A 144,179-nucleotide genomic window follows, 5' to 3' on the forward strand; every position below is an offset into this window, starting at 1 on the left:
AAAACCCTATATAAGGTGTGCTCAATTATTAGGCAACTTCCTTTCCTTTGGCAAAATGGGTCAGAAGAGAGATTTGACGGGCTCTGAAAAGTCCAAAATTGTGAAATGTCTTGCAGAGGGATGCAGCAGTCTTGAAATTGCCAAACTTTTGAAGCACGATCACTAGTGTTGAGCGATACCGTCCGATACTTGAAAGTATCGGTATCGGAAAGTATCGGCCGATACCGGCAAAGTATCGGATCCAATCCGATACCGATACCCGATACCAATACAAGTCAATGGGACTCAAGTATCGGACGGTATTCCTGATGGTTCCCAGGGTCTGAAGGAGAGGAAACTCTCCTTCAGGCCCTGGGATCCATATTAATGTGTAAAAGAAAGAATTAAAATAAAAAATATTGCTATACTCACCTCTCCGACGCAGCCTGGAGCTTACCGAGGGAACCGGCAGCGTTGTTTGCTTAAAATTCGCGCTTTTCCTTCCTTACGTGAAGTCCCGGCTTGTGATTGGTCGCGTGCCGCCCATGTGGCCGCGACGCGACCAATCACAGCAAGCCGTGACGTCACGGGAGGCAGGACAAGCGCGCATTTTAAAATGCGCGCGTGTCCAGCCTCCCGTGACGTCACGGCTTGTGATTGGTCGCGTCGCCCATGTGACCGCGACGCGACCAATCACAAGCCAGAACGTAATTTTAAAATCCTGAAGGACCTAAAATTACGTCACGGCTTGCTGTGATTGGTCGCGTCACGGCCACATGGGCGGCACGCGACCAATCACAAGCCGGGACTTCACGTAAGGAAGGAAAAGCGCGAATTTTAAGCAAACAACGCTGCCGGTTCCCTCGCTGAGGTCCAGGCTGCGTCGGAGAGGTGAGTATAGCAATATTTTTTTATTTTAATTCTCTCTTTTACACATTTTTACATTAATGTTGTTTCGATACCGATACCCGATACCACAAAAGTATCGGATCTCGGTATCGGAATTCCGATACCCGCAAGTATCGGCCGATACCCGATACTTGCGGTATCGGAATGCTCAACACTAATGATCACCGAACAATCAAGCGTTTCATGGCAAATAGCCAACAGGGTTGCAAGAAGCGTGTTGAGGCTAAAAAGGAGCAAAATAAACGCCCATGAATTGAGGAAAATCAAGCATGAAGCTGCCAAGATGCCATTTGCCACCAGTTTTGCCATATTTCAGAGCTGCAACATTACTGGAGTAACAAAATGCACAAGGTGTGTGATACTCAGGGACATTGCCAAGGTAAGGAAGGCTGAAAAACGACCTCCTTTGAAAAAGAAACATAAGATTAAACGTCAAAACATCAAGACCGGGCCTAGAAATATCTTAAGACTGACTTTTCAAAGGTTTTATGGACTGATGAAATGAGAGTGACTCTTGATGGGCCAGATGGATGGGCCAGAGGCTGGATCAGTAAAGGGCAGAGAGCTCAACTCCGACTCAGACGCCAGAAAGGTGGTTGTGGGGTATTGGTATGGGCTGGCATCATCAAAGATGAACTTGTGGGACCTTTTTGAGTTGAGGATGGAGTGAAGCTCAACTCCCAGACCTACTGCCAGTTTCTGGAAGACAACTTCTTCAAGCAGTGGTTTAGGAAGTCGGTATCATTCAAGAAAAACATGATTTTCAGGCAGGCCAATGCTCCATCACATGCCTCCAACTACTCCACAGCGTGGCTGGCCAGTAAAGGTCTCAAAGAAGAAAAAAATAATGACATGGCCCCCTTGTTCACCTGATCTGAACCCCATAGAGAACCTGTGGTCCCTCATAAAATGTGAGATTTATAGGGAGGGAAAACAGTACACCTCTCGGAACAGTGTCTGGGAGGCTGTGGTGGCTGCTGCACGCAATGTTGATTGTAAACAGATCAAGCAACAGACAGAACCTAGGGATGGAAGGCTGTTGAGTGTCATCATAAAGAAAGGTGGCTATATTGGTCACTAATTTTATGGGATTTTGTTTCTGCATGTCAGAAATGTATATTCCTACATTTTGTGCAGTTATATTGGATTTCCTGATGAAAATAAACACGTGAGATGGGAAAATATTTGTTTTCTATTGATTTGCCTAATAATTCTGCACAGTAATAGTTACCTGCACAAACAGATATCCTCCTAAGATAGACAAATCTAAAAAAAAAACACTCCAGCCTCCTAAAAATAGTAAGCTTTGATATTTATGAGTCTTTTGGGTTGATTGAGAACTAGTGTTGAGTGATACCTTCCGATATCCAGAAGTATCGGTATTGGATTGGATCGGCCGATATCCAAAAAATATCGGATATCGCCGATACCCGATACTAAGTCAATGGGACACAAATATCGGAATGTAAATAAGCCCTTTCTGTCCTTCTACATCCTGTTCCGGAAGGGGGAAGAGTGTGGGCGGTGCGTGGGTGGACACTGTGCGTGTCTGTGTGTGCAGGCAGGGTCTGTGTGGGCCTGCCAGGGATCTGTACGGGCCTCTCAAGGGTCTATGTGGGCTGCCGGGGGTCTGTGTGGGCCTACCGGGGCTCTGTACGGGCCTGCTGGGGCTCTGTGCGGGCTGCCGGGGCTCTGTGTGGGCTGCTGGGGGTCTGTGCATGTGTGCAGGCATCGTCCGATGGGACTACAAGTCCCATCGGACGATGCTTGCTACAGTGACAGTGATTGACACATTAGCCAATGATGGGACAGTGTAATAATTATAGGGGAGAACTCAGGAGACTCTTTGGGTGGAACAAGACAACTACAGGACACAGTTTTATAAGTGGTAAAGTCTATATTATCACACGGTGATTCAAACAGATGCAGAGAGAAACTCAAGTCCACACACTTGGTGCAAATAATAAACGCAGCTTAGCAGTCTATAGGAAACTCCAGAGGAAAATGCAATCAAGTAGAAAGTCTATGAAGCACAGTTATTCTTGAGGATACTTGACACAAATAAATCCTTGTCTTAGTCCAGGCACAGATAGATATGTTTATTAGGCAGTTCAAATCATATCTTAGCTCAACCAGGGAGGCCTGGTTAATAGTCTCAGGTTATTGCAAAGCAGCAACAGCTTACATGACCAGCAAATGCAGATGGAAGTAAACACGAACAGCAGATGAAGGAGGATTACTGGAAACTTGTGTATGCAGCAGGAACTCAGAGCAGAGTAGCTGGATCACCACACAGGTTCACAGGAGCAGGTGTATAGCCAGGGAGTAATCAGAGGTCAGGAGCTGGATGCAAGGCAGAATACTCTAGCACAGACTGAAGGCTGGGGTGGAGTTTTATAGCAGGAGACACAGTGCACATGAGACCAAAAACACCATCTTGAAAAGGGCAGTAATGCACAAAAGGTAAAAAATGTTCAGAGTCCTGACAGACAGTAGTAGTCCCATCATCCAGCTAATGTGTTGAATGTAAAAAAAAATACATACTACATACATACTACATACATACAAAATACTACATACATACAACATACTACATACATACAATGCCTACAAGTAGTATTCAACCCCCTGCAGATTTAGCAGGTTTAACCCCTTAGTGACGGAGCCAAATTTTTGAAATCTGATCAATGTCACTTTATGTTGTAATAACTCTGGAACGATTCAACATATCCCAGTGATTTTGAGATTGTTTTTTCATGACACATTATACTTTATGATAATGGTAAATTTAGGTCAATATGTTTTGTGTTTATTTATAAAAAATATCAGAAATTTGAGAAAAATGTTAAAAAATTAGCAATTTTCTAACTTTGAATGATTATCCCTTTAATCCAGATAGTCATACCATAGAAAAACATTAATAAATAACATTTTCCTCATGCCTGCTTTACATCTGCATCGTTTGTAAAGTGTTCTTTTATTTTGTTAGTATTTTACTAGAGGTTTAGAAATGTAGCAGTAATTTTTCATTTTTTCAAGGAAATGTACAAAATTTATTTTTTTAGGGACCTATCCATGTTTGAAGTGACTTTAGGGGTCCTATATATTGGAAACCCCCAATAGTGATACCATTTTAAAAACAGCACCCCCTGACATATTGAAAACTGCTGTCAGGTTGTTTATTAACCCTTCAGTTGCTTTTCAGGAATTAATGCAAAGTGACATAACAGAAATGAAAATGTATTTTTACCACCTAAATATCTCTAACTTCTGAACAGGTTACTACAGCCGTCAGACTCTAAGGCCGTTATTTGGTCATGAATAGCCATGGCAAGCATCAGGACCACACAATCATGATCAGAGAGCACCATTTGGGATAAAGAGGAAGTCCCCACACTCTGTTAACCATTTATAATGATGTAGTCTTTTTTGACAGCAGCATCTAAGGGGTTAATCAGATTTTTACGCTGCAAACACTGATTGTGGCTCATGCAGCAAGTTGTCAGCTATAGTGTACAACTGACAGCTGCTGGATTGTCACCTGTGTGGGGAGGCTATTCTCTTATATCTCAGGTCAGTTAAAAGACGTATTGGCTGTCATTAAGGGGTTAATAAGATGCAAATAAGTTAGAGCCTTCAAACTTCAAACAAGAGCAGGATTTATTAACAGATACATAAATCTTACAAACCAAAAAGTTTTGTTGCTCAGTTAAATTTTTATAAATTTTAAACATAAAAGTGTGGGTCAATTATTATTCAACCCCTAGGTTTAATATTTTGTGGAATAACCTTTGTTTGCAATTACAGCTAATAATCGTCTTTTATTAGACCTGATCAGGCCGGCACAGGTCTCTGGAGTTATCTTGGCCCACTCCTCCATGCAGATCTTCTCCAAGTTATCTAGGTTCTTTGGGTGTCTAATGTGGACTTTAATCTTGAGCTCCTTCCACAAGTTTTAAATTGGGTTAAGGTCAGGAGACTGACTAGGCCACTGCAACACCTTGATTTTATGCCTCTTGAACCAGGCCTTGGTTTTCTTGGCTGTGTGCTTTGGGTCGTTGTCTTGTTGGAAGATGAAATGATGACCCATCTTAAGATCCTTGATGGAGGAGCGGAGGTTCTTGGCCAAAATCTCCAGGTAGGCTGTGCTATCCATCTTCCCATGGATGCGGACCAGATGGCCAGGCCCCTTGGCTGAGAAACAGCCCCACAGCATGATGCTGCCACCACCATGCTTGACTGTAGGGATGGTATTCTTGGGGTCGTATGCAGTGCCATCCAGTCTCCAAACGTCATGTGTGTGGTTGGCACCAAAGATCTCGATCTTGGTCTCATCAGACCAGAGAACCTTGAACCAGTCAGTCTCAGAGTCCTCCAAGTGATCATGAGCAAACTGTAGACGAGCCTTGACATGACGCTTTGAAAGTAAAGGTACCTTACGGGCTCGTCTGGAACGGAGACCATTGCGGTGGAGTACGTTACTTATGGTATTGACTGAAACAAATGTCCCCACTGCCGTGAGATCTTCCCAGAGCTCCTTTCTTGTTGTCCTTGGGTTAGCCTTGACTCTTCGGACAAGCCTGGCCTCGGCACGGGAGGAAACTTTCAAAGGCTGTCCAGGCCGTGGAAGGCTAACAGTAGTTCCATAAGCCTTCCACTTCCGGATGATTCTCCCAACAGTGGAGACAGGTAGGCCCAACTCCTTGGAAAGGGTTTTGTACCCCTTGCCAGCCTTGTGACCCTCCACGATCTTGTCTCTGATGGCCTTGGAATGCTCCTTTGTCTTTCCCATGTTGACCATGTATGAGTGCTGTTCACAAGTTTGGGGAGGGTCTTAAATAGTCAGAAAAGGCTGGAAAAAGAGATAATTAATCCAAACATGTGAAGCTCATTGTTCTTTGTGCCTGAACTACTTCTTAATACTTTGGGGGAACCAAACAGAATTCTGGTGGGTTGAGGGGTTGAATAATACATGACCCTCTGAAAAAACTTTTCACAATTTAAAAAAAAAAATAAACAAAGAAATAATATTCTTTTTTGCTGCAGTGCATTTCACACTTCCAGGCTGATCTACAGTCCAAATGTCACAATGCCAAGTTAATTCCAAATGTGTAAAACTGCTAAATCTGCAGGGGGTTGAATACTACTTGTAGGCACTGCAGATACTGCATACATACTAGATACATACTACATACTACATAAATACAGCATACATACATACAACATGCTACATACATACTACATACATACTACATACTACATACAACATACTGCATACATACTACATACATACTACATACAGTACATTCATACTTTACATACATATAGACATACAGTAAATTAAACATAGAGTACATACTCACCATTACTTGTCATTTTGATCCCCGAAGCCAGTGTCACCTGTAAAAAAGATTAAAATAACAAACAACCAATATACTCCCTGTCCGCAGAAATCCATGAGTTTCCACCGATGATCTCCCTTGGAGAACGGCAGCATCAGCTGATGCGACCGCTCTCCAGGGGCTCCAGAAACACAATGACGGGAGGAAGGTATCCTTCCGCCACTGTATTCCTGCATTGCTGTAAAAAAAATAGTCCCTAGTCTCACTTTTGGCATTGCTGTGTGAGAAATTTTCCCACGCAGCATTTGCCATAAAGTGAGACTTTGAACTATAGTAACCTCAGTGATGCACTGCAGGAGCCATTGTCTCCTGTCAGTGTGTCACTGAGGGTCCTATAGAGCAGTGACATCACCGACGCACGTTGTGAAATTTGTGCACGACATGGGCAGTGGATGCAGTTTTTCAATGCATCCTCTGCCCATTCTGAAGTCCGGGGAGGAGGGGGCGGAGTTTTGGCCGCGCATGCGCGGTAGAAAATGGCGGACGCGACGGATAAAAAAATGTTCACTTGAACGTTTTTTCGTGCCGACGGTCCGCCAAAACACGACGGCTGTGTAAGGGCTATTTGACCAAGATGGAGAGTGATGGGGTGCTATGCCAGATGACCTGGCCTCCACAGTCACCAGACCTGAACCCAATCGAGATGGTTTGGGGTGAGCTGGACCACAGAGTGAAGTTAAAAGGGCCAACAAGTATTAAGCATTTCTGGGAACTCCTTCAAAATTGTTGGAAGACCATTCCCGGTGACTACCTCTTGGATCTCATCAAGAGAATGCCAAGAGTATGCAAAGCAGTCATCAAAGCAAAAGGTGGCTACTTTGTAGAACCTAGAATATAAGACATTATTTCAATTGTTTCACACTTTTTTGTTAAGTATATAATTCCACATGTGTTAATTCATAGTTTTGATGCCTTCAGTGTGAATGTACAATTTTCGTAGTCATGAAAATACAGAAAAATCTTTAAATGAGAAGGTGTGTCCAAACTTTTGGTCTGTACTGTATGTAGTATTTTTTTTTTTTTTACATTCAACACATTAGCCGGATGATGGGACTACTACTGTCCCATCACTGGCTAATGTGTAAATCACTGTCATTGTAGCAGGCATCATCCGATGGGACTCGTAGTCCCATCGGACAATGCCTGCACAGACACAAAGACCCCCGGCAGGCCCACACAGACCCCCGAGAGGCCCGCACAGACTCCCCGGCAGGCTGCACAGAGCACGAAGAGGCCGAACAGACTCCCCGGCAGGCCGCACAGACCCCCCGGCAGGCCGCACAGACTCCCGAGAGGCCGCACAGACCCCCGGCAGGCCAAACAGACCCCCCGGCAGGCCACACAGACCCCTGGGAGGCCGCACAGACCCCCGGCAGGCCTGCAAAGACTGCTGGCAGGCAGAACAGACCCCCCGGCAGCCTGCACAGACCACCGGCAGGCCCGTACAGACCCTCTGAAGGCCCTCACAAACCCCTCACGGTCCCGCACAGACACGCAGTCTCCGCCCACGCACCGCCCACACTCAATTATAGTGCATTATTGCACTATGGGAACTTCCGATTCCAGTATCCGATATCGCAAAAATATCGAAACTCAGTATCGGAATTACAATACAGCGAATATTGGCCGATACCCGATATTTGCAGTATTGGAATGCTCAACACTATTGAGAACATAGTTGTTGATCAATAATAAAACTAATCCTCTAAAATACAACGTGCCTAATAAATCTGCACACAGTGTAATTTGAAACAAAAAAATGTACTCCCCAAGGGGGAAATGTTTGTCAGCCTATACAGTTAATGTATGGCCATTTAAAATGTAGGAGACCCGCTCCGTTAAATTGGGAATAGAGACATATGAAGACATCCTCCACATTTCTTCAGGCATCACCACTAGAACACGAGGGTGAAGGTATTCCGTGATGCAACAGTCATTGAATGTTTGTTCCAGGGTGTTGCTATGTTGCCCGTAAATACTTACCAAAAATAAAAAATTTTGTACCCCCCAGGGGGAAATGTTTTTCAGCCCATACTCTGAATGTATGGGCATTAAAAATGTAGAAGACCTGCTCCTTTAACCCCTTCACCCCCAAGGGTGGTTTGCACGTTAATGACCGGGCCAATTTTTACAATTCTGACCACTGTCCCTTTATGAGGCTATAACTCTGGAACGCTTTGACGGATCTTGGCGATTCTGACATTGTTTTCTCGAGACATATTGTACTTCATGTTAGTGGTAAAATTTATTCGATATAACTTGCGTTTATTTGTGAAAAAAATGGAAATTTGGCGAAAATTTTGAAAATTTCGCAATTTTCCAACTTTGAATTTTTATGCCCTTAAATCACAGACATATGTCACGCAAAATACTTAATAAGTAACATTTCCCACATGTCTACTTTACATCAGTACAATTTTGGAACCAAATTTTTTTTTTGTGACGGAGTTATAAGGGTTAAAAGTTGACCAGCAATTTCTCATTTTTACAACACCATTTTTTTTTAGGGACCACATCTCATTTGAAGTCATTTTGAGGGGTCTATATGATAGAAAATACCCAAGTGTGACACCATTCTAAAAACTGCACCCCTCAAGGTGCTCAAAACCACATTCAAGAAGTTTATTAACTCTTCAGGTGTTTCACAGGAATTTTTGGAATGTTTAAATAAAAATGAACATTTAACTTTTTTTCACACAAAATTTATTTCAGCTCCAATTTGTTTTATTTTACCAAGGGTAACAGGAGAAAATGGACCCCCAAAGTTGTTGTACAATTTGTTCTGAGTACGCTGATACCCCATATGTGGGGGTAAACCACTGTTTGGGCGCATGGCAGAGCTCGGAAGGAAAGGAGCGCCATTTGACTTTTCAATGCAAAATTGACTGGAATTGAGATGGGACGCCATGTTGCGTTTGGAGAGCCCCTGATGTGCCTAAACACTGAAACCCCCTACAAGTGACACCATTTTGGAAAGTAGACCCCCTAAGGAACTTATCTAGATGTGTGGTGAGCACTTTGACCCACCAAGTGCTTCACAGAAGTTTATAATGCAGAGCCGTAAAAATAAAAAATCATATTTTTTCACAAAAATGATCTTTTCGCCCCCAATTTTTTATTTTCCCAAGGGTAAGAGAAGAAATTGGACCCCAAAAAATGTTGTGCAATTTGTCCTGAGTACGCTGATACCCCATATGTGGGTGTAAACCATTGTTTGGGCGCATGGCAGAGCTTGGAAGGGAAGGAGCGCCATTTGACTTTTCAATGCAAAATTGACTGGAATTGAGATGGGACGCCATGTTGCGTTTGGAGAGCCCCTGATATGCCTAAACATTGAAACTCCCTACAAGTGACACCATTTTGGAAAGTAGAACCCCTAAGGAACTTATCTAGATGTGTGGTGAGCACTTTGACCCACCAAGTGCTTCACAGAAGTTTATAATGCAGAGCCGTAAAAATAAAAAATCATATTTTTTCACAAAAATGATCTTTTCGCCCCCAATTTTTTATTTTCCCAAGGGTAAGAGAAGAAATTGGACCCCAATAAATGTTGTGCAATTTGTCCTGAGTATGCTGATACCCCATATGTGGGTGTAAACCATTGTTTGGGCGCATGGCAGAGCTTGGAAGGGAAGGAGCGCCATTTGACTTTTCAATGCAAAATTGACTGGAATTGAGATGGGACGCCATGTTGCGTTTGGAGAGCCCCTGATGTGCCTAAACATTAAAACCCCCCACAAGTGACACCATTTTGGAAAGTAGACCCCCTAAGGAACTTATCTAGATGTGTTTTGAGAGCTTTGAACCCCCAAGTGTTTCACTACAGATTATAACGCAGAGCCGTGAAAATATATATATTTTTTTCTCAAAAATGATTTTTTAGCCCCCAGCTTTGTATTTTTACAACGGTAACAGAATAAATTGGACCCCAAAATTTGTTTTCCAATTTGTCCTGAGTACGCTGATACCCCATATGTGGGGGGGAACCACTGTTTGGGTGCATGACAGAGCTCGGAAGGGAAGGAGTGCCATTTGGAATGCAGCCTTAAATGGATTGGTCTGCAGGCGTCACGTTGCATTTGCAGAGCCCCTGATGTACCCAAACAGTACAAACCCCCCACAAGTGACCCCATATTGGAAACTAGACCTGCCAAGGTACTTATCTAGATGTGTTGTGAGAACTTTGAACCCCCAAGTGTTTCACTACAGTTTATAACGCAGAGCCGTGAAAATAAAACATCTTTTTTCCCACAAAAATGATTTTTAGCCCCCCAAATTTTTATTTTCCTAAGGATAACAAGAGAACTTGGACCCCAGAAGTTGTTGTTCAATTTGTCCCGAGTACGCTGATAACACATATGTTGGGGTAAACCCCTTTTTGGGCGCACGGGAGAGCTCGGAAGGGAAGGAGCACTGTTTTACTTTTTCAACGCAGAATTGGCTGGAAATGAGATTGGACGCCATGTCGCGCTTGGAGAGCCCCTGATGTGCCTGGACAGTGGAAACTCCCCAATTCTACCTGAAACCCTAACCCAAACACACCCCTAACCCTAATCCCAACGGTAACCCTAACCACACCCCTAGCCCTGACACACCCATAATTCTAATCCCAACCCTAATCCAAACCGTAAATGTAATCCAAACCCTAACTTTAGCCCCAACCATAACTTTAGCCACAACCCTAACCCTAACTTTACCTCCAACCCTAGCCCTAACCCTAACCCTACCCCTACCCCTAACCCTAAACGTGACTGAAATACATGGCACTGAAATACGTGGCACTGAAATACGTGGCACTGAAATATGTGGCACTGAAATACATGGCACTGAAATACGTGATACGTGGCACTGAAACACGTGGCACTGAAACACGTGGTACTGAAATACGTGGCACTGAAATACGTGGCACTGAAATACGTGATACGTGGCACTTAAATACGTGGCACTGAAACACGTGGCACTGAAATACGTGATACGTGGCACTGAAATACGTGCAACTGAAATACGTGCAACTGAAATACGTGCAACTGAAATACGTGGCACTTAAATACGTGGCACTTAAATATGTGGCACTGAAATACGTGATACGTGGCACTGAAATACGTGATACGTGGCACTTAAATACGTGGCACTGAAACACGTGGCACTGAAATATGTGATACGTGGCACTGAAACACGTGGCACTGAAATACGTGATACGTGGCACTTAAATACGTGGCACTGAAATACGTGGCACTGAAATACGTGATACGTGGCACTGAAATTCGTGGCACTGAAATACGTGGCACTGAAATACGTGCAACTGAAATACGTGCAACTGAAATACGTGCAACTGAAATACGTGCAACTGAAATACGTGGTACTTAAATATGTGGCACTAAAATATGTGGCACTGAAATACGTGATACGTGGCACTTAAATACGTGGCACTGAAACACGTGGCACTGAAATACGTGATACGTGGCACTGAAATACGTGGCACTGAAATACGTGGCACTGAAATACGTGGCACTGAAATACGTGGCACTATGACTGTCAGAAAATGTTCATTAAACGGTTAGGGGTGAGGTTAGGGGTAGAGTTAGGGTTAGGGTTTGGATCTCTTTATCACCTTGATGGTGGTGGGTGGCTTTTCAGTGTGTTTTCTGTTTTTTTTTCGATAAAAATGCATGCATTTTTAACGCAAACGCATGTACTTAAAAACGCAAGAAAATACTGCAGGTTGTATTTCTGAAAATGAACGCATGCAGAAAAAAAACGCATGCGTTTGAAAACGCGACCAAACCCTTACAAAAACCGCATGCGTTTTCAATGTTAAATATAGGGAAAAAACGTATGCGTTTTTTTGTGCAAAAAACGCTGCAGACAAAAACGCAAGTGTGAAACCAGCGACGCTTTTTATAGCAAAAAAGTTTTTGCGTCTCCATATTTTGAGACCTAGAATTTTTCCACATTTTGGTCTACAGAGTCATGTGAGGTCTTGTTTTTTGCGGGACGAGTTGACGTTTTTATTGGTAACATTTTCGGACACGTGACCGTTTTTGATCACTTTTTATTCCGATTTGTGTGAGGCAGAATGACCAAAAACCTGCTATTCATGAATTTCTTTTGGGAGAGGCGTTTATACCGTTCCGCGTTTGGTAAAATTGATAAAGCAGTTTTATTCTTCAGGTCAGTACGATTACAGCGATATCTCATTTATATCATTTTTTTTATGTTTTGGCGCTTTTATACGATAAAGACTATTTTATAGAAAAAATAATTATTTTGGTATCGCTTTATTCTCAGGACTATAACTTTTTTATTTTTTTGCTAATGATGCTGTGTGGCGGCTTGTTTTTTGCGGGACAAGATGACATTTTCAGCGGTACCATGGATATTTATATCAGTCTTTTTGATCGCGTGTTATTCCACTTTTTGTTCGGCGGTATGGTAATAAAGCGTTGTTTTTTGCCTCGTTTTTTTTTTTTTTTCTTACGGTGTTTACTGAAGGGGTTAACTAGTGGGACAGTTTTATAGGTTGGGTCGTTACGGACGCGGCGATACTAAATATGTGTACTTTTATTGTTTTGTTTTTTTTATTTAGATAAAGAAATGTATTTATGGGAATAATATATATATTTTTTTTATTATTTATTTAGGAATTTTTTTTTTTTTTTTTTTTTACACATGTGGAAATTTTTTTTTTTTACTTTTTTACTTTGTCCCAGGGGGGGACATCACAGATCGATGATCTGATAGTGTGCACAGCACTCTATCAGATCACCGATCTCACTTACATCGGTGCAGGCTTACCAGCGTCTGCTCTGAGCAGACACTCGGTAAGCCACCTCCTTCCCTGCAGGACCCGGATGCCGCGGCCATCTTGGATCCGGGACCTGCAGCCAGGAAGGAGGTAGGAGACCCTCGCAGCAACGCGATCACATCGCGTTGCTCCGGGGGTCTCAGGGAAGCCCGCAGGGAGCCCCCTCCCTGCGCGATGCTTCCCTATACCGCCGGTACACTGCGATCATGTTTGATCGCAGTGTGCCGGGGGTTAATGTGCCGGGGGCGGTCCGTGACCGCTCCTGGCACATAGTGCCGGATGTCAGCTGCGATATGCAGCTGACACCCGGCCGCGATCGGCCGCGCTCCCCCCGTGAGCGCCGCTGATCGGTGATGATGTACTATCCCGTCGGTGGTCATACGGGCCCACCCCACCTCGACGGGATAGTACGTCAGATGTCAGGAAGGGGTTAAAATTGGAAAAGAGACATATGAGGACATCCTCCATGTCTCTTCAGGCACCACTACTAGAACATGAGGGTGAAGGTATTCCCTGATGCAGCAGTCACTGAAATTTTGGGCAAGGGTGTTGTTCTGATGCCTGTAAATACTTACAAACAATACAAATTTTGTACCCCCAGGGAGAAATGTTTGTCAGCCCATAAACAATGAATGGGCATTCAAAATGTAGGAGACCCGCTCCTTTAAATTGAAAATAGAGACATATGAGGACATCCTCTACTTCTCTTCAGGCACCACCGCTAGAGCACGTGGGTGAAGGTATTCCGTGATGCAACAGTCACTGAATTTTTGGGCAGGGGTGTTGTTATGATGCCCGTAAATACTTAACAAAAATAAAAATGTTGTACCCCACAGGGGGAAATGTTTGTCAGCCCATAAACTTAATGTATGGGCATTCAAAATGTAGGAGACCCGCTCCTTTAAATTGAGAATAGAGACATATGAGGACATCTTCTACTTCTCTTCAGGCACCACCGCTAGAACACGCGGGTGAAGGTATTCCATGAAACAACAGTCACTCTATTTTTTGGAACGGGTGTTTCTGATGCCTGTAAATAATTTAAAAAAAAGGTGTATTCCCCAGGGCGAAATGTTTGTTAGCCTATACATTTAGTGTATGGACATTCCATGTATAGGTGAAGCGCTCCTTTTTAATGTGACTTTTTTTATGAGTCCCTCCTCCACATTTCTTCCAAGGGAGATTGTGGAGCATGCAAATTACTGCCAGACCTTGCATTCACTTCATGGACAAAATTTATGGTAATAAAAAAATAATAATAATGTGAACATTTGTTTCATGTGGCCATCCAGTATGTGGTTTCAAAGGGTTATTGGGGTGTATGTAACATTGGTGCAGGGCAGGCCTTGCATTCAATGCATAAGAAAACAGTATGGGAGACACACTTTCTTCTAATGGGAACAATTTTGACATTTTTTCAGGAGGCCCTCCTGTACGTCTCGTAAAAGGGGTATTGGAGTGCTTCATAATTTTGGGCAGCCCAGCCACTCACTGCATAGGCAACAACAGTATAGGAGACCCACTATTTAATGGCCCTTTAATAACATTAATGTCGTCTTATACCCCTCATAAAATAGGCTCTGTGACTTTAAGAGTCCCTCCTTCATAAATGTATCTGCTTATGTTTCACACAATACATGGCCAGCTAGGATTGTTAAATGTTACAATGACATTTCCCAGTGAATACATTTGTATTGGTTGAAAGCAATGTTATAGTTGAAAAACGCATAAAAAACGCTGCATGTGATCATAGCCCAAGTGTAGGAGGAACATTTTTGGTTGGGGTTAGTTATTTTGCTTTATATAATTCATTACCCTGGAAAAGATGTTCCTTAACATATTTCCCAGCAAAATCGATTTTGCTTTCGTTTTTGTACGTTTTTTGGTGTGCCAGTAAAAATAGTGTGAAACTCTGACAACATTGTTTACAGCTGTGACCTAGGAGTCAGGAATGCTTCCAGGGGCGATCCCCATGATGTCCCCATGTCACCTGAGCAGTGTTTCCATCATTTTCAGATATTTTTAGACTTTAAAAGGACCTCCGGGAGGATCACAGTAAAAATACTCGGGTCTCCCATAGACTTACATTGGGCTCGGTGCTCAGGTCGAGTACCCGAGTATTCCACTCTGCTCGACCCGAGCAACAAGCACCCAAGCATTTTAGTGCTCGTCCAACACTAGTTGGCACACATTTGAAATGCCTCATCCCCAACAACAGGCGGTCCTTCAGTGTTCGGAAGAGGTTGTGGCGGTGTAAAATTTAAATTATTAGCATACAAACATTGTCCGATGTCAGAGTTTTTGAAAGTCTGTGAGTCATTTCCTCGTCCGAATAAGCCAACGTCACTGATGACAAATCTACACTCAGCATCCGCAATCGCCATGAGAACAATGGAAAAGTATTTTTTTATAATTGAAGTACTGGGATCCACTTCCAGAAGGTTTAAGAATCTGAATATGTTTGCCATCCACAGCCCCCACACAGTTGGGAAAATTACAAATTTCCTTGAATTTTTCTTCATTTTTCAGCCAGAGTTCAGTTGTGGGTTGGGGGAGGAATTCTGCATGCAGAACGTCACATAATGCATGGCAGGTGTATCCAAAAATCCCAGAAAGGGTGGACAGTCCAATCCGAAAGTGAAAATGTAAAGATTTTAAGGTATCTCCGGTGGCAAGGAATCTGTGGAAAAGAAAATGGGAAAAAAAAAAATCAGTACATGGCTTTTATAACAATAATATTAATTACAGATGTTTCTTTTTCAAAATTGCATACCTTAGGGTCACCAACAGACATTCCTCAGCAGGAATTGCTCTACGTAATTGCGTGTCCTGCCTGGTGATGGATCCTCGGACACAAGGCAGCAATTCATCGAAGCTCTGTTCAGACATCCTCGTTTATTCAAAAAACTTTTGCGGGTTTTCACGAAGCTCGATGAACAATAACTGGCAGGCTCCACGGCTCTCTCAGACTTCAACAATGGGGTGTTGCCAATAGGGACGACTATTTCTTCTCCATCTTTCTCTTCTCCCTTCTTCCTCACAAGCCACAGCAAAAGCTAAAGCCAATTTCAATGATAAATCCAGATTTCAGATTGAAGCTCTCCACGCTAAGATCCATCTTGCAGCAGGATACAGCAGCAAAAGCAGAGGATTTCATCTGTGCAGGGTCTATATATAGAAATCCCATAAGTCACACCCATTGGGAAATATTGTACGCATGCGCAGAAACAGCGCAAATGCATGCAAAAATGCATACAAAGGCATGCACACGCAGCGGTTTTTTGCCGTCATGCGTAACATCATCCGGATAAAAAATGCAGCGTAATCATGCATTTGCATGCGTTTTGGCATGTGTTTGCACATGCAGATGATACGCTGCACACATAAACGCTAATGTGAATTTAGAGTTAGACATACACATCACATGTCAAATGAACGCTAGGTGAGAGAAATTGCATTATACTCACATGACACTTGCATGATGCTCATTCTACTTTTCTGGATTAACATCAGAGTGATTTTTTTATACCCAAGTTTGACCCTAGCCTTTTGCTTTCAGTGGGATCAATAGGAACTACTCACTATGTCTGGTCCATAAAAAAGCCATTAAAAATGACTATGTATGTCAGCCAAGGGTGCTAGTAAAAAAGCAGATTTATTTTTTCTGACGTAAAGCTAATCTAAATAGTTTAGCTGCCGAATTCGATTGCATTTTTTTTTTACTATTACTGCATTTTTAGTTACGACCACAAGGAGGCAGCAAATCACTGGCTATTTTTGTATACTGCACCTTTGTAAGTTATGATTAAATGGTGTAAATTTCCTTTAAACTCTTTACATGTCTGTCACTAGAGATTGCCGTATTCCAACCTTACAATTAATATTTACTAATTATTCATTTATAAACTCAAACCACAAGGAGAGTTGATGAAATAAAAGGAAACTCATAGGACATACATTACAAATATCTATTTAGGCCATGTATAATTTGCCCAAGCACTTAGATAATACATTATATATATATATATATATATATATATATATATATATATATATATATATATATATATATCTCAACAACATGATAGGAAATAAAAATAAGCATTTAAAAACAGAATAGCAATGGGCAAAGAGACGAGATGGCAGAGAAGCCGAATACCGGCATTAACCCCTTACTGACATCGGATGGGATAGTACGTCCGATGTCAGCTCCCCTGCTTTGATGCAGGGCTCCGCAGTGAGCCCGCAATAGCAGCGGGTGAAATCGCGATTCACCCGCCGCTATTAACCAGTTAAATGCCGCTGTCAAACGCAGACAGCGGCATTTAACTACTGCATCCGGCCGGGCGGCCGGAAATGACGGCATCGCCGACTACCGTCACATGATCGGAGGTCGGCAATGCTTCTCCATTGTAACCATAGAGGTCTTTGAGACTTCTATGGTTACTGATCGCCGGTAGCTGTGAGCGCCACCCTGTGGTCGGCGCTCACAGCACACCTGATTTTCTACTACATAGCAGCGAACAGCAGATCGCTGCTATGTAGCAGAGCCGATAGTGTGGTGCCAGCTTCTAGCCTCCCATGGAGGCTATTGAAGCATGGCAAAAGTTAAAAAAAAAGTTTAAAAAAATGTGAAAAAATAAAAAAAATATAAAAATTTAAATCACCCCCCTTTCGCCCCAATCAAAATAAATCAATAAAAAAAAATCAAATCTACACATATTTGGTATCGCCACGTTCAGAATCGCCCGATCTATCAAGAAAAAAAAGCATTAACCTAATCGCTAAATGTTGTAACGAGAAAAAAAATCAAAACGCCAGAATTAAGTTTTTTTGGTCGCCACGACATTGCATTAAAATGCAATAACGGGCGATCAAAAGAACATATCTGCACCAAATTGGAATAATTAAAAACGCCAGCTCGGCAAGCAAAAAATAAGCCCTCACCCGACCCCAGATCATGAAAAGTGGAGACGCTACAAGAATCGGAAAATGGCGCAATTTTTTTTTTTTTTTAGCAAAGTTTGGAATTTTTTTTTCACCACTTAGTTAAAAAATAACCTAGTCATGTTAGGTGTCTATGAACTCGTAATGACCTGGAAAATCATAATGGCAGGTCAGTTTTAGGATAGGATCCATTGAAGCCTTCCTGAGTTATTACCTCATAAAGAGACACTGGTCAGAATTGCAAAAAATGGCCAGGTCATTAAGGTCAAAATAGGCTGGGTCATGAAGGGGTTAACAGAAGGGAACCAACAATTTTGTCCATGTGTCTATTATTTATATATTTCCTATGTACTTGGACCGGACGTGTTTACCATGTAATATACATTACATGATATTCCAGATATGAAATACATATTACATTTTATGTGACACACCTGAAAATCCATATTTTAAAGAAATCTGGAATTCTCTACCCCATCTGTAGCCTATTATTGAATTACAGTATGCATTATATAAATGAAAACAAATGTTTTTAGAGAATGAACATATTCATAATACAGTAAGAAATCTGTAAAATATTGTAACGTAGTAGTTATTCCTGACGGTATGTAATTATCATTACACATCATGTAAATTATCACAATAGCAATGAAATGTAGAAGTACGTCATTGCCCTTCCCAAGATTCTAAGCATTACTATTAGTGATGAGCGAGCACTAAAATGCTCGGATGCTTGTTACTCCTAATGCTTGGATGCTTGTTTCGAGTAGAATTTTTCCTCCAGACCCTACAAACAGATCTGGGGGGAAGAGAAAGTGTTGACATGGATGGAAAATGTGCTCTATGGAATGAAAACAGCATGGGGAAGACCCCTGGAAACATCTTTGACTTCCAGATCGCTGCTGAGAACAATGGTGTCACACTTCTACCCCACTTTAAAGACTGACAATAAAACATTCTAAAATGAGAAATTGGACTTTACAGTAAAATAAAAGATAAGAAACATTATTTCCTGTATAATGACTTGTTTATAATGCAACAAATTAAATAGATTTAAAAACAATAATAATTTAAGTAAACCAATACTGAAATTTTTATTAAAACTTGGGGTTTAAGAGGTAAGGTTTCTCCTTGTGGAGAGTGACATACCAGCTCTGGCTTGTCAAGGTAACAAGGTTTATTTGCCATGCAATGCTCCTTTGGGAAATTTAATATGCAAATTGCCTATTGAGAAAAAAAGAGGACTCTATGGCGCCACCTGTTGGAAGTAGCGATCCTACAAGTCACAATCAACCCTTTAATGAGTTGTGCAATATGACTTAGGATAAGAGTCAAATCAGTATCTCAATTAGCAGACACGGTGTTTCGGGCTGTTGACCCTTGTCATTGCGAAGCATGAGAACTACTGTAATTTGGCTAGGTGAGAGGCTCTGGACTGGGGTCTAAGGGGAAAGGTTTCTCCTTGTGGAGAATGACATACCAGCTCTAGCTTGTCAAGGTAAGGAGGCTTATTTGCCGTGCAATGCTCCTCTGTGAAATTTAATATGCAAATTGCCTCTTCAGAGAAAAAGAACTTAAACTCTATAGCACCACCTGTTGGAAGTAGCGATCCTACAAGTCACAATCATCTCTTTAACGAGTCGTGCAATATGACTTAGGATAAGAGCCAAATCAGTATCTCAATTTGCAGACACAGTGTTTTGGACTGTTGGCCCTCATCAGTGTGAAGCAAGAGGTCTAATTTGGCTAGGTGAGAGGCTCTGGACTGGGGTCTAAGGGGGAAGGTTTCTCCTTGTGGAGAGTGACATACCAGCTCTGGCTTGTCAAGGTAAGGAGGCTTATTCACCGTGCAATGCTCCTCTGGGAAATTCTCCTAATCTATAAACCCTTGAAGGCAACAACATTCGGGCCTCATTCAAATATTTTGAAAGGGTAGTTGATAGTGATGAGCGAGTATACTCGGTACTCGAGATTTCCTGAGCACGCTCTCGGGTGTCCTCCAAGTATTTGTAAGTACTCGGAGATTTAGTTTTCATCCCCGCAGTTGAATGACTTACATCTGTTAGCCAGCTTGATTACATGTGGGGATTCCCTAGCAACCAGGCAACCCCCACATGTAATTATGCTGGCTAACAGATGTAAATCATTCAGCTGCTGTGATGAAAACTAAATCTCCGAGTACTTACGAAGGACACCCGAGCATGCTCGGGAAGTCTCAAGTACCGAATATACTCGCTCATCACTAGTAGTTGATTTACTCCTACACTAATAAAGGCTTTGCATAAAGTGCAAAGCCAGGAAAAAATTATAACGAGGGTAATATAGTCATCTATAGACCCTTGAAGACAACAACTTTCAGGCCTCATTCAAATATTTTGAAAGTGTAGTTGATGGGGGATAGCTTATGCCAGTTGTCCAGCTTTGATACCCAGTAGTTTAAGGTGGCATAGGAATTAAGGAGTATTCTGGTTTTGTAATCCAGGTATTTCTTGACCATCTTTAAAAACTTGTCCTTCCTTGTCAAAAATACCTGATCATCAGGGCATGTATGCTAGGAGGTTGTCATGAAATTGGCACAGGACTTTGACAGTGTACCCCTGCCTCTGCTGTCAGAAGCAGAAGATCAGAAGCAAAGGGGCAATAACAAATGAGTAGTCAGAACATGGTTCAAAGGTCAGCAGCAGTAGATCAGAACTCACAACACAGGAATCAGGCAAACAAACACCAGAGAGCATAATCTTTGACAGGCAGTGATCTGGTCCAGACAGCTCACGTAAATAGCAGGGCAATTACTAAGAACAGGGAGCACCTGTGAAAATCTCTGCATCTCCAAGTCTTAGATAGGTCAACTGAGTTGCCAATCAAAGCACCGACAGATCAGCACATCCCAGCCCAGGATAGGAATCGTGACATCTTCAACATATTTTCCACAATATCCTTTTCGTATAGCACTATTTTAGTAGACCTTTCTGCATCAGGAAGGAGAGATGCAAAATTCTCCTAGCATCGTGAGTAGTTTTGAGCGATACCTTCCGATATTTGAAAGTATCGGTATCGGATTGGATCAGCCGATATCCAAAAAATATTGGATATCGCCGATACCGTTACCCGATTCCAATACAAGTCAATGGGACACAAATATTGGAAGTGATCCTGGATTGTTCCCAGGGTCTGAAGGAGAGGAAACTCTCCTTCAGGCCCTGGGATCCATATTCATGTAAAAAATAAAGAATAAAAATAAATAATATGGATATACTCACCCTCGGACGAGCCCTGGACCTCACCGCTGCAAGCGTCTGCCTCTGTTCCTAAGAATGCAGAGTGAAGGACCTTTGATGACGTCGCGGTCACGTGAGCGGTCACATGAGCGGTCACGCGACCAATCACAAGCCGCGATGTCATCGCAGGTCCTACACTCACTGCATTCTTAGGAAGGGAGGCTGCCGGTTGCACCGCTGAGGTCCAGGGTCCGTCGGAGGGGTGAGTATATCCATATTTTTTATTTTTATTCTTTATTTTTTACATGAATATGGATCCCAGGGCCTGAAGGAGAGTCTCCTCTCCTCCAGACCCTGGGAACCATATGTGGCGCCCCTAGGGGTATTTGCCACAAAAATAGTTATTGACACCAAATACAAATACTAAAAGAGCAAGACTGCACTGCCATATCCGGCCAGAAGGGGGAGCTCCAGAGACTCCCCTTGATCTATTCTGGTCTGAGAAAAGGACTGGCAGTTGGGCTAAGGAGCTAGGAGTGAAAAGTCATACAACTGATTTAACCAGTAAACTGGTTAAACGTTTCAACGCCTCAGTCTTTCATTTGGACAATAATCATCTACTCAAGATCGGGATCATCACTACTGGGAGGATCTGCTGCTGATCAAGTAAGTGCCTGTTCCTTCACGATATCCCTTACACTGTGCATTGCCTGAGACCACAGCACTGGGTCAAGCCATTCGTGACATCCCCCTCAAGAGACAGACTTCATTGGTCTAGTGCTGGGTACCTCGGTCTCCCGGGCATCACAACTGGCGTCACGAACAGGATCGGTCCAGCCCGCACACCGGGTATTGTGTGCCGTGATTGGAGCCTAAAACTGTGAAAACTTGGATGAAAAGTTTTGAAAATTGACTTTATTAAAGAAAATCCCGTTCTCCATTGAAAACTATTGAAAGTGACTTATCTCCATTGGTTATAATGGAGTAAAAATGGCCGCCATCCCCTGAGGCAATCATCTCGTAACCGTTAGGCACAAAACTGTTAATCGAGCTACGTCATTACCCAAGCCCCAGTCTAACTGAAAAACTTCAAAATCCACCATTACAGAGCGTGCGGCAGATAGAGGCAGCAGGGGGCGTGTCATTGTGAGCGGTACCAAGCAGAGTGCTCTGACATCAGAGCGAGGGGAAAACCAATCCTGTTGCACAGAGGAACGAATCTACATTATTTAGACGGAAGCGGAGACCGGAAGGGTCTAGATTAACTAAGGGGGTATAGTATGTCGCAACACGGAGACGCCGCAGCACCCGGCGACGCTAATGCAGCTGAAAGACAGTGTCGATAGAGAGCCCGGCAGTGCAGCAGTGCAAGGAGTGGCGCCCATCATGCCGGTGTTGATGCCATATACCCCGGGTGGCCCGTGGCTTCCAATGTATGAAGGTGAACCTAATACCCTTGACGGTTTCAGGGTAAAGATGCTGGCTCATTTTGATATGTTCCCCGTGAGTGAAGCTCAGCGTGTTAGTCTCCTGATGATGCAGTTAAGTGGCCATGCTAAGCGAGAAGTCACGGCATGGGCAACTGATCTAAAAGGTACTGTTGAACGCGTATTTGCTGGATTAAAAGCTACATTTTAAACCACTGCCAGCAGCAAAGCTAAAGTACAATTCTTCAATTGCAAACAAAAAGCTAATGAGGGCGTGAGAGATTTTGCCTTAAACCTGCAGGAAGCCCTTAAATCACTTACACTGGCTGAACCCATTTTTAACACTGGAGCAGATAAACTGCTAAGAGATCAATTTATTGAGGGACTCTACACCCCTTCTCACCGGGGGCATGTGAGCATGCTTGTTTTTAAGAACCCTGAATTGACATTTGCCCAATTAAAAGAGAGCGCTATACGTCTCCAGCTGGCAGAGGCACCTCAGGATCAAGATTTTGCGCAACCCATGGCAAGTGCATCTCAACAACAGGAAGTGCCAGTGACATCGGCTATGTCTGGGGCCATTGCTAAGCCCCTGGGGCCTAGTACTAATGAGACTCTTCAACAAAAGCTTGACTCTTTAACTGATGTTGTTGCTTCAATGGCTAAAACCATGCAGGAGATGAGAGGACTCAAGATAGAGTTGGCAAACCGTAGAGAGGATGTCCCATGGATGAGACCCCGGAGATACCCGACATGGAGAGGGCGACCCCGCGACCGTTTCCAACCGGATGGACAGCCCATTTGCCATCCCTATCGTGCTGGACGGAATTCCCCTCAACGCTTTGTTGGATACAGGTTCCCAGATTTCATCTATACCATATATCCTTTATAAGAGGTACTGGGCTGATGTAGATATTGATAAAGGGCCCTCTGATGTTGAACTAGATATATGGGCCAGTAATGGTAAGTTGGTACCGAAACTAGGATTCAGGGAGATGACCATAAAGATTGGTAACGCAGAGTTGAAGAAACAGGGTATAATTGTCGTTGATGTTGACCGGCAGAACTGTGAACCAACTGTATTGATAGGAATGAATGTGTTAGAGAACTGCTTTTCCGAAGTTATTTCTGTCTTACAGCAAATTGCTGAAACTGCCCAATCCTGCCAGCAGAGAGTTCTCAGGAGGGAAATAAAAGTATTAATGTTAAGGCAACAGGTAGAATTTGCAGGTGGAGAAATCGGCAGTGTGAGGGTGAGTGATCCAACGTCTATTGTAATCTCACCAAAAACAGAAATGCTGGTATGGTGTAGAGCGGCCATTGGTACTAAAGGACGAGACTATCAAGCCTTAATAGAACCAGCGTACACCGACAGCAGACCCACTATACTCACGGCACGAGGGGTGGTCGAGGTACACCGGGGACGGGTGCCGGTACGACTTTTGAACTGTGGAGAGGAAGAGGTCACTTTGCCAAGGTACGCTACAGTGGCAAAGTTATATACTGTTGACAACAATGCCATCACAACTGTTGAGCCCTTAGAATCGACCTGTCAGGTGGAAAATAACGGCTCAGATGGAGAATCGGAGGATTGGTGCCAACAGCTAGACGTGGGCGTAGATTCAACACCTGCCCATCAAAGACAAGGGGTGTATAGATTAGTGACGGAATATGAACAGGTCTTCAGTAAACACCCATTGGACTTTGGACGGATAGAAGGGGTGGAACATACAATCCCCACCGGTGACCATCCCCCGATAAAAGAAAGATATAGGCCCATACCGCCCGCTCACTATCAATGCGCGAAGGATATGCTGAGAGAAATGAAACAGGCCGGGGTAATAAGATAGTTGTAGCCCTTGGGCGGGCCCTCTGGTGATTGTCAAAAAAAGGACGGAACCATGAGAATGTGCGTAGACTACTGGCGGATTAATAACATCACCCATAAAGACGCCTATCCCTTGCCTAGGATAGAAGAGTCCTTGACCGCTTTGAAATCTGCTAATTATTTGTCCACCTTAGACTTAACAAGCGGGTATTGGCAAGTCCCTGTGGCTGAGAGGGATAAAGAAAAAACGGCATTCACCACACCAATGGGTCTAAGCGAATTTAATCGCATGCCGTTCGGACTCTGTAACGCATCCGGTACTTTCCAGCAACTGATGGAATGTTGCCTCGGACACAAGAACTTCAAGACTGTCCTCCTGTACCTAGATGATGTGATCGTCTACTCAAAGACTTACGAACAGCACTTAATAGACCTGGCAGAGGTGTTCGAAGCCTTATCCAAGTATGGTATGAAAATCAAACCATCCAAATGTCACCTTCTCAAGCCAAAGGTACAATACTTAGGGCACATCGTGAGTTCGGAGGGAGTAGCACCGGATCCCGGGAAAATAACTGCCATAAGGGATTGGCCAAGACCTACCAACGCAATAGAAGTGAGGCAATTCTTGGGATTGGTGGGTTACTATCGCAGATTTATAAAAGGATTTACCAAGTTGGCAGCACCCTTGCAAGACGCTTTAGTAGGGCAGACGAAGACACCTTCGAACCGAAACCCTCCTTTTCAGTGGGGCGACGAAAGAGAAGACTCCTTTGAACAACTAAAGAAGGCACTAACCGGAGAAGAAGTTCTGGCGTATCCGGATTACCATCAACCTTTCATCCTCTACACCGATGCCAGTAATGTAGGATTGGGAGCGGTGCTGTCACAAAAGCAAGAAGGTCGGGAGAAAGTCATCGCCTTTGCAAGTAGAAAACTCCGGCCTACTGAAAGAAATTCAGAAAATTATAGTTCCTTCAAATTGGAGCTACTGGCAGTAGTTTGGGCAGTGACTGAACGTTTCAAACACTATTTGACCGGTGCAGAATTTATTGTCTACACTGACAACAATCCGTTGACTCATCTAGACACGGCTAAATTAGGTGTGTTAGAACAGCGATGGATGGCCCGGTTATCTAATTACAACTTCGTGATCAAGTATCGAGCAGGTCGCAAGAATGGAAATGCCGATGCCCTATCCCGGATGCCACACTTGAGAGATGTAGAAGAAGAAACGGGGGAGCTTGAAGAAATTGAACTACCAGCCTTTCATCAGCCCAAGGCAAAACATTGTCAGTCAAATACCTATCAGAAACAACAAGAAGTGAATTTTAATCCGTTAGCACACCATAGATGGGCTGACACCCAAGATAGCAATCCGGCTGTGAAGTTAGTGAAGGAACTATTGACTGAGAAAAGTGCATATCCCGATGAGGATGCCCCAGAAGAGACGCATCAACTCTGGAAAGAGAGAGGCAAAATGTTCCTGTATCAAAAGAAGCTCTGTAGGAGGTACACCAATCCAAAAACACATGAATTGGTTTGGCAAATTATCGTGCCTAAACAAGATGTGAGGATGGTCCTCGAGGCTTACCACAATGGTGCTGGTCACTTTGGTTGGAAAAGGCTAGAAGTACTTCTGAGAGAAAGATTTTATTGGGTCGGGATGAGAAAATCAATCGAACAGTGGTGCAGAAACTGTGGCCCGTGCAACCTCAGAAGGAACGATCAAAAGAGCCAAAGAGCACCACTGCAGCCCATAATCACCAAACAACCACTTGAACTTGTAGCCATGGACCACGTGAAGTTGACACCGAGCCGGTCCGGTTATGTCTATGCCTTGACCATCGTGGACCATTATTCGCGCTTCTTGGTAGTAGTACCTGTAAAAGATCTGACTGCAAAAACAGCAGCAAAAGCGTTCCAAACGTACTTTTGTAGACCCCATGGATATCCGGAACAGGTTCTCACTGACCAGGGTACAGCCTTTGAATCAGAGATCTTCAGAGAATTCTGTAATATGTATGGTTGCAAAAAGATCCGGACGACGGCCTATCATCCGCAAACAAACGACTTATGTGAGAAGATGAACCATATTGTGATAGACCTACTAAAGACTTTACCTGAAATGGAAAGGAATCAATGGCCAGAGAAATTGCCTGACTTGGTGGATCTGTATAATCATGTCCCGGTGAGCTCTACCAACTGCACCCCAGCTTATCTTATGCGTGCAAGACCCGGCCAATTGCCAATGGATCTAGAAATGGGAATTCTGAAACCAGACGCAGAAGTTCAAGACTCCAATTGGGATGTCGTACGGCAAAAGCAGTATCGCCAAGTGCAAGAGAGTGTGGAAAGAAGCCTCCAGCAAACCAGAGAAAGACAAGAGCAAACTTTCAACCAGAATGCTCTAGCAACTCCATTAAGACCTGGTGACCAAGTACTCAAGAAGAATCATCGAACCAATAAACTGGATAATCAATGGGAAGCCGTACCCTACACAGTTTTACCAACAAGAATGGATAATCCTAAAATGTGTCTCATTAGCAAAAACGGAGGTTTAACATCTGTACTAGTGTCAAGAGAGAATCTTAAATTATGTCCGGAAACGTTGAAAGAGCCAGAAGTTGTCCAGCCAGAACCAGAAGTTATTCAACCCATACAGGTTCAACCAGTAAAGGAAAAAGAAGAGGAAATGTATCACACCTGTATAGGAGACTTTCCCAAAACCCTACTAACATACCATGGTGCGGTAGTGGTTCCCATGGTGGCCTTTTATCCAACACCGAACCCAATATTAGAAGTCCCAAGACAGGAAGAGGCTGACCTCGTACTGCAAGAGGTTCCAGACCAGGAAGAACAGATTCCTGATCAGAGTAATCTCATTCACAGTGGACTTGCCAACCCCATAGTTGTGGAATTATCTTTAGCAGAGAGGGCAGATACTATATCCGCAGTAGACAGAAGTACACTACATAAAGAGACACCGCTATTACGTAGATCCCAGCGTAGTACCCAGGGTCAATTACCGGCCAGGTATGCGGATTACCAACTATAAGGCTATAGTCATTGTTATCGTTCTGTAACGTTTAAGCCCAGTACCTACAGAGACTTACCTGTATGAACTTCTTGCATATTCTTGAACTTTTTATCAGCCCGGAAACACCAAATCAAAGCTCCGGAAAGACTGCTTTGTGAACTTTACTTCCTAATACCTTCAAGGATAGAACTGTATTAATGGACGCTATTTGAAGTGACATTTTACAGAATTCCATTTTTTTTGTTTCTTTGAGTGGTTTTTGTAACTTTTCATTTTTAAGACTCTGTACATACCAATTGTTATTTCAAAATGGTATCTTCCCACAATCCCGGAGTACTGTTCTTAACTAAGGGGGAATGTGGCGCCCCTAGGGGTATTTGCCACAAAAATAGTTATTGACACCAAATACAAATACTAAAAGAGCAAGACTGCACTACCATCTCCGGCCAGAAGGGGGAGCTCCAGAGACTCCCCTTGATCTATTCTGGTCTGAGAAAAGGACTGGCAGTTGGGCTAAGGAGCTAGGAGTGAAAAGTCATACAACTGATTTTCTAACAACCCTATGACGGTTAATAAGTCAGGACCATCGACCTGAAGAGAAGGAGAATAGAGAGAAAGGACATTGTGAGAACCAGGTAGCATTAATTATTACCCAGAATAGGCGCAGAGACGGATAACGGATCCGCAGCTATATTCATTATATATAATACCGGAAAGACGTGAGGTGATATCAGCCTCACTAGGGTCAGGCGCAGCACCAGACACAGAGTTCAGCGGTATTCCCAGAGGGGATAAACTGACAAAAAGGACTCGGGTTGCCCGTCGAACCAGGACCCGGGAGGGACAGATTGAGTCGGCAGCCAGTTCACATGCAGCAGCAGGGCCACATGGAAACTGCGCATAATAAGAGATAGAAATCTTGACAAGGTCAGAGTAATTCAGAGTGCTCATACAGACTCCGGTGACAGTACTGATTGCAAATCCCTTCATGTTGAAGTAAACTGGTTAAACGTTTCAATGCCTCAGTCTTTCATTTGGACAATAATCATCTACTCAAGATCGGGATCATCACTACTGGGAGGATCTGCTGCTGATCAAGTAAGTGCCTGTTCCTTCACGATATCCCTTACACTGTGCATTGCCTGAGACCACAGCACTGGGTCAAGCCATTCGTGACATCCCCCTCAAGAGACAGACTTCATTGGTCTAGTGCTGGGTACCTCGGTCTCCCGGGCATCACACATACGCACCGCACACGCTTGGGAACTTATAGGAACTTCCGATTCCGATTTCCGATATCACAAAAATATCGGAACTCGGTATCGGAATTCCGATACAGCGAATATCGGCCGATACCCGATATTTGCAGTATCGGAATGCTCAACACTAATCGCGAGTCTAGCAGGGTGAACAATCAGTACTCTTTTTGGACCAAGATGAATGTAACATGAGGGTCACAGGAAGGCAGTGGTACATAATGTCGAACATATGTGTCAAGCCCCCTACAGTCAACACTTCCTTGTCTCCATCGTAATGACTACTCTTTTCCTCCTCCTCCATCTCTTCCTTCTCATTCCTCTCCTCAGCCCATCCATGTAGGAGAGGCGGGACAAAGTTTGAGTGAGTACTAGCCAATGTTACACTAGCAACCAGCTCCTGTTCCTCCTCCTCCTTAGCCTCCACCTCCTCATTGCTGCCCAATATGCACCGAGCAGATGAGATGAGGCTGGGCTGGGTAGTATTTCCCTGCCTCATGTCTTGCTCCATCTCCACCTGGTGTGCATGCAAAGCATTAACTTTAATTGTAAGCAGCAACTGTTTAAGTAGGCAAAGAAGTGGGATTGTTGCGCTGAATATGGCGTCATCATCGCTCACCATCTTTGTGCAGTCCTCAAAGTCTTGAAGAACCGAACAAATGACAGACACCAATGCCCACTCTTCAGTTGTTATGTGTGGAGTCTGCCCAGAATATCAATGGGCGTGTTGGAGCTGGTATTCAAATACTATCCTCTGCTGCTCATAAAGCCTTGCCAGAATGTGTAGGGTAGAGTTCCAGCGAAAGGTGACGTCGCATACCAATCGGTAAGCTGGCATTTGCATGCGCTGCTAAAGTGGTAGCAGAGCAGCGGCAGCTGAAGCTGACTTGCAGAAGAGGCCGCTGAAGTGGCATATCTTAACTAGGAGCTCTGGCAAATCTGGGTAGGTTTTCAGAGCCCACTGAACCACCAGGATTAGCATGTGGAACAAGCATGGTACGTGTGTGAATGTGCCAAGCTTCAAAGCTAACACCAGGTTATGACCATTATTATTATATTACCATGCCTGGTTAGAGGTTCAGCGTGGAGAGCTACAGATCTGTCTGGTCTGCTTTTCCTTTCAATAAATTTGCTGCGGTGTGCAGTTTGTCTCCTAGACAAACTCTTCTGCAAAACCTACTGAGGCAGTTCTGCAGAGCTTGCAACTTCCGGTTGATGTGGACGACATGCTCTGAGATACCAAATTGGAGATGGAGGATGAGGAGGAGCAGCAACTTGTGTAGAAGGTGGAGGAAACCCTGATAGAAGTAGAGCCAGCAATGCTTGATGTTGATCTGGCCTAGATCGCTAATCTGCCAAACCGGGCATTTTCACGCTGGGCTTTGATGTGTTTCTCCTTGTGGGCCATGGGCTGGAGGTGCCCACTCTTCCGGCCGCCCGCCCGCTAATGTGGCCACTGGCCCATTTTTCCTGTTAGCAGTCCTTTAAATCTGCGTGCATGGCGGTTTTACAGGTGCGTGCACACAAGCAGCAGTCAGTGCTTGCGACGCACATAGCAAGGGTTAAGAACATCCTGACTTTAATACATCAGGACATTCTTTGCGGGCAGAGAGAGCGTGCTCTGCTCTCCCACCCCTGGTTTCAGCAGTTGGTCGAGTGTCAACGTATCAGGGACACCCAGGGAGTCCCAGGAGCCTGGGAGGAATGATGAGTCTCCGGCAGAGCCGCTTCATCCGCCCATCGTGTGTATGCACTGTGCTTCATATGGCGTCATTTATTGCACCGGATCAGGTGCGGTTTCTCTTTGAGATGTTAACCCTTTCCCTTCCAGCTGAGTTAATAATGACAGTTGTCTTCTGTATCTTGGGGCTTCTTGTCACAGAACAGGATAGTCCACAGCCATGAGAGGTCTGCTGTCATATCTGCCCTTATATTATGTGGTTGTTAACCTTTATTGGGAGGATCTTTGTGTGCGGAACAGTCACTGTCTGTAGGAATGAAAATAGGTTTGATCCACTATGGCGGCCATTAGGATGTGGCCAGGTAAGATGAACGCATGGATTGATGGTCGAACGCACGCATGGATGGAGGGACGTGTGCATGGATGGACGGATGCATGGATGGATAGATGGAGGGACTTACATACAGGTCCTTCTCAAAAAATTAGCATATAGTGTTAAATTTCATTATTTACCATAATGTAATGATTACAATTAAACTTTCATATATTATAGATTCATTATCCACCAACTGAAATTTGTCAGGTCTTTTATTGTTTTAATACTGATGATTTTTGCCTACAACTCCTGATAACCCAAAAAACCTGTCTCAATAAATTAGCATATTTCACCCGTCCAATCAAATAAAAGTGTTTTTTAATAACAAACAAAAAAACCATCAAATAATAATGTTCAGTTATGCACTCAATACTTTGTCGGGAATCCTTTGGCAGAAATGACTGCTTCAATGCGGCGTGGCATGGAGGCAATCAGCCTGTGACACTGCTGAGATGTTATGGAGGCCCAGGATGCTTCAATAGCGGCCTTAAGCTCATCCAGAGTGTTGGGTCTTGCGTCTCTCAACTTTCTCTTCACAATATCCCACAGATTCTCTATGGGGTTAAGGTCAGGAGAGTTGGCTGGCCAATTGAGCACAGTAATACCATGGTCAGTAAACCATTTACCAGTGGTTTTGGCACTGTGAGCAGGTGCCAGGTCGTGCTGAAAAATGAAATCTTCATCTCCATAAAGCATTTCAGCCGATGGAAGCATGAAGTGCTCCAAAATCTCCTGATAGCTAGCTGCATTGACCCTGCCCTTGATGAAACACAGTGGACCAACACCAGCAGCTGACATGGCACCCCACACCATCACTGACTGTGGGTACTTGACAATGGACTTCAGGCATTTTGGCATTTACTTCTCCCCAGTCTTCCTCCAGACTCTGGCACCTTGATTTCCAAATGACATGCAAAATTTGCTTTCATCAGAAAAAAGTACTTGGGACCACTTAGCAACAGTCCAGTGCTGCTTCTCTGTAGCCCAGGTCAGGCGCTTCTGCCGCTGTTTATGGTTCAAAAGTGGCTTTACCTGGGGAATGCGGCACCTGTAGCCCATTTCCTGCACACGCCTTTCCACACCAGACTCAGTCCACTGCTTCCTCAGGTTCCCCAAGGTCTGGAATCGGTCCTTCTCCACAATCTTCCTCAGGGTCTGGTCACCTCTTCTCGTTGTACAGCGTTTTCTGCCACATTGTTTCCTTCCAACAGACTTACCATTGAGGTGCCTTGATACAGCACTCTGGGAACAGCCTATTTGTTGAGAAATTTCTTTGCTGGGTCTTACCCTCTTGCTTGAGGGTGTCAATGATGGCCTTCTTGACATCTGTCAGGTCGCTAGTCTTACCCATGATGGGGGTTTTGAGTAACGAACCAGGCAGGGAGTTTTTAAAAGCCTCAGGTATCTTTTGCATGTGTTTAGAGTTAATTAGTTGATTCAGAAGATTAGGGTAATAGGTCATTTAGAGAACCTTTTCTTGATATGCTATTTTATTGAGACAGGTTTTTTGGGTTATCAGGAGTTGTATGCCAAAATCATCAGTATTAAAACAATAAAAGACTTGACAAATTTCAGTTGGTGGATAATGAATCTATAATATATGAAAGTTTAATTGTAATCATTACATTATGGTAAATAATGAAATTTAACACTATATGCTAATTTTTTGAGAAGGACCTGTATGTATGGATGGTCAGACACATGGATGGATGGAAGGACGCATGGAGGGACGTGCGCATGGATGGAGAAACATATGGATGGATGGATGATTGGATGGATGGATGGAGGGACACATGCATGAATGTATGGATGATGGATGGAAGGATGGATAGACGCATGGATTGATGGATGCATGTATGGATGGAAGCTTGAATGGACGTGTGGATGGATGGATGAATAGATGGATGGACGGACACATGGATGTATCTATGGTTGGATGGATGGAGGAATGAACAGATGGATTGACGCATGTATGGACTGAAGGTTGCATTAATGGATGGACAGACGGATGGATAAATGCTACAATTAATATTTTAGGACACAACATTTATAGTAACATTTCCTGACAGTTTCCCGATTATCAGATGATACATAAAAATACTTCTATATGTAGAAAAATAAGATCTGCTGCCCAGACTTTGTTCTCTTCTCTCTTCTTCTGAAGACAAGATAAGGGATTGTTGACATTTACAACTTCTTCTTTTGCTTCTTTGAAAGTTGTCCATGTGCTGTAGCATCAGCTATAGTAGTGGCCTGGGCTGCAGTACCAGATACGACCCATGCTTCTTTAAGGGGGTTAGAAGTACCTTGTGTTCTCTTCTGCAGATGATCTCCTGTGTAAAAGCTACATATAAAATGGCTGGTGATATATATATATATATATATATATATATATACAGTATATATATATATATATATATATATATATATATATATATATATATATATATATATATACACTCACCGGCCCCTTTATTAGGTACACCTGTCCAACTTCTTGTTAACACTTAATTTCTAATCAGCCAATCACATGGCGGCAACTCAGTGCATTTAGGCATGTAGACATGGTCAAGACAATCTCCTGCAGTTCAAACCGAGCATTAGTATGGGGAAGAAAGGTGATTTGAGTGCCTTTGAACGTGTCATGGTTGTTGGTGCCAGAAGGGCTGGTCTGAGTATTTCAGAAACTGCTGATCTACTGGGATTTTCACGCACAACCATCTCTAGGGTTTACAGAGAATGGTCCGAAAAAGAAAAAAAATCCAGTGAGCGGCAGTTCTGTGGGCGGAAATGCCTTGTTGATGCCAGAGGTCAGAGGAGAATGGGCAGACTGGTTCGAGCTGATAGAAAGGCAACAGTGACTCAAATCGCCACCCGTTACAACCAAGGTAGGCCTAAGAGCATCTCTGAACGCACAGTGCGTCGAACTTTGAGACAGATGGGCTACAGCAGTAGAAGACCACACCGGGTACCACTCCTTTCAGCTAAGAACAGGAAACTGAGGCTACAATTTGTACAAGCTCATCGAAATTGGACAGTAGAAGATTGGAAAAACGTTGCTTGGTCTGATGAGTCTCGATTTCTGCTGCGACATTCGGATGGTAGGGTCAGAATTTGGCGTAAACAACATGAAAGCATGGATCCATCCTGCCTTGTATGGAGCATCTTTGGGATGTGCAGCCGACAAATCTGCGGCAACTGTGTGATGCCATCATGTCAATATGGACCAAAATCTCTGAGGAATGCTTCCAGCACCTTGTTGAATCTATGCCACGAAGAATTGAGGCAGTTCTGAAGGCAAAAGGGGGTCCAACCCGTTACTAGCATGGTGTACCTAATAAAGTGGCCGGTGAGTGTATATATATTATATATATATATATATATATATATATATATATATATAGTGCCTAGCGAAAGCATTCGGCTCCCTGGAACTTTTCAACCTTTTCCCACATATCATGCTTCAAACATAAAGATACCAAATATAAATTTTTGGTGAACAATCAACAACAAGTGGAACACAATTGAGAAGTTGAACAAAATGTATTAGTTATTTTAAATTTTTGTGGAAATTCAAAAACTGAAAAGTGGGGCATGCAATATTTTTCACCCCCTTTAACTTAATACTTTGTTGCGCCACCTTTTGATGCGATTACAGCTGCAAGTCACTTGGGGTATGTCTCTATTAGTTTTGTACATCGAGAGACTGAAATGCTTGCCCATTCTTCCTTGGCAAACAGCTCGAGCTCAGTGAAGTTTGATGGAGATAGTTTGTGAACAGCAGTTTTCAGCTCTTTCCACAGATTCTCGATTGGATTGAGGTCTGGACTTTGACTTGGCCATTCTAACACCTGGATACATTTATTTGTGAACCATTCCATTGTAGATTTTGCTTTATGTTTGGGATCATTGTCTTGTTGGAAGACAAATCTTCTTCCCAGTTTCAGGTCTTTTGCAGACTCCAACAAGTTTTCTTCAAGAGTGGTCCTTTATTTGGATCCATCCATCTTCCCATCAATTTTAACCATCTTCCCTGTCCCCGCTGAAGAAAAGCAGGCTCAAACCATGATGCTGCCACCACCATGTTTGACAGTGGGGATGGTGTGTTCAGGGTGATGAGCTGTGTTGCCTTTAGGCCAAACATATCGTTTGACATTGTTGCCAAAAAGTTTGATTTTGGTTTCATCTGACCAGAGCACCTTCTTCCATGTGTTTGGTGTGTCTCCCAGGTGGCTTGTTGCCAACTTTAAACAACAAATTTTATGGATATCTTTGAGAAATGGCTTTCTTCTTGCCACTCTTACATAAAGGACAGATTTGTGCAGTGTACGACTGATTGTTGTCCTATGGACAGACTGTCCCACCTCAGCTGCAGATCTCTGCAGGTCATCCAGAGTGATCATGGACCTCTTGGCTGCATCTCTGATCAGTCTTCTTCTTGTTTGAGATGAAAGTTTAGACGGACGGCTGGGTCTTGGTAGATTTGCAGTGGTATGATACTCCTTCCATTTCAATAAGATCGCTTGCACAGTGCTCCTTGGGATGTTTAAAGTTTTGGAAATTATTTTGCATCCAAATTCAGCTTTAAACTTCTGCACAACAGTATCACGGACCTGCCTGTTGTGTTCCTTGGTCTTCATGATGCTTTCTGTGCTTCAAACAGAACCCTGAGACTATCACGGAGACTTGATTACACACAGGTGGATTATATTTATCATCATTAGGCATTTACGACAACATTGGATCATTCAGAGATCCACAATGAACTTCTGGAGTGAGTTTACTGCACAGCAAAGGGGCCGAATAATATTGTACTCCCCACTTTTCAGTTTTTGAATTTCCACAAAAATGTAAAATAACCAATAAATTTAATTCAACTTCACAATAGTGTTCCACTTGTTGTTGATTCTTAACCAAAAATTTACATTTGGTATCTTTATGTTTGAAGCATGATATGTGGGAAAAGGTTGAAAAGTTCCAGGGAGCCGAATACTTTTACAAGGCACTGTAGTTGAAATATAAAGTGAAATGTTAAATATACAAATATCCTGAGTCTTACGACCTCATGTATTTCCACATCTACTGCGCCAAGAGTAAAGAATTAGGACTGCTGAGCTGGTACTTTGATAGACATGTACTTACAGTACATACCAAAAGTTTGGACACACCTTCTCATTTAAAGATTTTTATGTATTTTCATGACTATGAAAATAGTAAATTCACACGGAAGGCATCAAAACTATGAATTAACACATGTGGAATTATATACTTAAGAAAAAAGTGTGAAACAACTGAAAATATGTCTTATATTCTAGGTTGTTCAAAGAAGCCACCTTTTGCTTTGATGATTGCTTTGCACACTCTTGGCATTCTCTTGATGAGCTTCAAGAGGTAGTCACCGGAAATGGTCTTCACTTCACAGGTGTGCCCTGTTAGGTTTATTAAGTGTGATTTTTTTGTTGCCTTATAAATGGGGTTGGGACCATCAGTTGTGTTGAGCAGAAGTCTGGTGGATACACAGCTGAGAGTCCTACTGAATAGACTGTTATAATTGGTATTATGGTAAGAAAAAAGCAGCTAAGTAAAGAAAAATGAGTGGTCATCATTACTTTAAGAAATGAAGGTCAGTCAGTCCGAAAAATTGGGCAAACTTTGAAACTGTCCCCAAGTGCAGTTGCAAAAACCATCAGGCGCTACAAAGAAACTGGCTCACATGAGGACCGCCCCAGGAAAGGAAGACCAAGAGTCATCTCTACTTCTGAGGAAAAGTTTATCCGAGTCACCAGCCTCAGAAATCGCAGGTTAAAAGTAGCTCAGATTAGAGACCAGGTCAATGCCACACAGAGTCCTAGCAGCAGACACATCTCTACAACAACTGTTAAGAGGGGACTTTGTGCAGCAGGCCTTCATGGTAAAATAGCTGCTAGGAAACCACTGCTAAGGACAGGCAACAAGCAGAAGAGACTTGTTTGGGCTAAAGAACACAAGGAATGGACATTAGACCAGTGGAAATCTGTGCTTTGGTATGATGTGTCCAAATTTGAGATCTTTGGTTCCAACCACCATGTCTTTGTGTGGCGCAGAAAAGGTGAACGGATGGACTCTACATGCCTGATTCCCACCGTGAAGCTTGGAGGAGGAGGTGTCATGGTGTGGGGGTGCTTTGCTGGTGACACTGTTGGGGATTTATTCAAAATTGAAGGCATACAGAGCCAGCATGGCTACCTGTTATGATCCTTTGTGGCTTAGGATCACAAATCTGACCAGCTAAGTAAGAGAACATAGGACGAGCTCTGGGGATGTGGTAACTGGACTGACCGCAACCCTGATCCTAACTGCACACACTATAGGCAGCCGTGGAACGTTCCTAAATTCCTAGATGTCTCTTCACAGCCTGAGAAACTGGCTACCCCTAGAGAGAAATAAAAGCCTCACTTGCCTCAGAGAAATAACCCCAACGTTTAGAACAGCCCCCCACAAATAATAACGGTGAGTAAAGGAGAAGGCACAAACGTAGAAATGAAAACAGGTTCAGCAAAGGAGGCCCACTAATCACTGAATAGAAAGAGGATAGCAAGAATCTGTGCGGTCAGTAAAAAACCCTATACAAAAAATATCCACGCAGAGAATGCAAGAACCCCCACACCAACTAACGATGTGAGGGGAGAAACTCTGCACCCCAGAGCTACCAGCAAGCAAGAGATCACATATTAGCAAACTGGACAGAACTCATCGTATACTGAGAAACATATAGAACACAGATGAGCAAAAAATGAACGAGCAAAAACTTAGCTTCTATTGGAGAGACTGAAAACGAATGAAGTCAGGAGAGACCAGAACAACACTGAATACAACGACAGCAGGCAAAAAATGAAGGTCCAGGTGAGTTAAATAGGAAACCTGACTAGCAGGTAACGAGGCAGCTGATCCCAGCCACAGACCCGCAGAATGACAAAAGAGCCACCAGAGGGAGCCCAAAGACCTAACTCACACAGTACCACTAACCACCACAGGAGGGAGTCCGATAACAGAGTTCACAACAGTACCCCCCCTTAAGGAGGGGTCACCGAACCCTCATGAGAGCCTCCAGGGCGATCAGGATGAGCCACATGGAAGGCACGAACCAAATCGGCCGCATGAACATCAGAGGCGACAACCCAGGAATTATCCTCCTGACCATAGCCCTTCCACTTAACCAAGTACTGAAGCCTCCGTCTTCAAATACGAGAATCCAAGATCTTCTCCACCACGCACTCCAATTCTCCCTCAACCAGCACTGGAGCAGGAGGATCAACCAAAGGAACCACAGGCACCACATACCTCCGCAAAAAAGACCTATGGAACACATTATGAATGGCAAACGATGCTGGGAGGTCCAAACGAAATGACACCGGGTTGAGGATTTCCAAAATTTTATAAGGACCAATGAAACGAGGCTTAAACTTAGGCGAAGAAACCTTCTTAGGAACATAACGAGAAGACAACCACACCAAATCCCCCACACGGAGTCGGGGACCCACACAGCGACGGCGGTTAGCAAAGCGCTGAGCTTTCTCTTATGACAATGTCAAATTGTCCACCACATGGTTCCAAATCTGCTGCAACCTATCCACCACAGAATCCACCCCAGGACAGTCAGAAGGCACAACCTGACCCGAGGAAAAACGAGGATGAAAACCAGAATTACAAAAAAAGGGGAAACCAAAGTAGCAGAACTGGCCCGATTATTAAGGGCAAACTCGGCCAATGGCAAAAAAGTCACCCAGTCATCCTGATCAGCAGAAACAAAACATCTTAAATAAGTTTCCAAAGTCTGATTAGTTCGCTCGGTTTGGCCATTCGTCTGAGGATGGAAGGCCGACGAAACAGATAAATCAATGCCCATTTTAGCACAAAAGGACCGCCAAAATCTGGACACAAACTGGGATCCTCTGTCAGACACAATGTTTTCAGGTATGCCGTGCAAACGAACCACATTCTGAAAAAACAGTGGAACCAAGTCGGAGGAGGAAGGCAACTTAGGCAAGGGCACCAAATGGACCATTTTAGAAAAACGATCACAAACCACCCAGATGACAGACATTCTCTGAGAGACCGGAAGATCCGAAATAAAATCCATGGAAATATGCGTCCAAGGCCTCTTCGGAACCGGCAAGGGCAAAAGCAATAAACTGGCACGAGAACAACAAGGCTTAGCCCGAGCACAAATCCCACAGGACTGCACAAAGGAACGCACATCCCGCGACAAGGAAGGCCACCAGAAAGACCTAGCCACCAAATCTCTGGTACCAAAAATCCCAGGATGACCCGCCAACACCGAAGAATGAACCTCGGAAATAACTCTGCTGGTCCATCTATCTGGGGCAAACAGTCTCTCTGGTGGACAACGGTCAGGTCTATCCGCCTGAAATTCCTGTAACACCTGTCGCAAATCTGGGGAAATGGCAGACAAAATCACCCCCTCTCTGAGGATACCAGCCGGCTCTGAAACTCCAGGAGAGTCAGGCACAAAACTCCTAGAAAGAGCATCAGCCTTCGCGTTCTTCGAACCAGGAAGGTACGAGACCACAAAATCGAAACGTGAGAAAAACAACGACCAATGAGCCTGTCTAGGATTCAACCGTTTGGCCGACTCGAGATAAATCAAATTCTTGTGATCAGTCAAGACCACCACACGATGCTTAGCTCCCTCTAGGCAATGTCACCACTCCTCAAATGCCCACTTCATTGCCAACAACTCCCGATTACCAACATCATAATTTCGCTCGGCAGGCGAAAATTTTCTTGAAAAGAAAGCACATGGCTTCATCACAGAGCAATCAGAGCTTCTCTGTGACAAAACAGCCCCTGCTCCAATCTCAGAAGCATCAACCTCGACCTGGAAGGGAAGAGAGACATCTGGCTGACATAAGACTGGAGCCGAAGAAAACCGGCGCTTCAGCTCCTGAAAGGCCTCCACGGCCGCAGGAGACCAGTTAGTCACATCAGAACCCTTCTTGGTCAAATCCGTCAAAGGCTTAACCACACCAGAAAAATTAGCGATAAAGCGACGGTAAAAATTAGCAAAACCCAAGAACTTCTGAAGACTCTTAACCGATGTAGGTTGAGTCCAATCATGAATAGCCTGGACCTTGACTGGGTCCATCTCGAGGAGAAAAAATAAAGCCCAAAAAGGAAACCTTCTGGACTCCAAAGGGACATTTTGAGCCCTTCACAAATAAGGCATTGGCACGCAGGACCTGAAATACCATCCTGACCTGCTTCACATGGGACTCCCAATCCTCCGAAAAGACCAAAATATCATCTAGATACACAATCATAAATTTATCCAGATATTCTCGGAACATGTCGTGCATGAAGGACTGAAACACAGAAGGGGCATTAGAAAGTCCAAAAGGCATCACCAAGTACTCAAAATGGCCTTCGGGCATATTAAATGCTGTTTTCCATTCATCGTCCTGCTTTATACGCACAAGATTGTACGCACCACGAAGATCTATCTTGGTCAACCAACTAGCCCCCCTAATCCGAGCAAATAGATCAGACAACAGTGGCAAAGGGTACTGAAATTTGACAGTGATCTTATTTAGAAGGCAATAATCTATACAGGGTCTCAAAGAACCATCCTTCTTGGCCACAAAAAAAAAAATCCTGCACCAAGAGGGGACGAGGATGGGCGAATATGTCCCTTCTCCAAAGACTCCTTTACATAACTCCGCATAGCGGCATGTTCTGGCACAGACAAATTAAACAGTCGTCCCTTAGGGAACTTACTACCAGGAATCAGATTTATAGCACAATCACAATCCCTATGAGTAGGTAGGGCACTGGATTTGGGCTCATCAAATACATCCTGGTAGTCCGACAAGAACTCAGGGACCTCAGAAGGAGTAGAGGAAGCAATTGCTACCAAAGGAGCATCGCCATGAATTCCCTGGCAACCCCAACTTGACACAGACATTGCTTTCCAATCCAGGACTGGATTATGAGCCTGCAGCCACGGCAGACCTAACACGACAACGTCATGCAAATTATATAACACAAGAAAGCGAATCACCTCCTGATGTGCAGGAGTCATACACAATGTCACCTGAGTCCAGTATTGAGGTTTATTCTTGGCTAATGGCGTGGCATCAATTCCCTTCAATGGAATAGGGAACTGCAAAGGCTCTAAAACAAAACCACAGCGCCTGGCAAAAGACAAATCCATCAGATTCAGGGCAGCACCCGAATCCACAAAAGCCATAACAGAGTAGGATGACAGAGAGCAAATCAACGTAACAGACAAAATGAATTTAGGCTGTACAGTACCAATGGTGACAGATTTAGCGAACTTTTTTGTGCGCTTAGGACAATCTGAGATGACATGAGCAGAATCACCACAGTAGAAGCACAACCCATTCTGACGTCTATGATTTTGCCGTTCCATTCTGGTCAGAATCCTGTCACATTGCATAGACTCTGGTTTCTGTTCAGGAAACACCGCCAGATGGTGCGCAGGTTTGCGCTCCCGCAAACGCCGATCAATCTGAATGGCCAAAGCCATTGACTCATTCAGACTCGCAGGTGTGGGGAACCCCACCATAATATTCCTAAGGGCTTTGGAAAGACCTATTCTGAAAATTGCTGCCAGGGTACACTCATTCCATTGAGTAAGTACTGACCATTTCCTAAATTTCTGACAATAAACCTCTGCTTCATCCTGACCCTGAGAGAGGGCCAGCAAAGCCTTTTCTGCCTGGTCCTCAAGATTAGGTTCCTCATAAAGTAATCCAAGCGCCAGAAAAAACGCATCCACATTCAGCAATGCAGGATCTCCTGGCGCCAGGGAGAATGCCCAATCCTGAGGGTCACCACGTAACAAAGAAATAACAATTTTAACTTGCTGAGCTGGATTACCAGAGGAACGAGGTCTCAAAGAAAGGAATAACTTGCAATTATTCTTAAAATTCAAAAACCTAGATCTATCTCCAGAAAACAACTCAGGAATAGGTATCTTAGGCTCTGACATAGGACTATGAACAACATAATCCTGAATGCTTTGTACCCTTGCAGTAAGATGATCCATATTAGAAGTCAAACTCTGAATATCCATGTCTGCAGCTGAATTCAGAGCCACCCAGAGATTAAGGGGAGGAGAGAAGCAAGACAAACTGCAGCAAAGAAAAAAAAATGCACTCAGGACTTCTCTTATCCCGCTTCTGCGATGCATTTAACACTTTAGGGCCTGCTGTACTGTTATGTGTTGTGAACTATACTTTTTGGCTCCCTCTTGTGGTCACTAGTGATTTGGCACTTGTATTGTCTTTTACCAGGTTTGTGCTCACCTGCTTCGTTAGGCCTGGGGTGTTGCTATTTAACCTTCCTGGATTCTCAGTCCAGTGCCTGGCTTCGTTGTAATCAGTTCACTTCTGTTTGCTCCTGTCTTCAGGTCCTGGTTCTTTGCAAGATAAGCTAAGTCCTGCTTTCGTACTCTTGATCATTTGCATTGTTCATATTTTTTTGTCCAGCTTGTACAATATGTGATTCCTGTTATTGCTGGAAGCTCTAGGGGGGCTGATATTCTCCCCCCACACCGTCAGTCGGTTTGGGGGTTCTTGGATATTCAGCGTGGATATTTTGCAGGGTTTTTTGCTGACCATATAAGTCTTCTTACTATATTCTGCTATTAGTCAGTGGGCCTCTCTTTGCTAAATCTAGTTCATTCTTACGTTTGTCTTTTCTTCTTACCTCACCGTTATTATTTGTTGGGGGCTTGTATTACTTTGGGGTCTTTTCTCTGGAGGCAAGAGAGGTCTTATTTTCCCTGATAGGGGTAGTTAGTTCTCCGGCTGGCGCGAGACGTCTAGAATCAACGTAGGCACGTTCCCCGGCTGCTGTTAGTGTTTGCGCTAGGATCAGGTATATGGTCAGCCTAGTTACCACTTCCCTATGAGCTGGTATTTATGTTTTGCAGACTTTGCTGTAATCTTTGAGGTCCCCTGCCATTGGGATCATAACAGTTATGATCCTTTGTGGCTTAGGATCACAAATCTGACCAGCTAAGTAAGAGAACATAGGACGAGCTCTGGGGATGTGGTAACTGGACTGACCGCAACCCTGATCCTAACTACACACACTATAGGCAGCCGTGGAACATTCCTCAATTCCTAGACGTCTCTTCACAGCCTGAGAAACTGGCTACCCCTAGAGAGAAATAAAAGCCTCACTTGCCTCAGAGAAATAACCCCAAAGTTTAGAACAGCCCCCCACAAATAATAACGGTGAGTAAAGGAGAAGGCACAAACGTAGAAATGAAAACAGGTTCAGCAAAGGAGGCCCACTAATCACTGAATAGAAAGAGGATAGCAAGAATCTGTGCGGTCAGTAAAAACCCTATACAAAAAATATCCACGCAGAGAATGCAAGAACCCCCACACCAACTAACGATGTGAGGGGAGAAACTCTGCACCCCAGAGCTACCAGCAAGCAAGAGATCACATATTAGCAAACTGGACAGAACTCATCGTATACTGAGAAACATATAGAACACAGATGAGCAAAAAATGAACGAGCAAAAATTTAGCTTCTATTGGAGAGACTGAAAACGAATGAAGTCAGGAGAGACCAGAACAGCACTGAATACAACAACAGCAGGCAAAAAATGAAGGTCCAGGTGAGTTAAATAGGAAACCTCACTAGCAGGTAACGAGGCAGCTGATCCCAGCCACAGACCCGCAGAATGACAAAAGAGCCACCAGAGGGAGCCCAAAGACCTAACTCACACAGTACCACTAACCACCACAAGAGGGAGTCCGATAACAGAGTTCACAACAGCTACCACAGCATCTTGCAGCGGCATGCTATTCCATTCGGTTTGTGTTTAGTTGGACCATCATTTATTTTCCAACAGGACAAAGACCCCAAACACACCTCCAGGCTGTGTAAGGGCTATTTGATGAAGAAGGAGAGTGATGGAGTGCTATGCCAGATGACCTGGACTCCACAGTCACCAGACCTGAACCCAATCGAGATGGTTTGGGGTGAGCTGGACCGCAAAGTGAAGGCAAAAGGGTTAACAAATGCTAAGCATCTCTGGGAACTCCTTCAAGATTGTTGGAAGACCATTTCCGGTGACTACCTCTTGAAGCTCACCAAGAGAATGCCAAGAGTGTGCAAAGCAGTCATCAAAGCAAAAGGTGGCTACTTTGAAGAACCTTGAATATAAGACATATTTTCAGTTGCTTCACACTTTTTTTGTTAAGTATATAATTCCACATGTGTTAATTCATAGTTTTGATGCCTTCAGTGTGAATTTACAATTTTCATTGTCATGACAATACAGAAAAATCTTTAAATGAGAAGGTGTGTCCAAACTTTTGGTCTGTACTGTACATAGAAAATGTCTGTCCCTGATGAACAGTGATGAAAGGAAAAATGGAAAGAAGTGCACAGATCATGTGCTGAAAAATCAACCAATCAAACTGCCAAAATAGGTCAAAATAGCCTCAGTACTAGTACGGCGCATCGATCACCGTGGTCTCGCGCTGAGCGCCACGGTGATCGGGTGCGGGTATCAGCTGTATATGACAGCTGACACCCCGCAGCAATGCCCACGATCGGCGCTAGCGCCGATCGCGGGCATTTAACCCCTCTGATGCCGCTGTCAGTAGTGACAGCGGCATAAAGGTGGATCGCGCAGGGACGGGGGCTCCCTGCGCTCTCCCACCGGAGCAACGCGATGAGATCGCGCTGCTCCGGTGATCTGGAAGGAGTCCCCGGATCCAAGATGGCCACGGGACTCCTTCCGGGTCATGAAATGACCTGGCTTGCCGGCGCCTGCTGAGAGTTCTTAATAGCAGGCGCCGGCAAGCCTCTGGAACGTGCCTGTCAGATCGTTGATCTGACAGAGTGCTATGCACACTGTCAGATCAAATAACTGATCTAAAACAGTGATGTCCCACCCTGGGACAATAGTAGAAAGTAAAAAAAAAAAAAAATACAATGTATAAAAATAAAATAAAAAAAATCCCCAAATAAAGAAAAAAAAAACATTTCCCAATAAATCCACTTATTTATGTAAAAAACCCAAAACAATAAAAGTACACATATTTGGTATTGCCGCGTCCGTAACGACCTGCTCTATAAAACTATCCCACTAGTTAACCCCTTCAGTGAACACCGCAAAAAAAATACATAAAAAACAAGGCAAAAAACAACGCTTTATTATCATACAGGCGAACAAAAAGTGGAATAACACGTGTTCAAAAAGACAGATATAAATAACCCTGGCACCGCTGAAAACGTCATCTTGTCCCGCAAAAAAAAAGCCATGATACAGCATCATCAGCAGAAAAATATAAAAGTTATAGCTCTCAGAATAAAGCGATGCAAAAACAATTTTTTTTATATAAAATAGTTTTTATTGTGTAAAAGCGCCAAAACATAAAAAAATTACATAAATGAGTTATCGCTGTAATCGTACTGACCTGAAGAATAAAGCTGCTTTATCAATTTTACCACACGTGGAATGGTATAAACGCCCCCCTAAAAGAATTTCAGGAATTGCTGGTTTTTGTTCATTCCGCCTCCCAAAAATTGGAATAAAAAGAGATAAAAAAATGTGATGTGCCTGAAAATGGTACCAATAAAAATGTCAACTCGTCCTGCATAAAACAAGATCTCACATGACTCTGTGGGCCAAAATATGGATGAAATATAGCTCTCAAAATGTGGTGATGCAAAAACTATTTTTTGCAATAAAAAGCGTCTTTTAGTGTGTGATGGCTGCCAACCATAAAAATCTGCCAAAAAACGCTATAAAAGTAAATCAAACCCCCCTTCATCACCCCCTTAGTTAGGGAAAAATAATAAAATTTTAAAAAATGTATGTATTTCCATTTTCCCATTAGGGCTAGAGTTAGGGCTAGGGTTAGGGTTAGGGTTGGGGTTAGGGCTAGGGTTAGGGCTGGGGTTAAGGTTGGGGTTAGGATTTCAGTTAGAATTGGGGAGTTTCCACTGTTTAGGCACATCAGGGGCTCTCCAAACGCGACATGGCGTCCGATCTCAATTCCAGCCAATTCTGCTTTGAAAAACTAAAACAGTGCTCCTTCCCTTCCGAGTTCTCCTGTGCGCCCAAACAGTGGTTCCCGCCAACATATGGGGTATCAGCGTTCTCAGGACAAGTTGGACAACAACTTTTGGGGTCCAATTTGTCCTGTTACCCTTGGGAAAATAAAAACGTGGGGGCTAAAATATCATTTTCGTGGAAAAAAATATATTTTTTATTTTCACGGCTCTGCGTTATAAACTGTAGTGAAACACTTGTTGGTTCAAAGTTCTCACAACACATCTAGATAAGTTCCTTGGGAGGTCTAGTTTCCAATATGGGGTCACTTGTGGGGGGTTTCTACTGTTTAGGTACATCAGGGGCTCTGCAAATGCAACATGACACCTGCAGACCAATCCATCTAAGTCTGCATTTCAAACGGCACTCCTTCCCTTCCGAGCTCTGCCGTGCGCCCAAACAGTGGTTCCCCCCATGTATGGGATATCAACGTACTCAGGACAAATTGGACAATAACTTTTGTGGTCCAATTTCTCCTGTTACCCTTGGGGAAAAAAAATTGTGGGCTGAAACATCATTTTGTGGAAAGAAAAAATGTTTTTTTTAATTTTCACAGCGCTACATTTTAAACTTTAGTGAAACAATTGGGGGTTAAAAGTGCTCACCACACATTTAGATAAGTTCCTTAGGGGGTCTTCTTTTCAAAATGGGGTCCATTGTCGGGGGTTTCCACTGTTTAGGCATGTCAGTGGCTCTCCAAACGCGACATGGGTTCCGATCTCAATTCCAGCCAATTTTGCATTGAAAAGTCAAATGGCGCTCCTTCCCTTCCGAGCTCTGCCATGTGCCCAATCAATGGTTTACCCCAACATATGGGGTATCGGCATACTCAGGACAAATTGTACAATGACTTTTGTGGTCCAATTTCTCCTGTTACCCTTGGTAAAGTAAAACAAATTGGATCTGAAGTAAAAATGTTGTGAAAAAAAAGTTAAATGTTCAATTTTTTTTAAACATTCCAAAAATTCCTGTGAAGCACCTGAGGGGTTAATAAACTTTTTGAATGTGGTTTTGAGTACCTTGAGGGGTGCAGTTTTTAGAATGGTGTCACTTTGGGGCATTTTCTGTCATATAGACCCCTCAAAGTCACTTCAAGTGTGAGGTGGTCCGTAAAAAAAAATGGTTTTGCTAATTTTGTTGCAAAAATGAGAAATTGCTGGTCAACTTTTAACCCTTATAACTCCCTAACAAAAAATATGTTTCCAAAATTGTGCTGATGTAAAGCAGACATGTGGGAAATGTTGTTTATTAACTATATTATGTGATATAACTCTCTAATTTAAGGGCATAAAAACTAAAAGTTTGAAAATTGCTAAATTTTCATAATTTTCGACAAATTTTTGTTTTTTTCACAAATAAATGCAAGTCATATCGAAAAGTTTTACCACTATCATGAAGAACAATATGTCTCGAGAAAACATTGTCAGAATCACTAGGATCCGTTGAAGCGTTTCAGAGTTATGACCTCATAAAGTGACAGTGGTCAGAATTGTAAAAATTGGCCCTGTCACTTAGGTGAAAACATGCTTCGGGGTGAAGGGGTTAAAAAAGGGGGGGGATTTAAAGTTTTATATGTTTTAATTTATTTTTTTTTTAGTCCCTGCAAGGGACTAAAATTATATAATTTATTTTTACAGTATATAATATAAGTGATCACTTACATTATATACTGCAAATTTATTATATTATGTATTATAGTATTATATAGTATAAATTGTTGTCTCCTTTGAAGGTCAGGCTACAGTAGAACTTCACAGAAGTACCAAGATGATGGTGATGGAGGCCTTCAGCAGACTCTGTCTGCCACTGTAACTCATCAGTCCCAAACATTGCAATGCAGGGGAGGGAATCGTAGGCACCAGTGATTGCTCTATTTTTGAGCTGCTGCCTGAGATTGGCAGCGACATACAAATACTTAAGTAGTAATTGTGATTTGCGCCATGTGTCTTGTATGGATTGGGCACAGCTCCTGAATCAATTTTATAAATGTCCACCCTGGCTGATATAGATGTACTGAAAAAGCTGCAAAGTTGGTAAAATACAGTGTTCTTCATGATACTTATGTGCTGATGTAACGTGGTGCGTCCTTACACGGGAGGCATTTTGGTTTTACAATCTGGAAATCAGATTCCCGCAAGACTGAAACAAATGGAATGAAATTATGTTTCATTACTAATAGTGTTGAGCATTCCGATACCGCAAGTATCGGGTATCGGCCGATACTTGCGGTATCGGAATTCCGATACCGAGTTCCGATATTTTTGTGATATCGGAAATCGGAATCGGAAGTTCCCAGTGTATGGTTCCCAGGGTCTGGAGGAGAGGAGACTCTCCTTCAGGCTCTGGGATCCATATTCATGTAAAAAATAAAGAATTAAACTAAAAAATATGGATATACTCACCCCTCAGGCGGCCCCTGGACCTTACCGATTTAACCGGGAGCCTCCGTTCCTAAGAATGAGGAGTTTAGGACCTGCAATGACGTCGCGGCTTGTGATTGGTTGCGTGAGCGGTCACATGACCGCTCACGCGACCAATCACAAGCCGCGACGTCATCGAAGGTCTTTCAAGCGCTCATTCTTAGGAACGGAGGCTGCCGGTTACATCGGTAAGGTCCAGGGGCCGCCGGAGGGGTGAGTATATTCATATTTTTTTGTTTAATTCTTTATTTTTTACATGAATATGGATCCCAGAGCCTGAAGGAGAGTTTCCTCTCCTTCAGACCCTGGGAACCATCCAGGATACCTTCCGATACTTGTGTCCCATTGACTTGCATTGGTATCGGGTATCGGTATCGGCGATATCCGATATTTTTTGGATATCGGCCGATACCATCCGATGCCGATACCTTTGAATATTGGAAGGTATCGCTCAACACTAATTACTAATATTGGTGCTTCTTCTTTTTCTGTATAAGGTGCTGTAAAACTAACACTGCACACCACTATGAAAACACCATCCACACTTTCAGACATGGTGGTGGCAACATCATGCTGTGGGGATGTGTGGTGCCCCTGAAGGTTCAGTCGCCACAAAGGTACTGCACCTCATCCAGAGGTGTGGTATCCCATTCCCAGGAAAGGAAGGGGCACTACCAAGGACTCTAACACCAGCACCCAACAACTCACCACTCCAGACAGGGCACCTGGGCGTACCCTATGGGATGATGGCCTCATCCCAGTCTGGAGAGGGTAATTAGATAGAGGGTGTGGGTGCAGCCAGTAGTTAGGAGAGGAGCTAATTAGGAGGGAAAGTAGTCAGCTGGTGAGGAAAGGAGCTAAATGGAGTGAAACATGCATAAAGGAGCTCCCTGTCAGAGGTAGCTAGATAAAGAAGAGTGAGGAGAGGGAAGCTCCAGAAAGAAGAAGGGGTCTTAGGGGCATGGGTGTTTAGAAATCCACCTGTGGGGCCCGAATCTGAAGTATCCACTAGGACCGTTGGGCACTCGGTACCGGGCTGGTTCTGTTTTTAAAGGGGTGGTCATGGTGGCAGTGACCCAGTCCGTGGCCCTAGGTATTCATTAAAAGGGGATAGTTAATGAAAATGGAAATAAAGTCTAATGTAATAATGTTCGTGACGCCACCTGTGGTATTCGGCCAGGTGTGCCGAAGCTGCTTAAAGGGATCCTCTGGGGCTGATGGTTTTGCAGGTTAGATGGTATAGCTCCCCACAGGTAGAGCTTGGCCCCAGGGCCGTTAATGATGTGGGTGGCAATGTTGCTAGGAACAGGTAGAGGTGCAGAGTAGGTGATTCCGGAAAAGAAACGGAAGGACACCACATGTTGCAGTTTTCACAGTTTTACCTACAGTTTAGGCCCCCAGCCGGGGTGCTGTATCCTCCAGGTAAAAAGTCCAGGAGCTCTCCGGTAAGTTGGGTACCTGTCCAGAACTCATATATATGATATGCCTCTCCTTTCTGTCTTTCTGCTCTGGCTATCGCCTCTCCTGCCCTGCGCTTGCCACCCAGTATCCCAAGCCAGTGAACATGGGCCTTGTTGGGCAATGTACTCTCTGTCTCCTGGACCCTATGTGTTCACCTTTTCGGAGAGTAGGTGCAAATATGGATGCTGCACCTGCAATCACAGCAGCCTCCAGATTCTTAGCTGAAGCCTGAAGTGATCCCACTAATTCAGGGGCCGGATCCCCTACTGCGGCCTGGTCCCTCCGCTGACACTGGTTAGCCTGGAAATGGGTCCCACGTGTGTCCTCCACACTTCCCATGTCCCTGGAACCTCGTCTTTCTGGGAGCTTCTCCTGCTCCCTTTCAATTATCTTGCTCTTTCTCTGTCTGTCAGGAGCTGCAGACCTGCACTTCTGTCCAGCTCCACTTCCTTTTTTTCACTCCACAGACTCCCTTCTCCTTTGGTCTCTCAGGACCAACTGCTATCTCACACTCCTTCCTGCCTGATTAGCTCCTCCCCTTTTTCCTTCCTTCTAGACTAGGATGAGGCCATGCTCCCTAAGGGTTCACCCAGATGCCCCGTCTAAACTGGTGTGTTGGGTGCGAGTGTTAAAGTTCTGTACTTCTTACCATAGAGTTGGGATACTAAACCTCTGGCTGAGATGCATTACCCCTGTGGCGTCTGGACCTTCAGGGCCACCACATACCCCCCTCCCATTAAACACAGCACGTCCTGGGCTGGAACAAAGCAGAAACCAGTTGAATACATGCAAAATTTTTGGGAAATGCATTTCAACTGTAACAGGTTAACAGGTAACGCAAACTTTTCTTCCCTTTATGGGAGGTTTTTTTACTTTAACATTTCATTTACACAAATAACAAAAGTGCAGTCAGTTTTAAAAGGTGCAAAAAAAGCATTCAAGTGAAAAACATAATATTAGCAACACTTATGCTCAACAAGTTGTGAGATCCATTCCGGGGTGTCCTTCTCACCAACAACAGTAATATCGGGGACCCACTCCAAACCCCCAACGTAGGTCTTATGCGGGCTGCAAGGCATAACCATTCAGACCTTTCTTCTGCCACGCCAAACAGTTTTTTGTTCTGGATAACTTTTAAATCACAATGGTTCTACCCACGCTGCCAGTGCGTTGTAAAACCCCATAGGGAGAACCTTAAGAGGGACCATCTATTTACAATGAAAGTTTTAAACACTCATTGTTCATGACCACAGTGTCTTGAAATTTAACAAACATAACCAGGCTAACTAACGTTTAACTTTTAACATTGATTTTCTGTCATGTCATTCACTTTCTTTTCCACGGCAGTTCCTGGTGTCCACAGCTTCCTGCCTGGGGATGTTCTTTTCCAGATATCACAACATGTAACTTCAATGGAACTAGTTCAGCAACCGGGGTTTGTGTTGCCTGTGACTGTACTGACTCTGTATGCTCCTCAGTGCATCTTTTAACATTAGGAGCATACCATCCCCTCTCACCCTTCTGCCGAGTAAATGTCACTTGATCTCCTGGGTAAAGGTCACAATACCGTGTCCCTTTAAGAGGTGTGACTCTACATCACGGCGATTTACAAAAAGTTCTGAAGATTCTACATGTTTTCTGATTAATCCCCATCCTCTATCTAGATTAAAAGAGACTACGGTACCTTGTCTGGGCTGACTTTGATTAGCGGGTCTGGCTTTGCGCATTCGGGCCTTAGCCTGTATGTTTCGTTGTTCCACAGTCTCCCATTGAGCCCTGCGCTCCTGCTCCTCTGCTTTTAATTTCAGTATCTGCTGCTGGCATAAGTTCTCCTTTCCTATTGCTTTTACATGGTTGGCCCCTGCCTGGGCCTCCTCCAGAAACCCCATTAAATCTGTCTCTGGGTGTCTCCAGTGTATTGCCTCCCCCACACCACAAACTCCCCGGGACGAGGGTTTGGGTACCAGTGGGTCGATCAGAGCACCCCCTAGGTCTGACATCCGGTCCCAGGTTATATCATTTACTACCTAGCCAGGCATTAGGGTCAGCGGGGGTTTTACAGGTCCCACCAGGGTCTCCTCCGCTACCGGGGCAGCCTGCATAACTGCTGTTCCAGTGCCGGTCTCATCTTCCAGCTCTGCTGGGGTCAGGAGTGGTGATGACAAGGTCTGGTGCTCCGTAGTCATCACCCTTTTAATTAGGGCCTCCTTCCATGCCACCACCGCAACCAGCAATGACTGCAGGTGTTTTTGCATCAGCTCCTCCATCTCCTTGCCGAGGAGCTCTGGAACCACCACTACCAGGGTTTTATCCTGTCTACCGGGAAAGTCTTCTTCTCTGTGGGTAAGATCTAGAGGCTCTTCACTGCCTCCCACCATCACTTGTACCGGGTAGCATTCAGCCATCTCTGCTGCACACTTTCCCTCACGTTTCTCCTTTCCTCCACTTCATGGGTGATGCTTGCTCTACTTTCCCGCCAGCCATCTCTGGAGGCAGATCCGTCCTCCTGATGGACATGTTCTTTTCACATTAAAGTCTCTGTAGTGGGTGGGTCCAGCTTTTACGCCCATCTTCAGGCTCCACCCGTGACAGTACATCTTCTCCATTCCTCACCCACCATGCAGTGCAACAATGGCAGCTATAAAACAATTCAGCATAGTCCATGGCACACATGACCCGATTTTTCGGGTCGGTCCATCCTGTTCATGATGCCAAGTTGGGGCACCTGCTAGGACCGTGGGGTACTCGGTACCGGGCCGGTTCTGTTCTTAAAGGGGTGGTCACAGTGGCAGTGACCCGGTCCATGGCCCTGGGCATCCAATAAAAGGGGATGGTTAAGGAAAATGGAAATAAAGTCTAATGTAGTAATATTAGTGACACCACCTGTGGTATTTGGCCAGGAGTGGCCAACGCTGCTTAAAAGGATCCTCTGGAGTTGATGAGTTTGCAGTTTACATGGTATAGTGTTGTGGATTCTGTTTGTGGGCTCCCTCTGGTGGTTACTGCTGGTACTGGGTGACTTTGGTGGGTTGCGGCCTTTGGTTTCCACCTGTCCATCAGTGGCTGGGTGTTTCCTATTTTACCTGGCCTTTCTGTCATTCCCTTGCCGGCTATCAATGTATTCAGATGTGCTCTGTTTGGTTCCTGCCTACCTGCTCCCAGATCTTTCAGGATAAGCTAAGTGCTGATTTTCAGTTGTTTGGTTTTTTGTCCAGCTTGCTTATTATGTCTCTATGCTAGCTGGTAGCTCTAGTGGACTGAGGTTCTCCCCATGTGCCATGAGTTGGCACATGGGTTCTTGTAATCTCAGGATGGTTTTTTTGATTAGGGTTTTTTGCTGACCGCTCAGTCCCCTTTTGTATCGTTCTGCTTTCTAGTTTACAGCGGGCCTCAATTTGCTAAAACTATATATATCATCTCTATGTGTGTGCCTTCCTCTCATTTCACCGTCAATACATGTGGGGGGCAACTATATCTTTTGGGGTTCATTCCTCTGGAGGCAAGTGAGGTCTTTATTTTCTCTGCAGTGCTAGTTAGCTCTTAGGCTGGTGCGTGGCGTCTAGAACCAACGTAGGTACGCTCCCTGGCTATCTCTAGTTGCGTTTGTCAGGCGTAGGGCAGCGGTCAGCCCAGGTTCCATCACCCTAGAGCTCGTCCGTAATATATTTGTACTTTGCTTGTCCTGTGCTATCCCTAGCCATTGGGATTCATGACAGTATAGCCGGCCCACAAAGTGTTAATTGTTTGGGCTGAAGCAGGAGAATGAGAAGTGTTTAAGGGAAATTTTTTTTTTTTTTTTTCCCTTCAGAGTTTTGCTGCCTAGCCCTTAATTGCTGTCTAGCTGCTTCTTACCTCCTCTTAACCCTTGAATGGCTCTGATCTTAGCTGTTTAACATGGATGTCCAGAGTTTGGCTTCCAGCCTGAGTAATCTCGCGGCAAAAGTTCAAAACATACAGGATTTTGTTGTTCACACTCCCATGTCTGAACCTAGAATTCCTATTCCAGAGTTCTTTTCTGGAGATAGATCTACCTTCCTGAATTTCAGGAACAATTGTAAATTGTTTCTTTCTTTAAAATCTCGCTCCTCTGGAGACGCTGCTCAACAGGTCAAGATTGTAATATCTTTCCTGCGGGGCGACCCTCAGAATTGGGCATTTGCATTGGCACCAGGGGATCCTGCATTGCTCAGTGTGGATGCGTTTTTTCTGGCATTGGGATTGCTCTATGAGGAACCTAACCTGGAGATTCAGGCTGAAAAGGCTTTATTAGCCCTCTCTCAGGGGCATGATGAAGCGGAAATATATTGTCAGAAGTTTCGGAAATGGTCGGTGCTTACTCAGTGGAATGAGTGCGCCCTGGCTGCAAACTTCAGAAATGGTCTTTCTGAGGCCATTAAGGATATTATGGTGGGGTTCCCTACGCCTACAGGTCTGAATGAGTCTATGGCTATGGCCATTCAGATTGATCGGCGTTTACGGGAGCGCAAACCCGTGCACCAGTTGGCGGTGTCTTCTGAACAGGCACCTGAGACTATGCAATGTGATAGAATTCAGTCCAGAAGTGAACGGCAAAATTATAGGCGGAAAAATGGATTGTGTTTCTATTGTGGTGATTCAGCTCATGTTATATCAGCATGCTCTAAACGCACAAAAAGGGTTGATAAATCTTTTGCCATTGGTACTCTGCAGCCTAAGTTCATTTTGTCTGTGACTCTGATTTTTTCACTGTCTTCCATTTCCGTCGATGCCTATGTGGATTCGGGCGCTGCCCTGAGTCTTATGGATTGGTCATTTGCTAAACGCTGCGGTTTTAGTCTGGAACCTCTGGAAGTTCCTATTCCTCTGAAGGGAATTGACTCTACACCATTGGCTATGAATAAACCGCAGTATTGGACACAAGTGACCATGCGCATGACTCCCGTTCATCAGGAGGTGATTCGCTTCCTATTACTTTAGAATTTACATGATGTACTAGTGCTTGGTCTGCCATGGTTACAAACTCATAATCCTGTCCTGGACTGGAAAACAATGTCTGTGTTAAGCTGGGGATGTCAGGGGGTTCATGATGATGCACCTCCGATTTCAATCGCTTCATCTACTCCTTCTGAGATCCCTGTGTTTTTGTCTGACTATAGGGATGTTTTTGAGGAGCCTAAGCTCAATTCGCTCCCTCCGCATAGATATTGTGACTGTGCTATAGAATTGATTCCTGGCAGTAAGTTCCCTAAGGGTCGTTTATTTAATCTGTCACTGCCAGAGCATACTGCTATGCAGAATTATATTAAGGAGTCCTTGGAAAAGGGACATATTCGTCCATCTTCGTCCCCTCTGGGAGCAGGTTTTTTTTTTGTGGCAAAAAAAGATGGTTCCCTGAGGCCTTGTATAGATTATCGCCTTCTGAATAAGATTACAGTCAAGTATCAGTATCCATTGCCATTATTGACTGATTTGTTTGCTCGCATTAAGGGGGCTAGGTGGTTCACTAAGATAGATCTTCGCGGTGCGTATAATCTGGTGCGGATAAAACAGGGTGATGAGTGGAAAACCGCATTTAATACGCCTGAGGGCCATTTTGAGTATTTGGTAATGCCTTTTGGACTCTCCAATGCTCCGTCAGTCTTTCAGTCCTTTATGCACAATATTTTCCGTGAATATCTGGATAAGTTTATGATTGTGTATTTGGATGATATTTTGGTGTTTTCTGATGACTGGGAGTCTCATGTTCTACAGGTCAGGAAGGTGTTTCAGGTTCTGCGGGCCAATTCTCTGTTTGTGAAGGGCTCAAAGTGTCTCTTCGGAGTCCAGAAGATTTCTTTTTTGGGGTACATTTTTTCTCCTTCTACTATTGAGATGGATCCCGTCAAGGTTCAGGCGATTTGTGACTGGACACAACCTACATCTGTTAAGAGCCTTCAGAAGTTCTTGGGGTTTGCTAATTTTTATCGTCGGTTCATTGCTAATTTTTCCAGTATTGTTAAACCTTTGACTGATTTGACTAAAAAGGGTGCTGATGTTGCTGATTGGTCTCCTGCGGCCGTGGAGGCCTTTCAGGAACTTAAGCGCCGGTTTTCTTCTGCTCCTGTGTTGTGTCAACCAGATGTTTCACTTCCTTTTCAGGTTGAGGTTGATGCTTCCGAGATTGGAGCGGGGGCGGTTTTGTCACAGAGAAGTTCTAATGGCTCGGTGATGAAGCCATGTGCATTCTTCTCTAGAAAATTCTCGCCCGCCGAGCGCAATTATGATGTGGGTAATCGGGAGCTTTTGGCCATGAAGTGGGCATTTGAGGAGTGGCGTCATTGGCTTGAGGGTGCTAAACATCGTGTGGTGGTCTTGACTGATCACAAGAATCTCATTTACCTTGAGTCTGCCAGGCGTTTGAATCCTAGACAGGCTCGTTGGTCGTTGTTTTTTTCTCGTTTCAATTTCGTGGTTTCATACCTGCCAGGTTCAAAGAATGTGAAGGCAGATGCTCTTTCCAGGAGTTTTGTGCCTGACTCTCCTGGAGACTCTGGGCCTACTGGTATCCTTAGGGATGGGGTAATATTGTCCGCCGTATCCCCAGACTTGCGACGTGCATTGCAGGAGTTTCAGGTGGATAAACCGGATCGTTGTCCACCAGAAAGACTGTTTGTTCCGGATGATTGGACCAGTAGAGTCATCTCCGAGGTCCATTCTTCTGTGTTGGCTGGTCATCCTGGAATATTTGGTACTAGAGACTTGGTGGCCAGGTCTTTTTGGTGGCCTTCCTTGTCTAGGGATGTGCGTACCTTTGTGCAGTCTTGTGAAGTGTGTGCTCGAGCTAAGCCTTGCTGTTCTCGGGCCAGTGGGTTGTTGTTATCCTTGCCCATCCCGAAGAGGCCTTGGACGCACATTTCCATGGATTTTATTTCTGATCTCCCGGTTTCACAGAAAATGTCCGTTATCTGGGTTGTGTGTGACCGCTTTTCTAAGATGGTTCATTTGGTGCCCTTGCCTAAGTTGCCTTCCTCCTCTGAGTTGGTCCCTTTATTTTTTCAGAACGTGGTTCGTTTGCATGGGATTCCGGAGAATATCGTTTCTGACAGGGGATCCCAGTTTGTGTCTAGATTTTGGCGGACGTTTTGTGCCAAGATGGGCATTGATTTGTCTTTCTCGTCTGCATTCCATCCTCAGACGAATGGCCAGACGGAGCAAACTAATCAGACCTTGGAAACTTATTTGAGGTGTTTTGTTTCTGCTGATCAAGATGACTGGGTTGCTTTTTTGCCACTGGCCGAATTTGCTCTTAATAATCGGGCTAGTTCTGCCACGTTGGTCTCTCCTTTTTTTTGTAATTCGGGGTTTCATCCTCGTTTTTCCTCTGGTCAGGTGGAGCCTTCGGATTGTCCTGGAGTGGACGTGGTGGTGGACAGGCTACATCAGATTTGGAATCAGGTGGTGGACAATTTGAAGTTATCTCAGGAGAAGACTCAGCAGTTTGCTAATCGCCGTCGCCGCGTGGGTCCCCGACTTCTTGTTGGGGATTTGGTGTGGTTGTCTTCTCGTTTTGTCCCTATGAAGGTCTCTTCTCCTAAGTTCAAGCCTCGGTTCATCGGTCCTTATAGGATCTCGGAGATTCTTAACCCTGTATCTTTTCGTTTGGATCTCCCAGCATCGTTTGCTATTCATAATGTGTTCCATCGGTCGTTGTTGCGGAGGTATGAGGTGCCCGTTGTTCCTTCGGTTGAGCCTCCTGCTCCGGTGCTGGTGGAGGGAGAATTGGAGTATGTTGTTGAGAAGATCTTGGATTCTCGTGTTTCCAGACGCAAACTCCAGTATTTGGTTAAGTGGAAGGGTTATGGTCAGGAGGATAATTCCTGGGTGGTCGCCTCCGATGTTCATGCGACTGATTTGGTCCGCGCCTTCCATAGAGCTCACCCTGATCGCCCTGGGGGTTCTCGTGAGGGTTCGGTGACCCCTCCTCAAGGGGGGGGTACTGTTGTGGATTCTGTTTTTGGGCTCCCTCTGGTGGTTACTGCTGGTACTGGGTGACTTTGGTGGGTTGCGGCCTTTGGTTTCCACCTGTCCATCAGTGGCTGGGTGTTTCCTATTTTACCTGGCCTTTCTGTCATTCCCTTGCCGGCTATCAATGTATTCAGATGTGCTCTGTTTGGTTCCTGCCTACCTGCTCCCAGATCTTTCAGGATAAGCTAAGTGCTGATTTTCAGTTGTTTGGTTTTTTGTCCAGCTTGCTTATTATGTCTCTATGCTAGCTGGTAGCTCTAGTGGACTGAGGTTCTCCCCATGTGCCATGAGTTGGCACATGGGTTCTTGTAATCTCAGGATGGTTTTTTTGATTAGGGTTTTTTGCTGACCGCTCAGTCCCCTTTTGTATCGTTCTGCTTTCTAGTTTACAGCGGGCCTCAATTTGCTAAAACTATATATATCATCTCTATGTGTGTGCCTTCCTCTCATTTCACCGTCAATACATGTGGGGGGCAACTATATCTTTTGGGGTTCATTCCTCTGGAGGCAAGTGAGGTCTTTATTTTCTCTGCAGTGCTAGTTAGCTCTTAGGCTGGTGCGTGGTGTCTAGAACCAACGTAGGCACACTCCCTGGCTATCTCTAGTTGCGTTTGTCAGGCGTAGGGCAGCGGTCAGCCCAGGTTCCATCACCCTAGAGCTCGTCCGTAATATATTTGTACTTTGCTTGTCCTGTGCTATCCCTAGCCATTGGGATTCATGACAGTATAGCTCCCCACAGGTAGAGCTTGGTCCTCAGGGCCATTAGTGTAGCAGGTGGCAATGTTTCTAGGAACAGGTAATGGTGCAGAGTAGGTGATGCCGGAAAGAAATGGAAGGACACAGCATGTTGCAGTTTTCACAGCTTACTTACAGTTCGGGCCCCCCGCTGGGGTGCTGTGTCCTCCAGGTAAGAAGTCCAGGAAACTTTCCAGCAAGGCGGGCACCTGTCCAGAACTTCTCATATATATGCCTCTTTTGGCCATCTTTCTGTGCTGGCTATCGCCTCTCCTGCCCTGCACTTACCACCCAGTGTCCCAAGCCAGTGAACGTGGGCCTTGTCGGGCGACGTACTCTGTCTCCTGTGTTCATCTTTTCGGAGAGTAGGTGCAAATGTGGCTGCCGTGCCTGCAAAAACAGCAGCCTCTGGATTCTTAGCTGGAGCCTTAAGTGTTCCCACTAATTCAGGGGCTGGATCCCTTACTGCGGCCTGGTCCCTCCACTGATGCTGGTCAGCTGGGAAACGGGTCCTACAGGTGGCCTCTGGTCTTTCCGTGTCCTTGGAACCCCTTCTTTCTGGGAACTTCTTCTCTTGCTCTTTATCTGTTTGTCAGGAGCTGCAGACCTTCACGTCTGTCCAGCTCCACTTCCTTTTCTTCCACTCCACAGTCTCTCTTCTCCTTTGGTCTCTCAGGACTAACTGCTCTCTCACACTCCTTCCTGCCTGATTAGCTCCTCCCCTTTTTCCTACCTTCTCCACCCACTCCCCAACACACTTTTCCTATCTAGACTGGGATGAGGCCATCCTCCCTAAAAGTTCACCCAGATGCCCCGTCTAAACTGATGTCTGTTGGGTGCGAGTGTTAGAGTTCTGTACAATGTTCCATTCTTACCAGAGAGTTGGGATACTACACTTCTGGCTGAGATGCAGTACCACTGTGGCGTCTGGACCTTCTGGGGTACCACACATCCATGTTGACCATCGCCAGATGGAGGGACCACGTCGCAGTGGGGAACCGGTCCCCAAAACTAATGGAGAACTACAAGGCTCAGCTAGCCAACCAGAGGCTGTGGTATCTGTATGTGCCACAGCCATATCCACACACATTTGCTGAAAAGGCAGCCACATAGGATCCAGGGGACTAGAGAGACATTGCCTGACAAGATCTGGAGCTGCTGGCTTGGGACACTGGGTGTTAAGGCACAGGCAGGAGGGGTGAGAACCAGCTCATTGAGATGGCCAGGAAAGGAACATAAGAGAGGAGTCCTGGAGAAGTGTACCCCTGGAGACAGTAATCTGCAGAACTGCGAGTAAAGTCTTGAAAACTGCACCCAGCTATGTCCTCTGAATTATTCCTGTGTCACTTGCCCTGCACTACAATTACCACAACCATCATCATCACAATTAACACCTATATCTGCCCTTGGGACTAGCTCTGCCCATGGAGAGCTGAGACATCTTAGCTGCGTCAGCAATTGCCTCAGTGGATCTGAAATGCAGCATCGGCCATAATGACCGAGTACCACGGGAGGCGTCGCGAACAATACCCCTATAAACTTTATTTCCCCTTTCAATTCATTGACTCTTTTATTGGACACCCAGGGCCACGAACCGGGTCACTGCTGCCGTTATCACATCCCTTTAAGATCCGGCCCAGTACCAAGTACCCCAAGGCCCTAGCGGGTGCTCCAGATGCTTTTCTTTAGAAGGGACAGGGAAACTGGTCAGAGTTGATTGGAAGATGTATGGAGCTAAATACATGGCAATCCTGGAAGAAAACCTGTTAGAGGCTGCAATACACATGAGGCGTAGATTCACGTTCTAGCAGGACAAAGGCCCTAAACATACTGCCAGAGCTACAATGGAATGGTTTAGATCAAAGCATACTCAAATGTGTGTGAATGGCCCAGTCACAGTCCAGACCTAAACCCCACTGAGAATCTGTGGCAAGACATAAATAAATTGTTTTTCACAGACTCCTCCATCCAATCTCACTTAGCTAAAGATAACGTGCAAACATTTTAGCCTCTAGATGTCCAAAGCTGGTAAAGACATACCTCAAAAGACTTGCAGCAGTAATTGCAGTGAAAGGTGGTCCTACAAAGTATTGAATCAGGGAGCTGAATACAAAAGCACATCACGATTTTCAGAATGATATTTTTTAAATAATTAGAAAACTGTGTATCATTTCCTTTAAACTTCACAAATACTTGTGTTGGTATATCACATAAATTCCCAATACAATAAATTTAAATTCATGGGTGAAATGTGAAAATGTTAAAAAATCTGGAAAAAATTACAAAGTACTTTTTCAAGGCACTGTATATGTTTTTTGAACAGCAATTAGAGTGCCAGCAATATGCTTTGTATTTTAAATATATTTTAGGTAATTTTTATAGTACATTTAATGGCATAAAAGCAAAACCCAAAAATCAATGGCTAAATATTTTCTACATATTCAACCCATTTGGAAATATTTTCTGTTTTTTAAGTTCTTTATATTGCAAAATGAATGGTTCCACCCAAAACTACAACTTGTCTTGAAAAATCTATCCTCAATACAGCTATGTCTACAGAAAAATAAAAAAGTTATGTCTATTTAAAAACTCTTGAAAAACAAAACAAATGCCCAAAAACAAAAAGATTGAAGATTTCAATTCTATTGTTCTTCTTTGAAATTTTCATAACTTACTTAATAAATGGGAAAATATTGTAGCTCCCTTTTATTAAACTGTGTGACACAAAAACTGGCCACATTGTTCATAACACTCAGAGGTAAATATTCACTTCTTATATGGTAAAGAAAAAGAAAAAAAGGCTGAACTGTGATTTGTTGTGAGGGGTAATGCAAAATGTCTTTTAGAAAGGATATACTCCATATTTGTACAGTTAATATTTATTGCCATCATAAAAATATGTCATTTTTTGCTATATTCAAGATATTGGAAAAATATCACATTACATTCTTGGTAAAAAAAAGAATTTATTATAAATTACTTAAAAGTTGAAAAATATATTGAGTGCCAGGACATGTTTCTCTGTCTTGGATCACTCATATCATTAATTTATAATTCCACAAAACACGTCAAAATCTGGTCATTCACATTAATGCATGCTGTGAGGAGTTGACCACAAACTAAAGACTAAAAGACTATTGGACCAATGGATGTAAAGTGGAGCCCATGGCTCTAAAGGATGATGCAGACTTTTTCCAGCACGGAGCAATGGTTATGTTGATCTTATTGCTGTGTTTGTTAAATATTTTCTTGATCAACAGCTTATGGTGCACAATAAAAGATAATGGATCAGGAGGGGCGCCATGGGAGACACAGTTCACATTTACAAATACCATGCTCATCCAGACTCGAAGCCACGAAACAGAGTTTTGCGGGATGGATCTTATATGCACAAAAGACCGGACGTGAGATTGGTCAGTAGGTAAAGCAATTATTCCATTACCTCCTTAGTGTCTCAGGGGCCTCAAGCCATTTTTCTCCCCAGAGATGTATCTAGGGGGGAAGCCTGGGCATGTGCCCCGGACGCAGCTGGCCAGGGGGCGCAGTTGGGCACCTAATGCAGCGGTCCGCAGTGTCTCCTTCGGTGGCTGCATTCTGACGCCCCTGCCTTGACTAGATGTCAGCTGTCCTCTGTGCCGGCTGTCAAGCTGACAGCTGGCACAAAGAAGCTGCAGTGTGTCGGCTGCTAGTGTTCAATAGTACTCGTGTCTAACAGATGCGAGTACAATTGAAGCTCTGACCCCCGAGTGAGACCGATGTCAGTAGCGTGATCAGGTCATGTAATGATGCTGCTGATGTCACTGGCCCGCATTGCAGAGGCGAATACGAGTGGTAAGTGCTCCAGTGGAGCTGAAGACACAGAAGATTAAACCCTTCCTGACATGCGCCGTTCTAGTACTGCTCTGCGGGAACTGAATTCCCGCAAACCGCAGTACTAGTATGGCGGCACGATCGCGCGGCCTCACAATGAGCGCCGTGACGATCGCGTGCGGGTGTCAGCTGTATATGACAGCTGACACCCCGCAGCAATGCCCACAATCGGCGCTAGTGCCGATTGTGGACATTTAACCCCTCTGATGCCGCTGTCAGTAGTGACAGCGACATAGAGGGGCATCGCGCAGGGATGGGGGCTCCCTGCCCTCTCCCATCGGAACAACGCGATGCGATCGCGTTGTTCCGGAAGGAGTCCCCGGATCCAAGATGGCCGCGGGGCTCCTTCCGGGACCTGAAATGAGGTGGCTAGCCGGCGCTGGATCTAATATAGTGATGTCCCACCGTGGGACAATGTTAGAAAGTAAAAAAAAAATAGAATGTACAAAAAAAATCCCCAAATAAAGAAAAAAATAATTCCCAATAAATCCATTTATTTATGTAAATAAAAAAAACCAATAAAAGTACACATATTTGGTATCGCCGCGTCTGTAACGACCCGCTCTATAAAACTATCCCACTAGTTAACCCCTTCAGTGAACATCGAAAAAAAATAAAAACGAGGCAAAAAGCAACGCTTTATAATCATACCGGCGAACAAAAAGTGGAATAACAAGCGATCAAAAAGATGGATATAAATAAACATGGTACCACTGAAAACATCATCTTGTCTGGCAAAAACAAAGCCACCATACAGCATCATCAGCAGAAAAGTAAAAAAGTTATAGCTCTCAGAATAAAGCGATGCAAAAACAATAATTTTTTATATATAAATAAACTCCCACCCTAAAAGAAATTCAGGAATTTCTGGTTTTTGTTCATTCTGCCTCTCAAAAATCGGAATAAAAAGCGATCAAAAAATGTCATGTGCCTGAAAATGGTACCAATAAAAACGTCAACTCGTCAACAAGACCTCACATGACTCTGTGGGCCAAAATATGGATAAATTATAGCTCTCAAAATGTGGTGATGCAAAAACAATTTTTTTGCATCAAAAAGCGTCTTTTAATGTGTGACGGCTGCCAATCATAAAAATCCGCCAAAAAAAAAACGCTATAAAAGTAAATCAAACCCCCCTTCATCACCCCCTTAGTTAGGGAAAAATAATAAAATTTTAAAAAAATTATTTATTTCCATTTTCTAGCTTCCAATATGTGGTCACTTGTGGGCAGTTTCTACTGTTTAGGTACATCAGGGGCTCTGCAAATGCAACGTAACACCTGCAGATCAATCCATCTAAGTCAGCTTTCCAAACGGCGCTCCTTCCCTCCCGAGCTCTACTGTGCACCCAAACAGTGGTTCCCCCCACATATGGGGTATCACCATACTCAAGACAAATTGGACAACAACTTTTGTGGTCCAATTTCTCCTGTTACTCATGGGAAAATAAAAATTTGGGGGCTAAAATATCATTTTCATGGAAAAAAAAATATTTTTTATTTTCACGGCTCTGCATAATAAACTTTAGCAAAACACTTGGGGGTTCAAAGTTCTCACAACACATCTAGATAAGTTCCTTGGGGGGTCTAGTTTCCAATATGGGGTCACTTGTGGGGGGTTTCTACTGTTTAGATACATCAGGGGCTCTGCAAATGCAATGGTGATGCCCGCAGACCAATCCATCTAAGCCTGCATTCCAAACGGCGCTCCTTCCCTTCCGAGCTCTGCCGTGCACCCAAACAGTGGTTCCCCCCATATATGAGGTATCAACGTACTCAGTACAAATTGGACAACAACTTGTGTGGTCCAATTTCTCCTGTTACCTTTGGGGAAAAAAATTGTGGGCTAAAAGTTCATTTTGTGGAAAGAAAAAATGATTTTTAATATTCACGGCTCTACATTCTAAACTTTAGTGAAACAATTGGGGGTTAAAAGTGCTCACCACACATCTAGATAAGTTCCTTAGGGGGTCTTATTTCCAAAATGGGGTCACTTGTGGGGGTTTCCACTGTTTAAGCACATCAGGGCCTCTACAAACGCGACATGGGTTCCGATCTCAATTCCAGCCAATTTTGCATTGAAAAGTCAAATGGCGCTCCTTCACCTCCGAGCTCTGCCATGCACTCAAACAGTGGGTTACCCCAATATATCGGGCATCAGCGTACTCAGGACAAATTGAACAACTTTTGGGGTCCAATTTGTCCTATTACTAGTGTTGAGCATTCCGATACTGCAAATATCAGGTATCGGACGATATTCGCTGTATCGGAATTCCGATACCGAGTTCCGATATTTTTGTGATATTGGAAATCGGAATCGGAAGTTCCTATAAGTTCCCAGTCATCTTCGGCGTGTGCGGTGCATATGGTTTCCAGGGTCTGGAGGAGAGGAGACTCTCCTTCAGGCCCTGGGATCCATATTCATGTAAAAAATAAAGAATAAAAATAAAAAATATGGATATACTCACCCTCCGACGGCCCCTGGCTCTCAGCGGTGCAACTGGCAGCCTCCGTTCCTAAGAATGCAGTGAGTGTAGGACCTGCGATGACGTCGTGGTCTTGTGACTGGTCGCGTGAATCTGAATATACTGAATTATCGTGGCACTATACATGGCACTGAAATATCGTGGCACTTAAATACGTGGCACTTAAATATCGTGGCACTGAAATATCTGAATATACTGAAATATTGTGGCACTGAAATATCGTGGCACTTAAATACGTGGCACTGAAATATCGTGGCACTGAAATATCTGAATATACTGAAATATCGTGGCACTGAAATATCATGGCACTGAAATACGTGGCACTGAAATACGTGGCACTGAAATACGTGGCACTATGACTCAGAAAATGTTCATTAAACGTGACTGAAATACGTGGCACTATGTCAGAAAATGTTCATTAAACAGTTAAGGGTGAGGTTAGGGTTAGGGTTTGGATCCCTTTATCACCTTGATGGTGGTGGGTGGCTTTTCAGTTTGTTTTCTGTTTTTTTTTCTATAAAAAGGAATGCGTTTTTAATGCAAACAAACGCATGTGCTTAAAAACGCATGCGTTTACATAGACAGCAATGCATTTTTTTGCCGCAAACAAACGCATGCGTTTTTTTGCGGCGAAAAAACGCAGCTAGAAATTACTACAGGTTGCATTTCTGCAAATGAACGCACGTGTCCTAAAACACATGCGTTGCCGAAAACGCGTCAAAACGCATGCGAAAAAATGCTAAAAAAGACGCAAGCGTCACAAGATGCAACGCAACACATGTCCATGCGCCCCCATGTTAAATATAGGGGCGCATCACGCATGCGTCACCGCTGCAGCGCCCGACGCTGCGCCGCACAATGCTAATGTGAACCTAGCCTTACCTGCAATCTTTGCTGGTTCAGATACTCCAGTAAAACCCCAATCGTCTGGAGGCGTTGTGGCCTGCGTATCCGCACAGAAGTAACATGCTGTTCGGTATGCGGTGGGCTACTTTCTTCCCTGTGTTCTTCATTACCAGCACTCATGGTGAGGCCTGTCAGAAAGTGGTTATGGCTTTCCAAAATGGAGATTGAGAAGAGGTTGTACTAGGAAATGACATCACGTAATTTTTTTTTTTAATCTCTTTATTTAGCTTTAAAAAGCTGACAAATCAGCATAAAAAACGCACAAAAAATGCACAAAAACGCACTAAAATACTGCACCAAAACTGCACTGCAAAAAACGCACAAAAAACGCACTAAAAACGCATAAAAAACGCAGGTGCGTTTTCTGCCAGAAGATGCAGATTTTGTGCAGATTTTGTGCAGAAAATTCTGCACCAAATCTGCATCGTGTGCACATAGCCTTAGAGGAAAAGTATAATAGAAACACATGCACCACTCCTGGTTTTGGCTTACAAATACTGATGGAAAATCCTGACCAAATTCTGATGCAATGTGGACACATACCCTCCCACATGAACAGGCATAAAATTGGCGAAGGCATAATAAGGTGCAGGCACATGAAGACATACATACAAAAGCACACAGCCGTACAAAAATACACATATACACACGCACACGCAAATACACATATGTACAACAAAGGCACAAAGGCGGACCCAAACAGAAGACGCAGACACACACACATACACACACACACGTAAAAAAGGCTGACAGTCCTCCGGCTGGAGCTGCATGTCTTCACAGTGGCTGGCATCAGGGTGGATCTGGACTTTAGCATGGCACTGGCTGTTGCAAGATGATGGCAGGCCTCTGGTTCTCTTCAGGTTTTAAGCTCTTGCTGTAGTCAGTACCTCATACACACACAAATGCACAGGCACACAGATGCATACAAAAATTGCAATACTCACACTGGCTCTATGGTGGCTGGAGTCTTGTGGCAGGCTTGCTGGAGTCTTGTGGCAGGCTCTTGTGGCAGGCTCCTGTGGCAGGCTGGGGTCTTCTGGCAGGCTGGGGTCTTGTGGCAAGCTGGCTCTTGCTGGCAGGCTTCTCCTCTCTGTGTCTTGCTGGCATATGTGGGGTTGAAGGCCCAGGCCAGGTTTATATAGATTTGGGGGTGTCTGGCCAATTGGCAACAAAATTCTGCTTCTGAGCATGCTCAGTGTAAAAAAACGTATTGCAGCGCTGCATTGCGTCGTACGACGTGTCCCGACGCATCCGTCGCTCATAGGCTTCCATTGTAGCCAACGACGCATGCCGCAGGATGCGTCGCAACACGTTTTTTAGGCAGAGGCAAAAAACGTTACAATCAACGTTTTTTGCCGATGACGTGTCACTAGTGTTGAGCGATACCGTCCGATACTTGAAAGTATCGGTATCGGAAAGTATCGGCCGATACCGGCAAAGTATCGGATCCAATCCGATACCGATACCCGATACCAATACAAGTCAATGGGACTCAAGTATCGGACGGTATCCCTGATGGTTCCCAGGGTCTGAAGGAGAGGAAACTCTCCTTCAGGCCCTGGGATCCATATTAATGTGTAAAAGAAAGAATTAAAATAAAAAATATTGCTATACTCACCTCTCCGACGCAGCCTGGACCTCACCGAGGGAACCGGCAGCGTTGTTTGCTTAAAATTCGCGCGTTTACTTCCTTACGTGAAGTCCCGGCTTGTGATTGGTCGCGTGCCGCCCATGTGGCCGCGACGCGACCAATCACAGCAAGCCGTGACGTAATTTTAGGTCCTTTAGGATTTTAAAATTACGTTCTGACTTGTGATTGGTCGCGTCGCGGTCACATGGGCGACGCGACCAATCACAAGCCGTGACGTCACGGGAGGCTGGACACGCGCGCATTTTAAAATGCGCGCTTGTCCTGCCTCCCGTGACGTCACGGCTTGTGATTGGTCGCGTCGCCCATGTGACCGCGACGCGACCAATCACAAAGCCGGAACGTAATTTTAAAATACTGAATGCCTAGAAGGACCTGAAAATTACGTCACGGCTTGCTGTGATTGGTCGCGTCGCGGCCACATGGGCGGCACGCGACCAATCAGAAGCCGTGACGTCACGGAAGGAAGGAAAAGCGCGCATTTTAAGCAAAGAACGCTGCCGGTTCCCTCGGTGAGGTCCAGGCTGCGTCAGAGAGGTGAGTATAGCTATATTTTTTATTTTAATTCTTTATTTTACACATTAATGTTATTTCAATACCGATACCCGATACCACAAAAATATCGGATCTCGGTATCGGAATTCCGATACAGCAAATATCGGCCGATACCCGATACTTGCGGTATCGGAATGCTCAACACTACGTGTCACCAAATTTCGACGCATACGTCGTACGACGTACACGACGTATGACAATCCGTCGCAATACGTCGCCAATACAAGTCTATGGGGAAAAAACGCATCCTGCAAACACTTTTGCAGGATGCGTTTTTTCTGAAAAAAGACGATTTGAGACGTTTTGCAGTTAACGCTAGTGTGAAAGTAGCCTTAGTGGTGCTGACAGGAGCACTGGACATGTCTCACACCGTTTGCGCTTTCCAACATATCTGTTTTATATCATCTCTCTGCATTTTTGTACTGTACACTGTGTTCCAAATTATTATGCAAATTGGATTTCAGTGTCGTAAAGATTTAATTGTTTTGTTTTTCAAATAAACTCATGGATGGTATTGTGTCTCAGGGCTCAATGAATCACTGAAATCAATCTGAAACACATGTGATAATTAGTTTTCCAGGTGATTCTAATTAAAGGAAAACTACTTAAAAATGATGTTCCACATTATTAAGCAGGTCACAGGTTTCAAGCAATATTGGAAATAAAAAGGATCTCTCTCTTCCTGAAAAGCATCAAATAGTGCAATGCCTTGGTCAAGGGATGAAAACAATAGATATTTCCCAAAAACTTAAGCGTGATCATCATACTGTGAAGAGATTTGTGGCTGAATCTGAGCACAGACGTGTTCGTGCTGATAAAGGCAGAATGAGGAAGGTTTTTGCCAGTCAAGTTAATCGGATTAAGAGAGCAGCTGTTAAAAAGCCATTACAAACCAGCAAACAGTTATTTGAAGCTGCTGGTGCCTCTGGAGTCCCTCGAACTTCAAGGTGTAGGATCCTTCAAAAGCTTGCTGTGGTGCATAAACCTACTATTCGGCCACCGCTAAACAGTTTTCACAAGCAGAAACGGTTGTAGTGGGCCCAGACATACATGAAGACTAATTTTCCAACAGTCTTGTTTACTGATGAGTGTCGATCAACTGTGGATGGTCCAGATGGATGGAGTAGTGAATGGCCACCATGTCCCAACAAGGCTGCGACGTCAGCAAGGAGTGGAGGAGTCATGTTTTGGGCCGGAATCATGGGGAAACAGCTGGTAGGGCCCTTTAAGGTTCCTAAAGGTGTGAAATTGACCTCTGCAAAGTACATAAAGTTTCTGACTGACAACTTTCTTCCATTGTATAAAAAGGAGAAACGTGCCTTCAGGAGCAAAATCTTCTTCATGCATGACAACGCACCATCTGAAGCTGCAAATAAAACGTCTGAGTCATTGGCTGCTATGGGCATAAAAGGTGATAAACTCATGGTGTGGCCATCATCTTCCCCTGACCTCAACCCTATAGAGAACCTTTGGAGTATCATCAAGCAAAAGATCTATGAGGGTGGGAGGCAGTTCACACCAAAACAGCAGCTCTGGGAGGCAATTCTGACTTCATGCAAAGAAATACAAGCAGAAACTCTCCAAAAATTCACAAGTTTAATGGATCCAAGAATTGTGAAGGTGATATCAAAGAAGGGGTCCTATGTTAACATGTAACTTGGCCTGTTGGGATGTTTTGGAGTTAAATAGCTTTTTTGTTCAGTGAATGTGACCTCCTAATGCTGCAAATTCCACAATTGAGCATTTTCAGTTCTTTAAAACATATCAAATGTTTAGAAATTCTACTGTGCATAATAATTTGGAACAGTGCATTTTGAGTTTTTATTCATTTTGGAGATTATACTGTTATTGTTGGGAGGTTTCTCAATAAAATTCAATGTATAATCTAACGGGTGATGACTTTTATTAGACTGACTGTCATTTGCCCCGAGTCCCGACCTTTTAGGAAAATCTGAGAAAAATGTAATTTGCATAATAATTTGGAACATAGTGTATGTGTTGGGTCATTTGACCTCTTTCAGCCCTTGTGCACTGTTTCTTCCTTGTTGTTTTGTGCTGTATTTTGGTATCTGGTGTATTGTTTCTTGAGCGGTGTTCGCTATGTGGTGTCTCCCCTGTGTGGGGAATCAAAAAACGTTAGTAAGCATGCGAGGGTACACCACGCAGTTATAGCTGTTACTGGGAATAGCGGTGACGTACATCTGTCACTTGCACAGGTGCAGTTCGTGGCCATAAGGCTGTTACTGCAGCTGCACAAGTAAAACATAGACATCACCGCTATTCCCCACACAGGCGCAGTAACACCTGCGTCATTACCGCGCATTGCATGGGTAGAGCAGGTAGAGTGCACAGTTGTGGCTGTTACTGCGCATGCATGGGAATAGCGGTGACGTGAATGTCCCTTGCACAGGTGCAGTTCATGGCCTTGCGGCCACGAACTGCGCCCGCGCAAGGGACACTGCCGCGGTGCCTTATGGGATTCAGGGACAGTGGCCGGAAGTCTCAACTGGCGATTATATATATATATATATAGAATATATGGGTGATACTGCTATATATATGTTACATAAGTGATACTGTGACTATACACACCAGTCACAGTATCACCTATATAATGTATATACAGCAGAATCACAGTATCATCTATATAATGTATATACAGCAGAATCACAGTATCACCTATATAATGTATATACAGCAGAATCACAGTATCACCTATATAATGTATATACAGCAGAATCACAGTATCATCTATATAATGTATATACAGCAGAATCACAGTATCACCTATATAATGTATATACAGCAGAATCACAGTATTACCTATATAATGTATATACAGCAGAATCACAGTATCATCTATATAATGTATATACAGCAGAATCACAGTATCACCTATATAATGTATATACAGCAGAATCACAGTATCATCTATATAATGTATATACAGCAGAATCACAGTATCATCTATATAATGTATATACAGCAGAATCACAGTATCACCTATATAATGTTTATACAGCAGAATCACCTGGATCGCCCCCATAGGGCAGTGGGGTACTCGGTACCGGGTCCTTCGGCTCTCAAGGGGGATGTCACGGTGGCTGACCCAGTCCGTGGCCCTAGGGATGTCCGTGTAAATGGGGAAGGTCTTTAAAGGGGAAATGTTGCGCCTGCGCCTCAGAAGGAGGCAGCCTGTGCAGGGCAGAACTCCTTCTGGTTTCCACTCCTTTTGCTATGACTTACTTTCTCACCCTCTACAATACAGTTCTCTGTTCGTGTCCTTTCTTGGGAACTGTGGCACGTGGGGCAGGCGCAGCTCCGTGTCCTTCTGTCTAGGCCTCTGACAGGATCCCACCCCTGTCAGGGACCAACTACCTAAGCGGAGCTCAGCTAGCAGCTGCCTGAGTGAAGCTCAGCCAGCTTCTGCCTAACTTCCTATCCAGGCCACCAGTTTTACCTAATTGTGAAGAGTGCCCTAATAAATAGGAGCATAGCTCCCCCTGGTGGACTGAAGTATGAAATGTGTTGCATGTTTGTGATACCTGGTAAAGAGATCTCCTTTATTGCCTCCAAACGTAACAGCACTCCCCCCTAGAGGAGAATGATATTACTGCAACGACCAGGACCCTGGGGCGCTGCACACCTATATAATGTATGCAACATAATATAGTATAATGCTGTCTTCATATAGTGTATAATGTAGTGATGTGCATATATATATATATATATATATATATATATATATATATATATATATTTATTTAATCACTCTGATAAATTGTGAAAAAAGTGGCGTACTTTTTCTTAGCCCATGGGGCAACGTTTCAGATCCCTAACATAACCTTTCTTTGCTTTGGAACTGAAATGTTGCCACATGGGCTAATAAAGAGTCCACCCCTCCCCTGCTTGATCAGGGCCCCAGCACTTGCGATACCTTCCTCTTCCCGCTCCTCCACTGCGGCGTCTTCCAACGGTGATACTTCAGGTCAGAGGGCGCAATGACGTCACTTCTGTGTGCCCTCTGCCTGAACAATCACAGTGCACAGAGCCAGAAGACGCCGATGCTGAGGAGTCTGGAGCAGAACAGCGGCCAGTGAGGAGAGGTGAGGATTTTAGTATTTTGTTGTTTTTTTTGTTTTGAGCAATATATGGGGCCCATCATATACTGGAGCATTATTTGTGGCCCATTATATATGGAGCCCATCATACACTGGAGCATTATATGGGGCCCATTATATACTGGAGCATCACATGGGGCCCATTATATATCGAGCATCATATGGGGCCCATAATATATGGAGCATCATATGGGGCCAATTATATAATGTAGCATCATGGGGGGCCCATTATATATGGAGCATCATATGGGGTCCATTATATATGGATCATCATATGGGGCCCATCATATAATGGAGCAACATCTGGGGCCCATTATATATGGAGCATCATGTGGGGCCCATTATATATTGAGCATCATGTGGGGCCTATCATATAATGGAGCATCATGAGGTGCCCATAATATATGGAGCATCATGTGGGGCCCATTATATATCGAGCATTATGTGGGGCCCATTATATATAGAGCATCATATGGGTCCCATCATATAATGGAGCGTTATTATTATTATTATTATACATTTTTATAGCGCCATTTATTCCATGGCGCTTTACATGTGAACGGGGCAAATATATAAAAGTACAGTAAACATGAGTAAAACAAGGCACACACAAGTACACGAGGAGAGAGGACCCTGCCCACAAGGGCTCACATGAGAAGTAGGTTTGTTTTGGGGCAGTAAGAGTGGACTTGAAGCTGGTGAGGGACTGCTTGTATGCGATAAAGTGCTCAGCAGAGCGAGATCTCTTCCATCTCCACTCAGTGACCCTGGAAGCCCTTCTCAGTTCTTTGGTCAGGCTGGTCAGCCAGGGCTGTCTGTTGATTGTTCGAGTTTTGCTATGTGTGAGGGGCAGCCAAATCAAGTGTAGCTGTTATTGTGGTGTTATAAAAAGTGGCAGCAGCATCTGTGTCATGAAGGGAAGCTATGTCTGTAAGAGGAAGAAGGGACTCAGAGAGTGAGTGTAAAATTAGGTGTTTGAGATTTCTGCGAGGGTGAGTGAGTTTGTGGAGTGGGGGTTGCGCACTAGGAGAGGAGATGTCAGTAGGTTGTGATCAGACAGGGGGAGGGGTGAGTTAGTGAGTTTAGTAAGGGAACAGTGACTGGTGAAGATGAGGTCCAGTGTGTGGCCATCTTTGTGGGTAGCTGCGGAGGACCATTGAGTGAGACCAAAGGAGGCAGCGAGCTATAAAAGTTTAGAGGCAGCTGGGGTGGAAGTGTCAATGGCGATATTGAAGTCACCCATGATGATATTGGGGATGTCGGCTGAGAGGAAATGAAGTAGCCATGTGGTGAAGTGGTCAAGAAAGGTGGAGATAACTAGTTCTGGGGGGCAGTAGATGACAGCCAGCTGCAGGTTGGAGGGGGAGAAGATGCGGACGGAGTGCACCTCACACGAGGGAAGAGTAGCGGAGGGTGGTAGTAGAATTCAGGTAGAGGGGAAGGTATCAGACATCACTTTGCTAAATCAGGACCTTTATATACAAAAGAAAGTCGTTTTTAATTGGGCATCTGCAGAAGAACCCTCTGGTTGTCATAGCCGTATCGCTATTAGCGTCGTCCATCTGAAGCCCTTCTAAGTATAGCACAGGAGATCGGATAATCACAGCTTCTAGTTTCCCATGGAGACTATTGAAGACAGTAAAAAGTAAAAAACAAATGTTTTTGAAAATACAAAAAAAAAAGTTTAAATCATCTCCCATTTGCCACATTCAAAATAAAACAATTAAAAAACATACCAAATACACATATTTGGTATCGCTGCATTCAGAATCTCCCGATCTATGAATATGCAAAAATAATTAATCCGATTTGTAAGCGGCGTGACGAGAAAAAAAATAAAAATTACAGAATTACGCTTTTTTTTGGTTGCCGCGTCATTGTATTAAAATGCAATAGCGGACGATCAGGAGATCACATCTACCCCAATATGGTAGCAATAAAAAAGTTCATCTTGACGTACAAAAAGTAAGAACTCACTCAGCCCCAGATCCTGAAAAATAGAGATGCTACTGATCTCGGAAAATGAAGCAATTGTTTTTTTTAACAAACTTTGGATATTTTTTCTCCACTAAGGGTACATGTCCACGGTCAGTAAACGCTGCGTGTTTGACGCTGCGCAGAGCTGCAGCGTCAAACACGCAGCGTCCGGATGTTCCAGCATAGTGGAGGGGATTTTATGAAATCCCGTGTCCACTATGCGTGGAAACACGCATCCGACTTCCCTGCGACTCCGGACATGCTGCGTGTCTTTTCAGATCGCAGCATGTCCGTTTACCTTGCGGGGACGCTGCGTCCCCGCAAGGCATAACACAGGGCCCTATGGCGAGGGGTGCGATGATCCCGGATGTGTACAATGAACACATCCGGCATCATCGCGTCCCAGAAGGGGGCGGGGCTTAGCGCCAAGCGGCTTCGCCGCTCCGACGATACCGCCGGCCATCCTGAATGTGGACACGCACCCTAAGGGTATGTGTCCACGTTCAGGATTGCATCAGGATTTGGTCAGGATTTTTCATCAGTATTTGTAAGCCAAAACCAGGAGTGAGTGATAAATGCAAAAGTGGTGCATATGTTTCTATTATACTTTTCCTCTAATTGTTCCACTCCTGGTTTTGGCTTACAAATACTGATGAAAAATCCTGACCAAATCCTGATGCAATCTTGAACGTGGAAACATGCCCTAAAATAAAAAAACAACCTATACATGTTTGGTATCTGTAAACTTGTAATAACCTGGAGAATCATAATGGCAGGTCAGTTTTAGCATTTGGTGTACACGATAAAACAAAATGCAATTGTGGAATTACACTTTTTTTGGAATTTCACCGCACTTGGAATTTTGTTCCCTCTTTCCAGTACATTTTATGGTAAAGTCAATGGTGTTGTTCAAAAGTATAACTTGTCACTAGTGATGAGCGAATATATTCATTACCCGAGATTTCTCGAGCATGCTCGAGGGTCCTCTGAGTATTTTTTAGTTTTTCTTGCCGCAGCTGAATGACTTACATCTGTTAGCCAGCATAAGACTGCTGTAGTTTTAGGATTTTTGCATGGAAAAGAAAATTCACTTTCCTCTGACTTAGCAGTAAATGCATGCAATAGCATTGCAATATTTTTTTTTTCAGTGGCACCATTCATAATGTCTCAGAAATGAGGAAAAACTTTTCTCAGTTACATTTATGAGTAAGGGTGAGTGTCCACTGTCAGGAAACGCTGCTTGTTTGACGCTGCAGCGTCAAACACGCAGCGTCCAGATGTTCCAGCATAGTGGAGGGGATTTGTTGAAATCCCCTGTCCACTATGCGTGGAAACCCGCACGCGGCGGCCCTGCGACTCCGGACATGCTGTGCGTCTTTTAAGATCGCAGCATGTCCGTACACCTACCGCCAGCCATCCTGAGCGTGGACAGGCAGCCTAAGTGTTCCCTTTTATTTTTCAGGACTGTGATCATCTAAATATAAAAGAAAAAAGGCTAAAAGGAAAAGCTATTAGGAACGCTATCCAACAGCTGCTAAAACCACCAGAGGAAAAGGTACGCGCGATCTTTGCTTATGCAAGGGGAACTATGGCCAGTGTTCTGTAACTCATTTTCTGTCAATATTTTTATTGCATAAGGTGATACTGAGTTAAAATTCAAAACAGTTCAGATCACTCCAGACAAGGACAGCAAGAAACCCTGTTTAGAATAAGGAATCCTCCCCCTAGAACACTTGTAGCTGCACTTAGCTTGAAATACTTTTTTTTTTTTAAATGTGCAATTATTGCCAAATTTATGTCTTTATTACTACACAAGAAGCAAATCACCAATAGATCCCATTATTCAGGATCCTATACTTGAAGAGACAGTATTACTAGCAATAATAACAGAAAAAAAACTCTTCATTTTTGGTACACATACCTTACTTTGCTTTTGTGTCTTTGGGTTGGTTAGGGCTCATTCACACAAGAGTATAACACTGCGGAGTGCTTACTGATGTTTTATTGAATAGTATTCGGAACAGTGTTATACTATGGGGTAGTGCAGATATGCAATTTTTTCCACATACCATTTCGGCATAAGAAAACAGAAAGGACAATATCATCAATAAAACGTTGCCAGAGTACCAGGTTTGCACATTCAGGTCTCTTGCTATAGATGGTATGGTATTCCCATTTCCCTACGTATAGATTTGCATAACTTGGTGCGAACCTGGTACCCATGGCTGTGCCCCACTGCTGGGAGTAGTAGTGCGCCTCATGTTTGAAATAATTATGAGTTAGTATAAATTCTATGCAGTCCAAAATAAAAGTCACTTGTTCCTCTGGCAGTAATCCTTGTCTATCTAAAAAGAATTTTACTGCCTCACATCCTTTTTGTGCTGTATAATTGTATATAACGAAGTAATGTCTAGTGTTCCCATAATATAATGTGATTTCCATTCTACTTTTTCAAGAATTCTAAGAATATGAGTACTGTCTTTCAAGTATGATGGAAGTTGGGGAACCACTTTCTGGAGATGACAGTCTACGTATTTCGACATATTTGCTGTGAGGCAGCCTATTCCTATGCGTTCACTTTTTAGTATCTAAACTTGGATGAAAATCATATTTATAAAGGGCCTGGTTGGCACAGAAAAAGAGGAGAAAAAAACTGAAGGTCTCCTTCTGCGTCTAGAAAGGTAAAAAGCATAGACATCATTGTATTTAGCTGGCAATCAAAACAAGAAAGACTATTCTCTAACCCATTGTGCTATGAAGATAAATAAACAGACAAGGGGATTATTCCTAGCGCGGATATATTATTATTTATTTATATATTACTTTGAGTAAACAACACAGATAAGTGGTACTGTGATAAAATCTGCTGCAAGGAAGTAGTGGAGTGAGCGCCACTGATATTCTATACGAAACTCTATACCTAAATGGGAGAAGATGCCTGCAAGCCTTTCTGACTCACGGATGGTATCTGGGAATAATGTTGTCAGAGTATTGCGCCGGTTTTACTGGTTTATAAGACCTACCAAACCAAACCTAATTTTTTTTTTTATGGAAAAATGCTAAGAAACATTTTTTCCTTCATAATTATATATAATGCAAAATAAACATTAAAAGATAATATAAAAAAAGTCATAACTCCCCTTTAACAAATGTTCACACGTAGCGTTTTGACTTTAGTTTTTCCTTTTACATTTGTGAGGGCTCTCACTCATACATTTGGGAGTCTCCCCTCATTCAAAATTGTTCTCTAGATAGTGGAATACATATTCTCCAGCACTTTACAATGCCAGCTAAAACATGCCCATTTGAATTTTGGGCTTTGCCCGCCACCACCAATGTCCACCACCATTTCATTATGTGGCCCTAGTTTCACATTTTCAGAGGGTCGGCGCTGAGTTTGGGAAGGGACCCCAAATTTTGGTCATAGTTCGGTTAATCATCGCATTTCCACTAATGCTTTTATGATTACTTTGGCTAGGATAGTGGTGCTGTATGATGAGCAGAGAGGATGTGCTTGATGAGGGGAGGGGGTGTGGAGAGATTAAAGAAGCATGTGGAAAGGATAGAGGAGCAGCGCACTCTTTTATTTCCCTTAACCTTATGTGTGTTGATTGCGGCAACTAATCAGAGTGCAGAAACCATTCACAACATCATGACACAAGGTCTTCTGTGATTGGCTTCCAAAGTCACATGTCCCTGGCCATATAAAAAGTGGACATTTTGTTTTGCTGGTACCATTGCTTCAGTGTCACAGTGCAGAGAAGTCACTCATGTTAATGCTGCTGCTGAAAGTGAACTTGTCAGTTAACTAGATAGGATACTGTCCTGTATGAAATCAATCCTCCAGCATCTAAGTATAAGAACCAGCCATTTGCCCCGTCGCCACCATTTCCTCATTGCTGCAGCTTAGTGTTAGACAGCACCGCTGCTGCTGTGAGCGCTATACAGACTAAGGCCGGCATCACACTCGGCGTAAGACAATACGGTCCGTATTTTACAGCCATAATACGGAGAAATGTTCCCAAAATAGTGATCCGTAGTCAGGGTGTGTCAGCGTATTTTGCGCATGGCATCCTCCGTATGTAATCCGTATGGCATCCGTACTGCGAGATTTTCTCGCAGGCTTGCAAAACCGACATCTAATGGATTTATGTGCTCAAATGTTCGGTAAAACATATATACAGTATATGTATATATATATGTCATTGAGACACATATATATAGTCTGTATTTATATTTACTTCAGCGCGATATCTGTGAAAAGCCGGTAATTCAATTGCCGGCTTTTCATTTCTCCTGCCTAAACCCGACAGGATATGAGACATGGTTTACATACAGTAAACCATCTCATATCCCCATTTTGTTTGCATATTCCACACTACTAATGTTAGTAGTGTGTGTATGCAAAATTTGGGCGCTGTAGCTGCTAAAATAAAGGGTTAAATGGTGGAAAAAATTGGCGTGGGCTCCCGCACAATTTTCTCCGCCAGAATGGTAAAGCAAGTGACTGAGGGCAGATATTAATAGCCAGGAGAGGGTCCATGGTTATTGGCCCCCCCGTGGCTAAAAACATCTGCCCCTAGCCACCCCAGAAAAGGCACATCTGGAAGATGCGCCTATTCTGGCACTTGGCCACTCTCTTCCCACTCCCGTGTAGTGGTGGGATATGGGGTAATGAAGGGTTAATGCCACCTTGCTATTGTAAGGTGACATTAAGCCAGATTAATAATGGAGAGGCGTCAATTATGACACCTATCCATTATTAATCCAATTGTATGAAAGGGTTAAAAAACACACACACATGATTTAAAAGTATTTTAATGAACTAAACACAGCGGTTGTTGTAATATTTTATTGCTCTCTCAATCCATTTGCAGACCCTCGCTTGGCAAAACAATAAACACACAATATACATACCTTCTGCTGACCCGTCACGTCCCACGAGGTAATCCATCTGAAGGGGTTAAAATAATTTACAAGCAGGAGCCCTGCTAATGCAGCTGTGCTCGTGCTTGTAATTCCCCGGCGAATGAAGGAAATGTAGGTCATTGACCTACATTTCCTTCAGTCGCGGTGATGCGCCCCCTGCTGGATGTCCTCATATGACCTGGAGCGTGGGAAAAAGTTCCCAGGCTGCAGTTCATGAGAACATCCAGCAGGGGCGCATCACCGCGACTGAAGGAAATGTAGGTCAATGACCTACATTTCCTTCATTCGCCGGGGAATTACAAGCACGAGCACAGCTGCATTAGCAGGGCTCCTGCTTGTAAATTATTTTAACCCCTTCAGATGGATTACCTTGTGGGACGTGACGGGTCAGCAGAAGGTATGTATATTGTGCGTTTATTATTTTGCCAAGCGAGGGTTTGCAAATGGATTGAGGGAGCAATAAAATATTACAACAACCGCTGTGTTTATTTCATTAAAATACTTTTAAATCATGTGTGTGTGTTTTTTAACCCTTTCATACAATTGGATTAATAATGGATAGGTGTCATAATTGACGCCTCTCCATTATTAATCTGGCTTAATGTCACCTTACAATAGCAAGGTGGTATTAACCCTTCATTACCCCATATCCCACCACTACAGGGAGTGGGAAGAGAGTGGCCAAGTGCCAGAATAGGCACATCTTCCAGATGTGCCTTTACTGGAGTGGCTGGGGGCAGATGTTTTTAGCCACGGGGGGGCCAATAACCATGGACCCTCTCCTGGCTATTAATATTTGCCCTCAGTCACTGGCTTTACCACTCTGGCGGAGAAAATTGCGCGGGAGCCCACGCCAATTTTTTCCGCCATTTAACCCTTTATTTTAGCAGCTACAGCGCCCAAATTTTGCATACACACACTACTAACATTAGTAGTGTGGAATATGCAAAAAAAAAAAAGGGGATATGAGATGGTTTACTGTATGTAAACCATGTCTCATATCCTGTCGAATTTAGGCAGGAGAAATGAAAAGCCGGCAATTGAATTACCGATTTTTCACTAACACCGCTGCATATTTCTCGCAAGTCACACTGCTGGTCCGTGTGGAATCCGTATTTTTCTCGCCCCCATAGACTTTTATTGGCGATTTTTTTGCGCAATACGCTGACAAACGCAGCATGCTGCGATTTTGTACGGCCGTAGAAAACCGTATAATACTGAACCGTAATATACGGCTGATAGGAGCAGCCCCATTGAGAATAATTGTGCCGTTTATTTTGTGAGTTTTACGGACGTATTTTCTGCGCTCTTACGTCCATAAAACTCGCCAGTGTGACGCCGGCCTAAGAGTGTTTTTTTGGAGCAAATTGTCAGAAAGATAGGTTTAGGGAGTCGGGAGGAGTCGGGACTAGTTGTAATATCAGCCCTTTTCAGGGTAGGTTACAGCAGTTCATAGCACTCTTTGCCAGGCAGGTCTGAGCCACTGCTGTGCAAGTGTTAGTCACAGCATTTGGTGTAATCTAGGTCAGCCAATCCTTTTGGGCTAGTAGCATTGTCGGATAGTCATCTGAGTAGCCCGCCTGTGAAGCCAGCTACACCGCCTGTGTATCTCAATTTTTACTGCATCTAACCCAGTAAATCATTTTGGGTTTTGGGCTTAGTAGCAGTGATTGCACGTCAGCAGAGTAGCCCGCCTGTGAAACAAACTACACCGCCTGTGTATCTCAATTTTCACTGCATCTAATCCAGTTAATAGTTTTGGGCCTAGGAGCAGTGCCTGCACGTCAGCAGAGTAGGCCGCCTGTGAAACAAACTATACCGCCTGTGTATCTCTATTTTCACTGCATCTAATCCAGTTAATAGTTTTGGGCCTAGGAATAGTGTCTGCACGTCAGCAGTGTAGCCCGCCTGTAAAACTAACTACACCGCCTGTGTATCTCTATTTTCACTGCATCTAATCCAGTTAACAGTTGTGGGCCTAGGAGCAGTGTCTGCACGTCAGCAGAGTAGCCCGCCTGTGAAACAAACTATACCGCCTGTGTATCTCAATTTTCACTGCATCTAATCCAGTTAATAGTTTTGGGCCTAAGAGCAGGGTCTGCACGTCAGCAGAGTAGCCAGCCTGTGAAACAAACTATACCGCCTGTGTATCTCTATTTTCACTGCATCTAATCCAGTAAATAGTTTTGGGCCTGGGAGCAGTATCTGCACGTCAGCAGAGTAGCCCGCCTGTGAAACAAACTATACCACCTGTGTATCTCTATTTTCACTGCATCTAATCCAGTTAACAGTTTTGAGCGTAGGAGCAGTGTCTGCACGTCAGCAGAGTAGCCCGCCTGTGAAACTAACTACGACGCCTGTGTATCTCTATTTTCACTGCATCTAATCCAGTTAGTAGTTTTGGGCCTAGGAGCAGTGTCTGCATGTCATCAGAGTAGCCCGCCTGTGAAACAAACTATACCGCCTGTGTATCTCAATTTTCACTGCATCTAATAATCCAGTTAATAGTTTTGGGCCTAGGAGCAGTGTCTGCATGTCAGCAGAGTAACCCGCCTGTGAAACTAATTACACCACCTGTGTATCTCTATTTTCACTGCATCTAATCCAGTTAATAGTTTTGGGCCTGGGAGCTGTGTCTGCACGTCAGCAGAGTAGCCCGCCTGTGAAATTAACTACACCTCCTGTGTGTCTCTATTTTCACTGCATCTCATCCAGTTAACAGTTTGGGGCCTAGGAGCAGTGTCTGCACGTCAGCAGAGTAGCCCGCCTCTGAAACTAACTACACCGCCTGTGTATATCTATTTTCACTGAATCTAATCCAGTTAACAGTTTTTGGCCTAGGAGCAGTGTCTGCACATCAGCAGAGTAGCCAGCCTGTGACACAAACTATACCGCCTGTGTTTCTCAATTTTTACTGCATCTAATCCAGTTAATAGTTTTGGGCCTAGTAGCAGTTTCTGCACGTCAGCAGAGTAGCCCGCCTTTGAAACAAACTATACCGCCTGTGTATCTCAATTTTTACTGCATCTAATCCAGTTAATAGTTTACGGCCTAGGAGCAGTGTCTGCACATCAGCAGAGTAGCCAGCCTGTGAAACAAACTATATCGCCTGTGTATCTCAATTTTTACTGCATCTAATCCAGTTAATAGTTTTGGGCCCAGTGTCTGCAGTGTCCGACAAGCCCTGGTGCAATACGTTATGATGTATAGCCTGGGCTAACAAGTTCAAGAGGTGGGGCAAATCACGCTGCAGGAGTGGTCTCAGATCAGGAACCTATGCACCCTTCTGCACAGTTTTGAAATAGCAACGAAGATGTTTAGTGCTGACGATGCCATTATCAGCATGACCATTCCGGTGATTTACATGCTGGAGCACACCTTACACAGTGTTCGGAGTCAGGTGGTGGACCAAGAGGAGGAGGAGGAACAGGAGGAGTCGTATGCGGAAGGGATTATATCTCTAAGGTCAAGAAGGTTGGCAGCATCAAGGCGGCTGGCATTGGAGGCTGGGGGAGAGGGATAACCGAGGGTGCATGGTAGCAGCCAAACTGTTGAGGAAGGTGCAGGAGGCGAGGAAGAAGTGGAGGACGAACTGGCACTTGGCATGGAAGACTCATCAGATGAGGGAGACCTTGATCAAATTGTTGTGCGAGGTTGGGGGAGAGGGCAGACGAAGGAAGCATGATTCTCACCTTGCCACCATGAAGACAACAAGGACTTGGTCCTCCTGGATGCACAGGACACATGAGTGCCTTCTTGCTGCACTACCTGCAACATGACCCTCGGTTTGTCAGAATCCGAAGTAATGCCGACTACTGGATTGCCACACTCTTAGATCCCCGGTACAAAAGCAAATTTGGCGAAATAATTCCTGCCATAAAAAGGGATTCACGCATGCAGGAGTATCAGCAGAGACTGTTACAGAATCTAACATCTGCTTTTCCACAGAACACCAGTGGTGCACGTAGTCAATCTCTGAGTTCTAACTTGCCAACCGTGGGACTATCTAGTCAACACTCTAACCGTTACAGTAACATCGTATCTGGTGGTAACAGCAATTTTTTCCAATCGTTTCAAGATTTTTTTAGACCATCCTTTGCAAGGCCACAGGAGACAAGAAGTCTGACACACAGCCAACGCCTAGAGAGGATGGTACAAGAGTATCTCCAAGTTAACGCTATGTGCAAAAAGAAAAAAAAAGAGCATGAACCGCACATCCCAAAATCATTTAATTAGCAGGAGACTGCAAAGTAAGGGGTCTAGCCCATTTTGGCTCTCACTGAAGAGCTGGAGGAAGGTGAGTTTAAATGCTCCCTTCATTTTGGTGCTGGTGCTGTGTGGCGGCCATTGTTGCTGTGGCTTTGTGCTGGTGGGGCGGCGCGGTCTGGAGTCTTGGGGGCTCAGTCTCGCAGCATGGGTGCTGTGGGGCAACAGGCCGTCCGCCCTGCTGGTGCATGGCCGCTGCGGCGGTGGTCGCCGCACGGCTCCGCTCCGTTAGGGCGTTAGGACCCACTACGAGGTTTGCCGTGAAGGGGCAGTGGGCTTCATACAGTCTGATCAGAATGTTAAACTGAAAACCTCATATTCAGTATTTAAATTTTTGCCTAGCGGCTTTAGATCAACGTATGATTTTGGGATGTGCGGTTCATGCTCTTTTTTTTCTTTTTCCACAAAGCATGTACTTGTCTCTTTTTTTGGACCAGCACTCCTCCCATTTGGCTCAGGTGATTTTAATTAGCAGGAGACTGCAAAGTAAGGGGTCTAGCCCATTTTGGCTCTCACTGAAGAGCTGGAGGAAGGTGAGTTTAAATGCTCCCTTCATTTTGGTGCTGGTGCTGTGTGGCGGCCATTGTTGCTGTGGCTTTGTGCTGGTGGGGCGGCGCGGTCTGGAGTCTTGGGGGCTCAGTCTCGCAGCATGGGTGCTGTGGGGCAACAGGCCGTCCGCCCTGCTGGTGCATGGCCGCTGCGGCGGTGGTCGCCGCACGGCTCCGCTCCGTTAGGGCGTTAGGACCCACTACGAGGTTTGCCGTGAAGGGGCAGTGGGCTTCATACAGTCTGATCAGAATGTTAAACTGAAAACCTCATATTCAGTATTTAAATTTTTGCCTAGCGGCTTTAGATCAACGTATGATTTTGGGATGTGCGGTTCATGCTCTTTTTTTTCTTTTTCCACAAAGCATGTACTTGTCTCTTTTTTTGGACCAGCACTCCTCCCATTTGGCTCAGGTGATTTTAATTAGCAGGAGACTGCAAAGTAAGGGGTCTAGCCCATTTTGGCTCTCACTGAAGAGCTGGAGGAAGGTGAGTTTAAATGCTCCCTTCATTTTGGTGCTGGTGCTGTGTGGCGGCCATTGTTGCTGTGGCTTTGTGCTGGTGGGGCGGCGCGGTCTGGAGTCTTGGGGGCTCAGTCTCGCAGCATGGGTGCTGTGGGGCAACAGGCCGTCCGCCCTGCTGGTGCATGGCCGCTGCGGCGGTGGTCGCCGCACGGCTCCGCTCCGTTAGGGCGTTAGGACCCACTACGAGGTTTGCCGTGAAGGGGCAGTGGGCTTCATACAGTCTGATCAGAATGTTAAACTGAAAACCTCATATTCAGTATTTAAATTTTTGCCTAGCGGCTTTAGATCAACGTATGATTTTGGGATGTGCGGTTCATGCTCTTTTTTTTCTTTTTCCACAAAGCATGTACTTGTCTCTTTTTTTGGACCAGCACTCCTCCCATTTGGCTCAGGTGATTTTAATTAGCAGGAGACTGCAAAGTAAGGGGTCTAGCCCATTTTGGCTCTCACTGAAGAGCTGGAGGAAGGTGAGTTTAAATGCTCCCTTCATTTTGGTGCTGGTGCTGTGTGGCGGCCATTGTTGCTGTGGCTTTGTGCTGGTGGGGCGGCGCGGTCTGGAGTCTTGGGGGCTCAGTCTCGCAGCATGGGTGCTGTGGGGCAACAGGCCGTCCGCCCTGCTGGTGCATGGCCGCTGCGGCGGTGGTCGCCGCACGGCTCCGCTCCGTTAGGGCGTTAGGACCCACTACGAGGTTTGCCGTGAAGGGGCAGTGGGCTTCATACAGTCTGATCAGAATGTTAAACTGAAAACCTCATATTCAGTATTTAAATTTTTGCCTAGCGGCTTTAGATCAACGTATGATTTTGGGATGTGCGGTTCATGCTCTTTTTTTTCTTTTTCCACAAAGCATCTCCAAGTTAACATCGATGCCATGAAAGTGGAACTGGACCCTTGCTCATTTTGGGCTTCCAATCTTGAAAAATGGCCTGAGCTCGCCACTCACTCCTTGGAGATCTTGTTGTTCCCAGCAGCCAGCGTTCTCTCTGAACATGTGTTCAGCGCTGCTGGTGGTGTGCTGACAGATAAGCACACGCAGCTGACCATGGACAATGTAGACAGGCTAACGTTCGTCAAGATGAACAAATCCTGGATCCGCAAGGACTTTTATACCCCTGTGTCATCTTGAGGAGACTAAAAGCTTGATGATTTTTGAAAATCACCTCACCAACCATTTTAAAAAACTCTGGCGAAATTCATGCCACTTAAGTGGTGTCTGTGGCCGAATTTTTTGAAAAAATGGAGACTCTTTTATTTAGTCCCCTTGCTAAGTTTTACATGACGTTGCCATCGTCAATTCCAGGTGGGTGGGGTTGTCTGCAGAGTTGTTTACTCATACTATGGCCTGGGATTCAGAGGTCTGCTCCAAAGCTTCAGTGTCTGCTAGTCAGCAGAGTAGCCCAGCCACCCACCGCCTGTTTACCTAAGTACTATCTTTAACGGCATCTAGCCCAGGAAATCCTTTTGGGCCTAGTAGAATTTGGTGCTACTCAGCAGTGTACCCCACCCATGAAGCAAGCTAGGCCGCCTGTTTACCTAAGTACTATTTTGTAACAGCATCAAGCCCAGGAAATCCTTTTGGGCCTAGTAGAATTTGGTGCTACTCAGCAGCGTACCCCACCCATGAAGCAAGCTACATCGCCTGTTTACCTAACTACTATTTTGTAACAGCATCTAGCCCGGGAAATCCTTTTGGGCCTAGTAGAATTTAGTGATACTCAGCAGCGTACCCCATCCATGAAGCAAGCTACACCGCCTGTTTACCTAACTACTATTTTGTAACGGCATCTAGCCCAGAAAATCCTTTTGGGCCTAGTAGAATTTAGCGCTACTCAGCAACGTACCCCACCCATGAAGCAAGCTACACCGACTGTTTACCTAAGTACTATTTTTAACGGCATCTGGCCCAGGAAATCCTTTTAGGCCTAGTTGAATTTGGTGCTACTCAGCAGCGTACCCCACCCATGAAGCAAGCTACACTGCCTGTTTACCTAACTACTATTTTGTAACGGCATCTGGCCCAGGAAATCCTTTTGGGCCTACTAGCAATTTCTGCTACTCAGCAGCGTACCCCACCCATGAAGCAAGCTAAACCGCCTTCTTTTTTTCTCAATTTAACCCCTCGGCTCTGGGGTGTCCACTCTCCCTTCAGCTCTCTCCTTCTCACAGGTGGACTACCGCGTGTTTTCACACTGTGGCGAATCTTTTGGGCCCAGACATAAGAAGTCATCGTGGTAATGGATAATATGTGCCGCCTTACAAACGTCCATGACGACACATTCGAGGAAGCAACTAAATGCCTCAAATAGTGAGCAGGATATGGAGCACTCCATGGGCAAATAGTGATCTATGTAGTATGCTCCTTCACAGAAGCAGCCCAATGGGAGCACACTATTTGGAGGCACAGGTAGTAACCGGAATGCCCCTTCAATGTCTGTTTTGGCCATTAGGGTGCCCCTTACCAACTTCTTGACCCGCCCGATTGCATCATCAAAGGAGGTAGAGTACATAGTACTGCACTTGGTTCCGCATCGATGTTGTCATTTACTGACCTGCCCCTTGGATATGACAAATAGTGGATTAGTCTGAATGTATTGGGTTCATTTTTTGGCACAACTCCCAACGGGGGTACCACTACGTCTTCTAAGGAAAGTGTTCTGAATGGACCCACCGCCATTCTACCTAAAGATATTTATTTTTTTTATTTTTTTTGTCAAGAGGTCTGGGTGTTGGTAGAGTGAGTTTAGATTTTTACTCCAGCCTTTCTTGATTTTAGAAGGGCATGACATGCCTATATCTGTATCTCCTCCTTTTACTCCTCCACCTCTTTTCTTTTCGCATGACTATATGTATTTGTGACTTTTCCATGTGTTTGTTGTGTCTTCTGAGCAGTTTGTCAGCTTTTGGACACCTTTTAAGGTGTTTTCTATGTGTTTTCCTTGTTTTTGTATGTGTTTGTGTTTGCCTGCCATTGGTTTCAATGGGGTTCGACGGTGTTCGTCGAACGTTCGACGAACAGTTCGTCGAACATGTCCCTGTTCAACGAACCGAACCGATCCCGAACACTGGGGAGGTGGCTCATCTCTAATTATTAGCCACATTACTGTCCATCACATAACATCTGCCCGAAGTCTTCTAGTCCTCTCTCTCAATATGTTTTCAGAGGAAAGATGAAAGAAAAGTCTAACATCGTCAGCATCACAAGCATTTTCAGCACAACCTCTATGATGGGCAAACCTGTGAAGATTGGCTTGTGTATCTTACATAAACAAATCCAAAAAAATAAAAGATAATCTTTATTAATAGTATTTGAAAGAAAAAATAAAAGTTTGTCCTAGACAAAAAAGTGATGGAATCACTAATAGGTATAAAGCAACAAGTCGGAGGGATAAGGGTAAGGAAAACTATCCTAACCAAATGTACCCTATGAATAACCCTACCTGACCACAGAGGTTGGAACCGTATAAAACCATGCAAGACTGGCGCCCATGGTCAACATTGTCTTGCCCTGGGTAACCCTAGGGATCCCTATACCTACAAGCCCCTTGTGTAAACAAATTCCTTATACATGGGGGACAGAAGCAATATCCATATCATAAAAGCAATTATTCCTGAAGCAACAAATAATAAAACACTAGACCCAAGTAATAAGCACATAAATCAATTGATAATGGATATTAAGTGCAGCGCCCCAGAGACCTGGTCGTTGCAGTATTGTCGCTCTGCCACTAAGGGGAGTGATGGTACGTCTGATGGCACTTAAGGAGTTCACCTGACCAGGTATCACAGTCACACATTACACTTCACACTCTGGCCACCAGGGGGAGCAAAGGGTTCTATGTATTAGGCCACTGTTCACAATCTGGTAAAACTGGGGTCTGGATAGGAAGTTAGACAGAAGCTGACTGGGTTTGATCCACGCAACATCCTGTGGCAGAAGGTGTTGCGGGGGAGAATTTAGGGGGGTCCCTGTCAGGGGTGGGATCCTGACAGAGGCCTAGCGAACAGGACAGATCGTTACGGAACCGCGCCTGCACTTCATTGCGGCGGTATCTTAAGAAAGGACAAGAAGCGAGGTTTATTGTGGAGAAGTGAGAAACGAGATCACAGCACAAAGGCGAAAGAACCAGTAGGAGTCGTGCCCCGAGATCAGCAACATCCTACTGAGGTGCGTAGCCGGTAGCCGGAACGCCGAGGAAGTATTGGGCTCCAAGCATTACTTCAAACTGCGGCAGGACAGTTGATTATAGGTTGGCTGTCTCACCTAAATCACCTAAGCAGACATAGGAGGCAATTGTGGGAGAGGGGCGTCTCTAGGGTCCCAGAATAACTCCAGGCCTACCCGTCATACGGGTGCGTCCTAGCAATATCATCTGGGGGACGGAGAAGAACATCAGAACAGAAACGACAGTTGTGAGGACTATCCCGTGGGCTCAGCAGGGAAGTACTACAACACCCAGGCGCTAGTGGATAGGCACTGATTTCCACCTGCAAAGGGAACTCTAGATGTGCCTTCGGACCGGCCGGTCTCAGCCAGCCCGGTTAGCAGTGCTCTGGATTTCAGATCCCGAAGCCTTCAGTAAAGAGGTAATGAGACTGCAACCTTGTGTCCTCGTTATTCATCGCACCTCGCACCATGCACCATCATCACACCCTTCATTGGCCGCCCCTTAGCAGGGTCACGGACCGGGTCTAGCCACCGTGACAACCCCAGGACCGAGACAGAGAGGCCCGGTACCGAGTACCCCGCGGCCCTGCGTCTGGGGGCACTCCAAACTTGGCGTCACGAACAGGATCTACTTAAGCCTGAAGAATCAGGTCATGTGTGCCTTGGAACTGCGATTGAATTGTGCTTGAACTGTGACTTATTGCAAAGACTGTGTATTGCCACTTGCCGCCAAAAGTTCCTGCCAAAACAGCCACCATTACAGCGCCAAGAGGAGCGCAGAGGAAGAAGAAGGGCGTGCAATGGGAGGAGACTATCAAAGCGGAGCCAAAAGTGACGACCACCCCTCCGACTATTGCTGCAAGATGATGACCTGCCCCGAAGCAGAGGAGAACCGCCCCCTGATTTGCGGCAGCGGGAACCAAGACAAGAAGGAGCTCCACCCCCGAGAAATGGCGGAGCCAGGTTCATGTGCAGCTGCCGACTTCAAGACAGCGAAGGTGACCAGCGAGTACCTGAATGACGACGAAGTGATCCCGGACTATCCCCACCGGTCAGAAGCGGCTCCGGACACACCGCAGCTAAAGGGCCCGAACTTCTCAGAGCCGCAGGCAGAGGAGCCGAATCAACCTATCCCGGACACGGAGCCAGCAGATGTGAAGCAATGGAAGTCAGAGCTGTGCCAGAGGGACGCCTTGGAAGAACTGCGGTCCGGGCCGCTGCCGACTCCAGTGTCCTCAGCAGTGGAACAGACCGGCACCGGTGGAACCACATCCGACGCAGGAATGGAAAGCGCCCCTGCTCCCCCGACTGGTCCAGCTCCCGTGGCCGCTCCCCATCTCGACAATGACCGATTCCTCTCCACTGAGCTGGTAGTGGTAACCCCCGACACTATGGAGAAGCTGGTGCCTCCGTTACCGACAACCATGGGGGAACCGCTAGATGTGAGCTCAGAGGGGGTGATCTTCCAATGGGATACCCCAAGGATTGGGCCAGATGGGGCCAGGCAGGAGGGCCTCAGCATTGCTGTGCTCACCTGGGAACAATATAAACAATGCTTAATTCTACACTGAAAACACCGAAAAGAGACCGAACAAAGTGACCCACCGAAAGTACAAAACCCAAAGACTGTGCACGGTAAGAAGGACTTGGTAAAACGGGGGACTGTACTAGCCTTTCACCCGAAAAAGGGGTTGGGACTCTATACAAGAACCAGGACTGCCGACTGAAATCTTCTTTACCAGCTACAATGTGAAGACCCCGTTCCGCAACAGATGTGACGATCCACTACTATGTAAAGGGGACCAGGTGACCTACACTCGCCATTGGAGTGTGCAAGGATGGTGCGCTCGGAACGTCCAATGCTGCGAGCCTGCAGTGGCGCCACCTGCTGCTCTGACTATGACTAACTCGGACCTGACAAATTCTACTACTATCACCACTGTGTGCATTATTGCTGCTACTGAACTTGCTACCAAAGCTGACATTCGAATCCAGACACCGGGTGACCTGGCCGCACCTGAGAGACGAACCACTGATACTGACACCGCATCAGCCGAGAACAAGGGACCGGAGCTTCCCCGGTCAGGAAGTGTTCGCTACCGGCTGATGTCTTGCAACCTACTGTGAGAATGGATCTCAGGACCCTGAGGATGTATATAGTTCATTTAGCTGTTTGTCTTCCTGCTGTTTTGCTGCTAATACTCGACCAGGGTTATTCTTAAAGGGATCCCTTCGTTTACCCGGGATCCCTATTGCTTGGCTTTTTTTTTTTTTTTTTTGCTTTTGTTCATCATTGTTTCCAAAGACTGCAGAATCATGGACGGTGAATGGTTCACAAACTGTGTTGTAAATAGTTTGCATCTTTTTAAAGGTGCCCCCTACTGGTTTTACAAAAAGGAGAGCTTTTTGAAGAGAATGTTCCTGAATACAGCACAGAAGTTCTTGCCTTAAACTGACTTGCAGATAGAGAGTCTGCACTACCTCAAAGAGACTTGAGTCCCTCTTAAAGGGAATGTTCACGTGTTGCACTTAAGTATACTGTTGCCTTAAGAAAAAGTTGGATTATAATAATGTTTACATAGGAGTAGTATGTAGTTAGTTAGATAGCAATAGGAATTGTTTAATGATGTTACTAGAGATTGAGGACAGGAAAGAGTTTAGAGCCGAATTTCAATAAAGTGAACCCGTAGGGGTTAGTGAGTCCTCCTGTGAACCATAGAGATATGGTTGATTGATCTTATACTGTGAATAAAAATTGAGCTTATAGAAGAAAAAATAGGCAGTAGGCCCGGACGAGTAGCCAGGCGGTCCTGCATGTTCAGAATCAGAGAGTAAAGAGAAAATATTACATTTAGAAAAGAAAAATAAAGACAAAGTTAATTTATATTTTAAAGTTTTATAGTTAGCCTTTAGTGGGTTCAGCCTATACGCCCTTAAAGGAAAAGATAAATTATTGTTCCAGAATTTGCACTTAGTAGATAGAATACCCGGCTGAGTAAAAGATGGTTATTTATAGTCAGCCATTTAGTAAGTGCCATTTAAAAACTTTAAATATGTTTCTGTTTGTAACATTCAAGTGTCCTCACCTCCCATATAGGGAAGCACTGTTAAATTTACTTGTTCATTGCATTTTAAAATTTTGTATGTCTTTTGCTAACATGTATTGTTGTTCTTCTTCCCAGTCTGAGAGTACTGGATTTAACCAGGGGGGGGGGGGAGTGCAGTGCCCCAGAGACCTGGTTGTTGCAGTATTGTCTCTCTGCCAACTAAGGGGAGTGATGGTACGTCTGATGGCACTTGAGGAGTTCACCTGACCAGGTATCACAGTCACACATTACACTTCACACTCTGGCCACCAGGGGGAGCAAAGGGTTCTATGTATTAGGCCACTGCTCACAATCTGGTAAAACTGGGGGCTGGATAGGAAGTTAGACAGAAGCAGACTGGGTTTGATCCACGCAACATCCTGTGGCAGAGGGTGTAGTGGGGGAGAATTCAGGGGGGTCCCTGTCAGGGGTGGGATTCTGACAGAGGCCTAGCGAACATGACAGATCGTTACGGAACCGCGCCTGCACTTCATTGCGGCGGTATCTTAAGAAAGGACAAGAAGCGAGGTTTATTGTGGAGAAGTGAGAAACGAGATCACAGCACAAAAGCGAAAGAACCAGTAGGAGTCGTGCCCCGAGATCAGCAACATCCTACTGAGGTGCGTAGCCGGTAGCCGGAACGCCGAGGAAGTATTGGGCTCCAAGCATTACTTCAAACTGCGGCAGGACAGTTGATTATAGGTTGGCTGTCTCACCTAAATCACCTAAGCAGACATAGGAGGCAATTGTGGGAGAGGGGCGTCTCTAGGGTCCCAGAATAACTCCAGGCCTACCCGTCATACGGGTGCGTCCTAGCAATATCATCTGGGGGACGGAGAAGAACATCAGAACAGAAACGACAGTTGTGAGGACTATCCCGTGGGCTCAGCAGGGAAGTACTACAACACCCAGGCGCTAGTGGATAGGCACTGATTTCCACCTGCAAAGGGAACTCTAGATGTGCCTTCGGACCGGCCGGTCTCAGCCAGCCCGGTTAGCAGTGCTCTGGATTTCAGATCCCGAAGCCTTCAGTAAAGAGGTAATGAGACTGCAACCTTGTGTCCTCGTTATTCATCGCACCTCGCACCATGCACCATCATCACACCCTTCATTGGCCGCCCCTTAGCAGGGTCACGGACCGGGTCTAGCCACCGTGACAACCCCAGGACCGAGACAGAGAGGCCCGGTACCGAGTACCCCGCGGCCCTGCGTCTGTGGGCACTCCAAACTTGGCGTCACGAACAGGATCTACTTAAGCCTGAAGAATCAGGTCATGTGTGCCTTGGAACTGCGATTGAATTGTGCTTGAACTGTGACTTATTGCAAAGACTGTGTATTGCCACTTGCCGCCAAAAGTTCCTGCCAAAACAGCCACCATTACAGCGCCAAGAGGAGCGCAGAGGAAGAAGAAGGGCGTGCAATGGGAGGAGACTATCAAAGCGGAGCCAAAAGTGACGACCACCCCTCCGACTATTGCTGCAAGATGATGACCTGCCCCGAAGCAGAGGAGAACCGCCCCCTGATTTGCGGCAGCGGGAACCAAGACAAGAAGGAGCTCCACCCCCGAGAAATGGTGGAGCCAGGTTCATGTGCAGCTGCCGACTTCAAGACAGCGAAGGTGACCAGCGAGTACCTGAATGACGACGAAGTGATCCCGGACTATCCCCACCGGTCAGAAGCGGCTCCGGACACACCGCAGCTAAAGGGCCCGAACTTCTCAGAGCCGCAGGCAGAGGAGCCGAATCAACCTATCCCGGACACGGAGCCAGCAGATGTGAAGCAATGGAAGTCAGAGCTGTGCCAGAGGGACGCCTTGGAAGAACTGCGGTCCGGGCCGCTGCCGACTCCAGTGTCCTCAGCAGTGGAACAGACCAGCACCGGTGGAACCACATCCGACGCAGGAATGGAAAGCGCCCCTGCTCCCCCGACTGGTCCAGCTCCCGTGGCGGCTCCCCATCTCGACAATGACTGATTCCTCTCCACTGAGCTGGTAGTGGTAACCCCCGACACTATGGAGAAGCTGGTGCCTCCGTTACCGACAACCATGGGGGAACCGCTAGATGTGAGCTCAGAGGGGGTGATCTTCCAATGGGATACCCCAAGGATTGGGCCAGATGGGGCCAGGCAGGAGGGCCTCAGCATTGCTGTGCTCACCTGGGAACAATATAAACAATGCTTAATTCTACACTGAAAACACCGAAAAGAGACCGAACAAAGTGACCCACCGAAAGTACAAAACCCAAAGACTGTGCACGGTAAGAAGGACTTGGTAAAACGGGGGACTGTACTAGCCTTTCACCCGAAAAAGGGGTTGGGACTCTATACAAGAACCAGGACTGCCGACTGAAATCTTCTTTACCAGCTACAATGTGAAGACCCCGTTCCGCAACAGATGTGACGATCCACTACTATGTAAAGGGGACCAGGTGACCTACACTCGCCATTGGAGTGTGCAAGGATGGTGCGCTCGGAACGTCCAATGCTGCGAGCCTGCAGTGGCGCCACCTGCTGCTCTGACTATGACTATCTCGGACCTGACAAATTCTACTACTATCACCACTGTGTGCATTATTGCTGCTACTGAACTTGCTACCAAAGCTGACATTCGAATCCAGACACCGGGTGACCTGGCCGCACCTGAGAGACGAACCACTGATACTGACACCGCATCAGCCGAGAACAAGGGACCGGAGCTTCCCCGGTCAGGAAGTGTTCGCTACCGGCTGATGTCTTGCAACCTACTGTGAGAATGGATCTCAGGACCCTGAGGATGTATATAGTTCATTTAGCTGTTTGTCTTCCTGCTGTTTTGCTGCTAATACTCGACCAGGGTTATTCTTAAAGGGATCCCTTCGTTTACCCGGGATCCCTATTGCTTGGCTTTTTTTTTTTTTTTTTTGCTTTTGTTCATCATTGTTTCCAAAGACTGCAGAATCATGGACGGTGAATGGTTCACAAACTGTGTTGTAAATAGTTTGCATCTTTTTAAAGGTGCCCCCTACTGGTTTTACAAAAAGGAGAGCTTTTTGAAGAGAATGTTCCTGAATACAGCACAGAAGTTCTTGCCTTAAACTGACTTGCAGATAGAGAGTCTGCACTACCTCAAAGAGACTTGAGTCCCTCTTAAAGGGAATGTTCACGTGTTGCACTTAAGTATACTGTTGCCTTAAGAAAAAGTTGGATTATAATAATGTTTACATAGGAGTAGTATGTAGTTAGTTAGATAGCAATAGGAATTGTTTAATGATGTTACTAGAGATTGAGGACAGGAAAGAGTTTAGAGCCGAATTTCAATAAAGTGAACCCGTAGGGGTTAGTGAGTCCTCCTGTGAACCATAGAGATATGGTTGATTGATCTTATACTGTGAATAAAAATTGAGCTTATAGAAGAAAAAATAGGCAGTAGGCCCGGACGAGTAGCCAGGCGGTCCTGCATGTTCAGAATCAGAGAGTAAAGAGAAAATATTACATTTAGAAAAGAAAAATAAAGACAAAGTTAATTTATATTTTAAAGTTTTATAGTTAGCCTTTAGTGGGTTCAGCCTATACGCCCTTAAAGGAAAAGATAAATTATTGTTCCAGAATTTGCACTTAGTAGATAGAATACCCGGCTGAGTAAAAGATGGTTATTTATAGTCAGCCATTTAGTAAGTGCAATTTAAAAACTTTAAATATGTTTCTGTTTGTAACATTCAAGTGTCCTCACCTCCCATATAGGGAAGCACTGTTAAATTTACTTGTTCATTGCATTTTAAAATTTTGTATGTCTTTTGCTAACATGTATTGTTGTTCTTCTTCCCAGTCTGAGAGTACTGGATTTAACCAGGGGGGGGGGAGTGCAGCGCCCCAGAGACCTGGTTGTTGCAGTATTGTCTCTCTGCCAACTAAGGGGAGTGATGGTACGTCTGATGGCACTTGAGGAGTTCACCTGACCAGGTATCACAGTCACACATTACACTTCACACTCTGGCCACCAGGGGGAGCAAAGGGTTCTATGTATTAGGCCACTGCTCACAATCTGGTAAAACTGGGGGCTGGATAGGAAGTTAGACAGAAGCAGACTGGGTTTGATCCACGCAACATCCTGTGGCAGAGGGTGTAGTGGGGGAGAATTCAGGGGGGTCCCTGTCAGGGGTGGGATTCTGACAGAGGCCTAGCGAACATGACAGATCGTTACGGAACCGCGCCTGCACTTCATTGCGGCGGTATCTTAAGAAAGGACAAGAAGCGAGGTTTATTGTGGAGAAGTGAGAAACGAGATCACAGCACAAAAGCGAAAGAACCAGTAGGAGTCGTGCCCCGAGATCAGCAACATCCTACTGAGGTGCGTAGCCGGAACGCCGAGGAAGTATTGGGCTCCAAGCATTACTTCAAACTGCGGCAGGACAGTTGATTATAGGTTGGCTGTCTCACCTAAATCACCTAAGCAGACATAGGAGGCAATTGTGGGAGAGGGGCGTCTCTAGGGTCCCAGAATAACTCCAGGCCTACCCGTCATACGGGTGCGTCCTAGCAATATCATCTGGGGGACGGAGAAGAACATCAGAACAGAAACGACAGTTGTGAGGACTATCCCGTGGGCTCAGCAGGGAAGTACTACAACACCCAGGCGCTAGTGGATAGGCACTGATTTCCACCTGCAAAGGGAACTCTAGATGTGCCTTCGGACCGGCCGGTCTCAGCCAGCCCGGTTAGCAGTGCTCTGGATTTCAGATCCCGAAGCCTTCAGTAAAGAGGTAATGAGACTGCAACCTTGTGTCCTCGTTATTCATCGCACCTCGCACCATGCACCATCATCACACCCTTCATTGGCCGCCCCTTAGCAGGGTCACGGACCGGGTCTAGCCACCGTGACAACCCCAGGACCGAGACAGAGAGGCCCGGTACCGAGTACCCCGCGGCCCTGCGTCTGGGGGCACTCCAAACTTGGCGTCACGAACAGGATCTACTTAAGCCTGAAGAATCAGGTCATGTGTGCCTTGGAACTGCGATTGAATTGTGCTTGAACTGTGACTTATTGCAAAGACTGTGTATTGCCACTTGCCGCCAAAAGTTCCTGCCAAAACAGCCACCATTACAGCGCCAAGAGGAGCGCAGAGGAAGAAGAAGGGCGTGCAATGGGAGGAGACTATCAAAGCGGAGCCAAAAGTGACGACCACCCCTCCGACTATTGCTGCAAGATGATGACCTGCCCCGAAGCAGAGGAGAACCGCCCCCTGATTTGCGGCAGCGGGAACCAAGACAAGAAGGAGCTCCACCCCCGAGAAATGGCGGAGCCAGGTTCATGTGCAGCTGCCGACTTCAAGACAGCGAAGGTGACCAGCGAGTACCTGAATGACGACGAAGTGATCCCGGACTATCCCCACCGGTCAGAAGCGGCTCCGGACACACCGCAGCTAAAGGGCCCGAACTTCTCAGAGCCGCAGGCAGAGGAGCCGAATCAACCTATCCCGGACACGGAGCCAGCAGATGTGAAGCAATGGAAGTCAGAGCTGTGCCAGAGGGACGCCTTGGAAGAACTGCGGTCCGGGCCGCTGCCGACTCCAGTGTCCTCAGCAGTGGAACAGACCGGCACCGGTGGAACCACATCCGACGCAGGAATGGAAAGCGCCCCTGCTCCCCCGACTGGTCCAGCTCCCGTGGCCGCTCCCCATCTCGACAATGACCGATTCCTCTCCACTGAGCTGGTAGTGGTAACCCCCGACACTATGGAGAAGCTGGTGCCTCCGTTACCGACAACCATGGGGGAACCGCTAGATGTGAGCTCAGAGGGGGTGATCTTCCAATGGGATACCCCAAGGATTGGGCCAGATGGGGCCAGGCAGGAGGGCCTCAGCATTGCTGTGCTCACCTGGGAACAATATAAACAATGCTTAATTCTACACTGAAAACACCGAAAAGAGACCGAACAAAGTGACCCACCGAAAGTACAAAACCCAAAGACTGTGCACGGTAAGAAGGACTTGGTAAAACGGGGGACTGTACTAGCCTTTCACCCGAAAAAGGGGTTGGGACTCTATACAAGAACCAGGACTGCCGACTGAAATCTTCTTTACCAGCTACAATGTGAAGACCCCGTTCCGCAACAGATGTGACGATCCACTACTATGTAAAGGGGACCAGGTGACCTACACTCGCCATTGGAGTGTGCAAGGATGGTGCGCTCGGAACGTCCAATGCTGCGAGCCTGCAGTGGCGCCACCTGCTGCTCTGACTATGACTAACTTGGACCTGACAAATTCTACTACTATCACCACTGTGTGCATTATTGCTGCTACTGAACTTGCTACCAAAGCTGACATTCGAATCCAGACACCGGGTGACCTGGCCGCACCTGAGAGACGAACCACTGATACTGACACCGCATCAGCCGAGAACAAGGGACCGGAGCTTCCCCGGTCAGGAAGTGTTCGCTACCGGCTGATGTCTTGCAACCTACTGTGAGAATGGATCTCAGGACCCTGAGGATGTATATAGTTCATTTAGCTGTTTGTCTTCCTGCTGTTTTGCTGCTAATACTCGACCAGGGTTATTCTTAAAGGGATCCCTTCGTTTACCCGGGATCCCTATTGCTTGGCTTTTTTTTTTTTTTTTTTGCTTTTGTTCATCATTGTTTCCAAAGACTGCAGAATCATGGACGGTGAATGGTTCACAAACTGTGTTGTAAATAGTTTGCATCTTTTTAAAGGTGCCCCCTACTGGTTTTACAAAAAGGAGAGCTTTTTGAAGAGAATGTTCCTGAATACAGCACAGAAGTTCTTGCCTTAAACTGACTTGCAGATAGAGAGTCTGCACTACCTCAAAGAGACTTGAGTCCCTCTTAAAGGGAATGTTCACGTGTTGCACTTAAGTATACTGTTGCCTTAAGAAAAAGTTGGATTATAATAATGTTTACATAGGAGTAGTATGTAGTTAGTTAGATAGCAATAGGAATTGTTTAATGATGTTACTAGAGATTGAGGACAGGAAAGAGTTTAGAGCCGAATTTCAATAAAGTGAACCCGTAGGGGTTAGTGAGTCCTCCTGTGAACCATAGAGATATGGTTGATTGATCTTATACTGTGAATAAAAATTGAGCTTATAGAAGAAAAAATAGGCAGTAGGCCCGGACGAGTAGCCAGGCGGTCCTGCATGTTCAGAATCAGAGAGTAAAGAGAAAATATTACATTTAGAAAAGAAAAATAAAGACAAAGTTAATTTATATTTTAAAGTTTTATAGTTAGCCTTTAGTGGGTTCAGCCTATACGCCCTTAAAGGAAAAGATAAATTATTGTTCCAGAATTTGCACTTAGTAGATAGAATACCCGGCTGAGTAAAAGATGGTTATTTATAGTCAGCCATTTAGTAAGTGCAATTTAAAAACTTTAAATATGTTTCTGTTTGTAACATTCAAGTGTCCTCACCTCCCATATAGGGAAGCACTGTTAAATTTACTTGTTCATTGCATTTTAAAATTTTGTATGTCTTTTGCTAACATGTATTGTTGTTCTTCTTCCCAGTCTGAGAGTACTGGATTTAACCAGGGGGGGGGGGAGTGCAGCGCCCCAGAGACCTGGTTGTTGCAGTATTGTCTCTCTGCCAACTAAGGGGAGTGATGGTACGTCTGATGGCACTTGAGGAGTTCACCTGACCAGGTATCACAGTCACACATTACACTTCACACTCTGGCCACCAGGGGGAGCAAAGGGTTCTATGTATTAGGCCACTGCTCACAATCTGGTAAAACTGGGGGCTGGATAGGAAGTTAGACAGAAGCAGACTGGGTTTGATCCACGCAACATCCTGTGGCAGAGGGTGTAGTGGGGGAGAATTCAGGGGGGTCCCTGTCAGGGGTGGGATTCTGACAGAGGCCTAGCGAACATGACAGATCGTTACGGAACCGCGCCTGCACTTCATTGCGGCGGTATCTTAAGAAAGGACAAGAAGCGAGGTTTATTGTGGAGAAGTGAGAAACGAGATCACAGCACAAAAGCGAAAGAACCAGTAGGAGTCGTGCCCCGAGATTGGCAACATCCTACTGAGGCGCGTAGCCGGTGGCCGGAACACCGAGGAAGTATTGGGCTCCAAGCATTACTTCAAACAGCGGCAGGACAGTTGATTATAGGTTGGCTGTCTCACCTAAATCACCTAAACAGACATAGGAGGCAATTGTGGGAGAGGGGCATCTCTAGGGTCCCAGAATAACTCCAGGCCTACCCGTCATACGGGTGCGTCCTAGCCATATCATCTGGGGGACAGAGAAGAACATCAGAACAGAAATGACAGTTGTGAGGACTATACCGTGGGCTCAGCAAGGAAGTACTACAACACCCAGGCGCTAGTGGGTAGGCACTGATTTCCACCTGCAAAGGAAACTCTGGATGTGCCTTCGGACCAGCCGGTCTCAGCCAGCCCGGTTAGCAGTGCTCTGGATTGCGGATCCCGAAGCCTTCAGTAAAGAGGTAAAGAGACTGCAACCTTGTGTCCTCATTATTCATCGCACCTCGCACCACGCACCATCATCACACCCTTCATTGGACGCCCCTTAGCAGGGTCACGGACCGGGTCTAGCCACCGAGACAACCCCAGGACCGAGACAGAGAGGCTTGGTACCGAGTACCCCGCGGCCCTGCGTCTGGGGGCGCTCCATATGTGCTGACCATGTTTGTGCAAATGACCTTTTCTATATACAATATACAAGGTATCTGGTCCATTATATAGATCTTATATGAAAGGAGAAAATAGGAGCAACCAGGTATAATAGAAGAAGTGTATCTTTTATCAGTATTTTCAAAGTAAAACATATATACTCAAAAATACCATAACAAAAATCTAAATATAAAACATATACAGGAAGGAAAACAGAGAACCCAGGGAACCAACAATTGCAACTGCCCGACAGTGCATACAAAATAAAGTGCCTAGTGCAATAGAATACCAAGACTGCAAACCAAACCCTCACAAAGTAGGTGCCAAATGCATAAATCCAAAGTGGGATCACAGGAGGGGCATAGACTTACCACGGGCAGAAGCTGAAGGACCCTGGGCCAGGTGTAGATAGCCCCGACTCGCGTTTTGCGTGTCTAATGCACCATTTTCTCAAGGGGATTATATAGATCTTGCCTGAGCAGTGATGCATGGATGCTTAGGCAAGCTCCATATGATGGACCAACTTTTATGCGGTTTGGGCACCCCTGGTCAAAATGACATTTTGCGAACAGTTTAGCAAGTTGAAGATTAAATTATCTTTAAAAGACCTAAAGTTAAAGATGACACATTGAATTTTTGGCAAATATATATATATATATATATATATATATATATATAGTTATCTTTTAAGTTTTTAAAATTAGAAAAAAGAAAATGAGTCCTATGCAAAAGTTTAGACACCCTGCATGGTTAATACCTAGGAGCACCCCCTTTTGAAAGAAAGTATCACAGCTTGTAAGCGCTTTTTGTCACCAGACAAAAGTCTTTCAGTTGTTGTTTCATCCACCCTTCCTTGGAAAATATGTACAGTGGGGCAAAAAAGTATTTAGTCAGTCAGCAATAGTGCAAGTTCCACCACTTAAAAAGATGAGAGGCGTCTGTAATTTACATCATAGGTAGACCTCAACTATGGGAGACAAACTGAGAAAAAAAAATCCAGAAAATCACATTGTCTGTTTTTTTATCATTTTATTTGCATTTTATGGTGGAAAATAAGTACCGTATTTTCCGGCGTATAAGACGACTGGGCGTATAAGACGACCCCCCAACTTTACCAGTTAAAATATAAAATCTTCTTAAAAGTCGGGGGTCTTCTTATACACCCTATGTCGTCTTATAGGGCCGGTGAATATGTGCCTTTTGGGGGGGGGGGAGTGATCCTGATGCCGAGGGGGCGTCTCACAGGAAAGTGAGTATCCCCCATTACCTTATCGTAGCGGTGCAGCGTGGGGGTCTCAGTGCTGGGAGTGGCGGCGGCGGCTGCTGTGCTCTGGTGCGGCGGCTGCTGTGTTCTGGTGCGGCGGCTCCTCTTCTGTGTGGGGCCTCTGTGCTGTGAGGTGGCGGTGGCGGCGGCATATCTTTATCCAGTTGGGGCTCCTCCGGCATCTCCTTAGCCCTGGAGGCCCCGCCGCAACTCCATCGGTGCAATGCAGCGGCCATTTTCCCGGAGGCAGCTCAATAGGTGCGATGCGGTGGCCTCCGGGAAAATGGCCGCTGCTCAGATTCAGATCTCGTCCCGAAATCTCGGGACACGAGATCTGAATCTGAGCAGCGGCCATTTTCCCGGAGGCCACCACATTGCACCGATGGAGTTGCGGCGGGGCCTCCAGGGCTAAGGAGATGCCGGAGGAGCCCCAACTGGATAAAGATACGCCGCTGCCGCTGCCGCCGCCACCTCACAGCACAGAGGCCCCACACAGAAGAGGAGCCGCCGCACCAGAACACAGCAGCCGCCGCCGCTCCCAGCACTGACACCCCCACGCTGCACCGCTAGGATAAGGTAATGGGGATTACTCACTTTCCTGTGAGACGCCCCCTCGGCATCAGGATCACTCCCCCTCCCCACCCACCATATACACCGGCGTACACGACGATTCCCGGCGTATAAGATGACCCCCGACTTTTAAGAAGATTTTCGGGGGTTAAAAAGTCGTCTTATACGCCGGAAAATACGGTATTTGGTCAGAAACAAAATTTCATCTCAATACTTTGTAATCTATCCTTTGTTGGCAATGACAGAGGTCAAATGTTTTCTGTAAGTCTTCACAAGGTTGCCACACACTGTTGTTGGTATGTTGGCCCATTCCTCCATGCAGATCTCCTCTAGAGCAGTGATGTTTTTGGCTTTTCGCTTGGCAACACGGACTTTCAACTCCCTCCAAAGGTTTTCTATAGGGTTGAGATCTGGAGACTGGCTAGGCCACTCCAGGACCTTGAAATGCTTCTTATGAAGCCACTCCTTCGTTGCCCTGGCGGTGTGCTTTGGATCATTGTCATGTTAAAAGACCCAGCCACGTTTCATCTTCAATGCCCTTGCTGATGGAAGGAGGTTTGCACTCAAAATCTCACGAAACATGGCCCCATTCATTCTTTCATGTACCCGGATCAGTCGTCTTGGCCCCTTTGCAGAGAAAAAGCCCCAAAGCATGATGTTTCCACCACCATGCTTTACAGTAGGTATGGTGTTTGATGGATGCAACTCAGTATTCTTTTTCCTCCAAACACGACAAGTTGTGTTTCTACCAAACAGTTCCAGTTTGGTTTCATCAGACCATAGGACATTCTCCCAAAACTCCTCTGGATCATCGAAATGCTCTCTAGCAAACTTCAGACGGGCCCGGACATGTACTGGCTTAAGCAGTGGGACACGCCTGGCACTGCAGGATCTGAGTCCATGGTGGCGTAGTGTGTTACTTATGGTAGGCCTTGTTACATTGGTCCCAGCTCTCTGCAGTTCATTCACTAGGTCCCCCCGCGTGGTTCTGGGATTTTTGCTCACCGTTCTTGTGATCATTCTGACCCCACGGGGTGGGTATTTGCGTGGAGCCCCAGATCGAGGGAGATTATCAGTGGTCTTGTATGTCTTCCATTTTCTAATTATTGCTCCCACTGTTGATTTCTTCACTCCAAGCTGGTTGGCTATTGCAGATTCAGTCTTCCCAGCCTGGTGCAGGGCTACAATTTTGTTTCTGGTGTCCTTTGACAGCTCTTTGGTCTTCACCATAGTGGAGTTTGGAGTCAGACTGTTTGAGGGTGTGCACAGGTGTCTTTTTATACTGATAATAAGTTTAAACAGGTGCCATTACTACAGGTAATGAGGGGAGGAAAGAGGAGACTCTTAAAGAAGAAGTTACAGGTCTGTGAGAGCCAGAAATCTTGATTGTTTGTTTCTGACCAAATACTTATTTTCCACCATAAAATGCAAATAAAATGATAAAAAAACAGACAATGTGATTTTCTGGATTTTTTTTTCTCAGTTTGTCTCCCATAGTTGAGGTCTACCTATGATGTAAATTACAGACGCCTCTCATCTTTTTAAGTGGTGGAACTTGCACTATTGCTGACTGACTAAATACTTTTTTGCCCCACTGTATATAATATTCCTAGGTTGTCTTGCATGCACTACTATTTTGAGGTCTAGCCACATATTTCCAATGATGTTCAGATTAGGTGACTGTGAGGGCCAGTGTAAAACCTTCAGCTTGTGCCTTTTGAGGTATTCTATTGTGGATTTTGACGTGTGTTTAGGATCATTATCCATTTTATAGAAGCCATCCACTTTTCAACTTTAGCTTTCTGACAGATGGTGTTATGTTTGCATCAAGAATTTGTTGAAATATCATTGAATCCATTCTTCCCTCAACCCATGAAATGATCTCTGTGTCATTATCTTCACCTCCACTGTTCCTGTTAACTGCCATTTCTTAATTACATTTCCAACTGAGGAAAGATTAACTTGAAAACACTTTGCAATCTTCTTATAGCCTTCTCCTGCTTTTCATTTTCAGAGTACGAGGCAGCTGCCTAGAAGAACCTATAGCTGCTGTTTTTGACACAAGATTACAGGAGGCTGGGTTTTTATAAAAATGGGAAATTTGCATCACCTGGCCTTTCTTAATGATGATAGTGAAAAAGTCATATACCCAACAGCCTATTTAAGGTCTGAAACTTTGGTAAAAGTTATCTGAGCACACAAATCTCCAAGGGTGCTCAAACTTTTGCTTTGGCACATTTTCCTTTTTGCAATTTTTAAAATATAAAAATGGCTATATATATATATATATATATATATATATATATATATATTCATTCACCTAAAATACAAAGGAAATGTGTCATCTGTAAATTTAGGCCTTTTAGAGCGCATTTCCTTTTCAACCTGCTTAATGATCCACAATTACAGTCATTTTGATCAAAGTTGCCCAGACTTTAACATGCCACTGTATAACTCCTGATGAACCAGTACCGCAATGGGGAAACACGGTCATGCGGTCATGATGAATAGGTAGCTATATATTTTTTCTTTGATTTATTCCAGATTTGTCTTTTCCTATGGTTGTGGTGAATCTGGTAGGCCATGTAGGGTATTATATACAGGTGATGTCTCTTAACCCATTACTTGTCACACATGGGCCAGAAACCTTGTATATTGAAACATTACAAAGTTATTACCCCTTCATTTACATTTCTGTCTTAAAAATGAAAAAAATCAAATAGTTACTCTAAAACAAGAAGTTCTGTCTCTAGCTGATTTAGCAAGTTAATCTATCTAACTACTGTAGTTTAACAACAGAATTGACCTTTTATGCTTATTTCAGTGTTATAGTAAATTCAGGAGACAATCTAAAGATAAATAGAGCAAATTAAATTTTTTGGCATGAACTTTCTGGTAGGGTTTCGATAGCTTTGCCATTGCTGGTGCAACACCTGATAAACAAAAGTTTCGGAAGCCCTGCCATAAGAAGAGAATAACATGGAAAGATAGACTTTTTTTTCACTGCTGAAGAAACCAATTGTGGTTTCCAAAGATTGCGATGGAAAAATCCAGGAGGCAAAATACAGAGAAATGCGTTTTTTATTATTTCAAAGTTCACCGACTTCTGCATCTGGACAACCATTCATGTTCTACCACAGACTTATTTCACCACAAGAAAAAAATAAACATCAATGGTGCATGCACAGCTGCGTCTGTGTTTTGTTAGGCTTGTTTTACATTGCACTTATGGCTTTACGGTACCTAAATCAGATCATCATACACAATCAATAATACCATTGTGGTCTAATTACAGTTCAGTACAATCACTGGGGGCTAAATGCAACAGCTACACCAGATATGAGGAATCTTAAATTATATCATAGTAAAAGAGTTGTTAAATGTAAAACAGCCTGTAGTGCCGTATAGTACATTTACAAAACACCGAGAAATTTAAGAAGAAATGGAAAAAATCATAGGAAACGGTTTTAGTGCAACTCATCTCCTTTATTATCTATGTAAGTGGGCTGTTCTGCAACCAATTACATCTCTTGTCAAATGAATGCATTTTGAATAGACAATAATGTGAGATAATGGAATTAAGGCGCTTGTGCACATTACACAAATGTCAACTGTATGAAAGTCTTTTGTGTACAGGGTGCTCCTTGTTGCAAATGTGTCAGTGTACAGGGTCAGAGATTCAGAAGATTTAATGACTGTGTTTGTCCCCGTAAACAAACATGTACAGCCTAACCAAACTAGGTGAGAAATATGAATTATGACAGCTGTCTCTCTTGCCTCCTCCATACACAGAAGCACTCCTATGTTATTTATGATACAGCCATTATCAGACTCCTCTTATCTCACCGAGAGAGATGGAATCAAAATTTCTTGTGGATACCACCAGTCTGATGCCTGACTGTGCTTCAAGGGGAGTCATTGTTCTCCGATGGTTCTGTGGTGTACTGAGATTCACCATACAATGTATGAAAACTCGATATATAAACTATAGCTGCTTGGCATTATGGGGAAGCCCACTAGACTACGCAAATTACATTAGTTCACTCTTTAATGCTTCACCAGTATGACAAATAGCGTTGGGCCCCTTTTTTGTTTCCAAAATTTGAAGCTGGGAATTCAAGGAAATTCAAACTAAACTCATTTCTTCACAAATCTACTCATCTCTTTTCAGGAGAGATAACAATCTGGAATGTCAGATTTCAGACTGCCAATTCTTTTGCTCTCAGTGAGATATGCCATCACCAAACTGAATCAAGCAGTGGTTATTATAGAGAACAGGAGCAGTCCTGTGTAAGGAGCAGTCAAGAGAGATAGCTGTCAGTTGATTGATCGGCTGAACTATTATTTGGCCAACAGCTATCTGTTGAATATGGGGAATTTAGACTGTATGTGTAGCTTCAAAGGGATTTTCCTACAGTTGACACATCACCTGTTTTAGTTAGGCTGGAAAAGTTTTTTAACTGGGACCAACACAATCACTAAAATGGACGTTCCAATTTTAGAGTCCCCATCCCTGTACCATAGTACAACTGCATTGAGGAAGAATTTGAAAGCCATGGCAGTCAAACATGTATACTACAGTAACATTCAAAAAGACTCAATTATGAGAACTGTATAAATAAAGAAACTTCCTTTTTGTTCAAGGAAACCATACAGAGCACAGAATAAATTAGCAATCTTCCAGAATTACTTTAAAAGGCAAATTCAATTCATCAAAATAAATTTGGTCCAAATCTAAAGTGCCTTGATTGTTGTGAAAAACATTTATTATGCTGTGAGGTTTCTCTAAACGTTAACCCCTTAATGACCACCGATACACCTTTCAATGGCGGCAGAAAGGGGAACTTATTCCTCAGTGCCGCTTTTTAACGGCACTGAGAAATAAGGCTATAGCGTCCCCAAACATCGGAATATCTCCGGGGTCTCAGCTACCGGGGGTAGCCCAGACCCCGGAAAACATGATTTGGGTCAATTTTTACCGTTTGCAATAAAAAAAGTCTGATTTCACATTTATTTCTCTCTCTTCTGATATGAACTAGCATACCAGAGGAGAGAGAAATGGGGTCCCCCAAGCCCCCCCGGTACCTCCGGGTTTCTCTCAATCCATACGGCTCTGTCCCTCGACCCTCGGCATCTTCTTATGGGAAGAAAATGGCGGGTGCATGCACAGTGCGCCCGCTGAGATCTACCGACTGGCACCCAGCAACAATAGATTTTATTTTTCCTGTTGGTTCATTTTGAACACTATGATAGACCCTATCACAGTGATCAAAATACAAACAAATAAAAACTCAAACCCTCTTTATCACCCCCTTAGTTAGGTAAAAATCATACCAAAAAAAATGCATTTCTTTCCATTTTTCCAATAGGCTTAGGGTTGGGGCTAGGGTTAGGGTTGGGGTTAGAGCTAGGGTTAGGGTTGAGCTAGGGTTAGGATTGGGGCTAGGGTTAGGGTGGTGTTGGGTTAGGGTTGTAGTGTTGGGGTTAAGGTGGTGTTGGGGTTAGGGTTGTGCTAAGAGTTATGATTAGGGTTGGGATTAGGGTTAGGGGTGTGTTGGGGTTAGGGTTGTGGTTCTGGCTGTCTTATGGCTGGGGTTAGGGCTTTGTTAGTGTTGGAGTTAGAATTGGGGAGGGTTTCCACTGTTTAGGTACATCAGGGGGTCTCCAAACACGACATGGCACCCGCCATTGACTCCAGCCAATTTTGTGTTCAAAAAATCAATCTGTGCTCCCTCCCTTCTGAGCCCTGCCATGTGCCCAAACAGCGGCTTTACCCCACATGCAGGGTATCAGCGTACTCAGGAGAAATTTAGCAACAATTTTTTTGGTTCATTTTCTCCTGATACCCTTGTGGAAATAAAAAAGTTTGGTTCCAAAGTAATTTTTTTGTGAGAAAAGTAAAATGTTCATTTTTTCCTTTTGTTCTCGTTAAGCCGTTGAAGGGTTAATAAACTTCTTGAATGTGTTTTTGCTCACATTGAGGGGTGCAGTTTTTAGACTGGTGTCACTTTTGAGTATTTTTTGTTATATTGACCCCAAACTCACTTAAAATGTGAGGTGGTCCCAAAAAAAAGGTTTTGTAAATATTGTTGGAAAAATGAGAAATCGCAGGTCAACTTTTAACCATTATAATGTCCTAACAAAAAAATAATGTTTCCAAAATTGTGCTATTGTAAATCAGACATATGGGAAATGTTATTTACTAACTATTTTGTGCGATATGACTCTCAACTTTAAGGGTGAAAATATTTAAAGTTTGAAAATTGCAAAATTTTCAAAATTTTTGACTCAAACCCTCTTTATCACCCCCTTAGTTAGGTAAAAATCATACCAAAAAATGCATTTCTTTCCATTTTTCCAATAGGCTTAGGGTTGGGGCTAGGGTTAGGGTTGGGGTTAGAGCTAGGGTTAGGGTTGAGCTAGGGTTAGGATTGGGGCTAGGGTTAGGGTGGTGTTGGGTTAGGGTTGTAGTGTTGGGGTTAAGGTGGTGTTGGGGTTAGGGTTGTGCTAAGAGTTATGATTAGGGTTGGGATTAGGGTTAGGGGTGTGTTGGGGTTAGGGTTGTGGTTCTGGCTGTCTTATGGCTGGGGTTAGGGCTTTGTTAGTGTTGGAGTTAGAATTGGGGAGGGTTTCCACTGTTTAGGTACATCAGGGGGTCTCCAAACACGACATGGCACCCGCCATTGACTCCAGCCAATTTTGTGTTCAAAAAATCAATCTGTGCTCCCTCCCTTCTGAGCCCTGCCATGTGCCCAAACAGTGGCTTTACCCCACATGCAGGGTATCAGCGTACTCAGGAGAAATTTAGCAACAATTTTTTTGGTTCATTTTCTCCTGATACCCTTGTGGAAATAAAAAAGTTTGGTTCCAAAGTAATTTTTTTGTGAGAAAAGTAAAATGTTCATTTTTTCCTTTTGTTCTCGTTAAGCCGTTGAAGGGTTAATAAACTTCTTGAATGTGTTTTTGCTCACATTGAGGGGTGCAGTTTTTAGACTGGTGTCACTTTTGAGTATTTTTTGTTATATTGACCCCAAACTCACTTAAAATGTGAGGTGGTCCCAAAAAAAAGGTTTTGTAAATATTGTTGGAAAAATGAGAAATCGCAGGTCAACTTTTAACCATTATAATGTCCTAACAAAAAAATAATGTTTCCAAAATTGTGCTATTGTAAATCAGACATATGGGAAATGTTATTTACTAACTATTTTGTGCGATATGACTCTCAACTTTAAGGGTGAAAATATTTAAAGTTTGAAAATTGCAAAATTTTCAAAATTTTTGACAAATTTCCATTTTTTTCATAAATAAACGCAAATCATATCAAAGAAATGTTACAACTAACATGAAGTACAATATGTCATGAAAACAAATCTAAGAATCAGTGGGATCCGTTGAAGCGTTTCAGAGCTATAACCTCATAAAGTGACAGTGATCAGAATTGTAAAAATGGTCATTAAGTACAAAATTGGCTCCATCACTAAGGGGTTAAAGCATAAATGATGGGGAAGAAACTTACTGATGAGTAAAGCCAATAAACAGAATCAATAAAGTATGTGGCCCCCTCTCTGACTGCTTGAGGCCAATCACTGGCCTAAGTGCAGAAAGGGAGTGCTGGAAGATCTGAAGACTGGAGTACAAGACCAGAAAGCTACAGCAGAGATTGGACAGGTGAGGGCCAATGACAGGTGAGAATAATGCATATTTCTTACATTTCTTCCTAACCTCTAAAAGAAGGCAGCAAAATGATGGCAGCTGTCAGCCATTTGGTTGGATTCATGCAAATAGAGAGTTTTTTTTTTTTTTTTAAAGTGCCCTAAACAAGTAAGAGCTGCACGATAACAACAATGACAGTAGTTCTCTTAGATTATAATATATTGTTAATTTTATTATCTTAAATACATGTGCAAAGTAAAGATTAGTAAATATATAAGAGTGAAACTGAATTGTAGATAAATGTTACAAAAATCCAGAAGTTTTGTAATTTGCCTCAGCAGGGAACCAGGAATAAGGAAGGTCACTGAACCATAAAGGGCCACCAAAAGGTGAAAAAATGATGAAAAACTTACCTTCCCTCTCATATCTCTGGCCAATCTGCCTCTCACTGTCACCCTTATGGTCTGTTTTACATTTCTTTATCACTGAAATGAGCGATGAATCCTTAGGCCCCTTCAAAATTAGCCAGAACTTCAAGCTCTAATTTGTCATTGCACATTCCCACGCATGCACAAGCAAGGATATTGTGAGCTTGTTCACACTTGCGCAGGGCTGTCCCGGAGATTCAATGCTTGTGGCAGTGATAAGAGGATGCATGCGAGGAAGTCCATGCAAGTGACCGTAAGGACCAGAGGAGCTAAAGGAGTGAGTGGAAAGATATAAATGCACCTGCTCTGTGATTGTCTCAGGGTTCTGTTTGAAGCACAGAGAGGATCATGAAGACCAAGTAACACAACAGGCAGGTCCGTGATACTGTTGTGGAGAAATTTAAAGCCGGATTTGAATACAAAATGCTTTCCAAAACTTTAAACATCCCAAGGAGCACTGTGCAAGCGATCATATTGAAATGGAAGGAGTATCATACCACTGCAAATCTACCAAGATCCGGTTATTCCTCTAAACTTTCATCTCAAACAAGGAGAAGACTGATCAGAGATGCAGCCAAGAGGCCCATGATCACTCTGGATGAACTGCAGAGATCTATAGCTGAGGTGGGACAGTCTGTCGATAGGACAACAATCATTCGTACACTGCACAAATCTGGCCTTTATGGATGAGTGGCAAGAAGAAAGACATTTCTCATAGATAGCCATAAAAATGTCATTTAAAGTTTGCAACAAGCCACCTGGGAGACACACCAAACATGTGGAAGAAGGTGCTCTGGTCAGATGAAACCAAAATCAAACTATTTGGCAACAATGGCAAACGATATGTTTGGCGTAAAGACAACACAGCTCATCACCCTGAACACACCATCCCCACTGTCAAACCTGGTGGTGGCAGCATCATGGTTTGGGCCTGCTTTTCTTCAGCAGGGAAGATGGTTAAAATTGATGGGAAGATGGATGGAGCCAAATACAGGACAATTCTTGAAGAAAACCTGTTGGAGTCTGCAAAAGACCTGAGACAGGGACGGAGATTTGTCTTCTGTTGTGTATCCGCTTTTTGGGCTCCCCTGGTTGTTGCTGGTGGTATTGGTGACTTGTTTGCACTTTGCTGCTTCTGTTCACTTGCTTCCATCAGCGCTTGGGAGTTTCCTATTTAGCCTTGCTCTCCAGTCATTTCCTTGCCGGTCATCATTGTAACCAGAGCCTTCGGTTGCATGTTCCTGCTACTAGTCTGCTGATCAGCTAAGTGGACTTTGTCCTTTTGCGGGCTGAAATTGCCACTCCTGTGTCATGAGTTGACACAGGAGTCTTAAAGTAATTTCAGGATGGTTTTTGAAAGGGTTTTCAGTTGACCGTGAAGTCCTCTTTTGTATCCTTCTGCTATCTAGTAAGTGGACCTCTCTTTGCTAAATCTACTTTCATACTGTGTATGTCTTTTCCTCTTAATTCACCGTTATTACATGTGGGGGGCTGCTATCATCTTTTGGGGTATTTCCCTAGAGGTAAGCCAGGTCTGTTTCTTCCTCTACCAGGCGTAGTTAGTCCTCCGGCTGGCGCGTGGCATTTAGGAAGCCGTAGGTATGCTCCCTGGCTACTATTAGTTGTGTGGTAGATTTAGCTCACGGTCAACTCGAGTTTCCATCACCCGAGAGCTCGTTCGTTATTTATGTTTCTTACGTTCCCTTGCCATTGGGAACCATGACAGTATGACCGGCACGTGTTAAACTTATTGGCAGAAGAAAGGAGAGAAAAAAGAAGTCTGTAATTTTTTTTTTTTTCTTTTTCCCTATGCTTGCTCCATAGTTGGATCAGTTGTATTTCAGCTCTAATTACTGCCTTTGCCTTTCTCTCCTTATAATCCTTGAATGGCTCTGAGCTCACCTGTTTAAAGATGGATCCTCAGAGTTTGGCTGCAGGTTTAAATAATCTTGCTACGAAGGTTCAAAATTTACAAGATTTTGTTATGCATACTCCTAATTCTGAACCTAAAATCCCTACACCAGAGGTGTTTTCCGGAGATAGATCTCGGTTTCTGAATTTCAAATATAATTGTAAATTATTCCTTTCTCTCAGACCTCACTCCTCAGGAGATCCTGTCCAGCAGGTTAAGATTGTAATTTCTTTGCTGCGAGGTGACCCTCAAAATTGGGCATTTTCATTGGCACCAGGGTGTTGTGAATTTACCTTTTGGCTCCCTCTAGTGGCTACTAGTGATTTGACTCTGGGTATGTCATTCATCCCTTGTATGCTCACCTGGGTCGTTAGGTCAGGGGTGTTGCTATATAAGCTCCCTGGACCTTCAGTTCAATGCCTGGCAACGTTGATATCAGAGCTAATCTGTAGTGCTTTTGTCTACTGATCCTGGTTTCCTGCGTGATTAAGCTAAGTCTGCTTTCTTGCTTTTTGCTATTTGTTTTTGTTTGCATTTTTGTCCAGCTTGTATATAATCTGTATCCTGACCTTGCTGGAAGCTCTAGGGTGGCTGGTGTTCTCCCCCTGGGCCATTAGACGGTTCGGGGGTTCTTGAATCTCCAGCGTGGATTTTTGATAGGGTTTTTGTTGACCATATAAGTTATCTTACTTCATTCTGCTATTAGTAAGTGGGCCTCTCTTTGCTAAACCTAGTTCATCTCTGTGTTTGTCATTTCCTCTTACCTCACCGTTATTATTTGTGGGGGGCTTGTATCCTACTTTTGGGGTCCTTTCTCTGGAGGCAAGAGAGGTCTTTGTTTTCCTCTTCTAGGGGTAGTTAGCTCTCCGGCTGGCGCGAGACATCTAGCGACCAACGTAGGCATGTTCCCCGGCTACTTCTAGTGTTGGCGTTAGGAGTAGATATATGGTCAACCCAGTTACCACTGCCCTATGAGCTGGATTTTTGTACTTCGCAGACTGGCTGATATCTCTGAGACCCTCGCCATTGGGGTCATAACACCAGGGGATCCTGCGTTGCTCAATGTGGATGCGTTTTTCCTGGCTTTAGGGTTGCTTTATGAGGAACCTAATTTGGAGATTCAAGCTGAAAAAGCTTTGATAGCCCTATCTCAAGGGCAAGATGAAGCTGAGATATACTGCCAAAAATTTCGTAAATGGTCTGTGCTTACTCAGTGGAATGAGTGCGCCTTAGCGGCAAATTTCAGAGAGGGCCTTTCTGATGCCGTTAAAGATGTTATGGTCGGGTTCCCTACGCCTACAGGTCTGAATGAGTCCATGACAATGGCAATTCAGATTGATCGGCGTTTGCGGGAGCGCAAACCCATGCACCATTTGGCGGTATCTTCTGAAGAGACGCCAGAGAAAATGCAATGTGACAGAATTATGTCCAGAAGCGAGCGGCAGAATTATAGGCGTAAAAATGGGTTATGCTTCTATTGTGGTGATTCTGCTCATGTTATATCGGCATGCTCTAAACGTACTAGGAAGGTTGACAAGTCTATTTCAATTGGCACTTTACAGTCCAAATTTATTTTGTCTGTAACCTTGATTTGTTCATTATCAGTTATTACCGTGGATGCCTATGTGGACTCTGGCGCCGCTCTGAGTCTTATGGACTGGTCCTTTGCCAGGCGCTGTGGGTTTGATTTAGAGCCTCTGGAAGTCCCTATACCTCTGAAGGGTATTGATTCTACACCTTTGGCTTGTAATAAACCACAGTTCTGGACGCAAGTGAATATGCGTATGACTCCAGACCATCAGGAGGTGATTCGCTTCCTTGTGTTGTACAATTTACATGATGTTTTGGTGCTTGGATTACCATGGTTACAGTCTCATAACCCAGTCCTTGACTGGAAAGCTATGTCTGTGTTAAGCTGGGGATATCGGGGGGCTCATGGGGACACTCCTTTGGTGTCCATTTCGTCTTCTATTCCATCTGAGATTCCGGCATTTTTGTCTGATTATCGTGATATTTTTGAAGAGCCTAAAATTGGTTCACTCCCTCCTCACAGGGATTGTGATTGCGCCATAGATCTGATTCCTGGCAGTAAATTTCCAAAGGGTCGTTTGTTTAACCTATCTGTACCTGAACATGCTGCTATGCGCGAGTATATTAAGGAGTCCCTGGAAAAGGGACATATTCATCCTTCTTCATCACCTTTAGGAGCCGGTTTTTTCTTTGTCTCTAAAAAGGATGGCTCTCTGAGGCCTTATATTGATTATCGACTCCTGAATAAAATTACAGTCAAATATCAGTATCCGTTGCCTTTGCTGACTGATCTGTTTGCTCGCATAAGGGGGGCTAAGTGGTTCTCTAAGATTGATCTTCGTGGGGCGTATAATTTGGTGCGAATTAAGCAGGGGGATGAGTGGAAAACCGCATTTAATACGCCTGAGGGCCATTTTGAGTATTTGGTAATGCCTTTCGGCCTTTCTAATGCACCTTCTGTCTTTCAGTCCTTAATGCATGATATTTTCCGTGAATATTTGGATAAATTTATGATAGTGTACTTGGATGATATTTAGATTTTTTCTGATGACTGGGAGTCTCATGTTCAGCAGGTCAGGAGGGTTTTTCAGGTTTTGCGGGAGAATTCTTTGTGTGTAAAGGGTTCAAAGTGTGTTTTTGGGGTTCAAAAAATGTCCTTTTGGGGTACATTTTTTCCCCTTCTTCTATTGAGATGGACCCTGTCAAGGTTCGGGCTATTTACGATTGGACGCAGCCTACTTCTCTGAAGAGTCTCCAGAAATTCTTGGGCTTTGCTAATTTTTATCGTCGATTTATAGCTGGTTTTTCTGGCGTTGCTAAACCTCTGACGGATTTGACTAAAAAGGGTGCTGATGTTGCCAATTGGTCCCCTGCTGCCGTGGAGGCCTTTCGGGAGCTTAAGCGCCGCTTTTTGTCTGCCCCTGTGTTGCGCCAGCCTGATGTTTCTCTTCCCTTTCAGGTTGAGGTCGATGCTTCCGAGATCGGAGCGGGGGCGGTTTTGTCGCAGAAAAGTTCCGACTGCTCAGTGATGAGACCTTGTGCGTTCTTTTCGCGAAAATTTTCGGCCGCCGAGCGAAACTATGATGTTGGTAATCGGGAGCTTTTGGCCATGAAGTGGGCATTTGAGGAGTGGCGTCATTGGCTTGAGGGTGCCAAACATCAGGTGGTAGTTTTGACTGATCACAAGAATTTAATTTATTTGGAGTCTGCCAGGCGCCTGAATCCTAGACAGGCACGTTGGTCGTTGTTCTTTTCCCGGTTTAATTTTGTGGTCTCGTACTCACCGGGTTCTAGGAATGTGAAGGCAGATGCTCTTTCTAGGAGTTTTGAGCCTGACTCTCCTGGGAATTCTGAACCTGCTGGTGTCCTTAAGGATGGAGTGGTTTTGTCTGCTGTCTCTCCAGATTTGCGACGTGCTTTGCAAGAATTTCAGGCGGATAGACCTGATCGTTGTCCGTCTGGTAGACTGTTTGTTCCTGACGAGTGGACCACTAGAGTCATCTCGGAAGTTCATTCTTCTACTCTGGCAGGTCATCCGGGAATTTTTGGCACCAGAGATTTGGTGGCTAGATCCTTCTGGTGGCCTTCCCTGTCTCGAGATGTGCGTGTTTTTGTGCAGTCTTGCGATGTGTGTGCTCGGGCCAAGCCTTGTTGTTCTAGGGCTAGTGGGTTGTTGTTGCCCTTGCCTATTCCGAAGAGGCCTTGGACGCACATCTCTATGGACTTTATCTCGGACCTCCCTGTTTCTTAGAAGATGTCTGTCATCTGGGTGGTGTGTGACCGTTTTTCTAAAATGGTTCATTTGGTGTCATTGCCTAAGTTGCCTTCCTCATCTTAGTTGGTCCCTCTGTTTTTTCAAAATGTGGTTCGCTTGCATGGTATTCCGGAAAACATTGTTTCTGACAGGGGTACCCAGTTCGTGTCTAGATTTTGGCGGGCAGTCTGTGCCAGGTTGGGCATTGATTTGTCTTTTTCGTCTGCATTCCATCCTCAGACCAATGGCCAGACGGAACGAACTAATCAAACTTTGGAGACTTATTTGAGGTGTTTTGTGTCTGCGGATCAGGATGATTGGGTTGCCTTTCTGCCGTTGGCGGAGTTTGCTCTTAAAAATCGGGCTAGTTCTGCCACTTTGGTTTCTCCTTTCTTTTGCAATTCAGGGTTTCATCCGCGTTTTTCATCTGGTCAGGTTGAATCTTCGGATTGTCCTGGAGTGGATGCGGTAGTGGATCGGTTGCATCAGATTTGGGGACAAGTGGTGGATAATTTGGAATTGTCCCAGGAGAGGACTCAGCAGTTTGCTAACCGCCGTTGTCGTGTTGGCCCCCACCTTCGTGTTGGGGACTTGGTGTGGTTGTCTTCCCGTTTTGTCCCTATGAGGGTTTCTTCTCCTAAATTTAAGCCTCGGTTCATCGGTCCTTATAGGATTTTGGAGATTCTTAACCCTGTCTCCTTTCGTTTGGACCTCCCGGCATCTTTCGCTATCCATAATGTGTTCCATCGGTCGCTGTTGCGGAGATATGAGGTACCGGTGGTTCCTTCTACTGAACCTCCTGCTCCTGTGCTGGTGGAGGGTGAATTGGAGTACGTGGTAGAAAACATCTTGGACTCCCGTATTTCCAGACGGAGACTTCAATATCTGGTTAAATGGAAGGGCTATGGTCAGGAAGATAATTCTTGGGTAACTGCCTCTGATGTTCATGCCTCAGATTTGGTTCGTGCCTTTCATAGGGCTCATCCAGATCGCCCTGGCGGTTCTTGTGAGGGTTCGGTGCCCCCTCCTTAAGGGGAGGGTACTGTTGTGTATCCGCTTTTTGGGCTCCCCTGGTGGTTGCTGGTGGTACTGGTGACTTGTTTGCACTTTGCTCCTTCTGTTCACCTGCTTCCATCAGTGTTTGGGAGTTTCCTATTTAGCTTTGCTCTCCAGTCATTTCCTTGCCGGTCATCATTGTAACCAGAGCCTTCGGTTGCATGTTCCTGCTACTAGTCTGCTGATCAGCTAAGTGGACTTTGTCCTTTTGTTTTGTACCTTTTGTCCAGTTTGCAGTTTTTGTAATTCTCTGTAGCTGGAAGCTCTTGCGGGCTGAAATTGCCACTCCTGTGTCATGAGTTGACACAGGAGTCCTAAAGTAATTTCAGGATGGTTTTTGAAAGGGTTTTCAGTTGACCGTGAAGTCCTCTTTTGTATCCTTCTGCTATCTAGTAAGTGGACCTCTCTTTGCTAAATCTACTTTCATACTGTGTATGTCTTTTCCTCTTAATTCACCGTTATTACATGTGGGGGGCTGCTATCATCTTTTGGGGTATTTCCCTAGAGGTAAGCCAGGTCTGTTTCTTCCTCTACCAGGCGTAGTTAGTCCTCCGGCTGGCGCGTGGCATATAGGAAGCCGTAGGTATGCTCCCTGGCTACTATTAGTTGTGTGGTAGATTTAGCTCACGGTCAACTCGAGTTTCCATCACCCGAGAGCTCGTTCGTTATTTATATGTTTCTTACGTTCCCTTGCCTCTGATTTCACATTTATTTCTCTCTCTTCTGATATGAACTAGCATACCAGAGGAGAGAGAAATGGGGTCCCCCAAGCCCCCCCGGTACCTCCGGGTTTCTCTCAATCCATACGGCTCTGTCCCTCGACCCTCGGCATCTTCTTATGGGAAGAAAATGGCGGGTGCATGCACAGTGCGCCCGCTGAGATCTACCGACTGGCACCCAGCAACAATAGATTTTATTTTTCCTGTTGGTTCATTTTGAACACTATGATAGACCCTATCACAGTGATCAAAATACAAACAAATAAAAACTCAAACCCTCTTTATCACCCCCTTAGTTAGGTAAAAATCATACCAAAAAAATGCATTTCTTTCCATTTTTCCAATAGGCTTAGGGTTGGGGCTAGGGTTAGGGTTGGGGTTAGAGCTAGGGTTAGGGTTGAGCTAGGGTTAGGATTGGGGCTAGGGTTAGGGTGGTGTTGGGTTAGGGTTGTAGTGTTGGGGTTAAGGTGGTGTTGGGGTTAGGGTTGTGCTAAGAGTTATGATTAGGGTTGGGATTAGGGTTAGGGGTGTGTTGGGGTTAGGGTTGTGGTTCTGGCTGTCTTATGGCTGGGGTTAGGGCTTTGTTAGTGTTGGAGTTAGAATTGGGGAGGGTTTCCACTGTTTAGGTACATCAGGGGGTCTCCAAACACGACATGGCACCCGCCATTGACTCCAGCCAATTTTGTGTTCAAAAAATCAATCTGTGCTCCCTCCCTTCTGAGCCCTGCCATGTGCCCAAACAGCGGCTTTACCCCACATGCAGGGTATCAGCGTACTCAGGAGAAATTTAGCAACAATTTTTTTGGTTCATTTTCTCCTGATACCCTTGTGGAAATAAAAAAGTTTGGTTCCAAAGTAATTTTTTTGTGAGAAAAGTAAAATGTTCATTTTTTCCTTTTGTTCTCGTTAAGCCGTTGAAGGGTTAATAAACTTCTTGAATGTGTTTTTGCTCACATTGAGGGGTGCAGTTTTTAGACTGGTGTCACTTTTGAGTATTTTTTGTTATATTGACCCCAAACTCACTTAAAATGTGAGGTGGTCCCAAAAAAAAGGTTTTGTAAATATTGTTGGAAAAATGAGAAATCGCAGGTCAACTTTTAACCATTATAATGTCCTAACAAAAAAATAATGTTTCCAAAATTGTGCTATTGTAAATCAGACATATGGGAAATGTTATTTACTAACTATTTTGTGCGATATGACTCTCAACTTTAAGGGTGAAAATATTTAAAGTTTGAAAATTGCAAAATTTTCAAAATTTTTGACAAATTTCCATTTTTTTCATAAATAAACGCAAATCATATCAAAGAAATTTTACAACTAACATGAAGTACAATATGTCATGAAAACAAATCTAAGAATCAGTGGGATCCGTTGAAGCGTTTCAGAGCTATAACCTCATAAAGTGACAGTGATCAGAATTGTAAAAATGGTCATTAAGTACAAAATTGGCTCCATCACTAAGGGGTTAAAGCATAAATGATGGGGAAGAAACTTACTGATGAGTAAAGCCAATAAACAGAATCAATAAAGTATGTGGCCCCCTCTCTGACTGCTTGAGGCCAATCACTGGCCTAAGTGCAGAAAGGGAGTGCTGGAAGATCTGAAGACTGGAGTACAAGACCAGAAAGCTACAGCAGAGATTGGACAGGTGAGGGCCAATGACAGGTGAGAATAATGCATATTTCTTACATTTCTTCCTAACCTCTAAAAGAAGGCAGCAAAATGATGGCAGCTGTCAGCCATTTGGTTGGATTCATGCAAATAGAGAGTTTTTTTTTTTTTTTTAAAGTGCCCTAAACAAGTAAGAGCTGCACGATAACAACAATGACAGTAGTTCTCTTAGATTATAATATATTGTTAATTTTATTATCTTAAATACATGTGCAAAGTAAAGATTAGTAAATATATAAGAGTGAAACTGAATTGTAGATAAATGTTACAAAAATCCAGAAGTTTTGTAATTTGCCTCAGCAGGGAACCAGGAATAAGGAAGGTCACTGAACCATAAAGGGCCACCAAAAGGTGAAAAAATGATGAAAAACTTACCTTCCCTCTCATATCTCTGGCCAATCTGCCTCTCACTGTCACCCTTATGGTCTGTTTTACATTTCTTTATCACTGAAATGAGCGATGAATCCTTAGGCCCCTTCAAAATTAGCCAGAACTTCAAGCTCTAATTTGTCATTGCACATTCCCACGCATGCACAAGCAAGGATATTGTGAGCTTGTTCACACTTGCGCAGGGCTGTCCCGGAGATTCAATGCTTGTGGCAGTGATAAGAGGATGCATGCGAGGAAGTCCATGCAAGTGACCGTAAGGACCAGAGGAGCTAAAGGAGTGAGTGGAAAGATATAAATGCACCTGCTCTGTGATTGTCTCAGGGTTCTGTTTGAAGCACAGAGAGGATCATGAAGACCAAGTAACACAACAGGCAGGTCCGTGATACTGTTGTGGAGAAATTTAAAGCCGGATTTGAATACAAAATGCTTTCCAAAACTTTAAACATCCCAAGGAGCACTGTGCAAGCGATCATATTGAAATGGAAGGAGTATCATACCACTGCAAATCTACCAAGATCCGGTTATTCCTCTAAACTTTCATCTCAAACAAGGAGAAGACTGATCAGAGATGCAGCCAAGAGGCCCATGATCACTCTGGATGAACTGCAGAGATCTATAGCTGAGGTGGGACAGTCTGTCGATAGGACAACAATCATTCGTACACTGCACAAATCTGGCCTTTATGGATGAGTGGCAAGAAGAAAGACATTTCTCATAGATAGCCATAAAAATGTCATTTAAAGTTTGCAACAAGCCACCTGGGAGACACACCAAACATGTGGAAGAAGGTGCTCTGGTCAGATGAAACCAAAATCAAACTATTTGGCAACAATGGCAAACGATATGTTTGGCGTAAAGACAACACAGCTCATCACCCTGAACACACCATCCCCACTGTCAAACCTGGTGGTGGCAGCATCATGGTTTGGGCCTGCTTTTCTTCAGCAGGGAAGATGGTTAAAATTGATGGGAAGATGGATGGAGCCAAATACAGGACCATTCTTGAAGAAAACCTGTTGGAGTCTGCAAAAGACCTGAGACAGGGACGGAGATTTGTCTTCTGTTGTGTATCCGCTTTTTGGGCTCCCCTGGTTGTTGCTGGTGGTATTGGTGACTTGTTTGCACTTTGCTGCTTCTGTTCACTTGCTTCCATCAGCGCTTGGGAGTTTCCTATTTAGCCTTGCTCTCCAGTCATTTCCTTGCCGGTCATCATTGTAACCAGAGCCTTCGGTTGCATGTTCCTGCTACTAGTCTGCTGATCAGCTAAGTGGACTTTGTCCTTTTGTTTTGTATCTTTTGTCCAGTTTGCAGTTTTTGTAATTCTCTGTATCTGGAAGCTCTTGCGGGCTGAAATTGCCACTCCTGTGTCATGAGTTGACACAGGAGTCTTAAAGTAATTTCAGGATGGTTTTTGAAAGGGTTATCAGTTGACCGTGAAGTCCTCTTTTGTATCCTTCTGCTATCTAGTAAGTGGACCTCTCTTTGCTAAATCTACTTTCATACTGTGTATGTCTTTTCCTCTTAATTCACCGTTATTACATGTGGGGGGCTGCTATCATCTTTTGGGGTATTTCCCTAGAGGTAAGCCAGGTCTGTTTCTTCCTCTACCAGGCGTAGTTAGTCCTCCGGCTGGCGCGTGGCATTTAGGAAGCCGTAGGTATGCTCCCTGGCTACTATTAGTTGTGTGGTAGATTTAGCTCACGGTCAACTCGAGTTTCCATCACCCGAGAGCTCGTTCGTTATTTATATGTTTCTTACGTTCCCTTGCCATTGGGAACCATGACAGTATGACCGGCCCGTGTTAAACTTATTGGCAGAAGAAAGGAGAGAAAAAAGAAGTCTGTAATTTTTTTTTTTCTTTTTCCCTATGCTTGCTCCATAGTTGGATCAGTTGTATTTCAGCTCTAATTACTGCCTTTGCCTTTCTCTCCTTATAATCCTTGAATGGCTCTGAGCTCACCTGTTTAAAGATGGATCCTCAGAGTTTGGCTGCAGGTTTAAATAATCTTGCTACGAAGGTTCAAAATTTACAAGATTTTGTTATGCATACTCCTAATTCTGAACCTAAAATCCCTACACCAGAGGTGTTTTCCGGAGATAGATCTCGGTTTCTGAATTTCAAATATAATTGTAAATTATTCCTTTCTCTCAGACCTCACTCCTCAGGAGATCCTGTCCAGCAGGTTAAGATTGTAATTTCTTTGCTGCGAGGTGACCCTCAAAATTGGGCATTTTCATTGGCACCAGGGTGTTGTGAATTTACCTTTTGGCTCCCTCTAGTGGCTACTAGTGATTTGACTCTGGGTATGTCATTCATCCCTTGTATGCTCACCTGGGTTGTTAGGTCAGGGGTGTTGCTATATAAGCTCCCTGGACCTTCAGTTCAATGCCTGGCAACGTTGATATCAGAGCTAATCTGTAGTGCTCTTGTCTACTGATCCTGGTTTCCTGCGTGATTAAGCTAAGTCTGCTTTCTTGCTTTTTGCTATTTGTTTTTGTTTGCATTTTTGTCCAGCTTGTATATAATCTGTATCCTGACCTTGCTGGAAGCTCTAGGGTGGCTGGTGTTCTCCCCCCGGGCCATTAGACGGTTCGGGGGTTCTTGAATCTCCAGCGTGGATTTTTGATAGGGTTTTTGTTGACCATATAAGTTATCTTACTTCATTCTGCTATTAGTAAGTGGGCCTCTCTTTGCTAAACCTAGTTCATCTCTGTGTTTGTCATTTCCTCTTACCTCACCGTTATTATTTGTGGGGGGCTTATATCCTACTTTTGGGGTCCTTTCTCTGGAGGCAAGAGAGGTCTTTGTTTTCCTCTTCTAGGGGTAGTTAGCTCTCCGGCTGGCGCGAGACATCTAGCGACCAACGTAGGCATGTTCCCCGGCTACTTCTAGTGTTGGCGTTAGGAGTAGATATATGGTCAACCCAGTTACCACTGCCCTATGAGCTGGATTTTTGTACTTCGCAGACTGGCTGATATCTCTGAGACCCTCGCCATTGGGGTCATAACAGTTTGCCAGGCCAGTATTAAATGTTAAATGCATTGCAGAAGCGGGATTATAAGAAAGAAAGTTCTGAGGTTTTTTTTTTCTCTCTCTCATTTTTTTTTTCTTTTCCCCTTTACCTCTGAGTGGCTTGTGATTGCTGCAGACATGAATGTCCAGACCTTGATTACAAGTGTGGACCAGCTTGCTGCTCGTGTGCAGGGCATACAAGATTATGTTACCAGAAATCCTATGTTAGAACCTAAGATACCGATTCCTGAACTGTTTTCCGGAGACCGATTTAAGTTTAGAAATTTCAGGAATAATTGTAAATTGTTTTTGTCCCTGAGACCCTGTTCCTCTGGAGACTCCGCTCAGCAAGTGAAAATTGTTATTTCTTTTTTACGGGGCGACCCTCAGGATTGGGCTTTCTCGCTGGCGCCAGGGGATCCGGCATTGGCTGATATTGATGCGTTTTTTCTGGCGCTCGGTTTGCTTTATGAGGAACCCAATCTTGAGATTCAGGCAGAAAAAGCCTTGCTGGCTATGTCTCAGGGCCAGGACGAGGCTGAAGTGTATTGCCAAAAATTTCGGAAATGGTCCGTGCTGACCCAGTGGAACGAGTGTGCATTGGCTGCAAATTTTAGAAATGGCCTTTCTGAAGCCATTAAGAATGTGATGGTGGGTTTTCCCATTCCCACAGGTCTGAATGATTCCATGGCCCTGGCAATTCAAATTGACCGGCGGTTGCGGGAGCGCAAAACCGCAAATTCCCTCATGGTGTTATCTGAACAGGCACCTGATTTAATGCAATGTGATAGAATCCTGACTAGAAATGAGCGGAAAATTCATAGACGCCAGAATGGCTTGTGTTACTACTGTGGTGATTCTACACATGTTATCTCAGCATGCTCTAAGCGTCTTACTAAGGTTGTTAGTCCTGTCGCCATTGGTAATTTGCAACCTAAGTTTATTCTATCTGTAACTTTGATTTGCTCACTGTCATCGTATCCTGTCATGGCGTTTGTGGATTCAGGTGCTGCCCTGAGTCTTATGGATCTGTCATTTGCCAAGCGCTGCGGTTTTGTTCTTGAGCCATTAGAAAATCCTATCCCTCTTAGGGGTATTGATGCTACGCCATTGGCAGAAAATAAACCGCAGTTTTGGACACAGGTTACCATGTGCATGACTCCTGAACATCGGGAGGTGATACGTTTTCTTGTTCTGCATAAGATGCATGATTTAGTTGTTTTGGGTTTGCCATGGTTACAGACCCATAATCCAGTCTTGGACTGGAAGGCAATGTCAGTGTCAAGTTGGGGCTGTCATGGAATTCATGGAGATTCCCTGCCCGTGTCTATTGCTACTTCTACGCCTTCGGAAGTTCCGGCGTATTTGTCTGATTATCAGGATGTCTTCAGCGAGTCTAGGTCAAGTGCATTGCCTCCTCATAGGGAATGTGACTGTGCAATAGATTTGATTCCAGGCAGTAAGTTTCCTAAGGGAAGACTGTTTAATCTGTCGGTACCTGAACATACTGCGATGCGTTCATATATCAAGGAGTCTCTGGAGAAGGGGCATATCCGTCCTTCTTCTTCCCCTCTTGGTGCGGGATTCTTTTTTGTGGCCAAAAAGGACGGATCTTTGAGGCCTTGTATTGACTATCGGCTTTTAAATAAGATCACTGTCAAATTTCAGTATCCTTTGCCGCTGTTGTCAGACTTGTTTGCCCGGATTAAAGGTGCCAAGTTGTTCACCAAGATAGACCTTCGTGGTGCGTACAACCTTGTGCGCATTAAGCAAGGAGATGAATGGAAAACCGCATTCAATACGCCCGAAGGTCATTTTGAGTACTTGGTGATGCCATTTGGGCTCTCTAATGCACCTTCAGTTTTTCAGTCCTTTATGCATGACATCTTCCGGAAGTATCTGGATAAATTTTTGATCGTTTATCTGGATGATATTCTGTTTTTTTCTGATGATTGGGACTCGCATGTGGAGCAGGTCAGGATGGTTTTCAAGATTTTGCGTGAAAATTCTTTGTTTGTGAAAGGCTCAAAGTGTCTCTTTGGTGTACAGAAGGTTCCCTTTTTAGGGTTCATTTTTTCCCCTTCTGCTGTGGAGATGGACCCAGTCAAGGTCCGAGCTATTCATGATTGGACTCAACCCTCGTCAGTTAAGAGTCTTCAGAAGTTCTTGGGTTTTGCTAACTTCTACCATCGTTTTATCGCTAATTTTTCTAGCGTTGTTAAACCGTTGACGGATATGACCAAGAAAGGCTCTGATGTGGCTAACTGGGCTCCTGCTGCCATGGAGGCTTTCCAGGAGTTGAAACGCCGGTTTACTTCGGCGCCTGTTTTGTGCCAGCCTGACATCTCACTTCCCTTTCAGGTTGAGGTGGATGCTTCGGAGATTGGGGCAGGGGCCGTTTTGTCGCAGAGAGGCCCTGGTTGCTCTACTATGAGACCTTGTGCCTTTTTCTCTAGGAAGTTTTCGCCGGCAGAGCGAAATTATGATGTGGGTAATCGGGAGTTGTTGGCCATGAAGTGGGCATTTGAGGAGTGGCGTCATTGGCTCGAGGGTGCTAAGCATCGTGTGGTGGTCTTGACTGATCACAAAAATCTGATGTATCTCGAGTCTGCTAAACGCCTGAATCCTAGACAGGCCCGCTGGTCATTGTTTTTCTCCCATTTTGACTTTGTGGTCTAGTATTTACCAGGTTCTAAGAATGTGAAGGCCGATGCTCTGTCTAGGAGCTTTGTGCCTGATGCTCCTGGAGTCGCTGAACCTGTGGGTATTCTTAAGGAAGGAGTTATCTTGTCAGCTATTTCTCCAGATCTGCGACGTGTTTTGCAGAGATTTCAGGCTGGTAGGCCTGACTCTTGTCCACCTGACAGATTGTTTGTGCCTGCTAAATGGACCAACAGAGTCATTTCCGAGGTTCATTCCTCAGTGTTGGCAGGGCACCCGGGAATTTTTGGCACCAGAGATCTGGTGCCCAGGTCCTTTTGGTGGCCTTCCTTGTCAAGGGATGTGCGGTCATTTGTGCAGTCCTGTGGTACTTGTGCTCGAGCTAAGCCTTGCTGTTCACGTGCCAGCGGGTTGCTCTTGCCCTTGCCTGTCCCGAAGAGACCTTGGACACACATCTCTATGGATTTCATTTCGGATCTTCCGGTGTCTCAGGGCATGTCTGTCATCTGGGTGATATGTGATCGTTTCTCCAAGATGGTCCATCTGGTTCCTTTGCCTAAGCTGCCTTCCTCTTCTGATCTGGTTCCTGTGTTCTTCCAGAACGTGGTTCGTTTGCACGGCATTCCTGAGAATATTGTGTCGGACAGAGGATCCCAGTTTGTTTCCAGGTTCTGGCGATCCTTTTGTGGTAGGATGGGCATTGAATTGTCGTTTTCGTCCGCTTTTCATCCACAGACTAACGGACAAATGGAACGAACTAATCAGACTCTGGAGGCGTATTTGAGGTGTTTTGTCTCTTCTGATCAGGATGATTGGGTGACCTTCTTGCCGTTGGCTGAATTTGCCCTTAATAATCGGGCTAGTTCTGCCACCTTGGTTTCGCCATTTTTCTGCAACTCCGGTTTCCATCCTCGTTTTTCCTCGGGACATGTGGAGCCTTCTGACTGTCCTGGAGTGGATTCTGTGGTGGATAGGTTGCAACGGATCTGGAATCATGTGGTGGACAACTTGAAGTTGTCACAGGAGAAGGCTCAGCGTTTTGCCAACCGCCACCGCGGTGTGGGTCCCCGACTTCGTGTTGGGGATTTGGTATGGCTGTCTTCTCGATTTGTTCCTATGAAGGTCTCCTCTCCCAAATTTAAGCCTCGATTCATTGGTCCTTACAAGATATTGGAGATCCTTAATCCTGTATCCTTCTGCCTGGATCTTCCGGTGTCGTTTGCCATTCACAACGTATTTCATAGGTCCTTGTTGCGGCGGTACGTTGTGCCTGTGGTTCCTTCTGCTGAGCCTCCTGCTCCGGTGTTGGTTGAGGGCGAGTTGGAGTACGTGGTGGAGAAAATCTTAGATTCTCGTCTCTCCAGGCGGAGGCTTCAGTACCTGGTCAAGTGGAAGGGCTATGGTCAGGAGGATAATTCCTGGGTGGTCGCCTCTGATGTGCATGCGGCCGATTTAGTTCGTGCCTTTCACGCCGCTCATCCTGATCGCCCTGGTGGTCTTGGTGAGGGTTCGGTGACCCCTCACTAAGGGGGGGGTACTGTTGTGAATTTACCTTTTGGCTCCCTCTAGTGGCTACTAGTGATTTGACTCTGGGTATGTCATTCATCCCTTGTATGCTCACCTGGGTCGTTAGGTCAGGGGTGTTGCTATATAAGCTCCCTGGACCTTCAGTTCAATGCCTGGCAACGTTGATATCAGAGCTAATCTGTAGTGCTTTTGTCTACTGATCCTGGTTTCCTGCGTGATTAAGCTAAGTCTGCTTTCTTGCTTTTTGCTATTTGTTTTTGTTTGCATTTTTGTCCAGCTTGTATATAATCTGTATCCTGACCTTGCTGGAAGCTCTAGGGTGGCTGGTGTTCTCCCCCTGGGCCATTAGACGGTTCAGGGGTTCTTGAATCTCCAGCGTGGATTTTTGATAGGGTTTTTGTTGACCATATAAGTTATCTTACTTCATTCTGCTATTAGTAAGTGGGCCTCTCTTTGCTAAACCTAGTTCATCTCTGTGTTTGTCATTTCCTCTTACCTCACCGTTATTATTTGTGGGGGGCTTGTATCCTACTTTTGGGGTCCTTTCTCTGGAGACAAGAGAGGTCTTTGTTTTCCTCTTCTAGGGGTAGTTAGCTCTCCGGCTGGCGCGAGACATCTAGCGACCAACGTAGGCATGTTCCCCGGCTACTTCTAGTGTTGGCGTTAGGAGTAGATATATGGTCAACCCAGTTACCACTGCCCTATGAGCTGGATTTTTGTACTTCGCAGACTGGCTGATATCTCTGAGACCCTCGCCATTGGGGTCATAACACCAGGGGATCCTGCGTTGCTCAATGTGGATGCGTTTTTCCTGGCTTTAGGGTTGCTTTATGAGGAACCTAATTTGGAGATTCAAGCTGAAAAAGCTTTGATAGCCCTATCTCAAGGGCAAGATGAAGCTGAGATATACTGCCAAAAATTTCGTAAATGGTCTGTGCTTACTCAGTGGAATGAGTGCGCCTTAGCGGCAAATTTCAGAGAGGGCCTTTCTGATGCCGTTAAAGATGTTATGGTCGGGTTCCCTACGCCTACAGGTCTGAATGAGTCCATGACAATGGCAATTCAGATTGATCGGCGTTTGCGGGAGCGCAAACCCATGCACCATTTGGCGGTATCTTCTGAAGAGACGCCAGAGAAAATGCAATGTGACAGAATTATGTCCAGAAGCGAGCGGCAGAATTATAGGCGTAAAAATGGGTTATGCTTCTATTGTGGTGATTCTGCTCATGTTATATCGGCATGCTCTAAACGTACTAGGAAGGTTGACAAGTCTATTTCAATTGGCACTTTACAGTCCAAATTTATTTTGTCTGTAACCTTGATTTGTTCATTATCAGTTATTACCGTGGATGCCTATGTGGACTCTGGCGCCGCTCTGAGTCTTATGGACTGGTCCTTTGCCAGGCGCTGTGGGTTTGATTTAGAGCCTCTGGAAGTCCCTATACCTCTGAAGGGTATTGATTCTACACCTTTGGCTTGTAATAAACCACAGTTCTGGACGCAAGTGACTATGCGTATGACTCCAGACCATCAGGAGGTGATTCGCTTCCTTGTGTTGTACAATTTACATGATGTTTTGGTGCTTGGATTACCATGGTTACAGTCTCATAACCCAGTCCTTGACTGGAAAGCTATGTCTGTGTTAAGCTGGGGATATCGGGGGGCTCATGGGGACACTCCTTTGGTGTCCATTTCGTCTTCTATTCCATCTGAGATTCCGGCATTTTTGTCTGATTATCGTGATATTTTTGAAGAGCCTAAAATTGGTTCACTCCCTCCTCACAGGGATTGTGATTGCGCCATAGATCTGATTCCTGGCAGTAAATTTCCAAAGGGTCGTTTGTTTAACCTATCTGTACCTGAACATGCTGCTATGCGCGAGTATATTAAGGAGTCCCTGGAAAAGGGACATATTCATCCTTCTTCATCACCTTTAGGAGCCGGTTTTTTCTTTGTCTCTAAAAAGGATGGCTCTCTGAGGCCTTGTATTGATTATCGACTCCTGAATAAAATTACAGTCAAATATCAGTATCCGTTGCCTTTGCTGACTGATCTGTTTGCTCGCATAAGGGGGGCTAAGTGGTTCTCTAAGATTGATCTTCGTGGGGCGTATAATTTGGTGCGAATTAAGCAGGGGGATGAGTGGAAAACCGCATTTAATACGCCTGAGGGCCATTTTGAGTATTTGGTAATGCCTTTCGGCCTTTCTAATGCACCTTCTGTCTTTCAGTCCTTAATGCATGATATTTTCCGTGAATATTTGGATAAATTTATGATAGTGTACTTGGATGATATTTAGATTTTTTCTGATGACTGGGAGTCTCATGTTCAGCAGGTCAGGAGGGTTTTTCAGGTTTTGCGGGAGAATTCTTTGTGTGTAAAGGGTTCAAAGTGTGTTTTTGGGGTTCAAAAAATTTCCTTTTTGGGGTACATTTTTTCCCCTTCTTCTATTGAGATGGACCCTGTCAAGGTTTGGGCTATTTACCATTGGACGCAGCCTACTTCTCTGAAGAGTCTCCAGAAATTCTTGGGCTTTGCTAATTTTTATCGTCGATTTATAGCTGGTTTTTCTGGCGTTGCTAAACCTCTGACGGATTTGACTAAAAAGGGTGCTGATGTTGCCAATTGGTCCCCTGCTGCCGTGGAGGCCTTTCGGGAGCTTAAGCGCCGCTTTTTGTCTGCCCCTGTGTTGCGCCAGCCTGATGTTTCTCTTCCCTTTCAGGTTGAGGTCGATGCTTCCGAGATCGGAGCGGGGGCGGTTTTGTCGCAGAAAAGTTCCGACTGCTCAGTGATGAGACCTTGTGCGTTCTTTTCGCGAAAATTTTCGGCCGCCGAGCGAAACTATGATGTTGGTAATCGGGAGCTTTTGGCCATGAAGTGGGCATTTGAGGAGTGGCGTCATTGGCTTGAGGGTGCCAAACATCAGGTGGTAGTTTTGACTGATCACAAGAATTTAATTTATTTGGAGTCTGCCAGGCGCCTGAATCCTAGACAGGCACGTTGGTCGTTGTTCTTTTCCCGGTTTAATTTTGTGGTCTCATACTTACCGGGTTCTAGGAATGTGAAGGCAGATGCTCTTTCTAGGAGTTTTGAGCCTGACTCTCCTGGGAATTCTGAACCTGCTGGTGTCCTTAAGGATGGAGTGGTTTTGTCTGCTGTCTCTCCAGATTTGCGACGTGCTTTGCAAGAATTTCAGGCGGATAGACCTGATCGTTGTCCGTCTGGTAGACTGTTTGTTCCTGACGAGTGGACCACTAGAGTCATCTCGGAAGTTCATTCTTCTACTCTGGCAGGTCATCCGGGAATTTTTGGCACCAGAGATTTGGTGGCTAGATCCTTCTGGTGGCCTTCCCTGTCTCGAGATGTGCGTGTTTTTGTGCAGTCTTGCGATGTGTGTGCTCGGGCCAAGCCTTGTTGTTCTAGGGCTAGTGGGTTGTTGTTGCCCTTGCCTATTCCGAAGAGGCCTTGGACGCACATCTCTATGGACTTTATCTCGGACCTCCCTGTTTCTTAGAAGATGTCTGTCATCTGGGTGGTGTGTGACCGTTTTTCTAAAATGGTTCATTTGGTGCCATTGCCTAAGTTGCCTTCCTCATCTGAGTTGGTCCCTCTGTTTTTTCAAAATGTGGTTCGCTTGCATGGTATTCCGGAAAACATTGTTTCTGACAGGGGTACCCAGTTCGTGTCTAGATTTTGGCGGGCAGTCTGTGCCAGGTTGGGCATTGATTTGTCTTTTTCGTCTGCATTCCATCCTCAGACCAATGGCCAGACGGAACGAACTAATCAAACTTTGGAGACTTATTTGAGGTGTTTTGTGTCTGCGGATCAGGATGATTGGGTTGCCTTTCTGCCGTTGGCGGAGTTTGCTCTTAAAAATCGGGCTAGTTCTGCCACTTTGGTTTCTCCTTTCTTTTGCAATTCTGGGTTTCATCCGCGTTTTTCATCTGGTCAGGTTGAATCTTCGGATTGTCCTGGAGTGGATGCGGTAGTGGATCGGTTGCATCAGATTTGGGGACAAGTGGTGGATAATTTGGAATTGTCCCAGGAGAGGACTCAGCAGTTTGCTAACCGCCGTCGTCGTGTTGGCCCCCACCTTCGTGTTGGGGACTTGGTGTGGTTGTCTTCCCGTTTTGTCCCTATGAGGGTTTCTTCTCCTAAATTTAAGCCTCGGTTCATCGGTCCTTATAGGATTTTGGAGATTCTTAACCCTGTCTCCTTTCGTTTGGACCTCCCGGCATCTTTCGCTATCCATAATGTGTTCCATCGGTCGCTGTTGCGGAGATATGAGGTACCGATGGTTCCTTCTACTGAACCTCCTGCTCCTGTGCTGGTGGAGGGTGAATTGGAGTACGTGGTAGAAAACATCTTGGACTCCCGTATTTCCAGACGGAGACTTCAATATCTGGTTAAATGGAAGGGCTATGGTCAGGAAGATAATTCTTGGGTAACTGCCTCTGATGTTCATGCCTCAGATTTGGTTCGTGCCTTTCATAGGGCTCATCCAGATCGCCCTGGCGGTTCTTGTGAGGGTTCGGTGCCCCCTCCTTAAGGGGAGGGTACTGTTGTGTATCCGCTTTTTGGGCTCCCCTGGTGGTTGCTGGTGGTACTGGTGACTTGTTTGCACTTTGCTCCTTCTGTTCACCTGCTTCCATCAGTGTTTGGGAGTTTCCTATTTAGCTTTGCTCTCCAGTCATTTCCTTGCCGGTCATCATTGTAACCAGAGCCTTCGGTTGCATGTTCCTGCTACTAGTCTGCTGATCAGCTAAGTGGACTTTGTCCTTTTGTTTTGTACCTTTTGTCCAGTTTGCAGTTTTTGTAATTCTCTGTAGCTGGAAGCTCTTGCGGGCTGAAATTGCCACTTCTGTGTCATGAGTTGACACAGGAGTCCTAAAGTAATTTCAGGATGGTTTTTGAAAGGGTTTTCAGTTGACCGTGAAGTCCTCTTTTGTATCCTTCTGCTATCTAGTAAGTGGACCTCTCTTTGCTAAATCTACTTTCATACTGTGTATGTCTTTTCCTCTTAATTCACCGTTATTACATGTGGGGGGCTGCTATCATCTTTTGGGGTATTTCCCTAGAGGTAAGCCAGGTCTGTTTCTTCCTCTACCAGGCGTAGTTAGTCCTCCGGCTGGCGCGTGGCATATAGGAAGCCGTAGGTATGCTCCCTGGCTACTATTAGTTGTGTGGTAGATTTAGCTCACGGTCAACTCGAGTTTCCATCACCCGAGAGCTCGTTCGTTATTTATATGTTTCTTACGTTCCCTTGCCATTGGGAACCATGACAGTCTTCCAACAAGACAATGATCCCGAACATAAAGCAAAATCTACAATGGAATGGTTCACAAATAGTGTTGAGCGATACCGTCCGATACTTGAAAGTATCGGTATCGGATAGTATCGGCCGATACCCGAAAAGTATCGGATATCGCCGATACCGATACCCGATACCAATACAAGTCAATGGGACACCAAGTATCGGAAGGTATACTGATGGTTCCCAGGGTCTGAAGGAGAGGAAACTCTCCTTCAGGCCCTGGGATCCATATTAATGTGTAAAATAAAGAATTAAAATAAAAAATGGGGATATACTCACCCTCTGACGCGCCCTGGTTGTAACCGCCAGCCTCTGTTTCTAAGAATGAGCGCTTGAAAGACCTTAGATGATGTCGCAGCTTGTGATTGGTCGCTGGGCGGTCACGTGACCGCCCAGCGACCAATCACAAGCCGCGACGTCATCTAAGGTCTTTCAAGCGCTTGAAAGACCTTAGATGACGTGACGTCACGTGACCGCCCAGCGACCAATCACAAGCCACGACTGTTGTGAACTCTATTTTTGGGCTCCCTCTAGTGGTCACTAGTGGTACTGTGTAGTGTTGTCTTTCTGCAGGTTGGCTGCATCAGCTGGTTCGTTATCCTTGGTTGGTTTCCTATTTAACTCACCTGGATACTCAGTTCCTTGCCTGCTTCAATGTATTCAGTGCTCTTCAGATTCCTTGTGACTACCTTGCTCCCAGTCTCTCCAAGACAAGCTAAGTTCTTGTTTGTTTATTTTCTGATTATCAGCGTTCATCAGGTTTTTTGTCCAGCTTGCTAAAATGAGAATTATTACTTGCTGGTTGCTCTAGGGGACTAAGTTTCTCCCCCCACACCGTTAGTTGGTGCGGGGGTTCTTGAAATCTCAGTGTGGATATTTTGTAAGGGTTTTTTACTGACCGCATAGATCCCTTTTCTATTTTCTGCTATCTAGAATTAGTGGGCCTCATTTGCTGAATCTGCTTTCACCCCTATGTATGTGCCTTCCTCTTACCTCACCATCATTATCTGTTGGGGGCTTCTATATCTTTGGGGATTATTTCTCTGGAGGCAAGAGAGGTCTTTCTTTCTCTCTAGGGGTAGTTAGTTCCGCAGGCTGGCTCGAGACGTCTAGGAATTTTAGGTACATTCACCGGCTACCTCTAGTGTGTTTGGATAGGTTCAGTTTTGTGGTCAGTCCAGTTTACCACCTCCCTAGAGCTTGTCCTATGTTTAGTCACCTTGCTGGAGTAATTTGTGATCCTCAACCACTAAGGATCATAACAGTATAGCAGGCCAAGAAGTGTTTTATGCATCGCAGAAGTGGGATTAAAAGAAGACCTGAGTACATTTTTTTTTCTCCCACTTTTCCTTTGCTGCAGTCTGTTCAGCTTCTTTCATCACCTTGAACTCTGGGTGGTTTTGAGCTCAGCTGCAGACATGAATATTCAGACTCTGACTTCTAGTGTGGATCATCTTACTGCACGGGTGCAAAGTATTCAGGATTTTGTTATTCATAGCCCTATGTCAGAACCAAAGATACCCATTCCTGAGTTGTTTTCTGGAGATAGATCTAGGTTTCTAAATTTTAAGAATAATTGTAAGTTATTTCTATCTCTGAGACCTCGTTCCTCTGGTGATTCCGCTCAGCAAGTTAAAATTGTTATCTCCTTGTTGTGTGGCGACCCTCAGGATTGGGCTTTCTCTCTGGCGCCAGGAGATCCTGCATTGCTTAATGTAGATGCATTTTTTCTGGCTCTTGGAATGCTTTATGAGGAGCCTAATCTTGAGAATCAGGCAGAAAAAGCGTTGCTGGTCCTCTCTCAAGGTCAGGATGAAGCAGAGGTGTATTGTCAAAAATTTCAGAAATGGTCAGTGCTTACTCAATGGAATGAGTGTGCCCTGGCTGCAAATTTCAGAGAAGGTCTTTCTGAAGCCATTAAGAATGTTATGGTGGGGTTTCCCACCTCTACAAGTCTGAGTGATTCTATGGCTTTAGCCATTCAGGTTGATCGGCGTTTGCGGGAGCGCAAATCTGCTCATCCTTTGGCGGTATTTTCTGAACAGAGACCTGAGTCTATGCAATGTGACCGAACTCTGACCAGAATTGAGCGACAAAGTCATAGACGTCAAAATGGGTTGTGCTTTTACTGTGGTGATTCTACTCATGTTATCTCAGCATGCTCTAAACGCTTAAAAAAGTTCGCTAAACCTGTCACCATTGGTACTATACAGCCTAAATTTATTTTGTCTGTTACTTTGATTTGTTCTTTGTCGTCCTACTCGGTTATGGCTTTTGTGGATTCAGGTGCTGCCCTGAATCTGATGGATTTGTCGTTTGCCAAGCGCTGTGGTTTTGTCCTGGAGCCTTTGGAATTTCCTATTCCTCTGAGGGGAATTGATGCTACGCCATTGGCTGAGAATAAGCCTCAGTATTGGACGCAAATGACCATGTGCATGACTCCCGTACATCAGGAGGTGATTCCCTTTCTTGTTCTGCATAATTTGCATGATGTTGTCGTTTTGGGTCTGCCATGGCTGCAGGCTCATAATCCAGTCTTAAATTGGAAAGCAATGTCTGTGTCAAGTTGGGGTTGTCAGGGAATTCATGGCGATACTCCGTTAGTGTCTATTGCTTCTTCCATTCCCTCTGAGGTCCCTGAGTTTTTGTCTGACTGCCAGGATGTTTTTGATGAGCCCAGGTCTAGTGCCCTGCCCCCTCATAGGGATTGTGACTGTGCTATAAATTTAATTCCTGGTAGTAAATTCCCTAAGGGACGACTTTTTAATTTGTCTATAACAGAGCATGCCGCGATGCGGAGTTATATAAAGGAGTCTTTGGAGAAGGGACATATTCGCCCATCCTCTTCCCCTCTTGGTGCAGGATTCTTTTTTGTGGCCAAGAAGGACGGTTCTTTGAGACCTTGTATAGATTATCGTCTTCTGAATAAAATCACAGTCAAATTTCAGTATCCTTTGCCACTATTGTCTGATTTGTTTGCTCGGATTAAGGGTGCCAGTTGGTTCACCAAGATAGATCTCCGTGATGCGTATAGCCTTGTGCGCATTAAGCAGGGAGATGAATGGAAAACAGCATTTAATACGCCCGAAGGCCATTTTGAGTACTTGGTGATGCCTTTTGGACTCTCTAATGCTCCTTCTGTGTTTCAGTCCTTCATGCATGACATTTTCCGAGAATATCTGGATAAATTTATGATTGTTTATCTGGATGACATTTTGGTCTTTTCTGATGATTGGGAGTCCCATGTGAAGCAGGTCAGGATGGTGTTTCAGGTCCTGCGTGCTAATGCTTTATTTGTGAAGGGCTCAAAATGCCTCTTTGGAGTACAGAAGGTCTCCTTTTTGGGTTTTATTTTTTCTCCTTCTACTGTGGAGATGGACCCAGTCAAGGTCAGGGCTATTCATGACTGGACTCAGCCCACGTCTGTTAAGAGCCTTCAGAAGTTCTTGGGTTTTGCTAATTTTTACCGTCGTTTCATCACTAATTTTTCTAGCGTGGTTAAAACTTTGACGGATTTGACCAAGAAGGGTTCTGATGTGACTAATTGGTCTCCTGCGGCCGTGGAGGCCTTTCGGGAGCTGAAGTACCGGTTTTCTTCAGCTCCAGTCTTATGTCAGCCAGATGTCTCTCTCCCCTTCCAGGTCGAGGTTGATGCTTCTGAGATTGGAGCAGGGGCTGTTTTGTCGCAGAGAAGCTCTGATGGCTCTGTGATGAAGCCATGTGCTTTCTTTTCTAGAAAATTTTCGCCTGCCGAGCAAAATTATGATGTTGGTAATCGGGAGTTGTTGGCTATGAAGTGGGCATTTGAGGAGTGGCGACATTGGCTCGAAGGAGCTAAACATCGTGTGGTGGTCCTGACTGATCACAAAAATCTGATTTACCTCGAATCTGCCAAGCGCCTGAATCCTAGACAGGCTCGTTGGTCATTGTTTTTCTCCCGTTTCAACTTCGTGGTCTCATACCTGCCTGGGTCGAAGAACGTGAAGGCTGATGCACTTTCTAGGAGCTTTGTGCCTGACTCTCCGGGAGTTTCTGAGCCGGCTGGTATTCTCAGAGAGGGAGTGATTTTGTGTGCCATTTCTCCAGATTTGCGACGAGTGCTGCAGAAATTTCAGGCGGATAGACCTGACCGTTGTCCACCAGAGAGACTGTTTGTCCCGGATAGATGGACCAGCAGAGTTGTTTCCGAGGTTCATTCTTCGGTGTTGGCGGGTCATCCTGGGATTTTTGGTACCAGAGATTTGGTGGCTAGGTCCTTTTGGTGGCCTTCCTTGTCGCGGGATGTGCGTTCCTTTGTGCAGTCTTGTGGGATTTGTGCTCGAGCTAAGCCTTGCTGTTCTCGTGCCAGCGGTTTGCTTGCCTTTGCCTGTCCCGAAAAGGCCTTGGACACACATTTCCATGGATTTTATTTCGGATCTTCCAGTATCTCAGAAAATGTCTGTCATCTGGGTAGTGTGTGATCGTTTTTCCAAGATGGTCCATTTGGTGCCCTTGCCTAAGTTGCCTTCCTCCTCCGATTTGGTTCCTCTATTTTTTCAGAATGTGGTTCGCTTGCACGGCATTCCTGAGAATATTGTGTCTGATAGAGGATCCCAGTTTGTGTCCAGGTTTTGGCGAACTTTTTGTGCTAAGATGGGCATTGATTTGTCTTTTTCGTCGGACTTCCATCCTCAGACTAATGGCCAAACCGAGCGAACTAATCAGACGTTGGAAACTTATTTGAGATGTTTTGTTTCTGCTGATCAGGATGATTGGGTGACTTTTTTGCCATTGGCCGAGTTTGCCCTTAATAATCGGGCTAGTTCTGCTACCTTGGTTTCGCCTTTTTTCTGCAATTCTGGTTTCCATCCTCGTTTTTCCTCAGGTCAGGTTGAGTCTTCTGACTGTCCGGGGGTGGATTCTGTGGTGGATAGGTTGCAGCAGATTTGGAACCATGTGGTGGACAATCTGAAGTTGTCACAGGAGAAGGCTCAGCCCTTTGCCAACCGCCGCCGCGGTGTGGGTCCCCGACTTCGTGTTGGGGATTTGGTGTGGCTGTCTTCTCGGTATGTTCCTATGAAGGTCTCCTCTCCTAAATTCAAGCCTCGCTTCATCGGTCCTTATAAGATCTTGGAAATCCTTAACCCGGTGTCTTTTCGTTTGGATCTCCCAGCATCGTTTGCCATCCATAATGTGTTCCATAGGTCTTTGTTGCGGAGGTATGTGGTACCTGTGGTTCCTTCTGTTGAGCCTCCTGCTCCGGTGCTGGTCGAGGGCGAATTGGAGTACGTGGTGGAGAAGATTTTGGATTCTCGTATCTCTAGACGGAGACTTCAGTATTTGGTAAAGTGGAAGGGCTATGGTCAGGAGGATAACTCCTGGGTTGTCGCCTCTGATGTTCATGCGGCCGATTTGGTTTGTGCCTTCCACGCAGCTCATCCTGATCGCCCTGGGGGTTTTGATGAGGGTTCGGTGACCCCTCCTCAAGGGGGGGTACTGTTGTGAACTCTATTTTTGGGCTCCCTCTAGTGGTCACTAGCGGTACTGTGTAGTGTTGTCTTTCTGCAGGTTGGCTGCATCAGCTGGTTCGTTATCCTTGGTTGGTTTCCTATTTAACTCACCTGGATACTCAGTTCCTTGCCTGCTTCAATGTATTCAGTGCTCTTCAGATTCCTTGTGACTACCTTGCTCCCAGTCTCTCCAAGACAAGCTAAGTTCTTGTTTGTTTATTTTCTGATTATCAGCGTTCATCAGGTTTTTTGTCCAGCTTGCTAAAATGTGAATTATTACTTGCTGGTTGCTCTAGGGGACTGAGTTTCTCCCCCCACACCGTTAGTTGGTGCGGGGTTCTTGAAATCTCAGTGTGGATATTTTGTAAGGGTTTTTTACTGACCGCATAGATCCCTTTTCTATTTTCTGCTATCTAGAATTAGTGGGCCTCATTTGCTGAATCTGCTTTCACCCCTATGTATGTGCCTTCCTCTTACCTCACCGTCATTATCTGTTGGGGGCTTCTATATCTTTGGGGATTATTTCTCTGGAGGCAAGAGAGGTCTTTCTTTCTCTCTAGGGGTAGTTAGTTCCTCAGGCTGGCTCGAGACGTCTAGGAATTTTAGGTACGTTCACCGGCTACCTATAGTGTGTTTGGATAGGTTCAGTTTTGCGGTCAGTCCAGTTTACCACCTCCCTAGAGCTTGTCCTATGTTTAGTCACCTTGCTGTAGTAATTTGTGATCCTCAACCACTAAGGATCATAACACACGACGTCATCTAAGGTCTTTGAAGCGCTTGAAAGACCTTAGATGACGTCGCGGCTTGTGATTGGTCGCGTGGCGGTCACGTGACCGCCCAGCGACCAATCACAAGCCGCGACGTCATCTAAGGTCTTTCAAGCGCTCATTCTTAGAAACGGAAGCTGCCGGTTACAACCAGGGCGCGTCAGAGGGTGAGTATATCCCGATTTTTTATTTTAATTCTTTATTTTACACATTAATATGGTTCCGATACCGATTCTCGATACCACAAAAGTATCGGATCTCGGTATCGGAATTCCGATGCCGCAAATATCGGCCGATACCCGATACTTGCGGTATCGGAATGCTCAACACTATTCACAAATAAACGTATCCAGGTGTTAGAATGGCCAAGTCAAAGTCCAGACCTCAATCCAATCGAGAATCTTTTTCCTGGACATTTCCTGGACAACTAGGATAATACCATCGAGTTTGACAGGATTCATAGATCCCTTGGCCCTAAACCCACATCTGATACACGTCCTCGAGATGTCGTTTGTAGGGAACACTATTTTAGAGTCAAAGAAACCATTATGATAGCCTCCAGAAAAAGGGGCCTCTCCGGTTTGAGGGTCATCAAATTCTACTCCTTTCAGATTTATTCAGACGCAATTTATTTTTACGTAGAGCCTTGAAACCCTTACTGGCGGTTCTTAAAGAGAGGGACATTGCCTATAGATGGGCTTTCCCCTTTCAACTAATAGCTTTTAAAGGAGGTAAAAGTGCTTTTTTCTGACGAATTGGGGACCTGGCTAATTTTATAGGAACATTTGAACTCCCGCTGATGGATCTCCCGGAGTGGCCATTGATTCCAGCGCTTCCAGATGCTCCTCCAAGGTGGCTCAAAGTTCCCCATCCTAAGAAAAGGAACAATAGAGGAAGCCCTTCTGATCCACCATGAAGTCCTTTCTTCTCCCTTTTCTTTTTATTTCTCCTTTTTCATATTCATAATCCTTATTGGGCCATACTTGTCCACTTGAGGAGATAATTCAAATTTTGTTCTGTTAACTTCACCATAATTGAAATAGACTTTGTTTATTATTGTGTTATATATAGATGTTCTGCTGTAGTTAAGCGGTCCAGTTTATATCTTTTATTGATTGGTCGGACCTCCTGGATGGGCTAACGGGTCATCATGGCATTACTTTGCCTTTGGCCTTTTTTGGGTCCGTCCCGGGGGTTTGATCTTAATCTAAGCCAGAGCAATGGGAACATGATAGATATAGTTTTTCTAGTATATAGACATGCACATGTCATTACTGTTCACTGTTTTTATGCATGTGATAAGCTTTGTTTTTATAAGGGATTATATTCCATTTTGTTGTATGATCATCTGTCTTTGTTCCCGAGACCTTTCAAAATTAGTGGGGACGTGGGGGGGTTGCTGCTCTTCCTCAGCTTCCTTTCCCTTTTACAAGGTGCATTGGTAGTTGGCTGCCTAAGTAAAACCGATTCAGCAAATAACTTGGAGCACTAGCTCTAATACAATTCTTTATATGTTCTTTATTTTCTATCTTTCTTTCCCTACTTTACTCTCTTTTCTCTTTCCCCCACCCCCTCCCCATCCTACTTAACTGTCTTATAATCCAAAGGATCTCTCCTTTATTTGGACACGTGAAAATACAAGATGCTGGTAATTACCTAGATAATGGATAAGATTAAATTCTGCTCCTTTAATGTAAAGGGGCTAAATATTCCAGTAAAAAGGAGACAGGTGCTGGGCATGGCCTAGGGCGCGATGTGACAGGACGTGCGCCTGATCTCTACCGCTGCACCTACATCAATAACGTATTTTGGAGGCACCACCGAATACCTATAAAGTGCCCAAGAGTGCCCGGAGACCCGGTGAGCCGAGGGGAATAAGTGGTGCCCGGTGGAGAGTCATCCAGGCCTGGGAATAATGCGCTGGAAGCAGAAGGAGCCGGCAATGGTGGAGGCTTGCAGATCCAAGATGGCGCTGAGTCTGCAGAGGAGGCAGCAAAGGCAAGCGCCGCATACTGCAAGAAGTTGGAGGTGATTGCTAAGTTGGAGAGATTTGCTTGGTTGGAGGAGGCTGAGAAACTGCGCTCAGAGGCTGAAGTTGAGGGATCTGGAGGGATAAGTGACTCTGGGGACTTGTTTGATGGAGGTGATGGAGCACGGAGCAGTAGGGTGGAGCGGGGGTCCCGGTGAGAGTTGATACAGGTCTTGAGAAGGGAGCCATACCACCTCCTGAACTGGCCTCACAAGCTGACATGTATGTGAATGTGGAGATGGCTGAAATGGAGGAACCAACGCTAAAAGACATATTCTCAGTGATGATTTACTGTAAATCTGCTCTTGCTGCTCTGAACTTGCGAGTGGATGACTTGAAGGGAGAGATGGTGTCTCTTAACTCCGCTATGTGCAAAGTTGAGAAGAGAGTGCAGGTGGTGGAGGAATGTGTGGGGAGTGTTGAAGATCAGGCTAACGAACTGTTAAAAATGGAAAAAAGTACAGCCAGCGAATTGCAGAGTTGGAGTTAAGACTGATGATCTTGAAAACCGTTCCCGTAGGAATAATTTAAGAATAGTTGGTGTGCCAGAAAAAGTGGAAAGGAGTAATCCCACTGAGTAGATTGAGTCATGGCTGAAAAATTCTTTGGGAGGTGATAGCCTCACCAAATTATTTTTGGTTGAAAGAGCACACCGGGTTCCTACTAGACCTCTACCTCTGTTGTCGGCCCCGAGAGCTATTCTGGCCAAAATTCTGAACTATCGTGACCGTGATATCCTGCTGAGGAAGGCCAGGAATTGTGATGGTCTAACTATTGATGGGAACCAGATCTAAATTTACCCTGACTATTCTGCAGTGGTCCAAAAGCTTAGGATAAAGTTTGGAAAGGTCAAGAGAAGACTGCGAGACTTGGGCTTGAGCAATTCAATGATCTATCCAGCTAAACTCAGGGTGGTGGCTTTGGACCGGGTGCATTTTTTTCAAAATCCGTAGGAGGCAACACAATGGCTGGATCTTAATGCTAAGCACATTGGAGCTGAGCTGACCTGTTGAAGCTGGGACATTTGGGACAGTTAATAATCCCTGAATGTTATTAAGTTATTTTCTAAAAATGATTGCCATGGGTCATTTTTTATATGAATTGTTATGTTATTGTTCTGAGTTGGTTGTGTTCGGCGATGCAGCAGACATTTTAATTTGATATAGGTGGGTGGGAGAGGTATAGGAGGGAAGCGGTTGTATTTGTAGGCTGTAAAACAGCATTCCCAGATCTTGGTTAGAGAGAGTAAGTTTGCTATTAATTTAAAGAGTTAATAAAGTTCTTGAAGGGGGGTGGGTAAGAAGCTAGGGCGTTGCTTCAGTTGGAATTCAGAGATGGGAAAAGTAGGATTGGTGAGGGGGGGAGAGGGATGGGGAGGGGGATGGGTTAGAGGCCATAGAGGGAATGACTCTACCTTTTGCCTTTATTAATCATAATGGGAGGTCAAATTAAAATTTTAAGTTAGAACGTCAGGGGCCTTGCAAATGCCACTAAGGGTGCAACAATATTGCCACATTTGGTGAAACAGAGACCCTCAGTTATATGCCTTCAGGAAACTCACCTGGTGGAGGAAAAAGTGGATATGTTGCAGAAGAGATGGGTGAGAAAGGCGTATCACTCGACGTTCTCAACTTACGCCAGAAGTGTGTCAATACTGGTACATACAAGTGTTCCGTTTGAAGAGATAGAGGTTTTAATAGACAAAGATGGTCAATATGTGTTTATAGTACCGTATTTTCTGGTGTATAAGACGACTGGGCGTATAAGACGACCCCCAACTTTTCCATATAAAATATGGAATTTGGGATATGCCCGCCGTATAAGACGGGGGTCATCTTATAAGCCCGGTCATCTTATACGGCGTGTGGTTCCCAGGGTCTGCAGGAGAGGAGACTCCCCTTCAGGCCCTGGGATCCATATTCATGTAAAAAATAAAGAATAAAAATAAAAAATATGGATATACTCACCCCTCCGGCGGCCCCTTGACCTCTCCGCTGCAAGCATCTGCCTCCGTTCCTAAGAATGCAGAGTTAAGGACCTTCGTTGATGTCGCGGCTTGTGATTGGTCGCGTGACCGCTCATGTGACCGCTCACGCATCCAATCACAAGCCGCGACGTCATCACAGGTCCTACACTCACTGCATTCTTAGGAACGGAGGCAGACGCTTGCAGCGGTGACAGCAGGGTTCGTCGGAGGGGTGAGTATATCCATATTTTTTATTTTTATTCTTTATTTTTTACATGAATATGGATCCCAGGACCTGAAGGAGAGTCTCCTCTCCTTCAGACCCTGGGAACATCCAGGACCGCTCCCTGCACATGCGGCGTATAAGACGACCCCCAACTTTTGGGACAATTTTTAGGGGTTAAAAAGTTGTCTTATATGCCGGAAAATACGGTATGTAAGTTGTTTAATAGATTTATGAGTATCGTGTCTTTATAAAATCCTCCGCCGTATTCTAAGAAAAAGTTATAGGAGATCCTGGAAATATCAGGCAGATGGGTGGGGATTCCTTTGCTTATAATGGGTGATGTGAATAACATAGCTAATAACTATTGGGATAAGGGTAGACATGCTTTGATGAGAGGGGAAGGAAATGTGACACCTTTTGGTAATTATTTAAGGAAACTAGGATGGATAGATTTATGGAGGGTATGTAATGTAGATAAACGCATTTACTCATGCTATTCGGTGACATATCGCTCTCTGTCTCGTGTTGATGTAGCTATGGGGAATGAAGAGATGGATGATTTAGTGCAGGAGGTAGTGTACTTGCCCAGGGTCTTATCGGATCATAATCTGATACTGGTGTCATTACCTTTGGTAGATCGGGGGAGTGGGGTTGGGGTGGGATGGAAAATTCACCCTTTCAGGCTACAGCTCTTGGACATGGAAAAGATTGGGGAGGAACTAGCGGAATTTTTTAGGATAAATGAAGGGAGTGCAGGTAGTCATGTAGTTTGGGATACTATGAAGGCATATCTGAGAGGGATTTAATTTTGAGATATTTCAAGGCACAAGAATAGGTCTAAAAACAAAGATAAAGAGGTGATGGAGGAGTTGAAGGCAGCTGAGGAAGAGCTAGGCTCCCAATGCAAAAGGGATACGCAAAACAGGATGAAGGTGGCGCAGACGGAGGTCAATCAACTGCATATGCGTAAGGCAGGGAGGTTGCGAACATTTCAAAAGAAGACATTTTATGCAGAGGGGGAGAAAGTGGGGCATTTGCTATCAGTGGTGGCGTCTGCGCAACGGGATTCTTCTCATGTGTATGCCATAAAATCGGAGGGGGTAGTGTGGTTACTCAGGGGGAACAAATCTTAGAAGTCTTCCGGAAAATTTATAGTGAGCTTTATTCCTCTAGGGTACAAAAGGGAAAAGAAAAGATAGATAAATATATGGAAAAGGTTAATTTACCCAGATTAAACAAGGAAGATAGTGAATGGATAGATAAGCCACTTGGAGAGGAAGAATTGAAGGCGGCTCAGGCAGATATGGTAGGGGGCAGGGCTCCGGGGGCAGATGGCATCCCTGCGGAGGTTTATAAAATTCTTAATACAGAATTAATAACCGAATTGGAACGTGTTTTTAATGAGTCGTTGGAGAGAGGAGTGCTGCCTCCATCTATGAGAGAGGCCACTGTTGTGGTCA

Source organism: Ranitomeya variabilis, chromosome 2 (assembly GCF_051348905.1).
Source record: "Ranitomeya variabilis isolate aRanVar5 chromosome 2, aRanVar5.hap1, whole genome shotgun sequence".
NCBI lineage: Eukaryota > Metazoa > Chordata > Amphibia > Anura > Dendrobatidae > Ranitomeya > Ranitomeya variabilis.